A 139,108-nucleotide genomic window follows, 5' to 3' on the forward strand; every position below is an offset into this window, starting at 1 on the left:
CCCTGGCAGCTGGGATGCTGCCCAGCATCCCCCCCGTGCCAGACACACCTGAAGGCTGAACCCTGCTCCTGCAGCACGGTGCCCACCACGTCCTCGTTCTTCCAGTGCAGGGCGCAGCTGAAGGAGACCAAGCGAAGCAGAGCCGGGACGCTCAGGGCAGGGCTCAGGGGCCACCATGACAAGATGTCAGGTGCAGAGGGCCTGCGGGACTAGGTCCTTAGTCAGAGGCTTCCTCTTGGAAGCTCACTGCTGCAGCAGTCTGTGGGCTGTTGGCTGTGCAAGGTTGGGTGAAATGTCTTTAGTAACGCTTTGGAAGGCGCTGCCGTTGTCGAGGCCGAGTTTTGCTGAGGGACAGTGAAACGGAGATTCATGAACCACTTTATCCCATTTAAAATGCTTTCTCTTGCCCCCAAGGTAATCTACGGGTTTAAATTTTGCCTCGGAAAGGTTAGGGGCGTAATTCCTGTATTTGGCGCGTGGACATGGCCTCCGTGTGGAGATCTCTACATGCATGGCCAGACTGGGGAGATTCCTTGGCTGTACAAACCCTTCCCTGCTTGTCTTTCAAGCGACCACTTCTTCATGCAGGCTTGATGAAGCACTAGAGATAATCGTGTCGGAATTTAGCTTCTCACTGGCTATTAGCACTAACATGCCATTTATAAATCTGCAAAGGAGATGCTGAGTAAGAGCCTCAGAGGGTATTTCTTAACCCCCTTAGCACAACAGGATGGCTGTAGGTAAAAGACCCCGCATTACAGAAGCTTGATCTCAGCTGAAGTACAAGCTTAGTGCTGGGAAGGCCATTTCCTCCAAAGTCTTTTTCTGCAGCTCTCTGGTAGTGGGATCTTGATGGTATTGACCAACAAACAAGTGTACGTGCTTGCATTTCGTGTCCCGTTTGTAGGTGAGCAAGAGCATACGGTGAGCATCCAAATAAATAATCAGTATTGAGAGCTGGTTGGTTCTTGCCCGTGTCAACAGGAGCGTAACTCCCTGCGCGGCTGTTTCCTGACCAATGAGCTGACCTTTCCAAAGGGACATGTCCAGGCAGCAAGAGGCTGCTCTTGCTCCGTTGCTGTGGTTACGGCGCGGCAACAGTTCCCAGGGCGTAGGGAGCTCAGCTCCATGTTGTGGTTACAGCCCTGCGACAATTATGAGGACGTAGGTTGCTCAGCTCCGTTGGCTTGGCCACAGCTCTGTGAGCCTTGCAGCGGGCAGTAGAACTGCAGTGGCTGCTGCGTACACAGCGGGGCTGGAGAGCCGAGGCAGGAGCAGCGGCATCATGCTGGGCCAGAAGACGAACCTCAGCAGGCGCATCCGTGAGATGCGTGCCAGCATAGCCTTGCAAGGTGCTGCCCCCCCCGTTGGCTTTGCGTTATGGGCTGGGCCAAGTAGGGGGCTTTTGGTCCCCGCATCATCCTGCATGGTACCAACAGCTCCTCAATGTCCTGCAGGGCAAGCAAGGAAATTGTACAGCAAGCCACAGGAAGAGAAGTTCACGCAGAACCTGGAGCGGCTGCCCCAGCTGCGAGAGGCGGTGCAGGAGGATATCTATCCTGGGCCTTGCCCGCAAGGTACCGGCAGGTCCCATTTGCTGCCTCCGTGACCGTGACTCTGCTGGACGTGCAGAGCTAGCTTCTCCACTGGTCCTGTCCAGGAGCAGGGAGTGCAGGGCAGCAGGAGGCTGGGACCATCACTGCCCAGGCTGGCAGTGATGTGTTCTCTGCCCTTCTTCTGCCCACAGCATGAGCTCACCGTCGCTGAGGCTTGCGGAGCGGAGCAGCCCTTGGGCATTGCTTTGGCCAGTAAGCCTTTGGAGGTAATAGCAGGGTCCAGCGGGGCCAGGCTGCTGGCAGTGGGCTGGGCTTCAGGGGATGCTCAGAAGGAGCGGTTGGAGGGAACAGGCAGCTGGTGCCAGCACCAGGACAGCCCCACAGGGCTGGTGCAGTGAGACACGGGGCGTCCATGAGTGGTCCCGTGGGACCCTTTGCACTGCAGGACCCATCAGTGTCCTCCCCTAGCTCCCTGAGCAGGTCCTTTGCCCCAGCAGAGCTCCTGTCCCGCCAAGGGAGCGAGCAGGTCCCAGCATCCCCAGCTCTACCTTGGCAACGAGTTTTGCAGGCAGGACCCCTTCTCCCGTGGGTGCCCAGCGAGCCCTGCCTCCAGCCTGGCAAATGCTCACATCCCATGCAGGTGGGCCAGGAGAAGCTCCGGGCTGAAGTCTGTCGCCAGGTGAACACATGCAACATGCTGCTGTACCAGGTGGAGCAGCGGAGCCGGGCCAAGGAGCGGCTGCAGAGGCGGCTGCAGCAGCTGCAGGATGTCCAGAGGGCCGAAAAGCAGCAGCAGGCACAGGTCCCAGGGCCCCTCCCTGGGGTGGCAGCACCCGTGGGGGGTTTCAGTCAACCCTGCCCCCCTGGGTGGGCACTGGTCTCAGTAGATGGGCTCACCCCTTGTCTCCAACCTTCTCTGCCCCAGGTGGTTCGTACCCTGGAGGGCAACATAGAGAAGATACAAACAAAAGTCCGCGCTGGGCAGAAGGTGACTGCCCTGTACGTGGCGGTGCGGGATGCCCTGAGGAAGGTGAGCTCATCCTCACCGTGCCGTTGCCTCACCCGCTCCCCCTGCAAAGGCACTGAAGGGCCCAAGGGGCTGTGCTGGTGGGACACCCTCCTGCAGGAGGTCCTCCTGCTCCCCTCCACCTTCTGTCCCAGCACAAGGCACCCCTGGGACTCAGTGGGCTGTGGCTCCCCGTGTCCCAGGAGCTGGCCCACCTGCCTCTGCACCTGGACCTCCTGAGTGAGATGGCCGAGCTGCAGCATAGGGAGGTGGAAGACATGGAGCTCATGGCCTCGCGTGGGCTCAGAGCTGTTCGTGGAGCCAAGGTGAGACCATCGTCCAGGGCACCTCGGGGTGCTTTCCTGCCCTCCAGAGCCCACACATGGCACCAGATGGCCGTGCTGCTGAGTCTTCCTTCCTTCAAGAAAAAGCAAGACTGAGCTTGGCTTCCCCGCAGCACCCAGATGCCTCCATAGCTCCTCCTGTGTCTGGCTCTTGGGCCAGGCTGCCCTGAGCTGGGGACAGCTGCCTGAAGCCCTGGCCACGGGGAAGGTGGCGTTCTCCATCCTCTAGCTGGCCTTGCTCGCTTTCCTTCCCAGGCTGTTTACAGGGGGTAGGGGGTGGCACTTTTGATGCTGGCCATGCCAGGCTTAGAAGCTCACAGAGGTCCGCTGGAGCTTTGGGAGCCACTTCTCTTCTGCTCTGCTCTTCTCTGCTCTGCTCTTCTCCAGGAGCACATGGTCAGGACGAAAACCCAGGTCCTTGCAGAGAGGGAGCTCAGGCTCCGCACCCAGGCTGCTCAGAAAGAGCCCACAGACGGAGGCTGGCTCAAGGAAGCAAAAGAAAGGGCTCTGAAAATGGTGAGCTGGGGGGCCCCGGCACAGGCAGGGTTGCAGGCATAGGGCGGGCATCAGTGCCCAGCCTGCCATGGGTGAGGGGCTGCAGGGCCAGCTCCCCCAGGGTGCCAGCAGCTCAGGGGTGACGATGAACATCCTTGCAGCGAGCCAAGCGTGACCTCAGCAGGGACTTCCTGCGCCTGCCCGCAGAGGACCCAGTGGTGGGTGAGTGCCTGTCAGGGTGCAGGGGGCGGATGCAGGCGCAGCCGCAGGCATCCTTCCCTGCCACAACCTTTCCACCGCAGCTGCCAAACTGGAGGCCACCAAGTCCCAGCTGCAGCGGGAGGCCTACGTGAGGGAGAAGATGGAGAAGGCCAAGGATGTGGTGCAGTGCTCCCGCCTCTGGGTGAGGTGAAAAGCCGTCTCTGGTAGAAGCTGGGGCTGCTCCAGCCCCAGGGAGCTGAGCCTTGTCTGCTCACCTTGTTCCATGGCAGGGTTATCTGCTCTCCTCTGCCCCCAGAGCCCCCCAGGGCCCCTCTTGTACAGGCAGGGCTGGAACTGCTTTGCTCCACGCCATCAACTTGCAGTGCTTCCTGTGGTTCCTGGTGCAGAAACCTCCCCAGGAGCACGGCCCAGATCCTGTACCCTGCAGGAGTGCCCTGGGCTGAGTCCCTGTGCTCTCCCCCGGCCAGGACATCCCCGTCAGGCTCCAGGCACAGCAGAAGTCCCTGCTGGAAATGGAGCACTACCTCACAAGGTGCAAGGAGAAGAAGCAGGAGCTGGAGAAGACAGTGAAGGAGCTGGAGATGCAGCGCGATGAGCTGAAGTTTCGCCGGCCCCCAGACACAAGCAGGTGCTGCTGGCCTCCGGACACTCATGCCAAAGGGGCCGGCACCCTTAGGGGCAGGGGGACATGTGCATGGCAGGTGTCCCAAGAGGGCAGCCCTTCCTTTGTCACCCTGCGGCTGCCCACCCCTCCCGCACTGGGAGGCTTTCTGAGCAGAGTGCTGCCCCAGCTCTGGTGCTGGCAGAGCACGCAAAGCTCCTGCGCTGGCAGCAGGAGGAGCCTTGCTCCTTGCCTGGCATGGGAAGTGGGAGCAGCAGCAGCGTGGGCTTGAGTTGCAGGCAGCGTCTCTGCTCTGCGCTTGGGGGCAGGGGAGAAGCTGGGCAGCAGCTTTTGCAACAGCTTTGGGGTGTCTGCACCCCTGTGCCGTTGTATGGATGTGACCGTGGTTGGCTCCAGGGGGCTGGTGGAGGAGCTGAGGACGAGGCTGCAGCGGGAAGAGGCTCGGCTGGAACAGGGGCGAGCCCAGCTGCTGAGGAGCCAGGAGACGCTGCTGGACTTTGAAAACGCACTTGACAACCTCTTCGTCCGGCTGCGGGGCATCACCGTGCCTGGCCAGGTACCCGCCCAACGCTGGGCTGAGCAGAGCCCAGGCTCTGCTTGGTGCTGCAACGGCACCGTGTGGTGACACTTGGTGCAGCGACCATCACCCCAAGGGGCTCCTTCTCCCCACCAAGGCTCTTCCCTCTCTGACTCCAGGAGCATCCTGTCAAGGCCATGGCAGTGGACGAGAAGCTCCAGCAGTGTGAGCAGAAGCTGCAGTACCTGGTGCAGCGGGTGGCTCACCTGCCCCCCTCCAGCCACAGCGAGGACGATGAGGTGCACGGCGGCTCCATCCCTGCTGCGCTCTTTGGGGACCCGCGCAGGCTTTCCCGGGTGGCCCGTGCCAAGCCATCCTCCCAGCTGGAGGATGGAGGTGCTCGAGGGAAGAGCCACGGAGCAGCTCAGGCCCAGGTGGCCCCGGGCTCTGTGGGGTGTTCCCTACCAGGGGCACATGGAGGTTGGGCACCCCTTTGCTTGTAACACCCGCCTCCCCTTCAGCTATGAACACAGCGTCTCTTTCACAGACTTTTGTGAAGGTCAGGCAGCTGCTGGAGGAAACCCTCACGACCGATCCACGGAACCAGAGGGTTTCCTTGGAGGACACGGGCGTGAGGCTCCAAGGTAGGAAAGGGGACACATCCCACGGCAACTGCCCCAGCCAGCCCCTGCCTCCTGGCATTTCTGGCTGTCCTTGCCCATCTCCCACTGTCCCAGCAGAGCCCAACCCAGGAGTTGCTCCAGGCGTTGGGGCTGACCGCGCTTGGCTCCAGGCCTTTGAGCATAGTGCTGCTTTTCTGTGTGCATGTGGGAGACTGGAGGCAGATGGTGGCTTGGGGAGCGTAGAAACACCACAGGAGCAAGGAGGGATGCTGTGGTGCAAGCGGGGAGAGCCTCGTCTTCAGAATCACTTGGCTGTGAATCTTCTTCAGAGCCAGGGCTTGGCTCTGCCAGTGGCCTCCTCCTATGGGAGCTGCCGGCTCCTCCTGGGGACACAGGCACCGCAGAGGCAGCCCCACAGACCCTCCCCAGCCCGCTCCTCTCCGCTCTCTCCTCCAGACGATTTTGATTTCCCTGACAACCACAGTGGCCTTGTCCTCACCAGAGAAGCCATCAAGCAGCAAGGGCTGGACTTGATCGAAAGCAAGAAGAAAAGCAAGAGGAAGTAGCGGTTGAATGGGACATGGTTCTCCTGCCCCCACCACACAGAGACAATGGGGCAGGAGAACCATATTGGGGAGTGCCAATCTGGGCCTCACCCCAAATTCTGGAAAAAGAGCTGGGGCTGCATGGGGCTCTCTAGCATAGAAAAATATGGCTTTAACCTGCCAGAGGAGAGATTGAGATGAGCTCTGAGGCAGAAGCTCTTCCCTGTGAGGGTCCTGAGGCACTGCACAGGGTGCCCAGAGAAGCTGTGGCTGTCCCATCCCTGGTAGTGTTCAAGGCCAGGCTGGACAGATGGGCTTGGAGCAAGCTGCTCCAGTGGAAGGTGTCCATGCCTGTGGCAGGGGGCTGGAGCTGGATAAGCTTTAAGGTCTCTTCTGACCCAAACCATTCTAGGATTCTATGAATAATATAAGGAATAAAAGAAGAAATACAGGAAAATGAAGGAAGGGCTGATGCCGTTGGGGGTTTCCTTATGTGGCACAGCTCAGGAAAGGAGGGGAGAGTTTTCCTTTTCTGCCCTACGAAACCCTTATTTCCTTCTACTGCAACTAATGCCAAAGGCTCCACAGTCTGCAATGTCTGCAGCCAGTGCTGGCGCTGGCAAGGAACCTAAAATAGGCCATGGGAGAGTTTGCACTGGAGTATTTGCAATGCAGAATCTGTGTGCCATGGGAAGGCTGGGCTTGAGTGGGTTTGGGGGTTTTTAGTTTCAAATATGTGATCAAAATCACATGAAATGGAGCACAACGAAGGGTAGGCACAGGCTGAGACTATCATCAGAGCATCAGCGCAGGGTTTTGTCCTCCAGGAGGAAGGAGAACCAGGCTAAATCAGTCAGCCTGGGCTCAGAGGCTCTATTGGCTGTTCTTGGAGGGGAGCTGCAGGGAAGGCCACCAGCATGGGGATCTATGCTGGCATGCTGCGAACTGTGAGGGTAAGATGTGGGATGAGGCAGGTTCACCCATCCCAGCACCACCAAAAGAAGCACAAACATTCTCCATGTTGATGTTAAAAGGGCTAATATTTGTGATGATGATTTGAGGCCCAGTGAACAGCCAGTGTTGGCATCACTGGCCACAGGTGCATTTCAGCATCTTTGTGAAGTTGATGGAGCTAGGTGGGACTGAGGCAATTCTGGTAAAGGCGGGACTAACCCCTTGGGGTGGTTTCCTGTTCCAGCTCTGACCCACAGCAAGGGGAGAAAGTGAACCAGGCAGCAGATGGGTCTGGTAGCTCCCCGTAAGGCAGCTTTTCTCCACAGCAGAGCTGTCCCAGCCCTTAGGCCTTTTTCGTGGGCTCCTCTGGATCCACTCCACCAGGTCCGTGTGTGCTTTCTGTTGGAGAACCCCAAGATGGACGCAGAACTCCAGGGGGTCTCAGGAGAGGAGAGCAGAGGGGGACCATTCCCTGCCTCGGCCTGCTGCTCACGCAGCTGGTGATGCAACCCAGGAGATACTTGGCTTTCTGGGCTGCAAGCGCACACTGATGGGTCATGCCCCATTTGTCACCCACCAGTATTCTGCAGTTCTTTGCAGGGTGGCACTCCCATCCATCCATGATGGATGAGGGGAGGCACAGGGGACTGAGCATGCCTCCATGGTGGGAGGAAGGCTGGTTTTTCAGTCCATTGCATGGAAGTAAAACAAAGCCTAAGGGGTAGCCAGAAACACAAGTAGTGGGCACACAGGACAAGGCTGGGCTGAACATACCCACAGCACCTGGGCTGTTGAGCTGACCTAGAGTGTCAGGTCAGGATGCTCATGGTAATGAAGGCATCAGGGCCAGAGATGCCCATGGGATGTCCTGGGGGGCCCTGAGAGCTCAGTGATGTGCCTAGCACCACACAGCCCAGCCCTGCAGGGTGCTGGGGGCAGGTCCAGCCCCATGCCCTGTGTGGGGTGTCACAACAAGCACCCGGGATCACCCCAACACACTGCCCTGTGCTAGACCCAGCCCTACATGAGTGCTGGTGCCCTCCCAAACTGCGAGCCCCACTCCTGTGCACCCTCCCCACTGCTGCTCAGGATTTGGGGGTCCCAAGAAGAGGCATCAGGTACTCTGTCCTGTGCCAGCTCAGTTCAACAGCACTGTGTGCAAGATAGTGGGGTGCAGGGGGTATGCAGGCCAGGAAAACAGGGTGCAGGGAGGAATAATGGGGTGATACCCACTGGAAGGTAGCTCATCCACCCCGGTGCCACTCTGCCCAACCTCCCAGTGAAACCACACTAGGGTAACTGGGCATTGGTACTCACAGGGCCTAGTGCCTGCATGTCCCCCAGCAGGGCTCATCTCAGCGTGAGGTTGCAGGGATGCTGAGGGGCAGCATGTGTAGGGCAATTCAATCCGCGGGTCAGGCTCTGGACCCCCATCCACCACCACCCCTCCGATCCCCCCACGCCAATTCCCATCACAGCCCAAAACCAGCAATACCCAGGGCCATGTGACCCCAAGGCCGTGTATGAGAAGGTGATGAACCAGCAGCATGCAGGCAGGGAACCTCATCCTTTTGTTCCCCTTTCACCTGCAGAGCTGGGTCCCAAAAGGTCTCCCACACCAAGCTGGGTACCCCAGTGGGTGCAGCATATGCCCCCTCCAGTACCCATTTTGAGCCTTTGCCAGGGAAACAGGAGCCAGGAGCAAGAGGCCACATCACTGGCCACCATCAGCCCCCATCCTTGCCTGCCTGCCTGCCTGCCTGGGGCCATAGGGTGCCCAGCATCCACATGGAAGCAACTTAAGGTGTCAGACAAGGTGGGTCAGCCATATTTATTGAGAATGGTTGTGGAGGGATAAAAATATTTCCACTAGCTCTATAAGAATTTATAAACCTATACTCTGCTTATCCTTTAATAAATGCCTCTATGACCACCATGCGAAGGTAGGTACTTCTGTAAGAAAAAGCAAGATTAAAAAAAGGAAAGTGCTAATAGACCCTGTGGGGCCCCGCCCAAGGGGATCAAGGGACCCTCCAGTGGCACAGGGACATGGGTGTCACATGCTGGATGCTGCATCAACATCCTGCAGTATCCACTTTGAGCCTTGACCAGACAGAGCCCCCCTCAGCCAAGCTGCCTGGGTGCAAACCCCATGCCCTGGGGTGAACCCACCCAGGGGACCCCAGCAATCCCACTGCTCGCGGTTCTGCCTCTGCTCTCCAGCCTCACCATCCCCTTTCATCTCTCCCTCTACCCAGGGGGAGAGAGCAGAAGGCTGGCAGGGAGGATTCAGGTCCATCTCCACAGTTACTGGCCAGGGCTCACACTGGGGCCACAGAGCGGTGCTTTGCCAGAGAGCAGTGCAGATATAGACATCCTGGGGGGAACACAGGGACAAGATACAGGGCTCTGCAGAGCAGCAACACAGGTGAGGACATCCTGGGGGGACATAGGCACCTAACATTAGTACTCTGTGGGAAAGAAACACAGATGGGGACACACAGCAGTGATTTCCTGAAAAGCAATATTAATGGGGACATCCTTGGGCATCCAGTGATGCTCTGCCAGGAAGCAGCTGGGACAGGGCCATCCTAAGGCCACACAGGGACACTGCAGACAAAGAGGTGGCACCAGGGGCTGAAACACCAGTGAGGGACGATGCTGTTGCTGCAGGTCAGGAAACACCACCAGGACAGTCATTATTGCTTTACAGGGCAAACATCACTGGGGACCTGGCCTCTGATTTAGGGTTCTAGGAACTTTCTCTAGGGACTGTGATTCTCCAGTGCTCTCCATCCATGGCCCTTTCTGACACCAAGGGACACGGGATGCTCCCAAGGGGCAGTGCTCAGAGGGGACAAGGTCCCTGCCAATGACATAGGGCTGGACACTGCTGAGCTTCAATTCATCCTTGCACCAGTGTTGGATGGGAGGCAGCCAAAGGCATCTGAGTGCCGGCTGCCACCCAGGCCAGGACAGTGGCTGCTCCTTTACCCCCTTGGTCACCTGCAGTCCTCAGGAACTGCTGACCCTCTGCTCCAGCCAAAGTCAGGGGGAAGCAGCCCTGTCCTCCCCTCAGCATGGCAGCTGAGTCAACCCCATCCACCTCCTCTTCTCTGAAGCCTGGGCCAAGCTTAGCATGAAGGCTGTAAGCAGAGAGGCTGGAGGTGACACAGGGACAAGGGACAGACATAACATGAGGAGCTGGTGTCTCTCCCCAAAGCTGCGGAGGAAACAGGGAAAGCCAAAGCTCAGGAGACAAAGTTGTCCCCAGCCTGAGGCAAGGTGAGCCGCAATCTGGCCAGGCCAGGGGACCTCCAGACTGCGTTTATTGTCCCCTCACTGTCCCCATGGGATGGGTGCTGGTTGGTTGGATAAGGCAATACCACAACAGCTTAAGGTGGCAGATGCAGTCAGTGTTGTACTGCGTTTTGCAGCAGGGTCAGGGTAGGATGGAGAGTGATGCAAATGTTTCTGATCTGGGGCACGAGGAGGAGGAGGAAGAGGCAAAAGGAGTTAGTGTGAGTCCTTCATCTGCTTCTGGATCTTCTGGAGCATCTCCTGCATGCGCCGCAGCTGGAAGGGGGCAAAGAAGGGATCGGTGGGTGGCGCTGGTACCCCTCCCAGCTACGCCAGCTCCCGTGCAAAAACCAGATTGGGATCATCAAGAACTGGGGCGGGGGGGGGGGAAGGGATGAAGAAGGGTGCTACTCCTTCACCTCCTCATCCTGGCCTGAAGAGCAGCAGCTGCTGGGTTGCTGCAGAAAGGGTGGCGCCTCGCAGCTATGCCATTACTGGGGATAGGGATGTGGAGTGATCAGGGGGCCTCAGTCCTACCCCACGCTCACCTCCTCATCCTTCTCCCGAATGAGCTTCTCCGTCTCTGCATCTGGCACCGAGGAGATGACAGGTATGGGGAAATCTGTCCCGCTCTCCCGTGTCAGCTTGCTGCAGGCAGAGAAAGGAGGTAAGGATGCTGCCACATGGACATTCCACCATAGGCGCTGCAACCATGGAGATCCCAAACGTTGCAGGTACCCAGTACTCACTTACGCAGACCCTGAGCCCCCAGCCAGCATCACACTGGGTCATTTTCCAGGCAGGGGCAATAGGAGCAGTTTCATGCATTCCCCCCAGACCTCAGCATTACCCTGACCTGCCATGCACCAGTTTAGGAGGCACCACTACAGCAGTGGGTGCCAGGGACCACCTCAGGCATGGATCTTTCTCCATGCTCTCTCAATGTGGGAAGGATCCTGCTGGGTGTTCAAGCTGGGGTCAGACTCTGCTTACCCAGTATTTCCACCGCTGCTTTTAAAGCATCTTCAACTTGGCATCTCCCTTCTCTCCCACAGTCCCAGCCCTGCCCAGGATGGGCTCCCATGGCACCCCACTGCCCAGCCAGCCCCAGGGATGCTCAAAACCCCTTTTCCCAAGCATCAGCTCCCATCAGCCCATCGCTGCTGGAGGAAGCTGTTAGCATCCACCTGGGACAACCCCATTGCGCAGGACTGCAGCCAGCACAATCAATAGCTTCTCCCATGTTAACAGCAATGGGGAGGGACCAGCTCTCTCAGATGAATCCCTGTGGATGTCACGTGCTACCTCAGCGGGTGACAACATGGGTGGGACACCATTGTAGCGGCTGGCAAGAATCACACATGCCATCACATGCCACTGCCACGTGCCACTGCTGGTGCAAGGCAGTGATTGACACAGCAGATGTTGCTGGGTGGGTGGGCAACCCCAGCCCTGCAAGGTCCCGTTGTGCTGGGAGGACTGTGCCAGCATGTCCACAGCAAGGAAGGGGGCTTGGCTGTGGTTTGAGCTGCTTTGGAAGTCACTGCCTGTTGTCACGGCTCCTCACCACGGGGGGACCCAGCAGAGCACATCATGCTCCTTCTATCCCTGGCAGCAAGGCAAGGCTTGACCTGGGCACTGACAATGGGACAAGTAGCTTCACCAGCCCAGGGCAGATTGTCTACCACTGCCTCCTGCACCCCAAAATCACACCTCTACAGGAGGTTAGAACACTGGGGTACCAGCCCTGCAGCCCTTCCCTTGGACAGCCTTTGGCTGGGAAAAGCTAGGTGCCACCAGACAGTAACACATCCTCCCAACCCTACCTTGCCTGGGTGAAACAGGGTAATGCCACCAGCACACAGAGTCCTCCCGGCATCCCCGGGGGTGCTTGCACCCCAGGGGCAATTTGTGTGGGCAGCAGGTGGGTGGCCACAGGGCTGCCTTACCGCGAGAGCTGCCTGGCCCTTACATGGGCACAGAAGGACCAAGACAGCGTTGGGTACCAGCAAGTACTTTATATAGAAGCCAGAGGGGTGGACATGGGGGAGGGCAGCGGGGGCCCAGAGTGGCTCAGTCAGCAGAGCAGTCGGTGCAGCACAGCCTCAGTGCTGAGGGATGCTGCCTTCTCCGACGGCACATATGGAGAGACCAGCTTAGAGGCACCTGCAGCCACCGCCAGCCTCCCACCGCTGCTTCAGCCCCCCACAACCCACAGAGCCTCCACTTGCTCCCATACTGCTCCAGCCCTGCAAAGCAGGGTCCCTCGTGGGACCCTCCAGCCAAGGGGTGGCTAAAGAGGGTGCAAATGACATGAACCCAGAACCAGCTGATTGCCTGGCTCTTCAGAAGTGGGATGCAGGGTCCCCCTTACTGCTGAAGCAACCCCAAGACACAACCAGCCACAGGGGACATAGGTTCCCATTTGCTGCTGGAGGATTCCCCCAGCCCTGGGAGGTGTGTAGGGTCCCCCCACCACTGCCATAGCATTCCCCCCCAAGCCATCCCTATGGGGTTTCCCCTCACTACTGAAGCATCCCCCTAAGATAGACCCAGCCTTAAGGGGGACACAAGATCCCACTGCCAGAGCATCCTCCCCCAGCCAGACTCAGCCAAGTGGCACAGGAAGGGTCCCCCAATACACTGGGGTTCCCCACAACGCCAATAGGCTTTCTTACCTAGCCTTCCATGCTGCCCAGCATGGACCCACACAAAAACGCAACCCATCAAGATCACCACTTGCAATGGGCGGGGGTCACCCCAAAGACAGGAGATGCCACCCCCACCCCAGCACCCCACTCCTGATCCCTTACTTGCGGTTCCTCTCCTTCACTACCATGCGGGTCATGCTCTGGATGCACTGCCTGCGGTAATTCTCATAGTGGATGTCCTGCGTCACATCCTTGAGGTCCTGCATGTGGGTCCTCACCAGCATTGTCCGCAGCTTCACGAAATCAGAGTGGGATGGGTTCTCCACTGCAGGGGAGCCCGAGGTCAGGGGTCACAGCCAGTCCCCCACATTCCCCCAAAGGCTCTGGGACTGAGCAACGTGGAGATGGGGCACAACAGCGCAGCATTACCTTCCACAATGCCCCAGGGGTAGAGGCGCCCACGGATGCGCCGGCCTTTGGCTTCCACCACCGTGTTGCTGCCAATGACAGCAAAGGGAATGCTCTCCTGCAGGAGGATGGCAGGGGTTAGCGGGGCTTGGTCCTGTCTACCGCAGCCCACAACCCTCCACATGCTTCTCAGCAGTATACAGAACCCATTTGCCAAGATACCCCAGAGCCCTGACTACAGAGAGCCCCAGGTGGGACGGCAAGAGTTGCAACAGTGGGTTTCTCCACCCCAGCCTCATCCCACCAAGCTGTAGGTGGCACATGTGGGGTCTTGGTGATGCATCCCGATAGTGCAACATGTACCGACCCCATCATGTTGGGGTGCTGGAGAGCTTGCATTGCCCCAGAGAGTGTTAAGGGTACCCCAGGTTGACATCTCCTCCTGGCCTTGGGGCTCTGCCCCTCCAAGAATGGAGCTGGTGGAACCAAACCCACCTTCAGTGCCTGGTCCTGCAGCTTGAATTCCTCATCCTCATCCGAGTCACACTCAGGGAACTGGTAGAGTTGGATGCCATAGTGTTCAATGTCCTCACGGATCTGGAGGCAGACAGCCCTGCTGAGGGCAAGGCTCTGGCCCTCGGAAACAGTGTGAGAAGCACCACCAGTGTCCCACAAGCAAATATAAGACCCTGTTCCACCCAAACCCTTCCAGCCTGCAGCTGAGCACCAAGGAGATGTGTCCTTGATGGCCATATGGGCAACAGAGTCCTCTACAATGCTGCGAGCATGGAGGATCCTCCATGTCAACGTCTGGGCAGGGGACTAAGAAAGACCCCAGCTGAGCGAGGCAGGGCCACCAGCCCCAGTGCAGCCCCTTCCCCAGGGACCTGTTGGGCTGACCTCCCCTCACCTTGTTCTTCATGCGCTGCACCTCTGTCGGAGTCAGGGTGTCAGCCTTGGCCAGCACAGGCACAATGTTCACCCGTTGGTGCAGGGCTCTCATGAACTCCACATCCAGGGGCCGAAGCCTGTGGGGAGGAATTAAGTGAGCACCATTCCACCAAGTCCCTTCCCGAGCACCCCTACCTCATCTGCGTGGGCAGGGGCTGCTTGTACCCATGGCCATAGGGTGAGATGAAGTAGATGCAGCAGTGGACACGATTGTCCTGGATGTTCTTCCTGTTGAGGCCACTTTCATCACGGAAATACTGCTCAAACTGCTGGTCAATGTAGTCAGCCACCGGCTTCCAGCTGTGGGGACATGGAGGTGACCATGGGATCTTCAGGGTTTCCTTAATCCCCAGCTCAATGCATCCTATGGCTCAAACATTGCAGCCTGATGACCCTTGGGCATCCCACGTTCAGAGGCAATCCCTGGGGAGACCCACCACAGCACGTACCACTCAGTGTTGTTGACGGCATCACCAAAGCCTGGAGTGTCCACAATGGTCAGGCGCAGCTTGACACCCTTCTCCTCAATGTCCACTATGTGCTTGATGATCTCCACTGTCTGTGTGATGCGCTCTGCAGCAGCAGGAGACACATGAACAGTGGTAGTGGGGAGGGCACCTCAGGTGAGAGGCAATGGGGGTGATGCAGGGAGATCCCTGTAAGGCAGGGACAGCTTTGCAGGATCAGCCCTTATGTGCACCAGGGGACATAGCCAAGATTTGATGCACCATGCCATGGCCCCTGGCATCCATATGAATGTATACCCACCCCATGGTGGCTGTGCCATCTCTTGACACCCCAGTTCCATAAGCAGAGGGGACTGCTGGGTCCAGGCATCACTATGGGAGCATTTTTAGCTCCCTGTAACCCCTATGCATGACCCCACAGTTTCAGGACTGTGCATAGCACTGGAACAGGCTGTCCAGGGCAGTGGTGGAGTCACTGTCCCTGGATGTGTTTTAAAGATGTGTAAATGGGCCCCCAACACAAGAGGCATGTGGAGCTGCTGGTGCAAGGTCAGAGGAGGCCACAGAGGTGCTGCAAGGGCTGGAGCAGCTCTGCTCTGGAGCCAGGCTGAAAGAGCTGGGCTGGGTCAGCCTGGAGAAGAGAAGGCTCCTTAAGGGGAGACCTGAGAGCAGCTCAAGTGCCTGAAGGGGCTGCAGGAAACCTGGAGAGTGGCTTTGGACAATGGCCTGTAGGGACAGGCCATGGGGAATGGCTCTAACCTGCCAGAGGGGAGACTGACATGAGCTCTTAGGCAGAAGCTCTTCCCTGTGAGGGTGCTGAGGCGCTGGCACAGGGTGCCCAGAGAAGCTGTGGCTGCCCCATCCCTGGCAGTGTTCAAGGCCAGGCTGGACAGATGGGCTTGGAGCAAGCTGCTCTAGTGGAAGGTGTCCCTGCCTGTGGCAGGCATTGGAACTGGATGAGATTTAAGATCCCTTCCAACCCAAAGCAGTCTGATTCTGTGATCCTATGATTCTGTGTGGCATTTAGGGGACATGGTTTAGTGGTGGACTTGGCAGTCCTGGATTAATGGTTGGACTTGATGATCTTAATGGTCTTTTCCAAATTGAGAGATTCTATGATTCTATGCCTCTCTACTCCTAGGACCCTTCCATGTCGCTGCGTCCCCAAGGATGTTGCTGTTGCATTTTGTAGCCACATGCATTTTGGTTTTCATTCCAAGCAATGGAAACAAATCAAACAACCCCCTCGAACCCCTGTGGATTTGGGCAAGTTTGGGCAATTTTACGCCAAAGACTGGCTGCAGCTGAAATGGCCCCGTGCCCTGGACCCCGACTGTCCACAGCTCCTGGATTTACTGCAGTTCCAGCCAGTCCATAGAAGCTGGTGCTTGCTTCCCCAGTGAGGACAAAGCCCCCGTGGGGGTGCCTGCGCCAGGCAGGGGGGTCCCTGCTGCCATGGAGTCATCCCCAGCATCAATGGGCAGCTGGCAGCGTGCTGCAGGCAGCATTGGAGACCTGGAGGAGCCCTGCTGGGCAGGGGGAGGGGCTGCAGCTCCCCAGGAGTGGCACAGGGCTCTGCCACCCCCCCACCCCCCCACAAAAGACCCAGAATACCCCATCTCTGGACTGCTCCTATCCTCACCTTCAGCATTTAGCAGCTTGCGGTCTCTGTACATGTCCATCAGGAAGAGGCTGTTGATTAGGGTAGACTTGCCCAGTCCAGATTCCCCTGGGAAAGAGGGACAAGGGTAAGGGGGGCAGCTGGTATGCTCCCATACTCCCTCCCACCCACTTCATGGCTTTTGGGATGCAGCACAGGGTCAGCTTTCAGGCTTGGACACCCCCTGCCCCCCATACCTGTCACCATGAGGGTGAAGTCAAAGCCTTTCTTCACTGACTTCCTATGAACCTGATTGGGCAGTGTGGCAAAGCCCACGTACTCCTTGTCATCCTGCAGGCAGAGGGGACGTGGTACAGGGGATACCACCATCCTACCCACTCTTCCCCACCCCAGCAGGACACCCCCTTCCTCCTGTCCCCCCAGTAGGCCCCCCAGGGTTGGAGCACTATGGGATAAGGCCATGCCTGCCCAAACCCTTTGGCTGTGGAGAGCGAGGATGTCCTCCATTGTGACTCCTGCAGCCCTTTGTCCGTCCGTCCGTCTGCCCGTGTCCGTCCGTCCCCCCCCCCCCCCCCCCCCCCCGACGTGTCCTGCACCTCAGAGGAGTCATAGGGGTCGAGCTGCCCCCAAGGGCTCCGGGGCCGGTTGGGGCTCGGGGGTGCGGGAGCTGCGATGTGCTGCTGGACATCCAGGGGCTGAGATCGGGAGAAGATCCTGGCATCCCTCTCGTCGATGTCAGGGGGGAGCCTGCCCATGCCACAGAGGGGGCGGCCGGGCTCCTGCCAGCTCTCCGGGGGCTCCACCTTCCTGGGGCTGTCAACCGGTGGGCAATCCTGCAGGAGCTGGCTCAGCTCAGCCTCCTCAGAGTCCTCCTTCAGGAAACGCTTTATCTGTGGACCAAGAGAGCAGGTGACACTGGGGTGGCATTGCCAGCCCAAGGTGGCATCACCCAGCTTGGCAGCATGAGCCCCTAGGCTGCAGCAGCCATACACATGCACCTAAGAATGAAAGGGATAGGAGGAGAATGGGAACATGGCCACCACCCTGGGGACAGCCATGGGGATGGCAGTGAGGACAGCCATGCTCCCATGCACCCAGGCACTTACAGCTTGTGGCACCGGGACAGCAGCTAGCTCCTGGCACTCCTGGGAACAGGGATGGGGACATTCCCCCTGAGCACCCTGCTGCTCCTTGGTGTCTTCTGGGATAACCAGGAGCCCCACACACCCCATGGCCTGCCGGGAGGATGGGGAGGAGGAAGAGACACCAAGAAGAGATGAACAGTGGTGGCTGAGGAACTGGCAGTGGGGCTGCACCCAGGGGGGAGGCAGATGGTGGCAGGGGTCTGCCTGTGCCCCCTGACTGCCCACTCAGTACACATAATGGCACAAGGGGCTCCCATCCCTGAATCCCAGGAGACAGCAAGGGCAGGGGGCCTGACCCACAGCTATCACCAAGCCCACATTCAAAAGGGTCGGGACAGCACAACCTGTTGCGCAAAGGGACTACGAAACAGCACTGTTCCCAGGCTAAAGTCAAAACCACAGCACTACACCAGCTATTAAGAAGACAAAAAATGACTGCTACAGCTAAACCCAGGACACCCACTCAGGCTGTCCCCTCGCATGCACCAGGACCCCAACATCGCCTTGACCTAGATCTGCCCATGCTGCAGCTGGTGCCAGCGGCAAAGCCAAGCAGGGCCTGGGCACAGTGGTGTCCAAGCTGAAGGCCCCATGAGGTAGTGGGGCTGGGACAAGAGACAGGGATGCTGGGACTAGGACAGCTCCACATCCTGTTTACAAGCGCTGACGGGAGGAGGCATGTCTGGCAGCAGCTCCTGTGGGAACAAGCCCTCCTGCCAGTAGGCAACAGGGTCCCCGACACTCCACCGCAGCAACTGCCAGGAAACCCTAGCCTCATGAGCAGGGAGATCCTCAAATGGACGGCACACAGAGTCGGGGTGAGGGGCACAACGCTGCAGGCTCACGCCCAGGCGCCAGTGCCCCGTCAGTCAGCGCCTCAAAGTAAGAGCCCTCCATGGGGACACGTCCTCTCCTGTTCCATATCCCTGCTCCATTGGTGGAGCGGGCAGCAGTGCCTGCGGCAAGGCAAGATGCACTGAATTACTGGGCTGGAAACAAGGTCAGGGCACTGCAGGGCCTGTGTGCTCACATGCCTGCCCCCCTCCTCCCCCCCCCCCCCCCCCCCCCCCAAGGTGCACCCAGCAGCACAGAGGCCATGAGGACAGGCTTGCAGGGCAACCGGTGCCTCTATACCCTCCTCTCCCTCAGCAGGTCGATAGCAGCAGTGGGACTCTGTGATCACAGCATCCTCTTTCTCACTGACCTTGACCTGGGGGGCTCAGCATCAGCCCCCACCACAGCACAGCCCAGCCATGGGCCACACAGAGATGGGAGATAATGCCACCATCACCACCAAGCACGCCCAGCTCTGTTGTTGCTCCATCCCTCGGTGCTCCAGCCCTTTGGGGCTGTCCCTTGTTCCCCACCCCCAGAGAAACCGATGACCTCGGCAATGCTGTGGCATGGACAGCATTTGCACCACATCCTCAGGAGTCCTGCAGCAAGTGCATCCCCCAGGAAGGCTGTCCCAGGAATGGAACACTGCTGTGGCACCTTCCCATAATTCTGGGTGCTCTGGGTCCCCCATCCCCATGTGCCCCCTCTCGCTCCGCTGGGGAGGGGGGACACTGTCTCCGTACCTCTTGCCCAGGCTGCAGATCTGGGCAGGTGGCCATGGCAGAGCTGATGTCACCCGTGTCCAGGAGAGGATGCTAAGTGGCACCAGCTGTGCAGAGGGATGGGGAGTAGCATTAGCATAACTCCACCCTGGACAGGCACCACGTCTGGGGCTCCCACAGCACCCAGGCACAGCCCCTTTGGGGCGGGACCAGAGAGGGGGTCAAAGGAGAGGAGAGGGAGCCCCAGGGCACAGCCAAGTCCAGCTTCTGCCAAGTTGTCAAGATGTCAAGATGTCAAGGACCATCATTAGCCAAGGAGATGGCAAGGGAAGTCCTTGGAGGGCTGCATCACCATGACCATTATCATCACCACCAGCAGCCCCCCCTGGGCAGATCTTGGCTGCAGCCCAGGGGGATGTTAAGCCCATGGAAACACCTCCACCCTAGGATAAAAACCTTCTTCATCCCAGTGCACACCAGTCCTCTCCTGCTTCCTACCCTAGAGCCACCCCAGCAGGGCTCCACAGCCTCTTTGATGGGAGAAACCCAGTTTTCCATGAAACACTCTTTGAAAGCAAAACACTTTTGTGCCTCACAATCAAAACTTCCCTGCACAGCTCCATGTTGTTGTTTTGGCTGGGCATGATGGGTCTGGCTGGGAAGGGCCCAGCTCTGGGCTGGGAGAAGCAAGGATGATGCCCACCACAGGATATCTGGCAGAAGCTTCAGCAGTCCTGCCTTGGCCTCCCCAGCTCATCTTTAGGGAAGCAAAGGGTTAACAGTGCCTCAAGAGGAGCTTCGGGTGCCAGCAGAGTCCCCAGCTCTCGATGTCAGGGGTCACCAGGAACGGTAATTCACCTTGATGTATGTCAAAATGAATCAGAGCAGCTCAGGCACAGAACTGCAGCTGCTCAGCTGTGGAAGGGCTGCATTTGCCAGGAGAACACTAAAGAGTACTGAAGCATCGGCTAGTGCTGGGACAGGCGTGATGAACCACAGGACTACCAGGCAGAAAGCGGGGCTTGGATCCTTCTGTGTCCATCCCCAGCATCCCTAGGTCCCAGCCAAGTTCCTCACCCCAGCGCTAGGTCTCCCCTCACCCAGCTTTGAGGTCACTCAACACCAGCAATGGAGACTATGCTGTTTCCACCAGCCTCAGCTGTCCCTGCGCAGCCTAGTCCCAAGGGAGCAAGGTCACCATTCCCAGCTGACACTGCACCTCCCTAAGGAGCTTCCCCAAGGCCTTGCAGCCCCTTTCCCCACCCATCACAGTCTGCAGCACCCCGCCACAATCCCACCAGCCTGACCAGGCCCTGCACTCCATCAGCAGTGCCCCTCCAATTCCCCTTGCCTGGTGTAGCACAGCTCTCCTAAAACACCCATTTTCCAACCATCCCACTCCATGCTCCCAGCAGGAGCGGGGATTTACCACAGCAGGAGGCTGAGGCTGCGCTGGTGCTCCCATAAGCAGATTATGCGCCTGGCTGCATACACGCTGGCACTCAGCTCTCACCGGCCCAGCAGCTCCAGCAAGGTGACACACACGCTGCCTTGTCACACTGCATCACAACTTCCCACACAATGCCAGACCCAGGGCTGTGGCAGAGGCAGCAAGAGACAGAAGTCTGAGCTAGGAAAGCCACTGGCTCCCCTTTAGCATCTTTCTGCCTGGCACCACATTCCCATGGGGTTGGTTTTCCCAGCCTGTTTCTACAGGAAAAGGAAGGGAACATCGCAGAGAGGGGCTGTTCTTGTATTTAGGCTGGCCAAGGCATCCCCAAACTCACTTAAAGGTGACATCCTTGGCAAGAGGGCTGGAACTACGTGGTCTTTAAGTTCCCTTCCAATCCAAATCATCTTGTGATTTCTGTCTAGATGTGCCACCCACAATACAGTGTGGCTCTACTGTAGTGTAACGGCTGGGTAAACCAAGCACAAACACCCTGTCCCAAAGGAACAAACTCCATAGGGGGCAAGGGCACAGTGGCCCCCATCAAAGCCCAACTCTGCCAGGATCAGCCTGGGGAGCCCAGCTCTTCCCCAGGGCTGTTCCTGCTCCAACCTGCCCCCAGATACATGGGATGCTCATGCCAACATGCTACAATCAGAGTTTCTTACAAACAGCTCTCGCCTCTCACGCCATCAAAAGCATCCCAATTGGGAAACTGAGTCTACCAACAACTTTAACAGGAGCAGGGTGCTGGGCACCCAATGAATGCAGGGCCAGGCAGCAGTGCAGGTTCTCAGGCTAGGCAGGGTGGCAGCACCAAGCAGGTGAGCATGTGGGACAAGAGCCTTCCCAACACATCCCTCTGCACAGCAGCTCCAGACCCATTCCTGGAGGGAATCCTCCAGCTTGGAAGACCTCCGAGCTCTTGCACAGGGACCCTGATATGGAACAATGTACAGTGGCTTTTCACAGCTGGGAAGTGACAACAGGGCCTGCCCATCCTGGAAGCAGGGTCACATGGGAACAGGCACTTCTCTGGATAATCTGTGGACTCCTTTGGGGACAGAAGGATGCAGCACCGGTGTCAGGGGCACCAGCTTCATCTCCACCAGTCATTCTGGTAGTATCCACACCCATCTCCAGCCCCAGCTAACCCCACATGAATGGAGAAGGGAGCTCAACTCCCCTCTCAAACCTGGCTGTGCCTGCTGTCCTCACCCAACAGATGTTTCTAAGCCCAGATCTATCTATCCCCAAAGCCACAGTTTGGAGCCTTTGGGGAAGGCACTCAAGGGAGCCAGTTGTGACACAACACACGCCGCCAGCCACCCTCCTATCTGGTTTCACTGCATCCTGCTCCACTCCAGAGGAATGTGCCTGTCCCACTCCCACGGCAGCTGCCAGGGAAGGATGGCCAGGATGGTCCCCAACAAGGGCAACTGTTCCAGTGGCCACAACCCTGGTGCCATGTGAACCACAGCCACAACACTCCATCACCATTCACCCTGGGCATGACCAACACCTCAAGGTCCCTGTGAGGATGTGGCTCCGGCGAGCAGCTCCTGGGGACCTGCCACAATCGAGGCAGGACAAGTGATGCTCCTGCCAAGGGAGGAAGGCTGGCGGCAGCTCCGGACCTTGCAGGTACCTGCAGAAATGGCTCCAAAGTGCAGTTGGGCTCCGGGTGCTTGACAGTCCCCAGAGCAGGGCCAGTCCAACCTGGCACCACCGGTGGGACCGCAGCCTGGGGACCTGGCAAAGGTACAGCTGTGTGACCGCTGCTGAGCTCGGAGCCAGCCGAGGACAGCCCCCGCCTCTACGCAGGGACACTCACAGGTCTCGGGGACAGTTGCAGGTGCCGCTCAGAAGCAGCGTCGCCTTTCCGGAAGGAGGTGGGGGGACGCCCGTGGCGATGCCACACTGAGGGTCGGTGTCAGTAGGCGGTCTCGTTTCCCCCTTCATCTTTCCCCGTGGCCGGTTGCGGGCAGGTGCTGCCTCGCTGACATACGGACACCACCCCCCTCCGCCCATCTGCGGCACCGGCGAACCCCGGCCCGCTCCGCGCACGCCGCACCGTCACCTTCACAGAGGGCACCGGGATGCGGGAGCGGGCCCAGCTCCCCGTGGAGGCGCGGGGCGATGCCGGGCAGCCCGGCCTGGCCTGCCCCGCCCCGCCGCCTTTCGGCCTTACCATGGTTGCGGAGCCGGGCACCGTCCGGGAGCGGCGGCTGCCGAGCGGCCGGGCCCCGCCGCCGGGATTAGCAGAAATAGAAGCCGGCGGGGGGCGGGGGCGGGGGCGGCCCGGGGCGGGGCGGGGCGGGGCACTCGGCACCACCAGCACCGGGCACTGCCCGGCGGGTCTGACGCGCTGGGACCAGGCGCCAGCACCAGGGCCTTGGTGCAGAGCTTTGGGTACCGGGATCTGCAGCAGGGACAGGGCATTGGAGAGAAGGCATTGGCACCGAGTACCTGCACCCAGGACTGGGCATTGGCACTGGGTACCAGGACCTGCACCCACTGTGCACTAGGGGCAGGGTCCTGCCACAGGTACAAGGCTTCAGCTCCTGGCGTTGGCTACCCTTGTACCCAGTGCAGCAGGGAGTGACTCCCGGGCAGTGAGGAGCAGCCCCTGGCACTGCACAGTGGCTACCAGGAGGCACCAGATGCTGCACACCAGCCACAGGGTATGCGGAGCACTTTAACAGAGTTGAGTACTGGAAACAGTGTGCCAGGCACTGAGCACCAAGCAAACACGCTGGCAATGCACCTCACATATTGGGTACCAGGGACCAGGCCCTGCACTGAGCATGAGGCACCAGATCCTAGCCTTCCCCCGTGGTCTCCCTGCAAAATCCCAGCCTTCTGAGCCTTTCCCAGTGCTGATGTCGGGCAATTCTGCCAGTGGCCCTGCCTTGACTTGGTTGCGACTGGCTGGCAGGCTGGAAATCTGGCAGGGGGAACCCCGCAGGCCGTCACCCTGCCCCCATACCTATCCCATGCCAGGGATTTCAGCCCCTTCCCGGGATGCCCTGGCCCCAGGCCCATTCTTTCACAAGCAGTGAGTGCCAGTGGCAAGCGGCTGTAGCCCCTTGTTCCCAGCAAGGGCAGGAGAGGACGCTGGCACAGCGGCTGGGGCAACATGGGGTGCTTGTGTTCCTGGCCATGAAAGGGGCTGGGGGAGTACTGGCCAGTTGTGGCCGTTCCTATGGTGTGTAGCTGGCAGCGGCTTAGCCATCCCCGAATTTCAGCCTCCTGTTTCAGCTGCCCACCGGGGCTGTCCTCATCCCCTCCATCACACCCCGTGCTGGGGAGGTGACAAGGCCACAAGCACTCCCAGAGCATTCCTCTCATGGGCAGCTCTTCCTGCCTCAGTTTCCTTACCCCTAAAACAAAACTGGTGGTAACTTCCCAGCAGGAAAAGCCAAATCTAAGATTCCCACCAAGTCTGGGTGGCTCCACAGGGACCATCTCAGTGTGGTCCCCAACTTTGTCACTGCCCAGGGCCTTGTTCCCCACCCTGCTACAGGGTCAGGGTGCTGCCAGATGGCTTTGTGTTCCCTTCATTCCCATAAACAACCAATGCAGGATTAGCAAGCAGAACACAGCAAAGTCCCAGTGGCCACTCAGACCCCATCCATCTGGGGTGGCCAGGCAGCAAGCCAGGGGCAGGCAGGGGAGGGCTGTTGTTTGCATCTCCAATCACCACAGAGAGTGCTTTTCTCCAGGATTATTAGGGATTACAGGCTCAGGTGCTCAGCCCCATCTTTCCCTGCCCTTCAAGAGCAGAGCTGAGCCCCTCAGGGCAGACTGAACATCGCTGTGATGAGCTGTGGGCGTTCTCAGCCATGCCAGCAGCAAAACCTGTAGCTGCCACCAGCTTGCTCCAGTAGCACAGTCACTTTGAGGCTGGCAAGCTGCAACCCAGGCTTTAGAACATTAAAAGCTGAAGGGATGAGCTGTGAAGCGGGAGGGGGGAATGCAAGGGGCTGCATTTCCTTGGCCAGGGGATGACACGAGGGGAGCAGGGATGACACTGAGGGAGGTTGGTGCTGCTTGAGAGGTCCCAAGGTCCCTGAGGCACCCCAGTCTCCCTTACCCTGGCTGGCAGCAACGTTAGCGGGTCCCAGCACAGCATGGACAGGCCGGAAAGCCACCACAATCCACTACCAGGGACCAGAGCTCTGTAATTACCATTGGAGGCTGAGTTATTTTGGGAAGCCACTATGCTGCTGCCAAAGCTGTTATTCCTCCAAACCAAAACAAGATGGAAATAACCCAGCCCAGGATGCTGCATCTTGGTGGAGGAAGGTTAACCCCTTGCCTCCTTGCTGCCCGCAGTGGGGGGACTGCCTGCACTCCCAGCCTGCAGCCTGCATCACCCCAGCATCAAGGTAGTCCTTGTGGCTTTGCTTGCACCAGGGGAGCTTCAAAGGGGAGGTTCAGTAGGGGAAGATTTGGTGTTGTAGAGGTCGCAGAGTGTCTGCCAGACATGGGATGGGGCTGGGGGTCAGTCCTGTCCTCAGCTGCTGGCGGGTTCAGAGGCCACATGTTTGGATGCTTTTCTGCATCAATGTGAGAAACTGCTTATTTTTAGCTATTTCAGTTGCAGTGGGTCCAGTTTTGGGTCCTTCCCAGTGCAGTGGCTGGGGCAAGGAATGCCAGCCAGAGGGGAGCACCTCACTGCTGCTCCACATACATGTCCCAGGAAGAAATCCCTGAAGGGTCCATCACAAAAGTCACCCCAAAGGACACGCAGAGGTGACAGTCAGGCAGGGAGGTTGCACTTCCCAGTCTCTGAAGCAGCCAAACAACCTCCAAGCTCGAGATAAACTCAAGATTTCATAGAGAGAATGAGCCACATCCTGCATGCTCACAGTGCCCCCCGAGTTCTGCTCCATCCCTCTTGAGTATGGTGTCAAGGTGGGCTGAGGGGCTGTTCTCAAGATGCACCCCAAAAACCTGGGCTTTAACTCCTGCCTTTTACCTTCTTTCCCTTGATCAGAGCCTTACAGGCTGCCCATGTCTGGGTCGGGCCCTGTGCTTGACCCCTTCAGGGCAGCAAATAATCCCCAAACTCATGTGCTGAAGTCTCCCAAATCCTAAATCCACTCACCAGGGTCTCCCAGCAACCCCAAACCCATTTGCCAGGGTCTCCCCATCCTTGTGCTGGATCTCTGCAGGCAGCTCTGGTCCCTGATCAGGACAGGGGAGGTCTGGGGACTGTGAGGGGCCACAGTCTCCATGTCTGGCTGGTGCCAGCCCCTAAGAGATGGGATGGTGGCACACCAGTGGGGACAGAGTCACAGCCATCCAAATGCACAAGCCCAGGTGGTCCCAGCCTAAGCCCTCACAGGCCCCCTGCCTGTGTCCACCGACCCCCCCTGGCTGAGCTGTCCCACAACTCATCACGTCACCAGCTCCCCCCAAACCACTTACAAAGGATTCACCAGCCCATGCTGCCCATCTTCAGTGCCAAGCCTGGGGACCTGGTGGAACTGGGGAATTAGAAGCTTCCCAGTGTCTCCCCAAGCTCCCACCACACAGCCCCAGCCCATTGCTTACCATCTTCTCTGAAGCCTCTCTGGGAAAGGGTTGCACTGGAGCTGGAGGAGGAGAGCAGCAGAAGAAAGAATTATCTGAAGAAAGAAGTTTTCCCATTAGAAGCTGAGGTTTTCCAGGGACCCCACAAAGCCTTGGCTGTTCCCCGTTGGATCCCTGCCAGCAGGCAGCTACTGTCACTCAGGGAGGGACCCCACAGCACTGCTGCCCACCCTGCCAAGATGTGGGCAGAAGCCGCGTTCTTCTTCCCAGGCGGTCTCCCAAATCTAACGATGCAGATTATCCTCATCATTGTGGCCACAGCGAGATGTCTTGGTCTGGGCCTTGTGCATGCCCACCACCCCAAGGCTGCTGCAGAGTCACCAGCAAGCGGTCCGATGACACGGGGTGCACCATGCACACCCTGCTCTGCAGCTCCACCCAGATGGGCACAGGGCTGAAGCGGCACTGAGGATCCTGTGGGGCTGGGGGCTCCCACTGTGGGGATGGGGGTCCCCCGGGGTCCTGCAGTGGCAGGGTACTGGGGTCCATGATGATCCAAGGGGTAATGGCCACAGGGGACTCCCGTTGCCCTGGTGTTCTGGAGAGCAACAGTGTCCAGACCCAGCGTGGCATGGTGTCACCAAGGGCGCATTGGCAGCATTGTGACACTGGCAGGGTGTTTGCCCTTGTCCCTTCACCTGAGTAACATGGAACAGGCAAAGGGGCCACCCTGGCGTGGGAATGGAACCACTGTCACCTCCTTTAACAACCTCCCCCTGTCCTGGCCCCTCCTGCACTGAGACCGGGCATCCCCAGAGCAATAAACCATGAGAGTACCCCAGATCCTGGAACCCCTTCGGGATGCAGTCTCCCCCCTTCCTCTCTTAGCTGCAGCATCGCTAGGGACATCCTCAGGGACAACCCCCAGTCCCTTCTATGTCACCCCCTCCATGAGCTCCTTGGGGTCCAAGTTTTTCTACCTGAAGCTCAATCCCCTCCACCACCACCTCCCTCCCCCACCCCAAGAATGGAGATCCCCCACCCTGCAGACCCCAGTTTGGTTTAGGAAGGTGAGAAGGGTGGAGGGACAGCATGGGACAGCCATGGGCCACCACTGTTCCCTGGGGTTTGTTTTACATCGATGGCAAAGCTGCTTCCACAGTTATGCAGCTCCATAACCTGCCAGTTGCCACCATAGGCTCTGCCATCGCGTGGTGTGACAGTCAGCATGGTCGCATGGGGCCCAGGGAGGGGACCCTTGTGTCCCTGGTTGGCAGAGTGGGGCTGGGACAGAGGGTGATGAGGGAAGGACATGATGCTGCAGGAAGCACAGCAAAGCCATATATCCCTGGTGCTGGGTTTAAAAATGCCATGTTTACATAGATCCAACAGAAGCAGCTGCAAGTGAGCTGGGGCTGGGTGGCCGATGGGATTCCCTGCATGGCTTTAACTCAGGTGAGCCTCACCTGGCCGGGACCAGTTTGTCCACGTACCTCTCACCAGCCCCGTCCACAAGGGGAGAGGGAGCTGGAGCAACAGCCCCTTCTTCCCACCCTCCCATTCTGCGTCCCTGGGAAAAGGGGAAACTGAGGCAGGTGGGTACCAACCCGCTAGCTTTGGCTTCAGCTCCTCGCAAGGGTTTCTGTGGTGACTTGGTCACATGCATGACCCAAGGAGGTGGCTTCTTTCCAGCCCAGGCTGCTGGAGGGACACATGGGGCTGTGACAGTAACACTTCCCTGCCCAAATCATGGAAAGACAGTTCAAACTGCTCCCGAACCACGCAAAGTGCCCAGTCCTGAGCTGGTAGGATTGATGCTGTGCACAGGGGACAACAGAATGACTCTGGGAGCAGTGCCAACTATGACAGAGATCCTACAGAGTTGGGTGCAGGATGGTGGATCAGAAGGACATAGGAAAGAAGAGATCTCAGGACATCTCCAATCCAGCCTCCAGCCCTGGAGTATGGATGAGCAGAGCCATAGAAATGCTGCTGGGAAGGGCTCCCGAGGTCCCACCTCCCGTTTACTGCCAGGAAATCCTCCAGTGTGGGCAAGACTTCCTGCACCCAAGCATTAAGACCTGTCCCCCATATCCCAGTGGAGTTGGATGGCCCCGCCAGACCACAATGACCCTACTCCAGCTCCCCATCTTCCTCTACAGCTGGGCAAGCTGGTGGGACCCCAGCATCCCTTCCCCAGCTCCACATAACCCTATGAAGCTGGGTTGCCCTGACTGGACACCAGCGCCTCCTCTCTTTGCACATCTCCTCAAGCCTCATAGGGACCCCACTGCCTGTCACCCCTGCCCACAGGAAGGGTCCCTCTGGCACCAGTGCCCACCCTGCCAGTATGTGGGGAGAAGCCGTGTCCTTCCCGCCCTGTCCCCAAAATTTACCCATGCAGATGAAGATAAACTCAGAGGCCGACGGCTCATCCTCATCATTGCGGTCACAGCGAGATGTCTTGGTCTGGGCCTTGTGCATGAGGGTGGAGCAGGGGGAGGCTCTGCCAAGCAGCACTGGCTCAGCCACGTCTTTGGCAAAGCCACCAGTGCCACTGGCCCCCACCTTGGTGGCACTTTGCTGGCCCGCCAGCAGAGGGGATGGACATAGGCTCTCCCAGCTCTCTGCCTGCAGCAAGGGCCTCTGTGCCAAACCAGGCTTGAGCTTGGTCAGAACTTCACCAAGACCATCCCTCAGGACCCCATCAGCTGGGGATGGCGTGGGACCCAAAGAGGCACATGGGGTGCAGACATAGATGTCAGCAACCTGTGGCTTTGTCTGGGTGAACACGACCTGCCTCAAAGGTGACAACCAATGGGGACAGCTGGGCGCTGAGACTGGTGGAACTGAGCCACTCGTGTCGGTGTCAGGCTGGGCTGAAGGGTGCAGTGGGGCTGAGGGGTTCTGCCAGGCTGCCATCAGCTGCCTGGAGGAACATTGGTGGGGCAAGCGCAGCAGGTGGTGGTAGCGAAAGTCATACTTGGGCACTGCTTCCTTGGGGGGCTTTGGTTTCGCGCAGGACCACGAGGGCTGTGCGGGGGCCACCCCCCTGCCTGGTGAGGGGCAGCTCCAGGCCGATGGCTCAATATCGGGCACGTTGTTAGTCACAGGAGTGACAGAGTGGCCACCGCTCAGGTCCTGCTGTGGCTGGCTGCCAGCTCTCACCTGGCTCTTCCCCTGCCCACCACCACAAGGCTGCTGCAGAGTCACCAGCAAGCGGTCCGATGACACGGGGTGCACCATGCACACCCTGCTCTGCAGCTCCACCCAGATGGGCACAGGGCTGAAGCGGCACTGAGGATCCTGTGGGGCTGGGGGCTCCCACTGTGGGGATGGGGGTCCCCCGGGGTCCTGCAGTGGCAGGGTACTGGGGTCCATGATGATCCAAGGGGTAATGGCCACAGGGGACTCCCGTTGCCCTGGTGTTCTGGAGAGCAACAGTGTCCAGACCCAGCGTGGCATGGTGTCACCAAGGGCGCATTGGCAGCATTGTGACACTGGCAGGGTGTTTGCCCTTGTCCCTTCACCTGAGTAACATGGAACAGGCAAAGGGGCCACCCTGGCGTGGGAATGGAACCACTGTCACCTCCTTTAACAACCTCCCCCTGTCCTGGCCCCTCCTGCACTGAGACCGGGCATCCCCAGAGCAATAAACCATGAGAGTACCCCAGATCCTGGAACCCCTTCGGGATGCAGTCTCCCCCGTCCTCTCTTAGCTGCAGCATCGCTAGGGACATCCTCAGGGACAACCCCCAGTCCCTTCTATGTCACCCCCTCCATGAGCTCCTTGGGGTCCAAGTTTTTCTACCTGAAGCTCAATCCCCTCCACCACCACCTCCCTCCCCCACCCCAAGAATGGAGATCCCCCACCCTGCAGACCCCAGTTTGGTTTAGGAAGGTGAGAAGGGTGGAGGGACAGCATGGGACAGCCATGGGCCACCACTGTTCCCTGGGGCTTGTTTTACATCGATGGCAAAGCTGCTTCCACAGTTATGCAGCTCCATAACCTGCCAGTTGCCACCATAGGCTCTGCCATCGCGTGGTGTGACAGTCAGCATGGTCGCATGGGGCCCAGGGAGGGGACACAGGGCTTTGGGGTCTGGGGGGGGCTGGCCAGGTGGGGATGGCATCAGCCCCAGGTTTTTAAGGTGACTCACAAAGGGGTGGGAAAAGCATAAAGGGGGACAACAGTGCTGCCAGCACAGAAGTGACGAAGCTGGGGCATACCACCAAGCCCAGTACCCCTGCACCAGCCCAAGCAGAGGGACTGTCCCCTCCTGCCTCAACTTCCCCAAGAGCTCCCAGCCCCCTGCGGAGGCGAGCGATACCCAAGCAGGCTGGGCAGTGAGTGGGGAAGGATTTATTGACTCACGGCTCGGGGTACATCACAGTTTGAGCTCCCTTCCCGCCTCTGGAGAGGACATCGCCTTTGACTTCCCGGGCAAAAGTGCAACGGAGAGGCTTCACAGTTTCATCCCTTTGGGAAAGCAGAACCGAGGCAGTGACAAATGGCAAACGCTACATCGTATGAAAAAATAATACAAACTCTTCTCTTTAAATATCTTACAGAAAAATGAACCTGAATAAAGAGCATGAAAAGCACCGCATGGTACAGCCCCCCACCACCCCAGGTCAAGGGCATTCACATCCCTGCATCCCTCTGGACCACTTGGTGCTGTCCCCAGGGATGTGCAGTCATGGATTAGCATGGGTAGCAGGGACATGAAGGCAGTGGCGACCAGATGGGTGCCCCCCATCCCTCATGGGTCCCTTGCTCAGCCGAGGGTGCTGGCAGTTCCCCAAGCCTTGGGTGCCAGCAAGGAGCAGCGTTAGAGGGGCTGGCCGAGGACAACGGCATTGCTACGAGCCTGGGAGGCAAGGGGCCATGTACCCCCACCAAAGGAACCCTTTGGAGGTCCCCTCCTGTGTTGCAGTGCAAGTTCATGGAAAGCCAAGGCACCACCGCGAGGCCGCGGCTCTGTTCGGGGCAGCCCACGGGGCATGTGCGGGGCCAATGGCCACGCAGCCCTGTGGGGCGAAGGCAAAGCAAGCCAGGGAGACACAAGGATGGTCCCCATGGTGTGGCCAGGCTTCTCCAGGGGTATCAGCTACAGCGTGCAGGGGCCATGCAGCCCCGGGGAGAGCCAGCTCCCAGGGACAGTGTGGGCAGCAGCAGGCAGCCCGTGCAGAGATAGGCTTGGGGGGCTCATCCAGGGAGCCCCAGGGATCCAGCCCTGGGGATGGTGACAGCCAGAGGAGATGCTGGCAGCGGGCACAGCTCCTTGTCCTGTGGTTCCAGAGGGGATGCAGGGGTCTATCGAGGGGGTGCAGGCAGCCCGCCCTCGCTCCGCCGGTGCATCTCCCCAAAGGCTCGGTCCAGCTGCTCCAGCTGGGAGCTCAGCGGAAGGTGGATCTCCAGATGCATATGGAGGGTTTCCAGCCACTGCTCCAGCTTGCTGAAAGACGGCCTGAGCAAGAAGAGGGGACACATCGCAGCCGTGCTGTGTCTGTTCCCCACCCTTCACTAGCCCCAGGGGTCCCCCAGGGGAGGTCCTCAAGGACTCACCGCTTCTCAGGGTCCAGGTCGCAGCAGCAGACGGCTATGGGGAAGAAACTGGGGGGACAAGCTGGGGGACAGTAGCGGTCCAGGAAGCCCCTGACATTGAGGCCGAAGTCAGTGGTGCGGGGCAGGTAGTCGGGGTCAGCGCTCACCCGGCCAATGATCTGGGGAAGAGGAGCTGGCTCAGCCCCAAGGGGGCACCCTAACTCCAAGAAGGGAGGGACCCCAAACATAAGGCTCCCAACCCAAGGGATGAACTCAACCCCAAGTGAGTACCCCAGCCCCAGGGGTACTTGCCTCACACAGGACAATGCCAAAAGAGAAGATGTCCACCTTCTCATCGTAGCTCCTCCCTGTTGGGTAGATGGGTCAGGCCATGCTGCATGTCCTGTGCCTGCACCTCTGTCCCCTGCTTGGGGACAGAGCCCTGGCTGGCCATATGTCCCCTCATGTTGCCAGACTCACCATTGATCATCTCTGGGGCCATCCAGTACGGGTTCCCCACCACTGTATACCGCTTCTTACGGTCCGGTTTCTTCAGGTTCTTGAGATGCTCAGGCTGGTTCTTCTCATCCACCATCAGCCGCGCCAGCCCAAAATCAGCCACTACCACACTCTTGTCCTGGGTGGAAGGAGAGGGGTGAGGCACGGGGGGAGCCACACAGGGGGCCAAGACCCCCACCTGGGCCTGGGGATGACACTGCTGAGGCAAGACTCACCTCCCGCACAAGGCAATTGTGAGAGTTGAGGTCACGGTGGATGATGTTCATGGAGTGGAGGTAGGCCTGTGGAAAGGATGGGCTGAGACTGGGACGCATCCCCGCCCTGTGTTCCCCCACCCACCCACCCATCTCTTGGTGGCACCCACCATGCCAGCAGCAATGTCCTTGGCGAAGCTGACCCGCTGGCTCCAGGGGTAGTGGCTGTCCTGGGGGCAGGAGGGGGAATTTGCCAAAGAGAAAGGAGTTCCCAAGCCCCACTGGGGCTGTGGGGTGGTGGTGGGCTGACCTGCCCCCACAGTGCTCACCATGCTCTTAATGAGTCCCCTCAAGGTGCCCCCCTTGATGTACTCTGTGATAAAGTTGAGCCTCTTCTCCTTGTACAGCACCCCGATGAACTTGAGGACGTTTGGGTGCTCCAGGCAGCGCATCACCTTCACCTGCAGGACCACCCCAATCCTGTGACACCCCAAGCACCCACCCAGACCCGCTGCTCACATGTTCTCCACTGAACAGGCAGGGCTGCCTGCACCTCATTGTGCCTGGCTACCCCTGCTTCAGGTGGTGTGTCCAGAATCCTGTGCCAGGGTGGGTGAGAACATGGGACAGCCTCATCCCCCGTGTCCCCCCAAGACTAGGGGGATCAAAGAAAGGGAACACTCACTTCTTTGAGGAAGGTCCTTTGAGTCTCCTCATCGAAGCGGATCAGCTCCTTCATGACCATCACTTCGCCCGTCTCCCGATGAGTTACCTGAAGGGCGCACGGGGGCTGAGTCACTGGGGAAAAGCTGGAGAAGATACCTCCCCTCCATCCCTGGGGAGCCAAGACCCTCATGCTCATGACACTTCTGGCCATCCAGCCCCACCTTGATGGCCTGGCCGAAGCAGCCCTTGCCCAGCACCTCGCCATGGATCAGGTCAGAAGGGCGGAAGATGCGATGGGTGCGGGAGACGACGCGCAATGACTGAGAGCGACCGATGTCCTTGTGCTGGGACGCTGGCGAACCTACCGAGCCGGAGCCTGGAGACTTGTCTGTGCTGCAGCTCCTCCTGCAGGATGGATGGACAGACGGTCAGAGGGTGAACCTTAAGGACGTACCCCAACAGGAGAGGCGGGCAAACTGGTGGCCTTACGTGACAGCCCGCTGGCGCATGGCACCAGGCTCCCCGCAGGCTGGGGGGACCAGGGAGCGCAGAGGGCTGCATGGGGCAGTCAGGGGGCTGCAGGCAAGCCCCGGCTCGCGGCCAGGAGCCTCGTGGGGGTCGTGCTCAATGGTCAGCTGGAGCAAGCGCGTGGTCTCCTGGATCAGCACGTCGATCTGGGGGCAAAGAATGATTGCGGTGGTAGTTTTGCACCGGGGAGGGGGGCTGGCTTGGGGCAAGGGAGAGCATACTTCATCCAGGGGCACATGGCCAATGGGAGTGCCATTGATCTCCAGGATGCGGTCGCCCACATGGATGGAGTTCTTCATGTCAGGGCTGATGCAGTCTGGATCCACCCTGCAGGGCCAACAGGCAGCAGGGCTCAGCCCCCAACACTGTCATGGGTGGGGATGTGCTGGGACACAGCCCATGAGCCACCCCCAGGCAATGGGGACAAGCTGCCACATCCTCTGCAAGTCACTTCTGTGAGATGTGAGCACTTGCGGCAGTGTTCAAGGCCAGGTTGGACACAGGGGCTTGGAGCAAGCTGCTCTAGTGGAAGGTGTCCCTGCCCATGGCAGGAGCTGGAGCTGGATGAGCTTTAAGGTCCCTTCAGCCCAAATCAGTCTGATTTTATGATTCATTACTGTCACAGTACCCATGAGCCACCCCTGCTAAAAAGGGAAATACAGGCACACTGCCCACAAACCACCCATGTATCACCCCTCTGGGACTGGGACACACAGTCACGGCACCCACAAGTCACCCCTGAGAGATAGGCAGTAGTAGATGAGGCCATTAGTGACATGGTTTAGTGGTGGCCTTGGCAGCGCTGGCTAACTGTTGGACTTGATGATCCTAAAGGTCTTTACCAGCCTGGTTGATTCTATGGGGACTTGCAGGCATGACGCCCATGAGCCACTCCTCCAGGAGTACCTCCAAGCCATCCCAAGAATACAGGGATTTGCCACCCCTCTACTCACAGTCACCCTGGTAGACAGAGCAATTCTAGCACATAACCCCCAAACCACCCTGATGGTCAGGGACACACCAGCACAGTCCCCACAAACCAAGCCCAGTAGCTGGGGACATGCCACCATGGTCCCCACTGGCCACCCCTGGCCAATGGGGACACTCCAGCCCCATCCCTCACCCTCCAACCCCGAAAGACCTCTGCAGGGTGGATCCCACCAGCAGAAGGGGCACAGGATACCCCCAGCCCTGGGGAAGGGACAGTGGCAGAGGGGACACAGACGCACTCTCGGACACGGACAGTGTGGGGGTGCTCAGTGCCACAGCCTTGGTCGATGGAGACAGAGAATCCACGTTTGCCGTCAGAGCAGGCAGGGATGGAGACGAGCGTGACGGTGTGTGGGATGCGGGAAGCCGGCGAATCTGGCAGGATCTGCTCGATGACCGGTGTCACCACCATCTGGTAGTAGCAGTGCCCACTGTGGGGCCAAGAGGAGGCCGGTGGGTGGGGATTGTGAGGGGACGTGTGTCCCCCAAGCCACCCTCCCAGGCTGGGACATACCAGTAGAGCTTGGAGCGCTCCACCAGCGCATAGGTGTCCCCATCACCGATGAATACGTGGCAATTGAGGCAGCTGAAGCACTCAGGGTGGTACTTTTGCTCCCCGGCCACCTGAGAGCAGACACCATCAGCCCCAGGATTCCAGGTATCTGGGGCACCCAGTGTGCATGCCAGGGCTTGGATAGTGCTAGCAGCACCCGTGGCTGCACCCATGCCAAGGGAAGGGCAGGCTGAGCCGTGGAGTGGTGGGGACAGCTGTACCATCAGGTTGGGGATGGCTATGCCACCAGGCTGGGGACAGCTACAAGGACATCTCCCCACCATCTGTGGGCCTTCCACCCTGCATCCCGGAGCCCCAGCATGGTGGCACACCCTCCAGGGTCCCTCTAAACCTGCACACCCTTCCCACCTCACCCCCTTCCTGGAGCTGAGTCGTGGGTCAGGGCTCTGTGTCTGTCTCCCCGATGTCCCCACTGACGCTCACCATGACAAGCCCCTTGGTGATCTGTTCAGAGCAGCCATGGCAGAGCTCCCCAAAGCGCACCCAGTAATCCTTCTTACAGTACAGGCGTCCATCCTTCTCGTAGTACTGGTGGGACAGGGAGGCCCCACACTCACAGCACCTGTGGCAAGGGACAAGGACCCCCTAGTCACCATGTCCCCCTTGTCACTATATCTCCATTGTCACCCCAGGGAAAAGCCAGTGTCCCCCTGCCCACCAGCCCTACAGCTCCCTGGGCAAGCTGTTTCCCCCACTTCTTTCCCTGCTGCAGGGCCACCACATCCATGTGTCACTAGCAGCGCAGACTGGCACTGCAGAGACACAGGGTTGAACAGGACAGAGGACGTGGAGCAGGGACATGTGTGGGGAGGGAGATGCCAGCCCTGCAACAAAGTGCCAGCCTGGTCATAGAGACACAGAGGGATGGGCCACCCTGGCTACAGACAGAGGGATGTGCCAGCCTTGAGGGTGCAGCACTCTGCGTGTTACTAGCATGAAGGAGGGGGATGCACAGTGAGGATGCAGAAGCTGCACTGGGGCCACGACTTGGGGGTGCAGGAGTGCACAGGGCTGTGTGATGGGAGGGTGCATCCAGGCATGCAGAGGGGGCTGTGAACTTTGGGAGTGCACAGGCAGGTGCAGGAGTGCTGTGTTGCATCGGGGGTACAAGGGGGTGCTCAAGGGGATTTGCTGGGGTACTAGAGGCGCTGGGGGGTGCAGGGGAGGGTGCAGGGGGGGCTGTCGGGGGGTGCACAGGGGTTGCACAGGGGGTGCAGAGGGGGCAGTCGGGGGGTGCAGGGGGGGTGCACGGGGACTGCCGCAGGCGGGGCCGGGTGCCGCGCTCAGGTGGTATCCAACCAATCAGGCGTGACGTCAGGACAGGGAATTTCCCCACCCCATGACATCATCGCAAGAGGACTCTACCGCCAGATCCAGGCCTCCCCCGCGCCAGGAGTCGGAGCAGAGGCGCAATGGGGGAGGGGTGTGGCTGTTGGGCCCCGCCCTCTTAACCCCCACGCTGCCGAGTGCCCCGATGGGGAGCCGTATCCCCCCCATGATGAGTGACATGGGGCTGGGGCCCACACTTCCTTCCACGGGGTGGTGGGCACAGGAGGAGGAGGAGGAGGAGGAGGAGGAGGAGGAGAGGAGAGGAGAAAGGTTTTTGCACCAGTGAGCCCCGTGCTGCCGGAAGCTGGTCTCCCATGGGGCAGCCGGGGAGTTGTGGGGGGCTGGATACAGCTATGGCCCCACAGCGGTTTCACTGCACTGACAGCCCATGGAGGGTGGACTCAAGCATCTCCCAGAGGGCCATAGGGGTGCAGCATCCATCCCAACCCACTCACTTGGCTCCGGAGCTCAGGATGTGGCTCTTCCTCAGTGCTGCTACCAGCATCCTCCACGGGACGTGATGGAGGGGACCACCCCCGTGCCCTGCTGTGCTCGACACCCCCACCCCCACTGGGACACCTGCAAGGTCCCAGCCACCCCTTGTGCCCCCCAAACCTGGGACCTTCCTCCTCGTCCTCTGCAGAGCTCCCACAGCTCAAGCTACTGGGAGTGAAAGAGGAAACAAGAGAGGGAGGGAGGAGGATGGGTGACATCAGCCCCACACGTCCCGTCACGGGTCATTGGGCAGGAAGGGACAGCAGTGGGGTGCAGGCAGTGGGGCCCTCTGCCAGGCTTTGCATCCCCCAGCCAGGCCTGCCTGCACCCTGCAGCTGTGCTCCTGCCAGCATTCGGGTGCATGTGACAGCCTCCTGTGTGTGGTCGTCAGGGCAGGAGTGGGATCTGCTGTTCCTGTCCCCGGCAGCATCCCGGTGTCCCCGCTGCTGTCCTGGCTGCACCGCGCGCTCCTACCGGAAGCAGTCGGCATGCCAATCCACGTTCAGCGCCTGCAGGTACTGCCCATCATAGATGCCCTGCCTGCAGCTCGCACACACCGGGAGGTCGGTCCCTGCGTGGAGGGGGGAACATAATGGGGACACGGCTGTCACCCTGCCAGCTACCCGCAGGCACAGCCCCCAGGATGTCCCTCTGTCCTTGTCGCTCCATTCAGGGTGATGAATTTCACCCCCCCGGCCCCCACCCATCAATCTTCTAACGGGGACAAGGTCGTGGTGACGATGTCCCCAGAGCTGGGGACAGGGCAGGGCCTCAGTGCCAGTCAGGTCCCGCTGTGCCAGGCCACCCCTGTACCCCGGGGACCTAATCGTGGGTGCCCATAGGATGGGGGGACACAGAGTGGTTGAGGGGCACGGGGTAGGATTGGGGACCTAGGGGTGCAACACAGAGGTGCTGAAGGGGAGGCAAGGGCTTAGCCATCACAGGGAACAGGCAAGTAGGGGGGTGCAGGGGTGATGGGGGGCTGGGGACAGCAGGACAGATGCTTGGGGTGCACTGAGACATCGCAGATGGAGGGAGGGGTGCTTAGTGCTTGCGGTTGGACATGCAGGAGGGGTGGGATGGGAGCGGGAGCACATACTGAGATGCAGGATGGGTGCGGGAGGGATGACAGGCGGCAGGAAGGGGGCAGAGGAGGGATGCAGGATGGGTGTAGGGGAAGATAAAGACTGTCAGACTGGAAGGGATGTGAAGGAGGGATCCAGTGGGACATAAAGCACATGGGGGAGACACAGAGGGGTGCAGGATGTGTGCTGTGGGATGTAGGGTGAATGGGGAATGGACGACAGAGGGGTGCAGGATGTGTGCTGGGGGATGCACGGTGTGCGGGGGGGACAACAGAGGGGTTCAGGATGGGTGCTGGGGTGGCAGAGAGGGATGCAGCATGGATGGGGTATATGATCAGTGCAGAGACAGCAAGGGGTGCAGGATGGGTGTTGGGGGTGGTCTGCAGAATGGAAAGAGGTGAGAGATGGGGGGGCTGCAGAGATCCTCAGGGTGTGAGGAGGGTGAGATGTGCTAGGGGTGCAGAGTGCATGGAAGGCACAGCAGGGATGTGGTGGTGCAGGGAAGGAGGCATGAGGCATAGGGGGGTAGGGATATTGGGGTGCAGGAAGGAAGGTGCAAGGTGTTTGTATGCTGCAGGGAGGGATGCAGGCTGGAGGGGATGTGGGGGGTGCAAGGTGTTTGTATGCTGCAGAAGGGATGACGGTTGGATGGGATGCAGCAGGGGGATGTTGTGGTACAGGGAGGGATGCAGGCTGGATGGAGGGTGTGGGCAGGGATGCAGTAGGGTTACAGCCTAAAGAAGTGGTACAGAAGGAGATCTGGGGGTACATGGGGGATGAAGGCTGAAGTGCAAGGGGAAATTTGAGAGTGCAGGGCAGATGCAGGTTGACCAAGGGGATGCAGGGTGGGGATACAGGTTGAATAAATAGGGGGTGCAGGAGGAGATTTGAGGATTCAGGCTGAAAAGGGGGTGCAGGGGGATGCAGGGGGCAATGTGGGCTGGATGAGGGGTGCAGGGTGGATGTGGGGGTGCAGGTGGGATGCAGGCTAGATGGGTAGAGCAGGGGAAAGATGCAGGCCGAACAGGGGGTGCATGGGAGATGCAGGGGGACAAGACAGTTGCAGGCTAGAAAAGGGGTGCAGGGGGGATGGCAGGGTGCAATGCGGGCTGGATGGGGAGTGCAGAGGGTGATCTGCGGGTGCAGGGGCACGTTGGCTGGCTGAAGATTGTGGAGAGGGTGTGGGGGGGATGCAAGCTGGATGGAGAGTGCAGAGGAGGGTGCAGGGGGTGCAGTCTGGGCGGTGAGAGCAGGGGGTGCGCGGGGCCGAAGGCTGGGCGCGGGGGGGGGGGGTCGCAGGGCCCAAGCGGCGACGGAAGCGCTGAGTCAGGCGGGGGAGGGGAGCGCAGGGGGTCACGCACCTTCGTCCTCTCCCATAGGCTCGTCCCTCCAGGTGCAGCACAGCAGCATCAACCTCATGCAGCCGCACTGCCCGGCGCCGCGCCAGGCCCTGCCCTCGCCCCCGCCCTCGCCCCGGGTCGGGTCGGGTCCGGTCCGGTCCGGTCCGGGTCCGGTTCCGGTTCCGGTTCCGGTTCCGGTCCCGGCCCGATCGGGCCCCGGCCCTACCGCTGCCGCTGCGGCTCCGACGCGCGGGGATGGCCCGGCGGGAGCACAGCGCCGGCGCGGCCGCGGGAGGGGCGTGGTCGGAGGGGGGGGGGTGGGGCCGAAGGGGGCGGGGCGAGCTCTGCTCTCTGACGTGGGAGGCGTGGGAGCCGTGCAGCCCGTGCTGTCGCGGCGGGCACCGTGGGAGCCCCGTGCGCTGGCCCGGCTGGCACCGTGCCGCGGGGCGCAGGCCTGGGACCCCAGCTGCCACGGCGGCGTAGCGGGAGGACGTCCCCATCCTCCCTGGGGATGTCACCATGGGGAGGGCACGGGTGTCCCCTTTATCCCCCGGGCTGTCACCATGGCGCAGCGCATGGATGTGTTCCTCGTCCCCTGGGCTGACACCAAGGGGCATGGACATACCCCTTGGTCCTCAGGCTGTCCGCATGGGACGTGGCATGCACGTGTCCCTGCATCCCTCAGCTGTCACCATGGGGCAGAGCAACCATCATCCCTGGGGATGTCACTGTGGGACAGGGCATGGATGTCCCTCCATCCCCAAGCTGCCACCGTGGGAACATGGGCACACCCCTGGGTCCCCAGGCTCTCCCCTCACCTACCCGCTGTGTCCTAGGTCTGTGACCACAGAGTGGGGCACACGGCATCCCCCCGACCACGGACCCAGCTAGTCCCCAGGCTTAGGCAGAGCCACAGGCACAGAGATGGAGCAGTGGCATCCACCGCTGCCACCACCACAGGGAGAGGAACTAGGACACAGGACAGAGCCAGAGTCATTTAAAAACTTGTCTTTTATTTGTCTGTCGGAAGTGAGTTCCTCTGCATAGGGCGTCCCACCCGGTTATAGCAAAGTGAGTAACATGAAGGGACAGAGCCCCTCCTGGCCGCGCCCCCCCCCCGGAGCGCGGGGACCGGGGGGAGCCCAGGGCTGTCAGGGACATCCCTCCCCGAGCAGCTCCCCGCTGCTGGGACCCCCTTCCCTCCTTCCCTCCCTCCAATGTGAGGTGCCCCTCATCCTGACCTCCCCCCTCCGGGGACAGGGCTGAGGCTGGTAGGGTGGCGACACCCCAAGAGCCCCTCAAATCCCGCAGGGAGCAATAGCACCAAGGGGGACGGCTGCTCGCCGCAGTTTATTCCGCGCTCCCCACCGGGATGGAGGGGCTGGGGGTGGGACAAGCGCTGCCGGAGGCACAGGGCCCCTCCTGGGAACGTTGGGTCCGGGGTTTTGGGGGGTGGGGGGTGGTGGGGGTGTCTCAGCTTTGCTTGGGATTTACATTCTGGACCATGCAGTAGCACCAAAGTTCATGAGGTCATGGGTGACGACGTGCGGTTACTTCCGCTTCCTCCCGCAGTACTTCCCTTGTGCGCAGCCCACGCCGCCTGGGGGTGGGGGGCGGGGAGGGGGATGTGCGCAGGGTCAGGCTTCCTCTGCACCCTCCAACCCCGGGGGGTGGGGGTGAAGGGCACGGGTGCAGGAGCCGGCCCCATTGTGGTGGGGGTCACCAGTGGCAGCGCTCACCTCTAAAGCCCAGGGCACCGAGGGCTCCTCCATAGGTCTTGGGGGGCTTCCCTGCAGGGAGGAGAGGAATGGGGTGAGTGGGACCTCCAACCTGCTCGGCCGCTGGGTGCAGGGGATAGATACACCCCCTCCACCCTAAAAATACCCCATATGGGGGATGGACACTCACCACCAAATCCCAGCTGACCAGCAACCCCACCTGAAAGGAGAGTGGAGCCTTCAGCAGTCACCAGGCACCCCTATTGCTTTGCCCCACACCCCCCAGCCAAGCGCCCCCAGCTCAGTCCACCACCCTGCATCCTTCCCCAGGCTGTGGCCATGTCCCCCTGCTCCGTGGGCTGTGCGTGTCTCCATGAGCTGTCACAAAATGTGCCCTGGGAGGTGCCGAGGCAGAGAGCTGGGAATGGTACCTGGAAGTATTGGTGACACACCGAAGCCGGGAACTCCAACCCCTGGGGAAAAAGCAATAGCCAGTGACAGGTTATGACAGCAGTGCCACCCCAGCCTTGCCTGGCTGGGGCACCCTGGCTGGGGTCACTTGGAGGGATGGAAGCGGCTACAAAAGCCCCTATCCCCACCATGGCACCTATCTGGGTTTGGGGTGCTCTCCCAGGCAGTACTGTGCACAGCAGGGGATGGCAGCAGGTGAGGACAGCAAGTGGGGACAAGTGTGATGTGGCAGGGAAGATACTCCCGCCCCACCCCAAACATGGGCACTCACCTGGCTGCAGCCCCCCGACACCAAAACCTGTGGGATGAGAGAACCCTGTTGAGGGTGGGGAGTGTAGGCACAAGGGTGGGGATGGGGACAGAGATGAGGGTCACACTTTAAACCCCCCCGGCCAGAGCACCTCCTGTTTCTTACCTGGCTTGGGAGGTTTCCCAGCAGCTCCTGGATACAAGAGCCCTGTGTCAGAGAAGGGCATCAGTGCAGCCCTCACTGGGGCTCCCTGCTGCTGTGGTGCAGCCAGACCCTGCTATGAGACCAGAGGGTCACCGGGCAGTGACCCGCATCTCTGCATATTGGGGACACGGTGCAGTACCAGCCCCTGTCCCCATGGAATGGCAACGCTGGTGCTATGGCCCTTGGTACCTGATTGGTGATAGCATTCCTTTCTGATGCCCGGGAGCAGGGCAGGCAGCAGACACAAGATGGGGCACAGGGCACAGTGACTGTGTGTGGTGTGACCCAGAGGGGACAAAAGTGACCCTGCAAACCCTGCATCCCATACAAACCCTTCCTTTTCCAGCACTCTGCCAGCATGCTGCTGCTGCTCCTCTCCCTGGACCCCAGCCCTGAAGAGCCCTGATGCCAGGGACCAGCATCACTCACCAGCACCAAGCCCACCAACTCCGAGGCCACCAGCTCCAAGGCCACCGACTCCAAGGCCACCTATGATGGGGACCCTGAGTGAGTGCCAGCAGGGACAGGCCTAGCCTGACGTGTGCCTGTCCTTCATCAGGCAGCCACCTATGCCCTAGGGAAGCATCCCTCCCCTCTTATCCCTCTGGGAGGGCATCCCCCTGCCGCCCCATCCTCACTGCCTGGGTTCAGCTCCTGCTAGCACCTACCTGGGACACCGCTGATCCCTGGGACTCCAACCCCGGGAACACCTGCCAGAAAGACACCATTAACTTGTCCCCCCACAGCTCAGCAACCACAATTCTGGGCACCTCAGACAGTGCTAAACCCACTGAGATGGCCCTAACACCCATCCTAGGTGGCCCCAACACCCATATCACAGTACCCAGAGCAAGAAGACCTGGAGGGGGCTCACCCCTGTGTAATGCATCACTGCAAGCAGTGCAGAGGAGGTTAAAAATGTCCCTAGTGAGTCAAGGGGAGGGGGCACAGATGGCACATTGCACCCATAGGTGCCAGCATGCCACCTCCAATGCCTGGGCCACCTTCCACTGTGGCACCAGGGCACACAAAGTGAGGACAGCACCCTGAATGGCCACATGAGAAGGGTACCCAGTGACCACCTGAGGTGGACCTTGGGGCCGGGTGGCAGAGATACCTACCCAATTTTGGAGGTTTAGCACCAGGCTGCACCCCTAATTGGGGGATGCCTGCAAAGCAAATGAGGACACCACAGTTAGGACGGTCACCCCTGTGCCCCTCCCACATGCCACCATCCCCCATCCCGCCTGCATCCCCCCCGGCCACCCTGCAATGTGACTTGGTGGCTTTTAGCATCCCTGGCCACCCCTGCCCCCAGGCAGGTCCCCATGGGGGTGTGAGGAAGCACGTACCTGCCCCGGGGAGGATGCCAGTACCAGGTACCCCCACACCCGGCACTAGCCCAGGCACACCACCGACACCAGGCGTCACTCCTGGCACCCCAGCAACACCAGGCACTGCGCCAGGCACCCCTCCAACGCCGGCACCTGCAGAGAGAGGGGGTGAGGTGGCGTGGGGAGGTCACCGTGTGATCCCCATGCTCCCATGATCTGCTCAACATGCGGTGCCCATCCAGAAGCCTCTGGGCTCCCCCGGGACCAGGCTGTGCCACATCAGGGCTCGGGGAGAGCTTGGCTGCCCACCAAGTGGGGAGAGCTGCCAGCAATGGGCTCCTCTGGCCGACTCACCGAATTTGGCTGCCTTTGCTGCTGCTTTGGCTGCTGCAGCTGGAACTCCGACCCCTGAGCAAAGACATCAAGAGGGCATTAGTGTCCCTGGGGGCGTCCTCTCCAGCAATGCTGGGCAGAGCCTATCCCTCCAAGGAGTGGCCATGAGCTGACAGAGACCACTGAGGTCCTCCTTGTGCCTCTCCTCCCCAGACAGGCTGCCACCATCACCTGCCATCCTCCTCCTCACCTGGGATACCTCCAACACCAGGGACCAGGCCACCAACTCCAGGAGCAAGGCCACCTACACCAGGAGCCAGTCCACCTACACCAGGCGCAAGTCCACCCACACCAGGAGCCAGACCACCTGCTCCTGCAAGGAGAGAGGGAAGGAAGAGGGGTGGTGGAAGAGGAGCTCAGGAAGAGAGGTGGTGGAAGGAACTGGCTGAAAAGCCATGGCAGGCTGGGCTGAGCACATGGATGGACAGATGAGTGGACAGAAGGATACTGAGGTGGTTGGCTGGCTGGTGGTGTGGATGGGTGAGTAGAAGGGAGGGTGGATGGACTAATGTATGAGGTGTAAGGATGGTGAACCTAGGAACCTTCATGCAGACCAGCTTTCTGGAGAGCACCCACTGACACAGCCATGACTTCATCCCACGTCCTCATCTCCTCATCCCTGAGGAGAGCTCATCCCTCATCCCGACCCACAGGGACCCTGTTCAGTGCTGGGCCTCAACTCCAACAAAGGCAGTAACCTGGGGTGAGGAAGTGCCAGGAGACAGTATATGTGGGATAACCCTGGAGAGATCCCATCTTACCATACTTGGCTGCTTTGGCGGCTGCTTTGGCAGCAGCGGCAGCTGCTGGGGCTCCAACTCCTGGGGGAGAGGGGAAGCGTGAGAAGCAGTGATGGGCCGTGGTGGTCACACCAGCACCCCTCAGCCTCTGGAGACATGCCAAGCATCCCTTAGACACCACCTCACCTGGTATGCCTCCCACCCCAGGCACCAGACCGGGCACACCAACTCCAGGGACGCCAACTCCAGGCACGCCGACACCGGGCACGCCGACACCGGGCACACCAACACCGGGGACACCAACACCAGGCACACGCCCTGCTCCTGCAGAGAGAGGTTCAGGATGTGGCTGAGCAGGCTCTGTATGCACTGGCCTTCTGCCACCCGCAGTGCTGGAGGTGCCCCCCATTCTGCTCATTGTGAGCACCCCTTGTTCCTCCTCTTTCCCTGGAGAAGGATGATGGTCACTCACCAAATGCTGCGGCTTTCGCTGCAGCCTTTGCTGCGGCCGCAGCAGCTTCTGGGCCACCCACTGCATTGAGAGAAGGAAGAGAGTCATGGGACCAGTGAGGCTAGCACCACCCATCAGCTAGTGCCAGCCCATCTGCTCACCTCCAACACCAGGCACCACACCAGGAACCCCAGCCACACCGGGCACACCGGGCACACCGGGCACACCAGGGACGCCAGGGACGCCAGGGACACCAGGGACACCAGGAACGCCAGGGACACCAGGAACGCCAGGGACACCAGGAGCGCCAGGAACACCACCAATGCCGGGAACGCCGACCCCAGCTCCTGCAGGCAATGAGAGAGGGGGAGCTAGATCTCATTTCAGCAACAGTTGAAAGGTGGGACCTTGTCATAGGTCTGCTCTCATTGTCATGCTGTGGTTGGAAGAGCACCCCACCACCTCTTCCACAGTGCTGTAAGGGCGGGACTGGTCCCATTTGTCCCAAGAGGCCCCAGTGAGGATGGTAAATCTGCAGTTGTAAAAGAGTGGCTGGGAAGTCACCAGCACAGGGGACTGTGATGATCCATCATCATGGGGGGCTCCAGATGGTCCTCATCATGTGGACATCAAGCCTTGCAGCCAAACAAGCAACATAGGAGATGTGGCTGGTAGTCCCCAGTAGCTGCTGGGAAGGGCTGGGTACTCTGCACACTGGCCAGGCTGGGAAGTTTCCCAGGGCAGTGACAGTCCTGAGTCACTGGCACTCGTTACTGCCACAGGGACAGGCAATGCGTCACTTCTGGAAGGGCTGATAGAGGGGCTGATGTCGTGGTCTCCTGCTTGGCCCATGCCTGGCACGCAGTGCAGAACACATTCCCATTAACTTGTCAATGCCAAGTATCTTCCTAAATCCCATCTTTCCCTGGGCACCTGGCAGGATTTTTTTCTACATGATGCAGAAGAGAAATGGAAGCAATGGCCAGCAATGGAACTAGATGATTTTTAAGGCTCCTTCCAATACATACTATCCTATGATTCTGTGAAAGCTGCCATTGAGCATGGCTGCTCCAAGGGGACTCACAGGGCTTGGCAGTGATAATGCAGGAGAAGGTCCTGGGACCCACCCATGTGACCTCTGGCACTGCCTTCTGGAGCAGCATAGGGATCCGACACCCCTATGTGGAGCTTTGGGGCTGCTTTGCTTCCTCTCTGTGCCTGGGCTCACAGCTTCCCTGTTATTTTGCCACACCCCTCATCCCCTCCGGGATCCTGCTCGCTGGAGCTCCCTTGGGAGAGGTTATGACTGCTGAGTACCTGGGTTTTGCTAGCCAGGTTGGATCCATTTGCTAGATCTCACCAGGTTTTTGGAAGGTGGTGACCCTGGGATGTCTGCCCACCCAGGCAGCGAGGCTGAGCCTGCAGGCATCAGAGTGACCCAGAGAACCAGGGTGGAGAGGGTCAGCAGGGTCCCCAGGGAGCTGCTGGGAGCCCCCTGCACCATGCAGCACGTACCGTACTTAGCTGCCTTTGCTGCTGCTGCTGCTGCTGCTGGCCCCCCGACTCCTGGAATAAGGGAGAGAAGGACCCTCAGCCACCAGCCCCCACAACCCGCAGAGCCGGGTGATGGGTACAGGGCTCTTGGGGACAGTCACCTGCCACCCCAGGGACACCTCCGACACCAGGCACCAAGCCGGGGACACCACCAACGCCAGGCACAAGGCCAGGGACACCACCAACCCCTGGACCTGGAGGGAAGCAGAGCTGTCAGACACCCCCCAAAACACCCACTGCCACTGGTGTGGACGTGGTTTCTCCCAGTGTCACAGGAGGTTCCGTGGCACCTGGCTTTGAGCACCTCAGCTGCTCAGGGGATCTGGGATGTTCCCAGGATTGGGATTCCCAGCTTCCTACCCCCAACTGAGGGGTCTGGAGCCCACAAGACCACCCAGGAGCTTGGAGACCTCTGGGGTCCCCCATGGCCATGGTCATAAATTCCAGCTGCTCTCAGGGCTGACATGTTTCTTCTGGATACATTGGAATGAGCACTTGTTTGCTACTCAGTTTCCCCCCACAAAGCAGCCAACAAGGCAGTGAACATGAGCTCTACATCACCAGGTATGTCCCTCTGCTCACAATTAAAGGCTCATTACAGACTCCGCCTGTCCCTACGCCATGTCAGAGCAAAACCACATCTCTTGTGGAGAAACCATGGCTGATGGGGACACACCACCGTTTCAGGCAGCAGGAAAATCTGTGTTTTGTAATCCAGGCTTTTCGACGCCCAAGCCGTGCTCTCCCAACAGGCTTCTGGAGCCTGCCCCCAAAGGGGTCAAGCCCTTCTGCAGCCTTGTGGGAGGTTTCACCAGCTTTTGACTTCCACCAGCAAAAGCTTCTGGCTCAGCACAGTGGCTTCACCTTGCCTAAGCTCTAACAAGCAGCCCTGGAGCCATGGCAGGGGTCTGTGCCTGGGAGAGCGTCCCAGGAGATGGTACAGGGGGTGATGTGGCCGGTTGTGATTCCAAGCAGCCCTGGCCCCAGTGCATGGCCGCACAGTCAGCAGCAGGATCTGTCCCTGGCAGTGGGGAACTCACCAAAAGCTCCTGCCTTTGCTGCTGCCTTCGCTGCTGCCGCCGCCGCTGCAGGACCTCCAACTGCCAGGGTAGTGGGAGAGAGTCAGGGGTGTGGGATGGGTGGAGGTGACCCAGGGAACCCCAGAACCTGCATTGCCTCACCTCCAACCCCTGGAACAATACCAGCACCCGGTACCACTCCGCCAACTCCTGGCAGAACACCAGCCCCTGGCAGGACACCAGCTCCTGCCGCAGAGAAGGGCACTATCAGCTTGATGATGCAGGGACACCACCAGCATCCCCCAGGCCTGGGAGGGAGGGAGCCCCACTGGGGAGATGAGTGATGGATGTGTCCTCGGAGGGTGACTCACCGTATTTTGCTGCTGCTTTCGCTGCTGCTGCCTGTGTGCCAACTCCTGGGGAAGGACATGGGCAGCCACTAAGGTCCCAAGACCATTCCCACCTCAGCTCCCCCACCCCACAGGGACTTTGGGGACTAGCCCCTCCTGTTATCACCCACCCCGCTCTCCTTTGGGAAGCATTGGATCCCTCCAGGTTGTGCCTGGGGTGACACTGTCACTGGCAGAGCCCAATGCCCTGTCTAAGGACCAGCAAAGTGACTGGAGTTCCCAGTTCCCCCACCATGGCCATGCCAGGCCCCCACCCCAGGGCTGCCTGGAAAGGGAGCATACCTGTCCCGGTGGGGTACCCTGCCTTTCCTCCTGCTCCAATGCCAGCTCCTATCCCGCCTGGCCCGAAGCCTGCAATCACAAACAGAAAGGCAAAGATGAGTCAGGCACTGGCCCTAGGAAGGGGGCAATGAAACAGCTCCCTCAGCCCAAAGGCTCTCCCTGCCTTCGGTGCCCAGGGATGTGGGTGGTGTGCTGGAACCTACTTTGCTGCAGCTGATATGTCAGTTCTAACATCCCTGCCTGGAGCTGGCTGCAGCTCAAGACATATCCTGGCAGAGCCAGCTGACCGCTGCCAGTGTCCCCCATGCCGTGGAATGCCAGGAGAGCTGGGCTGCTCCCAGCTAGGCCCACAGGTAGCACAGCAGGGCAAGGCACAGGTCCCTGGAGGGACCACCTCACCCTGGGAGCAGGATTCTCCTCATACCACCCAGAGGGTTGGTGACCACAAAGCCATGGTGGCAGCCAGTGGGGCTTTGAAGAACTATGACTGCAGAGTGAGGGCTACAAGCACTCACCATAGGGCAGCTTACCAGTACTGTAGGGCAATCCATAGCCACCTGGAGAGAGAAGGTGATAGGTTAGTACTTGTCTGCCAGTGGCTGCAACCCCTCTGCCCCGCAGTGAAGCCCCTCTTTGCAGCACCAGCCCTTGGGGCACCTTCCATCAGGATAGTAAATCCTCCAAGATACGACTCCCATGATGAAGCCAGGCCAGGAGATGCTTTTCTCCATCACCTTGGAAGCAGCATCTCTAAAAACAGCCACTCACTGTCAGGGGCTAAGGCTGTGGCACTCAGCCAGTTTTGCAGGAGCCTTCTATGATCCCACTTTGGCAGGAGGTCCCCTGGGAGCCCTGCGGCAAGAGCTGTACCCAGCTGCCTGCACCATGGCCAGCTCCAAATGAAGGGGTTTTATTGGAATGACAGTTTGGGAGCCTCTGCTGAAATGTGACCTCTTTAGGAGGTCGGTGTGAAGGGACAGGGAGGGATTATGAGCAGCAATGTTGAGCCAGGGAAATGTCTCCTTTTGAAAGAGCATGATCCCACTGCTCAGGATGGCACAGGGATGCCCGTGACTCAGTGGGGAATATGTGCTTGGGGTGGGCAGCACCAAGCTCCCATTACAGCTGGCAGTGGCCTGAGGAGGAGTGATGGGCTGCCACAACCCCAGTGGGGGCACCTCGAGCAGCACTTAGGGTGGAGGGTGTCTCACACGCAGTCTTCCTGCTGAGGGGTTTGTGGGATAGGAGGGATGCAGCTGTCTGCAGCCAGGACAGTATTGCTCATGGCAAAGTGTCTCTTTGAGTGTGGGACACTGTCCCATACAGCCAGCAAGCATGTGGTTCCAGATTTCCCTCCACTCTGCCAGGCTGTCCCATCATGTCCCATGCCAGCACAGTGGCAGATGCATTGCAGGCTGTAGTAGCTGTGAGTTGTGCTGGGTGTCCCCCACCTTGGCAACCTCCCTTGCGCCATCCTCTTAAGTACCTCACTCACCCCAAAGCTGCGGAAAGGTCCAGCACTGGGTGACACATGTGGAGGTGACTCCAAGGGTCATAAGTCTCCAAGGGTTTTGCCGGGTCCAAGTTCAGCTCCCCACCACCCCCAGCCAAATGTGAGAGCAGCCCCCACCCCAGGGTTGTCTGCACCCTTCCTGCACCAGCATGAGGATGCTACCAGCACCACTGGGGGGGGGGCTCAGGGTGAATGGGCACACTCACTGGCGTGAAAAGGGTTTTGCACTAATCAGTGCCATCCCAGCATGGCTGGGTAGTGGGGAGCAGTCCCCATCCCTATGGCATGAGCTGGGACCCTGATTTCAGCCGCAGCTTCAGGCTGAGCCCCCAGTGAGCAGGCTGGCCCTGGGGCTGCCTGTTAAGTGGGGACAGCACAGAGCAGGAGCTCTCCAAAAAGGAGACTATCCGCTGAAAATGTTGTTTTCCCCACTGTCCCCTCATCTCATCTCTACTCAGCTGTGACACAGCACAGGGGACATGGGGATGTGTGGCAGCCCCTGCATCTGTCTGCACCATTGAAGGGTGCCAGCCAGCCCAGTGTCCCGATGCTGCCAGTCCTGAGCCCTCAGAGGTGACAAACTGGCATTTCCCAGTGTCCTGGGAAGGACTGGGGCACCAGGTAGCACCCAGCAGCTGAAACCACAGCTGGGGACACCACCTCTGTCCTGTTGGTCCCCGTGAAAGATGTGATGCACTGATGGCGCTCCCTGGCCAGGGGAATGAGTTGACCTCCCCTGGTTTATTTCACAAAGGCTCCCCATGAAGTGGGTCAGCCTGCAGCTGTATCAGGCTGGGCTGCAGGCCCCTGGCAGGGCTGCAGCAGGATGGAGCCAGGCACGGCTGCTCCATGCACCGGCTGTTTGCTCTCCACACCAGGCACCCCATGAAAGGCGGTCTGGGGATGGGCTGCATCCAGAGCCAGGCGGTATCCAATGGCAGCAAGGCCAAGTCGCCCCAAGGAGCGTAACTCTGCCTCCACAGGAGGAAGCTAGAGCAGGCCAAGTATTTCTGCTGCCATTTGCGGTGATGGGCCCCAGCAGGGGGAAGTCGGCAGAGCTGCCAGGGCCAGCGCCCGAGCCAGGATGGGACCCACTCCCCACAGATGGGCTCCCCCCACCAAGGCTTTCCTGCCTGCACCAACTTGTTTTGGCCAGTGGGAAAATGCCCATGGATCTACTGAACACCCCAGGGATGCAGGAGCCTGCCCAGATCTGGCTGCCCAGATCTTATGCTTATTGGTCCCAGCCAGCACTGGGTGTTGTGCCCTCCAGGGCCATGCTGCCAGCTTATTGGTCCCAAGAGCATCCCCTCTTCAGCAATGATGTTGGGACCAGTAAGCTGGCAGCATGGCCCTTGGAGGGCACAGCAGCTGGTGCTGGCTGCCTAGGACTGCCTGTCCTCCACTGTCCTTGCCTGGGCATGGCTGGCTGGGGGCAGGCAGAGCTGGCACCCAGCCCAGGGCTGGGTGTTGAAGGTTCCTGGAGCAGCCCCACATGGGGGCGGAGCACCCACAGGTTTCCCTGGGCTGGAGCAGATCCTCATCTGGGTGGGCAGTGGGGGGTGAGACCTTCCTGGAGCTCCATCTCCATCACCTGCCTGCTGCTGGTGGCCTTGGCTAGAGCTCCTCAAGCCAGGATATTCAGCCCAGGTGAATGCTCAGTGATACCTGGTGCAATCCTGCAAGCCACAGAAAGCTATACAGCTCTTGCAAGGGCTGTGTCTCATGCCAAGGACAGCCTGCGGTGGTCTACCCCAAAGCAGGTCCCCAGAACATGCTCTTTCCTACCTTATAACAGCCACAGAGAGGCACAGCATCATCCTCATGGGCTGTGGCAAGACCAGCAGCAGGATCCAAGCAGCTGCTCATAGGCAGGAGCTGCTGCTGGACTCACCTGCCCCTTGCTCTATCCTGCTGTCCCAGAGCCACCACCAGCAGCAGGTCCAGGGGACCTGGTGGCACCAGGCTCAGTCCTGGGGAATGGCGGGTCCTCCTGGCACTGCTGGGGGTCTATCACCCCTAGCCCCTTTGGCTGTGGCAGCTTACCTGGGAGCTTAGGAGCTTTGATGGGATACCCCAGGGGGACACCGGGCTGTTGACCTCCAAAACCTCCTAGTCCTGCAAAGCCAACAGCAGACTCTCACCTGGAGCCCGCACCAGTCACTGCAAGAGGGGAGTGCCCCGGGGCACCCTGGTAGAAGAGAGTGGGTGGCTCAGGAAGCCCTGAGGCATCTTCTGGCGGGGGGAGGCCATGGCTGTGATGAACAGGCTTGGGAAGGAAGAGAAGGATAGGCGAGACAGACAGGACACTCACCAGGGATTCCTGCAAAGGCTCCTGCTCCTAGGCAGAAACACAAAAGCACCCATGTGAGAATCTGGGCTGTTCCTCGTGGTCCAAACTAGTCTGCGTGGGTTACATAGGCTCAGCCAAAGGTTGGCTTCACTTGCCCATGTGCCCTGTGGGGCTGTGACCCAAATGATGGGCTGGAGCCAGCCCTGGCAGGATGGGGATGAAGGCAGAGCTGGAGCCAGCCCTGGACCCACCCTCCACCCCAGTGTCCCCAGGCGATCTAGGGAACTTACCTGGAACTTTTGGCTTGACTCCAGCACCAGTGGGTACTCCGGGCAGCACCCCGACGCCAGGGAAGCGGACGCCTGTGGAAGAGACCAGAGAGCATTGCTTGTAACCAAGACCCCTGCACCCAGCTCCCAAACCCTTGTTACCCATCCATGGCTCAGCACCAACCCTTGTACCCTGAGACAGGGCATCCCCATACACTAAGGGCTTGCTGCCCCCCCTGTGCCAGTCCCAGGGCAGAGCTGCCAAGGAAGTGTTTGCTCCAGCCCTGGTGTTGCCTTTCCTTTGTAGGGCCAGGCAGCCTGGACAGGAGCTCAAGGTGCCTGCAGGATACATGGCACCTGTGAGAAGGTCCCACTCATGACAGCAAAGCACTAGCCCATGCTGTGGTATAGCCAAGCCTGGGCATTGCTCACTGCCCAGTGATTTGCAGTGCCTTTGTGCAAGCTGGGGCTCTTTGGGGCACAGGAAGCCCCAGGCCTCCAGGGGCAATAGGCAGTGCTTTGGCCTTGCAGTCACTTGGATTGGGCTTTGGGGTTTGTTTTTTTTTTTGTTGGTGGTGTGTGGGTTTTTTTTTTCCCTTTCACAAATGTCTTTCATTATAACTCTTGCATTTTCAGACATGGAAAAGACATTCCTGACCAGCAACACAGTTCTTCTGACAATGTTGAAACATCTTGTTTTCACAAGTTTTCCTCCCTCGAATTACTTTGCAGTGAGGAATTCCTCCCCCTCCTCCCCCTACTTCCCCCTTCTTTCCACACAGTCTTTTGCTGGGCAAGCCAGTCCTGGCATGGGCTGTGCCCGCTCCTCTCCCGGTGCTGATGCCACCTGCTCCCATGGAGCTTGACATGAGACCACTGGAGATGCTGGGTTCCCCTGCCTTTGGCACGGTGGAAATGTCACTATGGCCCCAGCAAAAGGGTTTGGAAAGTACAGGCAGCAGTGATGGGGCAGGGAGGGAGCTCAGCATGCGGGCAGCAAGGGGCTGCAGGAAGCCTGCTGCTGGGCAGGCAAGGGATGTGCTGCGATGGCCATCTGGCCACAAGGCTGTCGACTCAAACTGGAATGCTGGCACTGGGTGGGGACCCCCTCAGGAGTTGGGGTGCTGCTGGTAGGTTGGGGATCCCCAGCTCACCTGCACCAGGGAGCACACCACCTGGGAAAGCTCCAGGAATCCCAGCGCCTGCCAGGCAAGAGAAAGGCAACAATGAGCAGCTGGCAGGAGCCATTCCCCCCCACTCCCCAGCCCCCAGCTCTGGGGCCATGGACCTACCTGGTACTTTTGGGGGTTTCACTGCTGCGCCAACCCCAGGCTGCACCACACCAGGTACCACTGCACCTGCAGGCAGCAGACATCCCTTGAGCCCCTCATCAGCTCCTGCACACCATGGCAGGCATGGGGACAGGTCTGCCCCAGGCTCAGCTATGCTTGGGATGAGGGTTATTTCCTTACCTGTAGAGACCCCGAGGCCACCAGGACCACCAACTCCAGGCACGCCACCAATGCCAGCACCTGGGGGCATTGGGAAAAGGAATGAACCAGTGTGAGATGCCACTGCTGAGCTAGGGGTGGCCGGAGTGGTGCCAAAGGAAAGGACAAGCAAAAGGCAGCTCTTAGGAGACAAGGGACACTCTAAGGCAGTACCACGGATGAGTCCCCTAGAGCTGGGCACAAGGACCCAGTGGCTTGATGGTCTTTTCTCCTTGGGGCTTGGGTTTGGCCAATACCCCTTTGCCAGCACACCAACATGTACAGAGTGCCTCTGAACTGTCAGCGATCCCCACAAGACCAGCACCTCCCACTTGCATCCCCCTAGCTCCACGGGGAAAGCTTTTCCAACCCAGGGCCTCAGGGGATACCAGGAGCCCCAGCGTCGCCTTGCCTGGCATTGTTGGGTACCCCCAGCACTCACCAGCTTTCGCAGCTGCCTTGAGTGCAGCTGCAGAGGCAGCACCAGGGAAGGCTGCCCCAGGGAAGGCACCTCCGGGGAAGACACCTGCAGCACCTGCAGGGAGAATAACCAGCATGAGTATCCCCAAAACGTGTCCTGGTCCTGCCCTCCATGCTGGCCACTGTGGGCACAGGAGGTGATGAGCCATGCAGGGCTGCAGCGTGATGCCAGGGGCTGGAATGAGGCTGGGCAAGGTGGTGGTTAGCAGGCACTGCCCTGTACTGCACCAGCTTCTCCCTGCATCCCCCCCAGACACATGCTCCCATCTGCATCCCACGTATCACCAGCTCTGCCAGCCACCCAGGGCCCATGGCAGTGTCACTGGCTGCTGCACACACCAGGTTCCCCTGCTGCAGGTCTTTCCTCAGCTATCACTCCTTGGGGTCACCCTGCTGTGGATCAATGCCATGATGCTGTGGGACCACAGGGATGCCTGTTGGTGGCTGCCAGTCCCTCAGGTCTGTGCAGAGCACCCAGCCCAGATGAGACCCACCAGAGAGCCAAGGGAGTGCACTGTACTGGGACAAAGCCCCTTGCTGTCTCCAGGGTGGGTCTCTGGGGACATCACCCAGGGACAGTCTGGAAAAGGGTGGCCAGTGGTCAGTGCTCACCTGGTTGTAGGCCGAGTGGGCCAAGTCCCCCAAGGCCTCCGACCCCTGGGAAAAGTGGGTTGAGCTGCGGGGAACTGCCAGGGCCAGAGAAGCAGAAACATCCCATTGCCCCATCCCCACAGGGTGAGAGCGTGCCCCAGGGACAGGCACAAGGACAGGTGACAAATGTGCTGCCAGTGTCTGGGCTCCCCACCCCATCACTTTCTGCTTTGCCTGCCCCCACCCCACCAGGCCACGAGGGGACGGAGCTGTAATGTTTATGGCTGAGGAACGAGTCCCTCCGTCTCCGGTCTGCGGCCAGCGCTGCCTTCCAACATCTGGGGCTAATCAAGACCTCGTTCCCTCTAGGCATAAATTCCAGTGCCTTTGGCTCGGGGCGCGGACACTGCACGGCTGGGGCTGGGTTTTCGCAGCCGCCCCACATTTGGTTTTAATTATGCAGAAATAAAGGGCCTTGTTTTCCTTTCCACGAGCTGAAATCTGAGCAAACGGAGGTTGTGGCCCCCGCCTTGGGCTGGCGCTCCCACCGCGCAGACGGGCCAGCGCAGGAGCCGGAGGCTTGGTGTGCCCCTGTGCACCCCTGCCTGGGCAGGCAGAACTTTGGTGGGTGAGGCATTGGCACAGGGTGGCCAGAGAAGCTGTGGCTGCCCCATCCCTGGCAGTGTTCAAGACCAGGTTGGACACAGGGGCTTGGAGCAAGCTGCTCCAGTGGAAGGTGTCCCTGTCTGTGGCAGGGGTTGGAACTGGATGAGCTTTAAGATTCCTTCCAGCGCAAACCAGTCTGGGATTCTATGATACTGTGATCTCTTCCTGTGCCTCGATGAGCACCGGGTATTTCCATTGGCACCACTTTTGCCCCTGCACGTTCAGTACCTGTTGCCCCAGCACTTCCTCATCATGCCTCAGGCTCTGTGCCCTCAGGCTGTGCATCCTCCTGCCTCCTCTCCTCACCCTCCCAGTGAAGCACCCTCTCACTGCATTATTTCTAGCTCAGTGAAACCCCAGCATGGGCTGCAGGAGGCTCAGCAAAAGCTACTTGGCCACAAACAGCAGAGCTGCCAGCTTCCCACTGGCACTGTGTCTGGCAGGGCAGGGCAAGTGTTAGCTGGCATCTTCCCGAGGAGCTTTGGCACAGGTTTGCAAGCAGCAAGCACCCTGAAAAGGTGGTCTGGGGAGGCTGGAGGGGACAGGGTAGTGTGCCAAAGCAGGGTACAAGGAGGAAGGCTCCCTTGCCGCTATTGGGACTTGGCGGGGGTCAGTGTACCAGGGCAGGGCAGAAAGCACTCTGTGCCTTGGCCATGGACGTGCCCAGGGTCAGGGGATCCCTTGGCTATGTGAAATAAACAAAAGGGCAACGGGGGTCAGGAAATATCTTGTCCCCTGGCATGGCTGGCAATGGCAAGAGCACCAGGGAAAGGCTTCTTACCTGGTTTGAGAGGTTTTCCTGCAGCTCCGAGTCCTGGGGGAGAGTGAGTGGAGAGGGATCAGAGCCATCCTTCCTCCAAGCATCCCCCAAAGGGGGGATATGGTGCAGGATGGGGATGCCCTTCCCCTCACAAGCAGCTTTGCTAGGGGTCCCCATCCCAGCACCCCCATGGACAAATTGGTGCCAGCACTCACCTGCTCCCAAACCTCCAATCCCAGCACCTGCAAGCAGCAACAGTCTTAGCACCCATCCCAGTGAGCATCCCCCACTCACCCACCCACCCATGCCAGGCTACCCAGCGTGTCCATGGGGAAACAGAGAGGGTCACAAGGGTGCCAGGGGATGGGGCATCCCCCCTGGGATGTCCCCAGGCTTTTGGAGGAAACAACGGGGACAGGCTGTGACCTATGAGCAAGTCCTGTGGCCAGGGCTGGGCAGGCCCTAAGTGCCAGTCCTGGAGAGTGGACACTGCCAGGAAGCCACCCAGGGCTGAGCAGCCATATAGGCTGTCCCCATGTCCCCTGCTCCCAGTTGGCAGCTCCCCAGCCCTCTGTGCTGGCTCACAGGCACGAGGGGCTCCCCAGGCACCTCCCCAGGCACCTGCACCCCATGGTGATACCCAAGCCTGGACCCCCTTACCTGGGAAAAAGCCTCCTCCGGGAACTCCCCCTCCTGGGATAGCACCAGGGACCCCTGCAAGAGAAGAGACCCTCATTAAAATCCCCCCAGGGATCCAAGTCTGTCTGGTGGGGTGGGAGGGAACACCTCCTTGGATGGGAAGATGCTCCCTGCAGATGAGGTGGGAAGCAGAGCCCTGGGGCAGGCCCCTGCCTGTCCTTGTACACCTCAGTTTCCCCACTGTGACAGTGGTGACAGGGCTTGGAGGTACCCCAGCCAGGAGCTGAGGGAGCATCTTGGTGGAGGTTGCAGCAGGTCCTCCATGGGAAGGAAGGAGATGGGGCTGCTGTGAAGCAGTTCTGGTTGGTGTCCAGCTCTGCTGTCCTGTACCACAACCAGTGCTGTCTCCATCATCTCCGGCTCCACATGGCTCTGGGGTACCTGTCCGGCCCTGCAGGCAATGCTGATCCCAGCCAAGCCTGGCTGTGGCTGCCGCCTGCCCATGCTGCCTGCCCTGCCTTGCTCTGCCTCGCTGCCAGTGAAAGAGCCAGCTCAGGCACAGTACTGAGATGTTGGACTTGGGGGGGACAGTGGCATGATCCACTGAAACCACCTGCACCCCTGTGCCCACCTCTGCGAAGCTGAGCTGAGAGTCTAACCACCCAGATATCATCGCTTTCCAGGGCATGTGGAGCCCATGCTCAGACAACCCCACAGCGCTGTCCATCTGGTTTGGACTCTGTCAAAGGGCTGTGTCCTGCATACCACCAGGCAGCCGGCCCATGGGTGGTCACCCTGCTCCATCAGGGCCATGGCTGGGGCCTGCAGGTGAGTTGGTGGCACAGGGAGGTTGCAGTGCTGGGGGATGCTCCGCTTTTGGCTGGAGCATGTTTTTGGCACTAGGGCAGCTGCCATGGGGTTTGCAGTGGGATTTGCAGCGAGGCTGGCAGGAGGATCTGGGGGTTGCTGGAGGCAAGAGCAGGGCTGCCATGGCCAGCATCCCTGTGGCAAAGCTGCACTCAGCTCTGGGCAGAGGGGATGGAGCTCAGGCTGGATGGCACTATGGACCCTTCAGTGGCATGGCTGGGACCTGAGGACCTGCTGTCCTGCTCCAAGGCTGCATTGGCCTCCCAAGCACCCCCAGGAGCTGGGTGCATGCACCACAAGCTGCACAGTACCCAGCGACAGCACAGACAGGTGTCGGACAGAGCTGGCAGCCATGGTGAGAGGTACACTGTGCTGCACATCTCCATTTCAGATGAGGTGCAAACTCTGGGGGTCCCCCCTCATTGTGCCCATAGCCCCCTGCTTCACCCCAACAGCTGCCTGCTGTGACACAGCAGGAATGAGGGTGTTCCCTGAACCCTGCTCATATGTCGCCAGGGCAAGTAGGACAGACATCTCAGCCCAGCCACAGAGAGAGAGAGCAGGCACTGGGATGCAACCACATGTGTGTCAGGACACACACGTGCGCAAGAGGGGTGCCAGACTGTGCACACACAGATGTCAGGACACACGCACCGGCAGACATGCACCTACCAACCCATTGGGACACAAACAGAGGACGTGTGCCAAGTCCTGTCACACAGTACTGTGCCCCTAAAGCCAACCCCAGGGCCCTGCTGGGGCTGGGGGACAAATCTGGCCCTGGAGCAGCTGGTGTCTCTTGCAATGTTGGGGACATGCACTGGGCCATCGCTCCGGCCGCTCACGCCTCTGTCATGGCATGGCATGGCACAGCCCAGCCCAGCTGCCAGCCAGGGGTTTATGGGGTGGCTCTTTTCCCTGCACACTCCCCTATCCACAACCCTACCCACGCCACCCCTCCCACCGCAACACCCCCACCCCCCCCACCCCCCCACCCCAGCTTGGAAAAATAAATCTCAGCTTCTTGCCTGTTTCTAAACAGACTCCAAGCATCCACACATCTCCTGCCCTCCCCCCCCCCTGCCCTGCTGGATCCAGCCAAGATTCATCTGGGTCCCCCCATGCCTGGGGCTAGTGACCATCCCCCACCAAGCAGGGGGATCCCTGCAGTGCTCAGCCCCAGGGTGATGCCTCAGACCCCATGGCCAAGGCAAGGTCCCTCGTGCTGGGTGATGCTAAGCACCCGGCAACCTGGGCTGAGCTCTCCTACCCCTGGGGAAACTGGGACAAGGCTGGATGGCTCACAGCCTTCCTGGGGTGCTTGGAGACCTCTGCCCACAGCCATGCTGCTATTCTCCACCCTTCAGCATTGTTACCCTCCTGTGGACCCTGAAAGGGAGGTCCTGCTTCCCCCAGACACCATACCATGGCCAAGGCACTGTGCTCATCCCAGTGGCTCACAGAAGGTCTGCACCTTCTGGAGGATTACAGGGGATGTGTCAGTTTATCAATCCTCTCCATGCCCACATCAGTAGGTGGAGGATGTCACCAAGTCCTGGCAGGAGCCTGGACGGCTGGGGGCAGCAGAATAGCAGAAATGGGGATGCCATGAGACTTTGGGGAGCCAAGGCTTCCACTCAGGAGCATTGCAGGAGGCTGCTCCCCCTGGCTGCTCTCTCTGACCATGTTGCCAAAGGCAGCCCGCTCTGCACTTCTCTTGAAGCTCTTTCCTGGACTGTGTTGGTGCTGGCAGAGCTGTGCTCATCCCAGTGGGAAGACAGTGCCCATAACCCCAGCATAGCATGCCCCTCTTTGACCTCTCCATCTTGCATTCCTCTGGCACATTGGGAAGAGCAAACTGAGTCACCAGCCCCTCAGTACAGGAGGAGCTCTGTGCTGCCTCTGCCCCTGGTCCCAGCCTGCTGACACTCCAGGAAGGGGGGTTTCTCCTATCTTGCAGCTTGTCTCTGAGCCGAGGCTGGTTGTAAGCCTGCAGAGCACTGGGCTGGCCCCCAGCACCCACCCCACAGATATGTTCTCAAGCCAGTGTCATCTGTACCATTTCTACCTGTACCACTGATTGCAGCTTTCTTTACAAGCCAGAAGTACAGATGTTTTCTCTATTCTACAGCTTTCATGACCAAGACCAGGCTGGAGCATCCACCACAGGATGCGAGCTCACACCCTCACTGTGCAGCCAAACCTTGTACATCGCCACCCTTCACGTGCCTGTGGGCTCCTGGGGCAGGCTCAGCACATAACCTCCGCTGATATTTCATAGAATTTCTATAGCATTTCCCCTCTTCCCTCACGCCACTGCTTGCTTTTTCTTGGGAAAATGGGTTTTGGAAATATGCAGTGTCCAACCAATGTTGAAGCTGCGCTACGCCCTGGCACAGCTCGCTGGCAGCAGCTCGGGAAGAGCAGGGAGGCTGCTGCCAACAGCCTAGCTCCTCTGCAGCCCCCTGAGACTCTAGCTTTCATCTCAGAGTGCTGGCAGACAAGCTGCACCCTGCAAGTTGTTTGCAGAGGGAGTAGCCCCAGCAGGATGGTGCCCTGGGGAGGTGCCTGGCTGGGAGGGGGAAATACCACCTGAGTCCCACAGCTGGCCCTGGGGCACCCCGGGGACTTTGGGTGTCCCCATGCTGGGATGCCAGTACCCTGCACCTCCCAAACTTCACCCTGCGGTCCCAGAGAACTGCAGGGCTGAGAGTCCTCTTGGTTCCTTCTGCCCTGTACTCCACCATGGGAAGCAATAAGGGATGGATGGATGGATGGATGGATGGATGGATGGATGGATGGATGGATGGATGGATGGATGGATGGATGGGTGGATGGATGGATGGATGGAAGCACTGTGGGACAGATACCCTGCTCCAAATGCTGGGACACGCTGCACTTGGCAACTTTAGGGAAACACACAGCAGGTTCCCCGTGGGATCCAGCCATACACCTTCCCACAGTGCCCAGTACAACTCTGCTGTCAGGGTGCAGAGCAGCAGGGGATGATTCTGACCTGCCACTGGGAGTTTCCCAAGTACCACCATCTGCTGCAAGCCTGGGACTCAGCTCCTCAGCACTGCTTTGTGTGCAATTTGTGTGCAATTTCCCCCTTGACCCTGAGATCTCTCAAGTGTCCCTCTCCTGCCAGGCTGGTTTGGAGCCACACTGGCAGTGGGTGCTGGAGGAGGATGCTGGCTGGTAGCCCCCCCCCATGCCACTGTCTGTGCCTCTGTCCCAGCACAGTTCACAAGGGCTGGCAGGGCAAAGGGTATGGCTGAACCTGCCTGGTGCCACACAGCACACCAAGCTGCAGAGACACTGCTCATTCCTCTATGGAGAAGCGTCCTCCGGTGTCCCCATCAGCACTGGGCCATGGCTATCTCCTCTATGAGCTACTTCCCAAATCAGCAGACACCTCTGGAGGTTGAGTCACAGTCAACAGTCACAAACTGCTCAGAAACTGCTGCAGGATCTCACCAGGGGACCAATGTCCTCCAAAGACAGTCCCAGCTGGCCACTGCTTGAGACCTGGGGCACAAAGCCACTGTAGCAGCAAGCAGCATGGAGCATCACTGCTGGTGTTGGAGACTGCCCACTACTGAGCTGCATCCCATCAAGCACCTTGACCCTGAGCAGCAGTTACCCAGGATCAGTCACTGACCGTGGCTCGGCTTTACAGGTGCTGTATGGCTGGGCACCCCTCTGGGTCATGCTCCCTGCACAGACAGAGGCAGACCAGCCCCTGGCTGGAGTCCACCATCAAAACAGGGCAGAGCAGGGAGCTGCAGGGCTCTGGCAGATGGAGCTGCTGCGGGCAGACCCCTAAGTGCTCTGCCTGTGGCGAGGGGTGGCCCAGGCTGCAGCTGCCAAGTGCCATACACGGCCCTGGCACTGCCTAACCCCTGCCCTCTCCTCTCCTCTGGTCCTCAGTCCTCTTTGGTCGAGAAGCCTCATGCAACAACTTTGGCACTGACACCATCACTGATGGTGGCTCTGCCCACCACACAGTCTCCACAGTGTGACACAGGAGAGGTCTCCAGAGGGGGCTGTCCCATACCTAACCAGGCTGTCCCCACCTCGCAGCCCTTTGCCCAGTCTGGCCATCACAGCAGGCTGAAACTCAGTGTTCAGAGCTACTCGCTGTGCATGTCATGGCCTGACCATGAGACACAAGTGTCCAGCCAGCCACCCAGCACCTGCTGCGCTGGCAGCTCAAGCTGCATCCCACGGCGTGGTGGGATGTGCAGTCCACGCGGGCTTTGCCTCTCTGCACCAGCAGCGTGTTTGCTGCACGTGCATGCGCATGTGCTGGGGTGTTGCACAGCCCCTCTTCAACCAAGGCACCAGCCAGTGAGCCATGACCTGTGCAATGCACGGGTGGATGGAGCCAGCGCCGGTGATACAGTGCAAGGGGACACCCCAGGCACTCAGAGCCCAGGTTCAGGCAGGCTGAGCCCTCTGCAGCTGCACCAGTCCAGCCAGCTGTGCAGCAGCCACACACTGCACAGCAGCTCGCCCACATCAGCTGTAGGATGCAACACGCTGACCCCCCCTGCCCCTCCAGCTCACAACGACATCACTCCGGGTGGGTGACTGGTGCCAGCTCCCCTGGGCCCCTCACACTTGTAAGCCCCATGGGCGCTTAGAGGACACCCTTGGCTGCCCTGCTCTGCGCACTGCCTGCGGGTCCCTGAGCCTCATGGCTCTCAGTTTCTTGTATCCCCTAGCCTCTCGTGTCCCCAGGGGCTCTCACTAGGACATAGCACCTCGCAGCCTTCTCCCAACAAGTGCTTTGCACAGTGATGCCATTCCTGGGCTGCCCTGCCACCATCCCTGGGGACATTCTGCCCCACCCGGGTGGGCTGGGGGACAGAAAGTCCTCCAGGGAGGTGCCCAGGGCTGGGCAGGGGGCACTTGTCCCTGCTTGGGGACACGCACCCAGGGCAGGCGGGGGCTACCTGGGGGGGGCTGTAGGAGGCAGCAGCCGATGAGGGTCCGTGCAGAGGGAGTGTAAAGCGGGAGCTGGGGAAAGAGGAAGGAGTCTTTTCTTTCCTTACCTCCTTGCTGAGAAGCCGGGAGGATGGAGAAGAGGAGGAGGACTCCTGGAAGGAGGGGTGCAGCTGCCTGCCTTGCCATCTCTTGAAGCAATGCCGTCGTGCTCCCGCAGGCTGTGTGTTTTATCCCAGAGCTGCTTAATTGTTGCTTCCAAGGATGCGAGGGGAAGAGGAGGGGGGAATGTGTGTAAGGAGGGAGGGGAAAAGGAGAGGGAGAAGGGGGGAGAGAGGCACAGGACACTACGTCATGAGGAAAGGGCAAACACACACCAGCCTCTCCAGCCGATTGGGCTGGCTGAGGTTTTTTTTTCCCTTTTTCCTTTTTTTTTTTTTTTTTCCTGGTTTAATTCCTCTTTCTCCAATCTGAGCTCGCCTCTGCCAAAAAAGCTGGAATGGGGGGAGCTGCCAAGGCAGCCTGCGGGGGGGCGGGGCCGGGGAGTGGGAATGGGGCGCTGCGCCCACCCCGATGGGACACCCCGTCCCCGGTGGTGCCGGGGAGGCAGTGCTCCGGACGTCTGTCCCACACCGGGGGGGGTCGCATCCCGGGTGGCACCGAGCGGAAGGGGGTGAGAAGGAACGGGGGTGTCCGGAGTGCAGGCAGGTGCCAAGGGGGAGCCGCTCCACCCGGGTTGTGGGGGAAGGAATGGTCCTGGTCCCGGTGCCGGTGCCCGGTGCAGCGGGGCACCACCGGCGGCGGCCGTTAGGTGGCGGGAGCGGGGTGCACGGTGCGAGAACCGGCCGGTCCGCAGGAAAATCTGCGGCTGGGGCCCGGGAGCGTGCGTCCGCGTCCCGGCCCCGACCTTGGGGTGTCCTGGGGACACGCAGCGCCCAGCCACCGCGTCCCCTGGCCACCTCCAGAGCCCGGGGAGTTTCCTGCAGCCGTGCTGGGCTGTTCCACTCTTTCCAGCCCCAGTTCATTTGGGGCCGCAGGGGCTCCAACCCCCTGTCAGCTCTGAGTGCAGAACCAGATGCTGGTGCAAATTTAGGCTCCGTGCGTCCCCACATGCCACCTCGTCCCCCTTCCCAACGGGTGTCTCTGGACAAGTGTCGGTGAGCTGCTGGAGCAGGCAGCGCGTTAAACGGGGGAGGTAGAGGGGTGGGGAGTGGGGTGTGTGGAAAGGAGAAGCAAGAACAAAATACCCTTGTCACTGCGGCACTGGCCGTGCTCCGGCGCTGCAGCCCATCGCTTCAGCTATGACATGGGGGGTTCCACTCTGCCAGGCACCAAGTCACTGCTCATCCCAGTGCTCTATTCCTGTGAGCCCCGGCCCACAGCCCAAGGAATGAGATCACGTGCAAGGACATGCACTGCCTGAACCCCCTTTCTGTGAGCAGCTCCCCCCATGCTCCTTCCGTGGCTACAGAAATCTGCAGCAGATTATCCGCAAATCCACCCAGTCAGTTCCTCTCTGCCTGCAAGAGGTGCAAGGTCCCAAACCTGAACGCCCACTTAATTAAGTGTGAGCTAAATCCATGCTCAGGACAGTCATTTCGGAGCCTGGCTGTCTGGCTTATCTCAGCTCCCACTTTATTTTAGGGAAGGTGTCAATGGCTACAGAGCAGGAAATCTGGGAGGTGGAAATTACAGAGTTTTGCCCTCTGCACCTAGCGCTGGGACACATCAAAGAGATGGAGGGGGCACTGAGCTCCTCAGTAGGCTTTTTGCGTGGATGCTGATTTTCTGCTCACCTGCATCCTTGCAAAAGACTGAGGGCTGTGGGGCACAGAGCACCCCTGGGTGTGGAGAGGGGGTGAGCATCATCAGGGCAGAGCAGCCGAGCTGGCCCATCTGCCCAGCTGGCATTGCTGAATGATGTAATGCTTGAGCAAAAACACACGCAGTCATTAAACACAAGCTCTGTGCTTGAGAGGAGCGACGTGGATGAAGGCTCCAGCAGCTTTGCAGCAGTTCCAGCGGCCTCAGGGCCATGCTGTGGCCCGTGGGATGAAGACCTGCAGTCAGGTCTGGCTGGGTGTCCAGGCAATGCATCCTCAGTGCGTGTGTCTGCAAAACATGCAGAGGGCATGGCTGGGAAAATGACCTTGCTGGGAATCATAACGGGCAGCTGACTGTCTCTAGCAGCTTCTGCCCCTTGCCAGAGAAATGGCTCTGACTTCTGAAAGCATGTTTTGTACCTAGAAAGAATATATGTGAGGCAAGATCTCCCCACCCCTGGCACTTGCGACGGGGAACAGGATCCAAGCCCTTTGTGATTTGGCCAGGGCAGAGCCAAGCTCTTCATGAGCTGCCCATGGGAAAGAGCTGGAAGCATTCCCTGAAGTTTGCAAAGTGTTGGGGAAAAGCTGTGCTATTTGGCCAGTGCTGGGAAGGCACGGATCTGGGTAAGGCCCGACAAGAAAGGGAGAAGGTAGAAAATGAGAGGCCCTATGTGTTTGCTGCACAGTGCAATAGCGAGGTGAGGAAATCCACAACGAAGGCAGGAGCGAGACCACCAGGGACTACATCCAGCACCGGTGCAGAGGGTGAAGGGCCTGGGGGCTTTCCTGGAGGCTGTGGCAGCTCCATGGAGGAGGGTCCCAGCAGCCAATCCCCAGCACGGCTCCCATTGTGGTGACCAGCAGGTGCAGGTGGCACACAGTTCCCCTCAATGCTGACATAGTTGCTGGGGGAGATGCCAGATACGTACCCCCTGTGCCACACACACAGAGCTGTCCCACGGGTATCACTCACACACAAAACACACAAGTAAACACCCCTTTGCTATAGCTACATGTCCCAGGCTGGGACCCCAACCCTGCCCCATGCACTGTTGACAGCATTGTCATAGGAGACCAATGCTAACAGGGTGTGATGGGGCTTTATGGTGCCTGTGCGGCATGGGCTCAGAAGAAAGGTATGTGTGAGGGGCAGGTCGCAGGGAGGGCTCGGACTTGTCATGGTCTCGGGGAAGCTGAGGCTGCTCTGGGGGTTGGTGACTGGGCAGCATGTGAGCTAAACTTCTCATGTCACCTGCTGTGCAAGTGCCTCATGTTTGGCTACAGTGCGTCTTCCAGATTGGCTCACAGACTTCATCTAAAGCACCAAGGGACAGGCAAGCTGCTACTTCCCATGGTTGAACATCCTTATGTCTTCCTGCCTTTGTTCAGCAGCAGTTCATTGTTAACTGACGCATTATCACCCCTGTAGATGCTGCAAAAGAAAAAAGCACTGAAGAGGCTGTCTGAAATAGAGACCTCTGTAGGTCTGCCTGCTACAGAATCCCAGATAAATGCCTTCCAGGGCATGGGGTGGGGGAGAGGTAGGTTATGAGTCACAGATGGGGCTCATAGTACCTGGGAATCAAGTCAAGTCCCTTCTCAGTCTTACTTTTTGCAAGCAAAACCTTCAGGCTTGTCAAGTCCTGTATTCAGAGGCATTTTCACCATCTCTCAGTTGTTTCCATGGCTCCCTGCTGAGCTAGCTCTGACATCTGCAGCTAGGTCCAAGCAGTGGGTAGCAGCGAGGTGACAAGGCAACACCCCAGCATGTGGCTGCGGTTGTAGCTCTTGTGTTTTCTTGCCAAAACTCTGGACAATCCCTTGGACAGCCCAACAGGAGGGCACCAGTGGGAGTCCAGACTGGAGCATGTGCTTGGGCTGGTGCACAGTTGGAGCTCTGGAGCAGGGGAGCATCAACCACCTGCTCATATCAACCACACAAGAGTCACAGCTTTGGTGCTGAGACAGGGCCGGATGGGTGGCTGCTAAAACATTGAAAGGGATTTTGAGGACTGCTGGGTCCTCTGTGCATGGCTGGCAGAGGTGGTCTCCATCCGTGCATCCCATTGCTGCAGCCATGCACGTTTCCTTGGACAAACATTGAACCGCCCTGCTTGCAGTCCATGGCACAGCTCCACAGGACATCCCTTTGGCAGCTGAGGCAGCCATTCTGTCCCTGGCACGAGTCTGGAAGCCACCACAGAAACCAAACTCAGCATCGTGGTCAAGATCTTCTCAGCTGTCTCTGTACGCTTGGTGCTGGGATGTTTCTCGAAGCCGGAGGGGGGTTGGCAGCATTGCAGGGACTCTTTGGAGACCACAGGGGCTTAGGCAGCCTCTCCTGGCCAGCCACAGAGCACTGTCAGGTCCCATTGTACGTGTGTCTGTTGGGTTTGAGTGTGACCCCAGCTGTACCCCCTCCCAATCTTAACTTTCCATCAGCTCTTCCTTCTCTGTCAGTCCCTTCTCCTAGTTGTTATGGGAAGAGGTTTTGCCAACACAAGGATGCTGCTCAGTGGGACCAGTGCTGGAGCTGCAGCCACATGCAGTGGTGGAATGCTCTTCTTGGCATGACTGACAGAAACAGTGTCATTGTTCCATGGCCACAGAGGGACCTCAAGATCTCTGGGGAATATGTGTCACTGGAGTCCCTTCAGGGAGAGAAGGGGTGACGCCAACCCCAGCCCCTAGTTTATAGACACCCAACCCAGTTTTCTGGTTTCTGCCATGCATAAGTCAGGTGGTGTTTGTGATGGTGTCTTCTCTGCAGGCTTTGCCTTTCTTTCTCATCCTCTTCTCTTCCCTTCCTCTGCAGATAACCAGCTCTCCTTGTGCTGAGGATACATGGATGTGCAGCATCTGTGAGGCTTGGATTGCATCTTTGGCACAACCTTGGGACAGCAAGGTGGGATCTCTATCCTTGGACATGTTCAGAACATGTCTGGACAAGGCCCTGAGCAGCCTGACCCAGCTTTGGGGTGCTAACCTGCTCAGGGGCTGGTCTGGACACCTACAGACATCCCTCCCAACCTAAATCCTTTCATAATTTATATCAAATTCTCTATGGTATTTATGTAGTTCTGGGAAGCCTTCAGTGATGTATCACTGAACCATTATAGCCTGATTCTGGCCAAGGAGGGATTTAGTGGTCCTGACTGCATACATCTCATTCATGTTGCTCTTCTCAAGGACAGCTGCTCATCTGCTGCCTGTAGGTAACTCCAGGCTGTGCTGTTGTCCCACTCCCACCTTGGGTGTGAAACCTGTCCTCTGCCTGCATCCATCCGTCCATCCCCACTGCCTTCAACTTTCAGTCACATCATTCAAGAGTCTGTTTTTGTTCTCCAGACTGCTTGCGAGCATTCCAAGTGTTGATTAAAAGGTACCATCACTGCAAAATGTGCTGTGCCTGGGTGGACATAGCTTTCAACAACTGAAACTCAGTGTTTACAGGAATGCACCATGGTTGTTTTCGGCCAGGACTGATTCCCTGCCAGATGTCAGCTCTGACCCCCAGCAGTTTCAGCAGTAGAGCCGCTTAAAAATTGGAAGATTGTTTTGTATTCTTCAAAGAAAAAAAAAAAGAGGGAGCATGTTTATTATGGAGATACTGCTTTTCACTGCCTGTGTACTCTGAAATGGCCAAAGAGTGTTCAAAGAGACTTTCAAATCGCCTTTGTGCAAAGAACGAGTTTGGAAAATATCGACCCAGAGAGGGGAAAGCTGAAGCAAGTTGTGGGCAGCTGAGCACAGAGATGTAACTGGTAACACTCAGCCAGAACATGAACTTTAGATACTGCCTGTGCTCCACTTTGTGTCTGTAGCACAGAGGGGCCCTAAGGAAAAGGCGGTGGAGCTCTATTATCTCGCAGCCAGATACTTGTGGTGTTCAGGGGAAACATAGCAGGCAGGGCTAGGCTGTATCCCTCCCCTCCCAATGTATCCTGCAAATGCCAGTCCATGGCTCCCTGAGCCTTGATAATTCTGAGCATGAGTCAGAGCCCAAAAATCGAGAGCAGAGCTTTGAATTAGGAAATTATTAAAAAAAAAACAAAAAACAAAAGACATACTGGGTATAGTTTCTTGTGTTCTGCTTTTTAAACCATGAGGTTTAAGCCTCCAGCTTTTCCATGCATCCAGAAGGGCTTAGCATTTACCTTTTAGCAAAGTGAAATCTGAATATCCCCCAGGCTCATATCTCTGGGAGGTGGGGTTTAAAAAACCTGCAAGGTGAGTGATGAATTTGCTGATGGATCCACAGAGTCAGTGCCTGGGGATTTCCTTTCCCAGAATGTCCCCTTGAAGGGACTGTACCTCCCCCCAGAGTCTGGATGACACCGGTCTGTCCTGCTTCAAGGTGACCTGAGCGCTGGGACAGATGAGCTCAGCCATGGGGTGACCTTGGGATAAGTTCCCTATGCCAAAACACTTGACAAAGGGGGGGATTTGGTTCAGCAGTAATCTCCAGCCTTCTTGTCTGACTCCCAGAGAGGCTACACATGTGTGATTAAAAGCCCTGCAATCCTGAGATCTGGCATTTCATAATCTCCTTGCTGGGAAATTGCAGAGCTCCTCCAAAAAGCTAAAAGTATGCTTTCCAGCAGGGCTGCATCTGGCTCTGTATGTGCAGGCTGGTGACTTGGTCCCTCTGCCACCCTCCCTGGGCTGCTCAAGAATCTGTAGCTCCCCCATGGAGGGTTTCCCATCATTTTTCCCTTTGGAAAGCTCCTGCTGCTGTGCAGGGTGGTCACCCACAGCTGGTCCACCTCTGCCTGGGCAACTGGAAATGTGTCTGGGGTTTGATGGCTCTATCAAAATAACACACTGAGGAACCTGGAGAAGTGATGGAGGAGGCCATGGGTCTATGAGACAGTCATGCTGGGGGGTTCCACAACGATATAGCTGTGGGGGCAAGAGGAGAGGACAGAAGGGACCAATGGGTGGGATGAGAAGGTGTCTGAGGGCAACCAGGGGCCAAAATTAGGGGAAAGATGGAGACCACTATGAAGGGATGAGAAGAGAGATTTGTGGTCCAGTGTGGCAGAGCAGTGGCCAAGGAGGAGATAGGGGTCTGGCCCAAGATGAAGAGTGAAGGATGAAGAGGAGAGGACAAACACCACGAAGGATGAAAGGGTCCAGCTCTGGGGGGAGCAAGAAGGACTCAGACCTTTCCATAAGGAGGCAATGTGCCAGAGACAGCAGTAGGGTCAGGGTCTGAGCGAGAGCTGGTGACACCAAGGTGATGGTGGGAAGGGGGCCCAGAAGTTCCTGCAAGAGCTGAGCTGGGTTTAAAGATATCAGGGATGGGAGCTGCGACAGGGCAGAGGAGGTATGGAAGTCCCTGCTGGGACCAGGGGTATGCTTCAATCCAGTACCAGCCAGGACTTCCTCACACCTCCTGGAAAGGTGTGAGGGCTTCTCACCTGTGGCTTCGCCAGAACTACATCCCTGTAAGACTCTTCTAGAGCATTCCTGGCCATTCTCTGGCCCATTCAATGCTGTTCTTCAGTCTTTCTGAGCAGCAACAGCAGTAATCAGATCTTCCTGCAGACAGGCTCTGCCTAGCCCAGCCTGGCTACCATTCCCTATTGCTGTGCAATGGTTCCACTCTTCTCCACCCAGTGACCATGCTGGAAACATTCCTTCCCAGAGGTCCCCAACCCATGCTTCCCTCTGAGTGTTGGGATGGGAAGGGGGAGCCCAGCCAGTTTACCATCAACCTGCAGACCCCCATGTCTCCAGACCACCACTGATGCCTGGCACACCTGGAAGGGATCACACTGAGATGCTGCCCCTGAATCTCTCCCAGGGATGTATGAAGGATAATCTAGAGCTTCCTCTTGCTACCTTCTCCTGGAGATGGTGGTGAGAAACACTACTAGACCCCTGGTTTGGAGTGACGGGCAGCTTGGGCAGCACTCATTGCATTTTTGGGGGCTGTTTGTATGAATTGCTTCTCTCTTTCCAACAAGCCCCACTACAGGTCTCGGCTTCCCAGGGGAAGCCATGATTTTGTCTGACTGTTGGGGTTTGGCTCCCCTGCTGAAAGCCCTGTGAGCTGCTGCCCAGACCTGGCAGGTCGCAGCATCCTTTGGTTCTCATTGGCCTGTCTGGGCTGAGGAGTGAGCCCCAGAGCGCAGCCCCCCAGGGGCATCAGCCGATCACTGCAGTCTGGCAGCGAGCTCCAGCACAAGTGGAGTGCTGGCCCTCCACCAATGCACGCTGTTTCCTCCCGGCAGGCTGGCCAAAAAGAGTCAGATGAGGACATGAGAGGAGCCGGCAGCGCAGGCAGTGCAGGGGAAGAGGGGTAATGGAGGGCACTGGGCTGGCTTCGGCAGCTGGAAAATGCCAGTGATAACCCTCACCAAACATGAGTGGGAACTGATGCCAGTGAGTCCTGGTGCTGACCATGTGGCTCATCTCCTCCTAGAGATTTTGGGATCTGTGCCTTGGTCATTCACCAGCATCCATCAGCAGCCCCTGGGGTTTGGGGCTTTACTCTAGGGACAAAATTTCCTCACTTTCAGCTACAAACAACGCATTAGCTCCCAACTCTCCCTCTGCTCAGGGTCACAACCATTACTAAATTTTCCTCCCAGCCTCAAAGTTTCACCTGTCACTTCAAGCACTGGTGTCTCCATTCCTCAAGTCTTTTACTTCCATTGAGCCAACAGGGGCTTCACTGTCTTCATCTCTTTCATTCCCAGGAGCAGGGTCTGAACAGAGACAATTCTTCCTGCCATGTGCTCCTGAGAGCTGATTGATACACTCACTCCCAATGGCACCACTGCCCAGGCATCAGCCACATGCCAGGGGCCATTTGCCTCAGGGATGTGCATTGTTGAAGCTCTTGAATGGCTTTTAAGATTACTTCTGCTCTGCCACCCAGATCCCATTGCTCATAGTAGTGCTCTAGCTTAACTTGGCCAAATAAGACATCATTTGTAACCAGCACTTGGATAGCACTTCAGTTTAATTAACGTCCCTGCCATGGCAGGGGGTTGGAACTGGATGATCTGAAGGTCCTTTCCAACCCTAACCATTCTGTGGTTCTACTGCAGAGCATTGCCTCAGGCCAGGTGAGCTGCTCACTGAAGGGGTTTCAAAGAGAACACTGACAAATCTTTCACAACTTCAATGCAAAATTTGGAGCATTTTTCACTCTAGCATGGGACTGGGTTATATTTCATGGCTGAACATACAAAGCAAACCCAGATATCACATTTCAGACTGAAACAGGCATTTCGCTTTGAATCCAAATTCATTAAGGATTTAGTTTTGATTTCAGGAATAGAAAGCACAGAAGTACTGTCTTTAGGTAAAACAGATTAACATCAGGCTTTTAGCTCTCTTGGAAATGCCAAAGGTGTTTTCCAGTCCCAGAGGTACCCCAGTGCCTGGTATGGGGAGCCCCAGCATGAGCAGGTGAATTCTGCAGTGGGTTCAGGAAGGTGCCGACCAGCACCACACCTGCTGATGTGATGAGTGAGAGGCCACCAGAGCAGATGCCATAGGGCCAGCTGCTGTTGTGTGTTAACAAGATCATGCAAGTCCAATAAGCATCCAAATGCAAAAGGGAAGAGCAAAGTCCCAGCAAAATGAGACAAAGGAAGAAACAGCCATACTGTGAAATTCCCAGGGCCCTACTGTGTTAGAACATCCTCTGTGTCAACATCATAGAATCATAGAATAGTTAGGAAAGGACCTACGATCATCAAGTTCTACCCCCCCCCCCGACATGGGCAGGGACATCTCACACTAAACGATGTCACCAAAGACTCTGTCCCACCTGGCCTTGAACACTGCCAGAAATGGAGCATTTGCCACTTCTTTGGACACCCTGTGCCAGTGCCTCAGCACCCTCACAAGGAAGAACTTCTTCCTTATATCTAAGCTAAACTTCCCTCATTTCAGTTTGAACCCATCACCTCTTGTCCTGTCCCTACAGGCCCTGATGAAGAGTCCCTCTCCAGCATCCTTGTAGACGCCTTCAGACACTGGAAGCTGCTTTGAGGTCTCCACGCAGCCTCTCTTCTCCAGGCTGAACAGCCCCAACTTTCTTCACCTGTGTCCAAATGGGAGGTGCTCCAGCCCCTGATCATCCTCGTGGCCTCCTCTGGACTTGCTCCAACAGTTCCATGCCCTTCTTATGTTGAGGACACCAGAACTGCACCCAGTGCTGCAAGTGAGGTCTCACAAGAGCAGAGTAGAGGGGCAGGATCATCTCCTTCGACCTGCTGGTCACACTCCTTTTGATGCAGCCCAGGACATGGTTGCCTTTCTGGGCTGCGAACACACACTGAAGCCGCCTCATGTTCATTTCTCATCAACCAACACCCTCAAGTCCTTCTTCACAGTGAAGCTCTGAATCTCTGCCCAACCTGTAGCAGTGCCTGGGATTGCTCCGACCCCAACCATCTTCATCAGACAGAGGTTTTCAGGTGGTACATTCGAAGGCAAATGTTTCACTTGGGGAATGGCTAGCTGAGACCCTCTGGATACGAACTGCCAGCAGGCGGCAGTGCCCAGGGCAGGCAGTGCGGGAGCAGGCAGTGCCCAGAGCAGGCAGTGCCCGAGCAGGCAGTGCCACAGCAGCCAGTGCCCAGAGCTGGAGCAGGCAGTGATGGAGAAGGCAGTGCACAGAGCAGCCAGTGCCCAGAGCTGGAGAAGGCAGTGCTGGAGCAGCCAGTGCACAGAGCAGGCAGTGCCTGGAGCAGGCCGCGATGGAGCAGGCAGTGCCCAGAGCAGGCAGTGCCCAGAGCCAGAGCAGGCAGTGATGAAGCAGGCAGTGCCCAGAGCTGGAGAAGGCAGTGCTGGAGCAGCCAGTGCACAGAGCAGGCAGTGCCTGGAGCAGGCCGCGATGGAGCAGGCAGTGCCCAGAGCAGGCAGTGCCCAGAGCCAGAGCAGGCAGTGATGAAGCAGGCAGTGCCCAGAGCTGGAGCAAGCAGTACTGGAGCAGGCAGTGCCCAGAGCAGGCAGTGCCCAGAGCAGGCAGTACTGGAGCAGGCAGTGCCCTCAGGCGAAGGCATCTTGCCCCACGCTGAGCGGGGCTGCCTAGCAGCAGGAGCGGGCTGTGCTGGCATGGTGCACTCTGCTATCTCTGTGGTAGCTGTTTTTTCTTGCAGCACTTCACAACTCATCACTCCTGAATTAATTAGAGAACCAGATTCCCCTTTCTCACACATCATAAAAGTGGGTGTTTAAAGCCGGGTGATAAATGGCAGCATTGGTCTGGGTCACTGTGAGGCTCTGATCTCAGCTCAGCTTCAAATACTTCCTCGCTCTTCTGGGCCATGCTCAGACCAGGTGGAAGTGATGTTGAAATCACTTTCTCACCAGCCTGCTTGACAGACTCCCAAGTATTTTACAGCACTCCCTCAGCCATGGCTTGTTCTCTAACACCCTCCTGCAGCCTGCCTGTCCCTGCTTAACAATCCTGGCTCCCGCCTTCTCCAGGCACTAAGTTTCCATCTCCCAGAGGAAATTTGGGACCTTGCCTGATGTCAGCTTGTGGTAGTGGTGAGGAGGTCTTTCCCTGGTTTTGGTCTTAAGATGGTTTCAGGCTCTTCCAGATGGCTGTGAACCCTGCAGCCTGCCCTCCCCTGAGGCATGTGAGGTGGTGGGCAAGTTCCTGAACTGAGGCTTTGACCACATCCTGGGGGGATGCAGGAGCACGGGGCAGTGACCACTTGGAGGTGGTGGGTCCAGCTGCTCTTGTACCAGTTACTGCATATACCCAGAGACCTCCTCTTTCCTCCCTTCTGCCTGGAGGATGTTTCTTTCCCATCCTCATGTGTAAGACAGAATAACATGCCAGATGTTTTATGTTAAAAGCTCCCTTTTTCTTCTTTTGACTTTCTTTAAAGAGTCTCAGACAGGGAGGTGAGGACCCTATCTGCTCTGGTGAGGACCACCTAATCTGATCAGGTGCCTTTTGGCACAGGGTGTATCCAGGCTGCCATCAAGCCCAGATTTGAACATGACATGGAGTGCAGCTGTTGGCAAGGAGCCACGGGGTTGTGCATGACTAATGAGCAGGAGAGCTATGGGGCTGCAGAAGGAGACCCTGCATCATCCTGAAAGCCAATGTGCTGCTCCAAGAAGCCCAGACTTGTGGATATTCACTTGTATTATGCCAAGCTCAACAGCAGGGCTGCCTTGGCCCACAGGCCACATAGCCCCTGTGTCCTCTGAGCAATCACTGAGGGATGGGGAGATAGGAACCACCTGCTGGTCAGGAACTTGGTCTTGAAGGATGAAGATAGAGCCAAGAAGATCATGTTCAATAGCTGAAGAGAGGGAAAGACTGAATCACAGGCTGGTTGAGGTTGCAGGGACCTCTATAGGTCCTAGCTTCTTCCCTGTGAGGGTGCTGAGGTGCTGGCACAGGGTGCCCAGAGAAGCTATGGCTGTCCCATCCCTTGCAGTGTTCAAAGCTGGGTTGGACACAGGGGCTTGGAGCAAGCTGCTCAAGTGGAAGGTGTCCCTGCCTGTGGCAGGGGTTGAAGCTGGGTGAGCTTTAAGGTCCTTGCCAGCACAAACCACTCTGTGAGTCTGTGAAGAGTCCCAATAAAGAGCATGTCCTGCTCTCCTTCCACATCAGATTTGCCCATATGCCATTCTCCAGGCCTTATTTGGGAACAAAGGTGATATTTAAGTTCCCTTCAAACCCAAGCCATTCTATGATTCTTGTCCAACCTCCTGCTTAATTAAGGTCACCTAGCAGAAGTTGCCCACAGACTGTGTCCATTGTTCTGTGTCCATGACTTGGAAAATGTCCAGGTTCCAATTCTAAGATGGATAGTGAAGAGGAGCTGTAGCATGGGATACTTCAGAAAGGCCAGGACAACATCCTCTGGCACCAAGACTTCCCTTTGATGTAGCATGAGGACCATGATCGGTGTCTACAAGAATGTCCCTAGTACAGGTCTGCTGGGGAGGACTCTGGACAAGTGGGTTTACCAGTTGCCCTCCTCCAATGACAGGGTCAGTGACAGCATCAGTCCTGCTGGGAAGATGTACAGAGAGACAAGGAGCCAAGCAGAGCCCCAGCACATTCCTGATGTCATTGCAAACCCTTTTGATGTGGATTTCCGAATCCCCAGGGCCAGTAGTGTCCTCAGCCCCAGCACAGCAGAGGAGGCTTGGGGAGAGCTGTAGACAATGACCCTGCCCTTTTGGGCACCTGGCATGCTTTCTCGCTGCAGGACAGCCCTGACATGCTTTGCCCCTTCAGCATCCCTGGGAGCTGGCTGCAGAGAAGTCAAGGATGCTGAACTGCAAGAAGTGAGCCCCATGGCTTTTTTGCTGTGCTCAGAGCTTTGCCCTGCATTCCTGTTTCCCTGTGCTATGTTTAGACAACTTTGCAGGACACACTAGTTCCCTCTCCAAAAAACATCTTTTTCCAGCACAACTCTGAAGTCTGACAAGAGAGGAGCAGCCAGAAGCCAAAGCAAAGTCCTGGGCTCTGTGTGCCTGGGCCAGGCAGACAGCATAAGCAATGCTGGCATTGGGCTGCCCTGGGTTTTGTAGGGTTGGCTTGATCCTCTCCCAGTGGATTTGGATAGATAATCACCACCTCGCACATGGCATTGCCAGGGCTCAGGGAATCCTATCGTGATCTGCTGGATGGAGGTCTGCAGGAGGACAGGGAGACTGTGGCCACCCCATGTCCCTTACTCTTGATGCACCCTTGGAAGAGTGAGATGGAGAGCTCAAGGGTGCATCTCTCCTGAACTCTTGCATGAGGGGTCTGCCAAGTTCATGTCTGCCCCTTGATCACTGTTAATATCTTCATGGCCAGGTGTCTGGCAGTCTTTGCTTGCTGAGGCCTGGGAAAGTGGGGTCACCTTCAGGGAGAAAAGGGTAAAACATTCCACTTCCTCCCCTGGCTCCGGCAGCTAAGTGCTCGTCTCTGCAGTGCCTAAGTGAGGAGATTAAGTGAACATGAACATCCCTGAGACTAATCCACACGCAAATGCAAAGTTAAATTGAAACCAGAAGATGGCTTTAGCAGCACAGTTTATAACCATTAACCCTTGGGTGGCACAAACCAGACCCTTCCCCCCCGGCAAACAGTGTCCCACCTGAAACCCCAAGCCAGGTCCAGAAGACAGCTATGGCCACAGCTAGCATCTGTGCAGCATCTCCACCTATCAAACCCATCCATGCCCGAGCCCAAGTGTGCACCAAGACAAGGTCAGGCCACTGGAGTGCACAGCTTGCTGACAGCAGCATCCCAAAGGAGAGATGCATTTCCCAGTCCAGAAGGGCTCTCAGCCCTGGCATGCCCTGGGATGGTCCCACTGAGCACCCAGAAGAGGTCCTGGTGCCCTGCACCAACTGGACCCCCTTGAGAACCTACAGATCTCTTTGGAGGAACTGAAAGGAAAACATGCCCCCAATATAAGTCCCAACACACCTGGCTACGAACACTTTTAGGAGATCCACAAGGGATACCCAAAGATCCTGCTCCTCTCTCCACTCTGCTCATGTCAAGTGCCTCAAGAGAAGGCACTTGGCAAGGGTGCCACATCTGACCCTAAGGGTGCAGGGTCCCCACTGGGAAGGCAAAAAGGAGGGAGAAGGCAAATTGCAAATTGGCCCTGGCCATGAAGCATGGAAAGGGTCAGAGTGAGGGGCGAAGATAGAGACTTGGTGTAGCTGGACATAGTGAGCAAGGGCAGAGTGGCTGGCTGTGCCCCAGGAGGGAGCCATGGGACAGCCATATGTTTCCAGTGCGAAGGCAGAGCCACATCAGCCTGTGCTTATCTGCCTCCTGCTTTGGACTGTGCCTGACTGTCCCATCTTCCCTTTTCCCTTCACTCACCTCCTTCTCCCCTACAGTTTCCTACCCTCTTCCACTTGTGCTTCTCCAGCCACCCCTTCCATATCTGCTGTCTGTCATCATCCCAGTGCCCTGGCTCCAGAGTCAGGCTGTGGGGTTTCCCCTCTCTATCACACCTTCCAGGCCTCTGCAAACCCCTCTTTGAATCCCCAAAACCTTCTTGGGGCTGGGATTCCCCTGAGGCTCCCACATACCCATGCTTTCCCCATCATGCTTGTGCCAGCAGCCTGTAGCTGCACAAGGTGCTTGGCAGGAGTCAGGGTGACCTAAGAGATGCAGAGCCCATCTAAGCACACAGATCTCAGGGCACCGTGTTCCAGGCAGTGCAGGCAGCTGCCAGCAGGAGTGAAGGTGCATGAGAGGAAGGCTTAGGACATGGTTGGCAGGGCCACAGCCACCCCTGCTCCAACAACCACAGAAATATGTAAATGAGAAACTTGGCCCCTTATTTATGAGACATTACGATTCATTTTTCATTTGGGGAATGCGAATGAACAAAAATATGGAATAGTTCTCCGATGACACAGTTTCCACTCAGCAAGCACATTCCTTGGAGGCAATGTGCATGTGTACAGGGCCACATGGGACTAAGCCTGGACCCTGGTGCAAGCTCTGCTCTGCTAAGGGCTGAAGACTTCAGGGCCAAGTCCCACAGCAGAGCTGTGGTAGGAGAGCAGTGACGGTCTTGCTAAACTGAAAAGCCCTGCTGGGGTGCTGGAAGGACAGAGCTGAGAGCTGGGGACAGAGCTAAGCTGAGCCTGGTCCAAGAGGAGAAGGGGCAGATTGCACCTCCTGGTCCTCCTCCTTTACAACTAGAGCAAGGATTCAGCCTCGTGCTGCACAATGAAAAGAGATTTCCTCCTCCCAGCATGTACATTGCTCCTGGCAATGCCTGAATTTCCAGAGGACGTGCAAGTATCCCTGTTTATTGCCTTAACAGTTAAAACTCATTACTGGCTGGCTCCTTCAGAATGGCTCCTCCATGTGACCTATGGGGAAAATCCACACTACTAAAACCTCTAAAAACTGTAGCACCTGTGGATTTATTCACACTATAAGGACCACAGTCTCATGGCGCAGAGCTTGCTGACTCCCAGCAGCATCAGTATCTCATAAACCACGCTCACTCCATCTTACGGTCCTCCCTATTTCCACTGCTCTCCTGGAAGGTCTGTTCCACTCCTTGCCCCTAGTCCTGAGGCAGCAGAGAGGTGTCCTTCACCAGCTTCAACCCTTCTCTGCCCCCTCCACCAGCATCCTCTAGGTGCTGCAGAGCCCACCTGCTTGCTGCTGTGATCAGATCGGAGCCTGATCTCCCCTATCCTCTGCAATAAGCCACGATCCCCCAGTCTCCCAAGTCTTTGCGGGGAGCAGTCTCTTTCTTGGTGGTCCCATCCATGTCTGATGGAGTGCAGAGCTCTTAAGTCAGACATCACACCTTCCGGAACAGCTCCACACAAACCCCTGATACAATTCACTGCTGTTTCCCTCTGCCCTAATTCTTCCTGTACCTGCTGCTGTCACGTAGTCATGTGCAATTAGCCAACATCCCACTGTGCTGCTCTCCTGCCCCAACTTTTCCCCTAATTGCCTTTCTCAACTGAGAAAATATGTTAAAAATCCTGCCTGCTCTTCTCCCAGTGAGAATTCTGCACTTTGCACCATGCAGTGGTGCTCTTTGCACCACCTGCAGAAGGTGCTTCTCACAGTGATGGGAAGCTCCTAGAGCTCCAGGGAGACCTGTCTCAGAGCTGGGGGTGGCTGATGAGCCCCCTCAACCTTGCTGGCCCTCCCCAGTCCACACTGACCTATCCTTATGGGAGCTGTGTTGAGTTGCAGACAACTCCTGTAGGACTGGGGTAGGTGTGCTCCCCTGGGCTGATACCATCACAGGGTTTGGTTTCCTGGGGATATCTCCATAAGCCACCTCATAGTGGGTGCACCACTGACATCACCAGAAATGCAATGCATTTAGGATGGGGGCCATCCTGAGTTTAATCTCCACTCCTCTCCCTGCATTCTGACCCCTTCTCTTTATTGACGTAGCTAGAGAGTCTTCTGCTATTTGTTTGATCTGCCTTTGCAAGGTCCAGCTCAGCTTGACTTCTGGCAATTCTCATTTATGCCTGACTCTTCCAGGTCCTCAGACCCACTTTTCCCTGAAGATCTGTCTGGTCTCTTTAAGCTGTTTGTTCTCACTATGATTTTTGGTGGGCAAGCCACTATTGCAAGGGATCCCTGCTGTCCTCTGGCACATTCAGCTTCTGAGCTCTTCAGTTCTGATGAGTTCAGTGGTTGGGTCCCTAAACTTCTCCCAGTATAGGAAAAAAATATTCCACCTGCAACACTAATCTGGCAGAGGTTATTCAGTTTCAGATGAAGCCTATGTGGTCAACATGCACGTTCTGCAACTGACTTTTCTATCATGTCTCCCCAACTGCAAAGACCAAGTCTAAAATAGTAAATTCTGGAGCCATTTATCAGCTGCCACATCCCAGAATAGTTGGTAGTACTTGCCCTCCAATCTATATCTGGAAGTGAAAGGCTCCCACTGTGACAGCAAGATTTATGTGCAGTTGTGATTAAGGGACATATCCAGACTGGTTGCTCTGGTGCCTAAAAAGGACTTGAGTACCACTGACGTGAGTAAACCCCAGGCCACACTGCTGTCCTGCTCCACAGGCTCGTGTTAGAAGCCCAGCTTATCCACAGGGTCCCTCTGCAACAGGTCCCCAGGGGATGGAGACAAATACCTCATCCTGCCTGTCACATCTCCTCCATGGAAACTGCAGTGACTCCAGCACAGGAAACCTCTGAGTTGACTCAGAAATACCTGAGCACCACCATGACCATGCAATGCTTCAGTCCACAGACAGTTTTTTATAAGCTGCAGATCCCACTCTGGAAGCAGCACAGTGCTCTGAAGGTGCCTGTTCCTCTACAGAGTCCTGGAGATATTTCTCCTTCTCCCAAAGCAGAGCCTGCAGCCAAAGTCAGTCAAACCTCAACTACGTCGACCCTCAAAGCCCTTTCATCTAAGCAGTTTTCTGGCATATCCACACCGATATATTAGGTTTCTGCATGGCCCTCCCCATCCCAGGGGTCATCCCATGCCTCTCATTCATCATCCCCTGTGTGCACCCTTCACCACAGCCACATCCCATACTGTATGTCCTGTGATGAGCTACATGGGCTCCTACCCACACACAGCACACCATAGCTTGGCCTCAAGCATATGGCTTGATGAGCACAGAATTGTCCTTTCCTTAACTTGAGCACCTGCCCAGCCTCTCCTCCCCTTGAGCTGTGGCCTTGGTTGATAACACTTGCTGTGAGCAGAAACCTGTGGACATCAGGTGGTGACCCCGGTGGGGCAGAGTCACAGTGGTTTGAACCTTCACTGATTTGGGCCAGATTAGATCTTGGTGGGACCTAGTGTTGCATTTGGGTTGGGATGACTATAAAAAAGTGACATGCTGGAGTGAGTCCAGTGCTCACAAAAATCGTAAGGGGCTGGAGCACTTGATGCATGAGGGAAGGCTGAGGGAAGTGGGTTTTTTAAGGTAAGGGATTATAAAATTTATAGTTTTGCCTTCATAACCTAATGGTGGTTTTGTCTTCAACCACCTAATGAGTTATGAAGGCAAAACCAGACTCCTGTCAGAGGTGTGTGGCGAAGGATCCAGGGGAAACAAGTATGAGTTGCGGCAAAGGAAAATCCAGAGTGACATGAAGAAAAAGATTTTCACAGCAAGGGTGAAAATCCTCTTTGGAGATGTTCACAAACAGCCTGGACAAAGCCCAAAGCCACCTGGTCTCTTCTTGGAGCTAGCCCTGCTCTGAGGTTGGATGGAAGGCACCAGAGATCCCTCCCAGCCTGCAGCTCTGTGCTGTACTACAATGTCCTGAGCACTTTAGCGAGCAATGCACAGTTTCAGCTTTCTTTCCAATTAATGGAGCTTTTTTTCCACAATTATAAACAGTCTGCTCTTTTCAGGGAAACCTGCCGGCCTCTCTTCATCAGAGCCAGGGAGCCACATTGCCGGTTATAGCCCGGCCATTGATTTACTAGTGTGACTAGGGCCAAGTTGGACAGCATCTCTGTGATGAGATCCAGCATCCTTGAAATGCAGGAGAAACCCGGTCTATCAGCTGGTCTATCTCATCCTAATCCGGCGCTGGGCCTTCACAATGATCAGCATAATAAGCTTTCAGATGAAAGCCACTGAGGGAGTACATCCATCATTGTTAGTCTGATTAAAGCTAATTCACAACACATCAGTTTTCTAGAGATTATGCCATTTTCTCTGCCTAGCTTCCTGTTTGCAAGCAGATTGCAGCAGTCTTTAATTAGTTGTGGCTTGAAATCATTCAGGCACTTCTCAGGGAATAAATCTTGCCCAACTGAACAAGGCAAAGGCACAACCCAGGGAGGAGAGAGAAATATCTCCCTGGGTAGGGTGGTGTCTTTGTCTGAAAGCAGTTGCCCTGCTCTCAGTCAGTGCCAAGGCCTGAGGCTGACCTCCATCATCCATGCATTTTGGATCTGAGCACTCCTGTTCCTTTGCTGTTCCAAGGGCTGATCTCCCTCCTGCTAGTGAACGGCTGGTACGAAGCATCTGCAGCTGAATCCCAATCTGCCCATGGGATCCTAGTGAATTTTCCTTGCGAATTACTTTCACTACTTGCTCTGCTGTTGCTGCCAGAAGGCTGTGAGAAGTGATTGCCATAGTGATGGTTGAAATCCAGTTTCCCTTCTAAACCTTTTTAAATGTTATTTAGAGCTCAAATCAACTCTTTTTTGGTTGAAATTTTCCATTCTTGGGCTCAAGCCAAAGTGGATTTTTCAAGAAATTGGAACCGACTGGGTTCAGTCATTTCTGAGTCACACACATGGAAAAATACACATTTCCCCTCGTGCTCCATGGAGACACTTTGGACATGTACGACTCAAAACCAGCTGGAGCAAGAGACTTCAGACTTGTCTTGTTTGAGAGTCCATGCCAAGGTGTAAAAATCAAGCTAGGTTTGGAGAGGCTTGTATTGGCATTTTCACACTTCCCCCCCCCCTCAAAAGTCCCATCAACTAGTGCAATGGGCAAGAAGACATGCTGTTCTCTCCCCCGTTGCTTTACATTGCTTTCTCCAATGGGATAATCTCAGGGGATTAGAATTTAAAGTAATGAATGTTTAAAGTTAGCAAGAGAAGAATTCCAGCAATGTTCAATTCTTCCTAAGCCCCTTAAATGGAGCCGAGCTGAGGGGGCCTTAAACAGGGAGACATCAGACAGCTTCAGAAGTCAAACAGAGTAAACCCAGGCAATAGTCCCTTCCTCGGTCTAGGACAAGTGTAAGGGGATTTTGTCACCCCAAATGGCCAAGTGGCTTGGAAAGCGCTGGTCTAACCAGCCCCATTGCAGGCCAAAGCAGTGGGAAGCAGTTTGCTGCACAACATTGGCTCCAGAGCTTCTCCTAGGATTCAGTCCCAGTGACTTGCCTGTGACTGAAGTGCGGCAGAGGAGGGAACAGAAGCCAATGTCTTAGACACCAAACTTTTAACCACAAACTCCTTTTTCCCTTAATGAATTGTTTCAAGACTGCATGAATGTTGCTGCTGGAAATTTCTGTCTTCCCCTCCATGGCTGCCCTGATGTAGTTGCTGGGCAGTCATGATGATGATGAGCAGCTACCACAAGACTACCAACAGTAGCTCCTGGGACAAGGGACCACAGATGGGTGGTGTATGGATGTCACCAGACCTGCCCTTTTGTGATGAGCTGTCAGCAGGGGGGGGGTCCATCATCCTCACCCCACAGACATGGGGCATCTCAAGGTGGGGGGGTGTGCCATGGTGCTTTCCCTAAGAAGATGGCCAAGGCAGACTCTAGGTTTGAGCATTTCTGGAGGCCACTCTGTCGGTGGATACCTGTGTTCAGGCTACTGAGTGCTGAGGTGCTGCTCAGGGAGCAGCAGGAGGGCTGTGACCTGGCTGGAGACCCACGACCTTGGTCCTGCCAGCTCTGTGGCCTGGGTTAGTGTGGAGCAGGGAGGTGCCTGCACACAAGAAACACAGCAATCACTGGTGAATGGGGCCGCGATAAGCTGGGTATTTCACACCCTTCCCTGGCAAAGTAAGGTGGAAGCAGGAGGGAGAGGTGCAAGGGGCTGGGAGAGGAAACCAGCTGCGTAAGTCACTGTGGCAGCCGGCAGCCAAAGGGCAGGACACCCACAGGAAACACCTTTTCCTCTGGATAAGGTGCGGAGGACAACCTGGCAGCAGCCCGAGGGTACAGGCTGTCCTGAGCACAGGGTGTCCCTGGGTGCAGGGCAGACCTGCAAGTGGCATGTTGTACCCAGACCATGGTTTTGCTCATCTGCTGCACCTTTATCTGCTGAGATCTGCACAGGTGTCCCTGCAGCATCCCTTGTATCCCCAGCAGACCTATGGCCAGAGGACAGTTCCACCACTGGTTATTAGTTTGGTGTAGCTTTCACACTAAGAGTGTGGGTAACCCAGGGCTCTCAGAATCATAGAATTACAGAATGATTTGCTTTGGAATGAGCCTTAAAGCTCATCCAGTTCCAGCCCCTCCCACAGGCAGGGACCCCTTCCACTGGAGCAGCTTGCTCCAAGCCCCTGTGTCCAACCTGGCCTTGAACACTGCCAGGGATGGGGCAGCCACAGCTTCTCTGGGCACCCTGTGCCAGCGCCTCAGCACCCTCACAGGGAAGAGCTTCTGCCTAAGAGCTCATCTCAGTCTCCCCTCTGGCAGGTTAAAGCCATTCCCCTTGGCCTGTCCCTACAGGCCCTTGTCCAAAGCCCCTCTCCAGCTTTCCTGCAGCCCCTTTAGGCACTGGAGCTGCTCTCAGGTCTCCCCTTCAGGAGCCTTCTCTTCTGCAGGTGGAACCAGCCCAACTCTCTCAGCCTGGCTCCAGAGCAGAGCTGCTCCAGCCCTCGCAGCATCTCCATGGCCTCCTCTGGCCTCGCTCCAACAGCTCCAAGTCCCTCCTGTGCTGCTGCCCCAGAGCTGGATCAGGACTGCAGGGGAGGTCTCACCAGAGCCCCCTGTCCTGGACAGGTATCCCCTTCAAGGGCTGGGGGCACTCAGGGGGTCACCAAGCTGTGGGCTCCACATGACCGAGTCCCTCCTGGTGGTGACAGGGGTCCTGGGCAAGCAGATGTGGCAGGCACAGAAATGTCTAAGGCTCCACACCCCGTGGGGCTGAGCTGGGGCTGGCCCTGCCTCAGCAAGGCTTTTCCTTCCCAACAATGAAGATGTGAGGGATGAAGGGTGGCTTCAGGCCACTGCGTAGGTCATGCCTAAGACCAGGATGGAAATCCAGGGTTTGACATCAGCAAAGGGGTAAAGGCAGGCAGGCGGGGGAGCTAAGAGTAGTGTGTGATGCCAGCAGTGACCCTCACTCACCACATGGGATAGCCACTGCTTGTCTGGCCATGGGACCTCTCTGTTTCCCCAGCCCACCTTGTCCCACACCCCATCACCTCCCTATGGGCAATGGCATCTCCAGCAGCTCCCTGGCTGTGATAGAGACCCCATTGAAGCTCCCGGGGTGAGGGGAAGGGTTGACAGAGTAAAAGCATGGGCAGAGCAGAGATGGAGGGAGAACAGAGAGCCTGGCCCAGGTTGGGATGTGGGCAGAGCTAGTGCCCAGGGTTGCCCATGGGATCTGAGAGGGATGACACAGAGGCTGGGAGGGCTCCTGCGTGCTCTGCCCCAGCTCCGGGGCTGGCCACTTCCACACTGGCAGATCTGTGCATGTTGCTTTGCTCAGATGGCTTTTCCCAGTGTTTACCCTGAATTTCCCCCACTATAACTTAAGCCCATTTGATGTCCTGCCTTCCACAAGTGAGATGAACAGACTGTTCCCTTCTTCTCTGTAGCTGCTTTATGTCTTTAAAAGGGCCAGCATATCTGCCTTGCCAAGGCTTTGTGAGCCCCATCCTGATCCCCAGAGCCACTCATGCCATGGACTGGCTCTCTTCCTCACCAGTGGGCAGTGACCTGGCACCTGTCCTGGCTGCAGACCCACAGATGTGTGCACAGGTCTGTGTGGCAGAGCCTGGCATGGGTGCTGACAGACACACAAACACGCCAGGAAGAGCACAGAGGTCATTTGCTGGAGAACACCACAAAGCACATTATCCAATGTGATGAAATGGCTTGAATTCCCTGTGGCTGCCAAGACCAGGTTCGGAACATGCGTGCCATAAGAAGTCAAAATCTCTGGCCCCTGTGCACAGGGCGGGTGTCAGAACAGTGTCTCTCAGTGCCAGGCAGAGGCATGTGGGGAAGGATGCTGGCGAGCGATGCTAAACCAGACAGCCACACAGGAATGACCCCTAAATAAAAAAGGTAGCCTAGAAACTGGGTTTCAAGAAGCTGGCCTAGGTAGCCTGGTCAGACATGACCTCCAGGCAAGTGATGGAGCTGAGCACGGTGGCAGGAACAACCCTGTGCCACTGGCTGCATTCCCACTCGCTGCCTTCCCAGTGCCAGGGGACAGGGCTGGGGCAGAGGCGAAGCAGGGCCAGGCTGGGGCCAGGCAGGGGAAACAGTGCAGGCACAGTCCTTACGGCTTTTGGTCTTTTTCCACCATAGGGTTTTGGGTGGGGGGTGTTTTATATCTAGATTTTTTTGGAAGGGTTTTGGTTTGATTTCCTCCTCCGCCAAGCACTAAGTGATCGCTGTTTCCCCCCTTGGCAGGAGCTGCCTGTCTCGTGGTGTTGACCTTGGCTGAGGCTCCTGTGCGGCTGGAGCAGACTCACACCATAAATTCCCTGTCTTCTAGGAATCTAGCATGGGAAAGAAAAGAAACACAAAAGAGAAATGTGGATTAAAATATTTTGCATCTTAGCACACAACAAAAGTGTGTTGGCATCAAGCAGCCAGACAACTTCCCTGAGCAGAGAGGTGTTGCGTGCACAGCCTGGGCACTTCAAGAGCTATGAGCATCAGCAGATTGTGGCCCTTGTGCCTGATCTCCAGGCATGTGGGGACAGGAGCTGCCCTGTCCCAGGGAAGAGCCATGGCAGGGGATGGCACAGACCTCGAGCATGCACAAAAGCAAGCACTGAGCACTGCTGCTCTTCACATCCCCAGCACACAGACCACTGATATTTGAGGTAACAGGACAGGCTGGGATCTTGATCCAGGAGCAAGGCTGAAGCTTTTGTAGAAGTGGGTACTGCTGGCGCAGGGCTGTGCCCTTGCCACCCCCTGAGGTAGCCCATGGTGCAGAACTCGCCTGTCCCCAGCTGCAACCTTCCCCTAGCAGTGCCCTGGCTGCATATCTTCAAATGTGGTTCAAGCCACCTTGCCTGGTCCCGGGGCAGAAACTTGGGCAGCAGAGCACTAAGTTGAAGCCTTAGGCACCAAGGGGACCAAGCCCTGGCTGCTTTCACAAGCAGGCAAGATGCAGCACAGCCCCTAATTTGATCCAGCAGAGCTGCCCCGGACAGACAAAACAGGGCTGTGAGTCTGAGTACTGGGCTGAGCAGACACAACTGTCCCAGCGCTCAGGGATCTGTGATGGCACCCTGAGTGGGGAGGTTGGGGGGGTTTACCCACAGCACAGTGATACTGCCCTGTGGGTCCCCAGGCCATGCAGGAGAGGGGACCCCCATGTGCGAGAATTGTTGGGACAAGCCCTGAGCCTTGGATGTCCAGTGTCCACTTGCGTGTGCAAGAGCCCACAGAAGCTGGGCATGCTGCAGACACTCAGGTCATGGGTGCTGTGGAGCAAGACACCCACCAGTGCTGCTGGTGTTGCCAAAGCCCTGTGGTGCACAAAGCCAGAGCAGGCTTGAAGCCGGGCAGTGAAGCCAAGGATGCCTGAGCAGCCTGGGGCAGGGTGTCAGGGTGCCTGGTGCCCTCCAATGGTGACCGACACCCTGCATGGAGGGTTGGACCCTGACAGGGCTTGCAGAGCCCACTGGGAGGCTGGTGCAAGGGGCCGGAGTGACTAGTGACTCAAAACCCCAGCTGCAATCCTTTCCCACCCTGCTTTCTGCTGCCTGGGCTGAATATTAGCTGGCTTACATCATACAGGCATGGGGCAGGGATGTTTGAAGGTCCTCCAGGGGAGGAAGGGCATGGTCACAGGCCACTGGCAGCTTGAGTACTGATGGGAGATAAAATCTTTCTTTACTTCCACACAGGAGATGAAATCTTTCTGTGTATTACTGTGTCTGGGAGCTCTGTGGAGCAGTGAATCCAAGACAGGCAGGGCCTACCCCAAAGAGGGTTCCCTAGGGGGTCTGAAAGCGATGGCGTTATGGGGACAGCAGTGTGCCGTGCTCGGGTAGCAGGTTTACATCTTATGTGTTCTGGGAACGCCAAAGCATCGTTTACTTGACACTTTAAAAGGGCCTCATTTCCCAGAACTGTAACCTGTTTCAAGCCCAACCAGCTGGAAGGAGGCCCCGAGTCCCTCAAGTGCAAGCAATATTTCTCATCTCTTTTCAAGCACTTTACTACAGCCATTGCAACTGCCCAGCCGAGAGTGTTGCTGGAGCTCGTTCCTGCTTCCACTGAGATTCAATGGATGGCGAAGGGGAAAGCTGGGATGGAAGAGGAAATTAAGAAACATGAAGCATTAGGGTCACACTGACAAAGCTATGAGTGGCAAAGCTGGGTGGGAATCCCCCTAGCATGACCACAAGCCCCTGGGGTGTGTAGCTTCTTCCTTGGGGCTTGTTGGTGAAAGCTGGCTGCACTTGTGCCAGGTGTGCATGTCACATTACACATCATGCCCCAGCATCACTGGAGGTGAGAACCTGCTCTCTGCTTCTGACATGCATCTGGAGGGGTTGAGCACCAGGGATCAAAGTGGGATGCCTGGAGAGATCTTGCAGTGGCAAAGGGTGATTATGGTTTGTGAGGAACAAAGCCTGAGGAACATCAAAAAGCTGGAAGAGAGGGTAATGACCATAGGCTCACAGACTGGTTTGCATTGGAAGGGACCTTACAGTTCATCCAGTTCCAGCCCCCTGCCATGGGCAGGGACAACTTCCACTAGAGCAGCTTGCTCCAAGCCCCTTCCAACCTGACCTTGAACACTGCCAGGGATGGGGCAGCCACAGCTTCTCTGGGCAACTTGTGGCCTAGAAAAAGTGAGTGGTAGCTCTGGGGTGCTGGCACTGACCCCTTTGGGAACAAATCAGTGCCTGGAACTGTGGCATCCCCACCAAAAACCTGTTGGGAGCCACAAATGCAGTGCAACATTCCCATAGGCAGGGAATGGCTGTGAAGGTCTGACCTCACTGAAGCTTTATCAAGGGGGGAGGAAAGGAGCATGTGTAATAGGGGAACATACGCCCTGGAAAAGGGCTTGGAGGGGGATATAGGGTGGAAATAGCACTGTCCCCCAGCACACAGGCAGTGCTCTGACATTGGGGTATCGGGTGGCGTAAGGCTGAGTCAGCACATCAAGGGAAGGTGGAGGGAGACCACATGGGAAAGGGAAACAGAACGGCAGAGGCTGCAAGCACAGCAAAGTGTGATGGAAGAAAGGAGCTGGAGGACAAAATGGGACCAAAGAAAGTGAGAGCAGTGTGCAAGGTGCCCTTGAGCATCACCCTTGTATGGTGAGCATCACCTGCAGATACCGGCCCTGAGACCCTCCTGAGCATCAGCTACATCAGCTACATCTGCCTGCAGCATCACCTTTCCGGGCAGCACAATCGGGACTCGCACACCTGTTCTTCCCCTCTGCTTTCCACACGATGATTTCGCAAGGGCAGTCCCTGCAGCCACGGAGCAGGGCTGGGCAGCACAGGAGGAAGGAAGCAGCCCCACACCACCGTGCCCACCCTGGCGGTGGCAGGGTGTCTGTGTCCTCGTGCACCAGACTACAGCCACAGGTCAAGTGCCAGCCTGGGAAGCACTCCTGAGGGACGCATTCCCATCCCCTGCTACCAGGGGCAGCCGCTTGGGTAATCATACATTTTTCGAGCTCCATCTTGAAACCAGTCAGGCTATTTGCAGCACTGGCCAGGCATCAGGGTTTCTAGTTCACCAGAAACGTCATGTTTATTTGTTTTTTTAACCCAGGGCAGGGCCAACCTGGATCTGCACCAGTGTGGGTTTTTTTTAAGTTCCTGGTGAACCACAATCTTCCCAACCCCACAGCTGCTTGGTGAATTGACGTGTCTGTCACCTTCACAGCTCACATCAGTGATGGGCATGGGGACATCTGTTCCATGACAGCATCTGGAGCTCTGAGCATCATCCCACTAGTCTGCCAGGTGACCCTGCCAGGTACCAACCCAGTCTGGTCCCACCAAGGGGCTCCTCTCCCATCGCCACCCTCATGGCACAGAGGCATATGAGGCTATGAACATCCAGTGAGATTTTTGACAAGGATTTTTGGCTGAAAGTTCCAGCTGAGCTGTGGAATCTGCCTCTACCTGACCCTGGAAGAGGCTGTCAGAGGGTCCTTTTGCAAGGAGGGGATCTTTCCTTTTGCTCACAGCATAACCATGTTCACAGCCAGCTGATAGCCATCTGTTTCTCTGCCAGCACTGTCCTTTAGCCTAAACAGCTCTTACCCCTTCAGCTGTTTACTCCCAGATGTATTTATAGACCAATTCTCTCCAGCCTTCACTTTCCTAGACTAAACAAGCCAAGTATTTTTAGGTTCCTCTCATAGTACCAGGTCTCCTTCCACACGCCTGTCCCACCTCTTCCTGTGCTGAGCCCTTCATTGTGCCTGTGGGTGAGCAGAACTGGGAGTGGAGCAGCTCTCAGCAGTGCCTGTTCAGTGCTGTGGGTATGAGGTAGTCCCTGAAGTGAGTACAGCCAGTCCCTGCAGTGAGTACCCTGCCCTCAGCATTTGTCTTTCCAAGGCTATGTTGGTGACTCTTCTGTTCCCAGACTGCTCTTCCTTTTCTGTTCTGACTTTCATGGACACCTTTGGGGGTACTGTGCAGACATCTGCCTTTTCCCTAACATTTCTCCCAGCCCAACCTTTCCAGAAGGCAATTTTGTTCCTTGGCTATGTCTGTGATGCTTTCCCATCTGGCACCCCAGGAAATTTCATTCACAAGGCCATAGCCTCAGGACCAGCTCCGACATCTTCCTTCAAGCCATAGCTCCTCTTTCAGCACACCCTCTAGCTGCCCTCCCTTGTGTAGTTCCCCCACAAACAGACCAGACTCTGTCCCCATTTCCCCACCTTTCTGCTCTGTTTCCACACAGCACTTTCCCATGCATTTTGCCAAACGAAGGGCAGATGGACAAGTCCTGGCAGCAACCTCAGGCAGATGCAACAAGCACATCGCTGCTGCTCTGCAGGGGAATGTGGGCAGCTCCTGGATTGCGCCGTTGCAGAGGCTCAAGGGGAGAGCAAGGGCATCTCTGTGTCTTGCCTCAGAGATGGACTGATGGAGGAGGTCTACTCCCAGCCTCTGATGCAGACACGAGGTTCCCAACAGTGACTGATTGCCGGTATCCAGATGTCACTGGTCCAACTTCCCCTTGCAGCAGTTCCCTTCCTGGAGCATAAAAGTGGAGTGGGCTAGTTATTGGGGTGACAGAAGACCAAGGGCAACAGTAAAATACCCCTCAGTGCACTTATCAGCTGTTTTAGCCCAGATCCTCAGGCCAGATACTGGCAGGATGCATTTTTAAAGGAAAGCTGCTCCTGATGTAATCAGAGAATGGGAAACTCAGTTTAGGTTTGCTGAAGGCTCAGGGTGCTGCATGTGGCTGCATCACTATCCTGTCAGAGAAGCCACACAGCAGAGGTCTTCTTGTCCCTGGGGAGATGGACAGACAGCCTCAAAGTGCCTACAGGAGCACCCTTGTGCAGCAGACACTCAGGGGTGCACTGGAGAGTCTCCTCACCACTGTGAAATGCCCAACGCTCTCCAAAAGCCAGAGTTGATTTCTGAAGTCAAAATGTTTCTGCCCAGCACAGCCACAGGTGGTGGGAGCACAGACTTCACTCTGACAGCAGAAATGAGGTCCCTGTCTGGCCTGGGACACTGCAGTAGCCCCAGGCACAAGTGTGGCTCGAGGGAGCTCACAGTGAGAGAGGAGTACTGTCCCAACAAGTAACAATGTTTTCTGGGTCTCAGGAAGAGCCAGTTTCCTAAATCTGAGAACAATTACGAGCAAGATTGTCTTGAAGGAAAAATTCAAACAGAACAAAATGGGAATGATGGCTGGGAATCATTCAGAAATACTTTCCGAAGAGCCCGAGTGTTGGCCAGAGGCAGTGGTGCAAAGCTTGAATGATTGCGAGACCCATCAGACCTCCCGGGACTGGCAGCATATCCCTCTTCCTCCAGCCAGAGAACTCAGCAGCTCCTCTCAGATGGTGCCCATCTGGATTACTTTCGGCTTTCTAGGAAAAGAGGCTCAGAAGAGCAACAGCCAGCAGGTCTCTGCCCCCAGGACTCACTAAAATTATAAGCTTGACAGCCCCCCTTGCCTTTCTGCACTTGGACAAGCTCTGTGGCAGTAAGAGTTTCCCCATCAGAGTTTTGCTCAGACTTCGCTTCATGCCTTCAGGCTTGGGCAAAGCCTTCCTCTTCATTAGGAGAAACAGCAGCAGCAGGGGATACGTTTTCTCTTGCATCTTGCCAATCCTTTTTCTGAGGCCCAGTGTCTTGTCTGCACTCCCATTTGTAGAGCTCCCGTCTCCTGGGGAGCCCTGAAAGACTTGTGCCCTGTAGGCAGCTGGAGCCAGGACAGGTCTAGGATAGCAAGACACCAGACTAGGACTGCCCAGGATGTCCAAAGATACTTGACCAGGTGATCCCCAGCAGACCTGATCTGCCCCCAGTGACACCTGGTAGCCACTCATGTCATCTTTGTTCACAGACAACCCGGCCCCACCACCGCAGGACCATCCCCAATGCTCGGTGGGATAGGTATGTTGATGCAGCATTACCCAATCTGTGGCTAATGTGTGAGCTGAAGACAGAAATAGAGCTAACAGATCCTGTGCTAGAGGGGAAAAGATTAATATTTAGCTCTCAGCACCATATTCTGGAAAGAAAAAAAGACACCAGCCCTTAGGACAACAACAGGAATAAGCTTACCCAGACCCAGCTGGGCTGCAGGAGCAGCACCCAGATACCAATGTGGAAAGGCTGTGATCAGCATGGGGAAGATGAAACTAAGAATGAATCCTAGAATGGTTTGGGTTGAAGGGGCCTTAAAGCTCATCCAGCTCCAAACCCTGCCACAGGCAGGAACCCCTTCCACTAGAGCAGCTTGCTCCAAGCCCCTGTGTCCAACCTGACTTTGACCACTGCCAGGGATGGGGAAGCCACAGCTTCTCTGGGCACCCTGTGCCAGTGCCTCAGCACCCTCACAAACTTCATTTCTACCCCTGCTACCTGTATGAGACAGCTCTGGGTTATCAAGAGCCTGGCAGAAGCAGGGAGAGCATGATGCCAGTGGGCATCCAGCTGCACTCCCCAGGAATAGGGGCAATGTCAAGCACAGCCTGTGCGAGCTTAGACAGAAAAGCACTTACTTGCTGTGCCAAAAATATTTGCTCTGTTAGGAAAAAGACAATGTCTTAACTTTACCAAAGCAATATAAGGTTTTGCTCATTAAATTTTATTAATTTCTATTAAAGTATTAAAATGAAAGGAATGAGTTCAGAAGAGTTCAGACCCCTAAAGACATGCTCTTAGACTCCAATTTTTCCAAAAGAAGATTGTTTTTTTTCAGGCCAGACTCAAATAATCGATCGGAGGCCACTGAGCTGCCAGTGCAAGGACAACCATGCCTCTGCTGTACCCATGACAGTGGCTGCGTCCTTTTATCCAGCACCTGCACCCATTACTTCTGCAAGCCCATGGGAGTGTTGGGATTTGGATACAATCAGATCTCCTCTGTGGGGAGAGGGAGCTGAAGGAACCCAAGGTGCAGTGGTGATGGCCAAGCATTTCTCTCCCAGTGATGGTGCCATGGCACAAGGATGGGTGTAGGAAGATCTGGGTGCTACTCAGAGGCAGCAGATTGCAGCTGCACTGCAATGCTGCCAGCCGTCCTCTGCCCAGGTGCAGGAGCAGGAAGGTCTAGGGCAGGGAATGCTTCCCAGACAGCCACTGGCAATGGTCCCTTTCCAGTGCTGCTCCCACGAGGTCTCAAGGGAAACCTTCCTTCCTGAGGCTGATGGGATTTGGGTGGGGATGCTGGGGGTCCCAGCCCAGCTTTCCGCACCCGCCCTGGCTAGACCAGAAAGGCCAAAGGCTTCAGAGCACCCTCTTTCTACCTTTCTCCAGGGACAGCAGTGCTGGCATCTGCATCTGGAAAACTCTTTCCACGGGAACTTGAGCATGTGTTGTGCAGCTGCAGCATTTGCCACCCGCGTGTGCTCCTCCAAGGCTTGTCCTCCCCCTGCAAACACAGTTCAGACACTTGTAGGGGACAGACACCAGCACAAATGTAAATGGGAAGAAAAGCTGCAAAGATCTGTCTCTCAATCAGCTGCTTTGTAGGGATGTGTTTTCTGTCAGGTACCTAAATTCTGATGACACAAGGTTAATCCTAGCTGGGGGCTGTTGCACTGACACCAAGCATTGCTGGTCTCCCAGCAGACTGATGCGGTTGTGCCAATATCCTGCCCCACACAGTACAGGGAAGTCTGAACGTCTGCCCTAAGGCCCTCTCTATACCTCCCTCATGCCATGTTTTGAATCCTTGTTCTTCCTTGGAAAGCAAAACTCTGCTCCTCCGTGGTTAATGCCAGGCATGGTATAGCTCATCCCTTTTGCTCTTAGTGAGACCCAAAATCTGAGCTGCCTGAAGTGACAGGTTCTGTGCTAAAGAAAACAACTTTGTAAACCACTATCACAGTTTTCCTGATATTCTCAAACACCTACTTGTTACTTCCAGCCAGGAATGTACAGATTTCTTTTCTTCCCCTCTACTGCTCATGGCCATAAAAATCAAGAGTGTCTAGGATATGTATTCACTGCACTTTTCCATTTCCACCTGCAGCTTTTCCAAATCTCTTAATCTCTGGAAAACCTACAGAAGCAGCAAAAGGAAAACTGAAACCCCAGAACACACCAGTGCACAGCTGTGCCAAGCATGAGGACTTTCAAAATGTCAGCGGGACAGAGGAAAAAGCCCTTTTGGAGTTGTTTAGAGAGAAGCAGATACTCTTCCCTGCAAAAATCATCTGTGTGACTCTGACTTGCAGCCAGATCAAGCCCTTGGCCACAAAGCTCAAGGATGCTGACCCCCCTGTGCCTTTGCTTCCAGCAGTGGGAGGGATGGCATCCTCCCCCATGGTATCATCCACTGTTTTTTAGAGGATGAAGGGGCTGCTGACTCCATCCCAGGGCAGAAGTTCACTGTCAGGACTGGGCAGGAGCAGTGCTGCCTGTGGAGGAGGAGCTGCTTGGGAAAGGACAAGATCCAACCCAGGCTGGCAGTGGGGTGTCATGACGATGAAGGTGGAGGGAGAGGCAGGGAGAGCCTCCATGTGCCTGAAACTGGAGATTGAAAGGGTGAAGCAGAAAAGAGAGCACTGCCCATCTTCCCTGGGCCCTGAGCTGACACTGAGCACCACTTCTGCACACACACCCCCCCACACCCCCCCAGTCCACACTCTACCACCCCTCAAGCCCAGGCTCCACCAAGGGCATCCCTGGAGGAGCCTGTCTGCATGCTGAGCCAGGGCTAATCCATACCCACAGTGCTCCTCCTCTCCTCGGGGTGCTGGTCCTGCACTACAAGGCAGAGACCCACTCCATGCTGTGCACGTGGAAACGCTGGATAGGTTCATTTCACACAGAGCTGGGGAGACATGGAGGGGTGTGGGCTGCACATAGAGCCTCAGCACAGCGGGAGACCTCTGACACATTTGGCCACCTCCATGGGTCATAGAAGTCCTGTAGGATTTGGGAGAGGGGAATGGCACTTCTGTGCTGCACTTACAGGCTGAGAGTGGCCGAGCCAGTGTGCGAGAGCTGCAGAAGCCTCATGGCATGTATTACAGATGGACATGTCCCAGGTTAAATATGCGCCATATGGGCTTGCATCAGCACTGAGGGCTTTTCAAAGAGTGTCCCGTTCAAGTAACCAGCCTGGAGGCTGATGTTATCCAGATGATACTGTTGTCTTTGGAAAGGCTCCTAAACACTTGAAAAACACCTCCAGCCATACTCCAACGCAGCAGAGCAGGACTGAGATTAGAAATTGCACTTGACAGTGTTCAATCTGTCCAATGGGATTAAAACCAGATCCAGTTCATGTCTCTGCAATTACACACCTCCCTTCCACAGAAGAAGTGCTTTCTCTTTCATCTTATGTCATAGATATGTGCATTATATTTCTGCTTAAGCTTCAGCTGTAGGGCTCCTGAGAGTATTTCAATTCAACCTCAAGCTATTCTGGACAGATGTTGCACAAACTAGTTTCAAAGCAATGGTGGTCCTGATCATGACCAGCTCATAGTTTAATACTTTTGGATTCTGGGCATCGCACTGAGACAGCATACAGATGTCTTGGACTAAAGATTTTGAATTATACTGTACCAAATCCATGAAGGCAGTGCTGATAAGGCCATGTACTTTTGTCAATACAATAAGGGAATGCATTTCACAGTAAAAACAGGAGCACTGTCTTATGTGTATACTACAGAAATGTAGACAGGTTAGACTGGATGACTGCAGTGTTGTCACTGAACATCATGTCACTTAGAGCTGTTTGCTGAAGGCCCCTAATTCAGAAATTACATTGGCCATAAGGAGACATCCACTAATAACAGAACCTAAGATTTATAAGCAACTTACTCAACTCCATCACTGCCTTCAGCCCATGGCCTAAAAGTTCCTCAGCAAGACTGAGGTGCATACAATATCTGGACTTTGAAACTCTCATGGACCAAAGCCTTGAGCATGCATGATCTTCATGCTTATCTTTATGATGGATTTTGTAAGAACTTGCTAACCTGTGAGGCTCAGAAATTTCATAGAATCCTAGAATCCTAGAATGGTTTGGGGGTAAAGGAACCTTAAAGCTTACCCAGTTCCAAACCCCTGCCAGGGGCAGGGACACCTTCCACTAGAGCAGCTTGCTCCAAGCCCCTGTGTCCAACCTGGCCTTGAACACTGCCAGGGATGGGGCAGCCACAGCTTCTCTGGGCACCCTGTGCCAGCGCCTCAGCTCCCTCACAGGGAAGAGCTTCTGCCTAAGAGCTCATCTCAGTCTCCCCTCTGGCAGGTTAAAGCCATTCCCCCTGTCCTGTCCCTACAGGCCCTTGTCCAAAGCCCCTCTCCAGCTTTCCTGCAGCCCCTTCAGGCACTGGAGCTGCTCTCAGGTCTCCCCTTCAGGAGCCTTCTCTTCTGCAGGTGGAACCAGCCCAGCTCTCTCAGCCTGGCTCCAGAGCAGAGCTGCTCCAGCCCTCACAGCATCTCCATGGCCACCTCTGGATGCAGAACTGCAGAGGGGGGCTCCCCAGGGTGCAGAATGCCCTTCCTTGACCTGCTGGACACAGAAGAAGGGGAAGGGGAAAGGAGAAAGGGAAAGAAGAGAGGAGAGAGAAGAGGAGCCCCAAACAAGGGCTCTTTGGAGAGAGGAAAATCTAGCAGTGAGAGACTGTTGCAGGCACTGTTGAGCAACAGTACATGCAGGAACTGAAAATTCCCCTTGGTCACTGGTGAGCTGTATGTCTGTCAGCCAGATCCTGGTGTGCAAACTTCACAAAGCTGTGAAAAGGAGCTCACTGGAAAAATCTCATCACTTTGAGAACAAGCACGTCATAGCTGGATAGGGGGTGATTCTGCAGTCACTGCATGGGATACAGGCAGCAAGGAAAAGATCATGCTGGAAGCTGTTTTGGGAAAAAATTTCGGGGGGGAATATACCAGATGTCAGCGTGGGACTGCAGTGACCTTCAGATGGGTACAGCAGGGCCCCATGCATCTGTGCTGGGCACCCAGCCTCCCTCCTGACCCCTGGGGACAGAGGAGGGCTGGGGGCAATGCCTGGACCTGCCTTCAGTGTCCTCTCTGGGAGGAGAGGGACAGGGCTGTAGGAGCTGAGGAGGTGAGTGGTAATACATAATTTTAGAAAACAACGTCCTTTCATGAGAGCTGCTAAAAATGTCCCTCTGGCAAGAGGAGCCAGTTGGCAACAGGAAGACCTGAGATAGCAAAGCACTGCAGAGTGGGTCTGTGCAGCATGGGAAAGGAAGAAGCTCTTAAGTCTGTGATTAAATTTGGTGTGGAAATGGCCTGCTCTTCTGTGCCTGGCAAGGGGATATGGTTTGGAGCAAGTGGAAGGGGTCAGATGTTCTCGGGTAGGATGTTTCATCTGGATCCTCACTGGATCTCCTGGACAAAGCCCAAGCCTTCCTGCATGTGTGCTCCTAGTGCCTTATCTGGGAGGTGCTTCCCAGGACTCCCTGGGGCTATGCTGTGCATCCAAAGTATTTCACAAAAAGATACTGTAAATATTTGAGATACTGAAGGCAGTGGAGTTCACAAGGATCATATTATACTACAGGGAAAAATGCCAGAACTGAACCAGAGTCCTGAAAAGCTCTGGGAGGGACTTACAACAGGAAAATATTCCAGGTTAAAGAAATAATGCATAAGAAAAAGTGGTTGAACAAAAGCTGAGCCTCAGCCACCTCAGGAGATGCCCAAGCTGCTCACATAGACCGTGCCTGCTGCTGCAGTGCTCATGCGTGTGGCATCACTTGGCCTCCTATCCGTGCACCAGTCCAAGGCAACAATGTTTTCTGCACCAGCCAGCTAATTCCAGACCAAATTCAACTCATTCCCATCGAGAGATGTACCAAAATGGACAATGTCACTCGCTGGGGGAAGGTCTCCAGCACAGTTCTAGGGTGCATACCTGCAAGAAAGCCAGGTCTCTGTGCACAGCAGCAGAGCCCCCTCCACTTGGAGCCACACTGAGAGCTTTGAGATTTGGGCTACTTAAACTAGCCAGAAGGCACAGACTGTCCTTTCACACTAAGACAGAAACCTGGGGAAGTCTCTGTGCTGGATGACTCTCTCTGCAGAGCTGTAAGGAGAAGCAAGGGAGTAGGGAACTATAAATGTAGAGGAGGATGCATTCCCTGGCACGAGCAGAGATTCCCTGTTACAGCAGAGACCATGCAGTAGGTGAGACTCCAACCTGTAACACTGCATGTCCTGGCAGCATGTGTATGGCAGCATAGGAGAGCACTTAGAGGCAGGAGTTCTTGCAGAGATCCCAGTCTGTATCTGCTTGGAATCGGAATGACCCTCAAGGACGGGCAAGTCCAGGGACCCACTGGCCTGGGTTCACTGTGGCTATAAGAATAAAGCATCAAATAATGCAAGACATCAAATGCGAGAAGCTGTCAAATAAAACAAATGAGGACAGTAGTTCCAGAAATTGGAGACACAATCCAGCGCTGGCATCAAGCTGTCTGTATAATTAATGACACACTAGTTCTCAATTATCATTACTGCAATACAGAAATAGCATTATTAGAGACTACGTTGCCTAGTCATGTAATGGCATGCATAAAAGCTGCACTCACTAGACATGACATACCTACTGTGCTGGCGGGAAGTAATGAACTGTAATTCTCTGTTAGGAGCTCAAGTTTCTGTAGAGATCAGGCTAACGATCCTCAGCCTAATGAAGTCATGGAAAACACTGTCAAATATTTGAAGGCCTGACATACTTTGAGATACCTGAGCCATCCCATCCAGATCCCATCAGGTGTTGCTAAATTCCTGGGGAACTGACTCAAAACTGCTGCAGTCACCCACAAAGGCAGAGAAACAGATGATCTGGTTAGAAAACCACCGCCACTAAAACCCAGGGAGCCTCATGAACCCTACATGGAAAGCCATAAGAACACACATGCTGATGGGAGACAGCTTCCCTGGGGAGACACATGTATGTGGGAAGCACCAGTCAGGATGCTGTGGACTCCCTGCAACATGTGGGAGATGTGATCTGTGGTCCCTGTGGGTCAAGGTACTGCAGGACTTTCTGCTTGGAGTAGGATGGCCAGGAGGATGAACCAAACATGCACGAGCTCTTACAGTGTCCTGGTTCAAGGGACACACTGCCAGTCAGAAATTGTCTTGGTGGCATGGTGGATCTCCATCTGACCCCTCCCAGCCTTTTCCCTCTAATGTGTGTTAACTGCCGTCAGATTAAAGGCTGCTCTAAGATCCAGTGCAGGGCACCTGTTAATAAAGACACCTCCACTCCTCCAGGGAATGTGCTGCCCTCCTTCCGTCTCCTGGATGCCTGATCTCCAAACCCTTCATGAAAGAAGACAAGCCCTCTCTTGCCATGGGAGACCTCTCTCTGAAGTACAGCATTCCCAAAGCACAGGGCATCCGGTAAGAAAGCATAGTAGCAGAATTTAGTCCTTTAACAGGGACAGTGGCAACAGGGACCTGAGAAGGGTGCAGTTGAGCAGCACTGCAGCTGCAAGGGCTTGGTGTGCCACCGCTGGGAAGGAGGGCAGGAGCTGGGCAAGCTCCAGCCACCCCACTGGGCTCAAGGTGCTGTGAAATGGTACCATGTGGCAAGGTGCCACAGGAGCTGCTTTTCCTGGCTGGGGCATCCTCCTCCAATGAGGCAGAGACCTCTGGGCTCAGCAAGTGAGAGATGGGGGGGTGTCACGGCCGCTGCGGAGGGACCCTGTTCCTGAGAGCCAGCCAGGGACTGAACTTTCAGAGTGACTGACAGCTCCCAGGTTCAGCACAGGGATCATGTACGCACTGCATGGGTTACCCCAGCACAGGGCCAAGGGCAAGAGCAGTGCCAGAGCACTGGGACAGCAGTGTGCTCCCATTTCTTTGCAGAAGGGCAATGCTGGAGAGCTGACAATCCCCCCCATCCTGAGGGCTGCCAGGCGCCTGAGCTGCATGGGAGCACATCGGGGGACCAGTCAGGAAACACATACCAGTACTGGGGCTGGCTGCTCACTGCCACCAAGGTGTGCCCAGACCCCAGGGCCCAAAGGGATTCCACGTGCTCCACTGCCCTTGCGCAGCTCCACCGGTGCCAAGCTGTGTCAGGCGCGTTGCTGAGATGTCCGTGTTAAGCCCTCATTATGTCTGCTTGTCTAAGTTTAATGGGTTGTGACGGAGCCCTTTGGAGATATCCAAATAATCTCTGCTAATGGATCCCATCTGTTCCCTCCCCGAGCACTGGAGTCAGCACCGTCAAGCCTGATCCAGCTGCCTGGGCACCAGCCCAGTGGGCACTTGATACTTGTCAGGGAGCTGATCTGCCATGTGCCCCCTCCACATGCTTCCTCTTCCTCACCACAGAGCCAAGACTGTGGCCATCAGACCCAGGTCCATGCTGGGAAGGGGGCACATCCATGAGGGGTAAGCAGTGCTGCTGTCAGGGGCTGCAGGGAAAGGCTGTGAGTTACTCCACTCACGTGGTACCTTGGTTCCTATTTTTCCTCCAGTTTAGCCATCATAACATCTCTCCAAGGCTCATCGGCATGAATGGGAACTCAGGTGAAGGTCCAGTGCCTATGTCAAGGCTGTGAACACTTGGATGGGTCCTGACCAGAGAGTGCAAGGACAGAACCAGCCTGCGGAGGTGGCTCAGTCATGACCATGCAGGGGGAACAGTGGGGAGATGAGAGCTCCCAAGGTCCTGTGGAAGTCCTGCAAGGGATGAGCACTTCCCAGCAGAAAGTGAGCTTAGGAGCACAAAGCTGTCAAGAAGGACTTAATAGGGACAAAGCATTGACTGACTTTAGAGAGAAAGCCCACGCCTGAAGCTCATGGTCCAAGTTTTACTAATAGGTGGCAGAGCCTCCAGACAAAAATTGTTCCATGCTGACACTAAAGTCCAAGTGGGACACAAGAAGGGGCTGGAAAGAAGTGGCAGCACATGAGCAGAGCAACAGGGCAAATGCAAGTGTGACACAACCACTGGAGCTCAGCGTGGTGGGGTAGGACCAGTGTCCTGCTGCCTGGCACAGCAGTGTCACCCTGCCTGGTGACAGGGGCAGGGCATGGGCATGCCTCCTGGCATGACATGTTGCCATCCTGCGTGTCACAAGATGGGGTGACCCAGGGCTTCCTACCTAGGGGGAGGACCCAAAGGACCCTCTTCCTGTAGGGAAGAATTGGAGCATGAGTTGTATGCCCCTCTCAGCTGTCACGGCGGGTTTAACTACCAGATACTGCACAGAACTGTGGCAAGGGATGATCCCTCAATTTTCCATTATCCAGCAGGCCCTCTGTCACGCCGGAGCTATTTATGAAGATCCTCCCAAACCAGCTCTTTCATGCTTCAGCCGTAAATCACCATAGATGAGATCTGAGTATCATCACCATGCATGAGATTGCGCCTCTGCCAAGTCCCAGCTGCAAGGAAGCCATTCCCTCCCCACCATATGCACAAGCATCCTTTGGCTGTTTGGACATCCAGGGAACGGCCGTCCAAGCTCCCACCAGGACACTGGTGGATGGATCAGTGGAGCTGTTGTCCAGCTCCCCATGGGCAATGTCCCTCCTGAAGAGGTTTCAGGAGCTTGTGGACCTCTTGTAGAGGAGCTCTCCAGGGTGTCAAGCACTCACTGCACTTCAGCAGGGACAGCCCTGGCCACCGTGCCAGGAGCACACATCATCAAGCATGGTGACGCTGCTGGGCACAGCCCAACAAATGGGCAGGCTGCATGTCCTGTATGTCCCCACCCTGGGCAGTGGCAGAAGGTTGGCTTCTCCTGGCTCACATGAGCAGAGATGCGGATCAGGAGGAGGATTGCATGATGCCATGCTCCCCCAGAGAGTTGCCAGCATAGGGCTGAGCCACCCACAGCATTCCCTGCCTGGCACAGTGGTGCTGTGGAGAGAACAGAGTCCAAGGCTTTGGGGCAGCTGGATATCTGGTGAAGTCTGGGTAGGAGACAAGCGGAAGGGACTGATGCTCTTGCCAGAAAGGGCTCACAGCAGATGCTGTCTTTGTTCCTTTTGTGGCTGTGGGAGGAGTGTGAAACCCTGACCCAGATCTGAACTGTAAGCAAGAGATGTTGCTCCTGGTGAACCTCCTGAAACTATGGGAAGCACTCGGGGCACAGGGATGAGGTGACTTCTGAATCACCAGAGAATGGCATGGCCCCACCTTAGCAAAAATCAGATCATCTTCTTTCACCCTCATCCAATCCACATTGTCCATTTCCCAGGCCAGCGGTGCCTCTCCTCCTCCTGCTGCTGCTGCTTTCCACTTGCCCAGCTCCAGCACCACCTCAGGACCATGGTCACTTGGAGATGTCAGCTGCTGGGCATGGGTCAGTGTTATGGCCAAAGGCACACACAGCTCCCCAGCTACAAGGTACAGTCACTCGCAGAGGTGGGGGCCTACCCATGGCCCCACATCAAGACCATCTGGTCATCAGTCTTCTTGCTGGGATCTTTCCCCCAGCATCCTGACTAACTGTGGCTCTCCTGAGTCACACTGCTCCGATCCTCCTCACGCTGTCCTCATTCAGACTGTCCCTGCACTTCTGCAGGTAGGCACAGTTTCTGCATCCTTCTGGCATCCTTTTCTATGTCTTTTCAGAAAATTCATGACCAGCTTGTTATGTCAGATTGGCTGGAACTTCTGGAAGGAGAAATCTCTCAGAATGGACTAGTGCCTGACCACATTTGGGCCTCCTGAGGGACAACACAGCACCCCAGAGCTCCCCACCCCATTCCAGCCATGCTGCGAACCACTAACTGGGCTGTGCCAGATGCTGGCTCCAGCCCCTGCCCTCCCTGGGGCTCCAAGGCAGGATTTCCACGCTCTGCTGCCCTGCTTGTCTGTCTCCAGGGTGGAAATCCCAGCTATTGCAGTGAAGTGCGTAGGTTCTTTCCTGCCCAACTCCACTTGGAGTTCATCCCTCCCATCTCCTAGGCCTTCTTCCAGCAAAGCACTTAAGTGCACACTCCTCCCTAAGTGAAATCAGTGGGATCACTCACGCACTTGACACAGAAACAGGGATCACCAGACTCAATGGCTTGTGCGTTTCCATGCCAGACTCCAAGTCCTGCTCCTTGGCTACGTGATCTTCAAGGTCCTGATTATTTTTATATTTGCTTCCTCCAGATCTGTGAAAACAAGGTGCAAGACGTAGCTCCAGGGCACTGAGCAGCTCACTACAGCTTCCTTTACTTGCTCCTGGTCAGCCCCACATATTAAATACCTACCTCTAGGGAAGTCTCCCCCAACAACAGCGCCAGACAAGCAAGCCAACATGCTTGCCAGGCTACTTCTCACCTGGTTTCTGTCTTCTCCAGGTGGCTCCAGCTCTCCAAGACTCACAGCTTCTCTTCATCTCCTAGCACAGCATTCCCTATCCAATCATGTTTGTGGGTAAAAGTTCAGCTTGTCCCCATAGTTTCCCCTCCCCTTCTCTGCTGCCATTTAGACCTGGGACATTGTGCCCCAGCAGCATGTTTTTCACACGTGTTACTATTCCCCTAGAAGCTGATGAAAGGGAAGTGCCAAGATGCTGTAGTCACAGCATCACTAAAGGCCATAAATATCAAGCTTGCCCCATTCACAACACACAAGAAAGGAGCTGTGGCTAGGTCCAGCCACATTTATGCTTCAGACACTCAGATTATGGAACAGGCTCCTACTTTCCACCAGATGTTTAGAGATCTGCTTCATGTATTGTTTATTTCTTGAGTCGATGAGCTGACAAGTCCACAGGCACCAGTCTCTGAAAGCATGCTGCTTAGCACGGCTTCTTGACACTCTTGAATCAATGGCTTCAGATGAGCTTGTTTGGAAAGAGCTGGGAAAGCAAGGGGAAAATACTTCCCTAGAGATTACATCCTTCATCAGAAGTGCTGGAGCAAGGTCACCAGGCACAGTGAATAGAGCTGACTGTTTGCATAACACTTTGAACATGCGTCTTGCTGCAGCAAAACATTGCAGCAATGGTTTTGCTCTTGCTGCAGTGAAGGAAGTGACACTGCATCCAATGGGAAGCATCCTTGCATCCCCAGGCAAGGACCCTCTCTCCAGCACCATCCACAGGGATGTGTGTTTCCAGATAGGTTCGGCAGGGCTGGAGTGGACGTAGAAGCCTTTTTTATTTTCCAAGTGAAAATGGAGATGTTGTGAATTACAGGAGCTAACATGACATTAGCCTTATGCATTCTGCTGGCAAGGGGAGGAGTCTGGTGCTGGGCAGCGGCAGCTCTTTTTCCTTATGTTTTTACTGCTCCCTTCATTCAGCCATTGCTTCACAGATGTCCCCAGGGCTGGGCTGGTGCTCAGATCCCGATGCTGCCTTGCTGTGTATGGTGAGCAGGTGAATTAGACACATCTGTGCACCAGGAGCCGCAGGGACTATGCCAAGGGACTTCTGGTTGCCAGGAAGTCCAAGGTAGCCTCATTCTTGCCCTAATTCCCTCCAGATGCTACTCTGAAGGATCTGAAAGTTTATTTGCAGGATAAACACAGAAGGCCATATAGAATCATAAAATAGAAAGTTTTAGGTTGGAAAAGACCTACAAGGTCGTCGAGTCCAACCATTAACCCAGCACTGCCAAGGCCACCACTAAGCCATGTCCTCAGGTACCACATCCTCATGTCTTTTAGATATCTCCAGGGATGGTGACTCCACCACTTCCCTGGACAGCCTGTTCTAATGCTTGAAAACTCATTTTGGGTTACTAAAACCCAGTCTAAATCTACCCTGGTGCATCTTGAGGCTGTTTTCTTTTGCGCTGTCACTTGTTACTTGGAAATGGGAGGGAAGTGGAGAGAGAAGCGGCACCTCCTCCAGGCTAGTGCCGGTGAACTGGTGCATGCAGCGTCATTCCCTGACCTGCCTACAGGGATGACTCTTCTCCCCTCCTCAGGAAGGTGGGGAGCAGAACAAGCCCATGAGGGGGACGTGGGGCCAAGCGCCACATCACATGCAAACCACCAGTGTGAAATTTTCCAGCCTGCATTGCCACCACTTCCAAACCACAGCAGCATGAATCATCCTGGTGGGTTAGCTCCCTGAAGGCTCTTCGGTGCAAAAAACTGGGAGTCCTATGTTGAGGCAGCACTCACGGTTCCTGGCAATCCTCCTAGTGCATATAGGTAGTACAAAGCACTTGGGGAGAATTCAGGCTGCCACAGAGAGGGCAGGTCCCTTGGGAACACTGGATTTATTCTTTATCCAGCCTGCATCCTCTGCTGCAGGTGCCTCACCCTGCCTGAGGTACACAGAGGTGGCTGCAGCATCATCACACACATTTCAGGCAGCCATGAAACCCACCACCCAGTTTCTCCTGCTCAGGCAGGAAAAGGAGACAGTCATCCCTGTCTTTCCAGACTGCTATGCCACCCAGAACCTTGCAATGACACCAGGAGGAGGGGCAAACAGCCACTGTCCCATTGCCCATCATGTGTGAGAGCATGCACTAAGAAGGTCTGTTACTAAGGAAGACCCTTCCAAGAGTTCTCTCCTGAGCCATGCTGCTAAAACATGTCTGGTGTGCACCAGACAGTGGCATTTCAAGAATCACAGAGAAGTTTGGGTTGGAATGAACCTTAAAGCTCATCCAGTCCCAACCCCTGCCATGGGCAGGGACACCTTTCACTGGAGCAGCTTGCTCCAAGCCCATGTCCAACCTGGCCTTGAGCACTGCCAGGGATGGGGCAGCCACAGCTTCTCTGGGCACCCTGTGCCAGCACCTCAGCACCCTCACAGGGAAGAGCTTCTGCCTAAGAGCTCATCTCAGTCTCCCCTCTGGCAGGTTAAAGCCATTCCCCATGGCCTGTCCCTACAGGCCCTTGTCCAAAGCTGTTCTCCAGGTTTCCTGTAGCCCCTTTAGGTATTTGAAGACTGTTATAAGGTCTCTCCAGAGCCTTTCTCCACATCCCTGTTGGTACACATACTCTGAAGTATAAATGATGGATGGAGCCTGGCTGATGCCTGTGCCACTGGCTGGAGCCTGCAGCCAGCTGCTCCAGGACCATCAGGTAACCCCAAACAATGTCCCTGCCAGCTACAGCCAGGCAGGCACCATGTCCCTGCTGCAGAGCAAGCTCCTCCTGCAACCTTGGGAAAGGCAGGGGAGCAGGGAGGAGAAGCTCCGTCTGCAGCACTGGATGCTGCTCAGGGCCCAGCACAGAGGTTGAGAAAGACCAGCTCCCCCAACACTACCAGCTGGATGTCAGCAGGAGTGGACTGCCTGTCTTCTTAAAGCCGCAACACTGCTTTGGGTATGGGATGCTCCAAGGGGTATGGCCGTGTCTGAAGGCTGCAGTGGGACCAGCCACTCACCTTGCTGGGCAGCCAGAGCACTGGACATGCAAAAGAGCACCTTGGGGTGCAAAACCTTTCCCCAGCACAAGCTCACCAGGAGCCTGTTGGCTGTGGGAAGGCTGCAGGTTCCCATTTCTCCATGAAGGGAGAGCATCCCCTGTACTGATGGGTGCTGGGACTAGGGCAGGCAGCAGGATGCAAGAGAGCCAGCACTGGGCTGAGCATCATCGTAGTACCAACCAGCAAAAGGGGGAGATCTCCAGAGACTGATTTACAACTCCTGAAAATGCAGATGTATAGATGAACGTGGTAGAGGCAAAGGGCTGAAGCAGCATGGGAGGAGCATGTCCCATGACTGAAGCTACATCCACATGTGGGCTTCCCTGACAAGCAGTGCCTGAAGTTGAGTGGGGGTGATGGACCCCAGGAAACACAAAACCAGGCTGGAGCCCTCCGAGCAGGCGATGCTGGTGGGGCTACACAAGGTCCCTAGGCTGCAGGACCTGCCCCACACAGCACAGTGCTGAGCCCAGCCTGCACACAGCATCTGGCAGTGGGAGCGGATGATTAATGTCCAGTCTTTCCCCAGTCTGGAAGCATTCTTGGCATGTGGCAGCTCCCGCCCACCCCACTGGTTAACCCTGATTTAGCCCAGCCTGGCAGCAGATGGGGCACACATGACCCCATTCAGCTATTTGTGGTCTAGGCCAGACCCCACAGCCTTGCCCAGAGCCCTCCAATGCTCCCATAACCCTGCACCAGACCCCCCTAGCTCTCTCCTATGCATCCTCCAGCATGAGCAAGGCAGAGAGAAAAAAACAGGAGGAATGGACTTGTTTTACCTCTTGGACATCCCAGTGGGCTGCACAGGGACACTGATGGTCACCTCTATGGTTTGGTATAGGGCAAAGCCCAGGAGGCTTCAGGGTGAGGACAGAGCCATGTCCTGGGAGAAGGTAACATCTCATTTGGTCTTTTGGCATTGGATAACGTTACAAGATAAGCAGCCAGGCTTGTGCACGGGCTCACAGCAGCGTCAGGAGGGGACAAGGACACAACAGTATATTGCCAACAAAACCCAGTGAGCCCAGCAGAGTGTGAGGCCTGGGTGTGCAGGATGCAAGGGTCTAGCATGGGCACACTAGCACCCACAGCCTGGCCTTCTTAACCCCACAACAGCACTGGCTGGGAGGGGAGCATCACCCTGGGGTGACCAGCTGAGCACACATCTGGCTGCACTCTCTTAGGTGACCTGCCCTGCCTGGGATGGCCTCTGCACTGGGAGCTCCCAACAGCCCCGTGGGCTCAGCAGTGCAAGGCATTAGCTCATCCCCTTCTGCTCACAAGACTTGGCAGGCGCCTTCCTGTGCTCATGCTTGTCTGGGAACCAAACTGATGACCCAAGCCAAGGCAGGTCTTGCTCCACCTCCCATGGGAAGACAGTGAGCCATACTCAACGCCCAGTGCTCCCCAGACCCACCAGGCGAGTTGCATGGGTACCCCCACTTGGAAGGTTGGCCCATGCAACTGGGACCCCCAGTCCAATACACTTACCACAGAAGCAAGCACTACTGGTCACAACAGCAAAGGGAGATGGTGTTGCTCAGCCCATCACCTCAGGATACTCTCCAGGGATAGAAGCACCAGGACAGACACCTGTACACAGGGTGGAGGTGAACCCAGACCGAGAGCAAGACAGTGCATGGCCACATGCACTGGGGCCAAACCTGAGGTCCTTTGATGGTGAAGAGCAGAGAGCTTCCAGCTGTGAACAGGCACCAAGGAGAGATGGTGGCCATCTGCTGTACCCTGATCATGCCAGAGTGGCCAGAGCTGGGCTAGAACATGGTCGTGGCTAAAGTGAACAGCCAGCGTGGGAGGAATGTGCTGCTGCACGGGAGGGAGGAGATCACAGCAAAGGAATGTGATGTGCTACAGCCAGGGCTGGGGAGAGCACAAGAGGAACCAGCAGGCAGGAAAAATAAACTCCATCTCTCCTAGGGCACAGGACCACGGTCCTTCAACCACAATTCTTTTCTTTTTTTCCTTTCTCCCTCTTAAATAAAAGATGATGTCAGCCATTGTTCTGCCTGCAGAAGGGCTGCCAAAAGCTCTGGCCTTTTCCCAATTGTACTCGAAGCTCTGCTGGCCTCCTGACTACAGGACTGCAGGCAGGAGACCCATTGGTTAGGGTCACCCTGTCTTCTGGTCCTTGCAGGGTTCAGAGAGCCAAGACCCACAGGCATGGTCATAGAGTAATCAGCCCACTGCCTTTTACTTCATCTGATCCCTCAACATCACCCACCATGGCAGGTCTTTTCATGACCAACATTCCTATCTGCCTCCTTCCACCCCTTACCCTAAAGCCCCCAGAAACCTCCTGGGCTGATGGCTGAGCACCAAGCTGGGAACATTGCCCACCATAGGAGTCAGGGTGAAGCTTTCTGGGTCCGAGATGGTCCCCATGAGGCTGTGCAAAGGCCTGCCATGATACAGTTTGCTCTCTCCTCTGGGGAGTCCACACCAGCAAGCAGAAATGGCTGGAGGGGTCAGGGCAGGGAGCACCATTATGAATGCAGGATGGTGGAAGGAAATCAGACTGGTTTGGGTTGGAAGGGACCTTAAAGCTCATCCAGTTCCAACCCCTGCCACAGGCAAGGACACCTTCCACTAGAGCAGCTTGCTCCAAGCCCCTGTGTCCAAACTGGCCTTGAACACTGCCAGGGATGGGGCAGCCACAGCTTCTCTGGGCACCCTGTGCCAGCGCCTCAGCACCTTCGCAAGGAAAGAACTTCTGCCTAAGATCAGTGTATGGCCTCCTCTGGACTCAAACAGCTTCACATCCCTCTGCTGTTGTTGCTCCCAGAACTGGACACAGTGCAGGGGGGATCACATCACAGGAGTCAGATCCCACCACATCGCTGGCTATGCACAGGTGGAAGGATGGTTTCCAGTCCTGTGACATTCCACTCCATGTCCACCCTAAAGTCCTCTACCAGCTCCAGGTCAGGAAAGCAACATCCAGCTCTGGATGCTGGGATGGTACCCCAGGACTTTCCTCAGAACAACACGTGGAGCCCGTGACCGTTGTGCTGCTCAAGGCTCTGGACAAACCTGGCCCATGAAAACCATTTGTGGTGGTGATGTACTGCAGAGCTCTGCCTATGGAGCTCCTCAAAACTGAGAAGTGGATGGCAGATGTGTGAGGAATGCTGCCCCCTCCACAACTGGGACAATGTGCCACCTTCTGAATAGGGATGGGCAGAGCCATCTATGTGGCAGATCTGCAAATAGAAAGGCCATGGCTTATGCAGCCATAAGCACAGGTCAGCATTGCACTCCTCTTGAAGGTGAGACAGCCACAGGTTGGATCTGCACAAGGAGGGGGTATGGCCAGCACGTCAGCAGAAGTCCCTGTCCTCTCCTGAGGACGGCGAGTCTTGGTACGTGAAAGCCAGCTCCACAGTTGGAGCAGGGTATGGTACCCTTGGGTCACATCCAGTACAGCTCCATGCTTATGGGAACCTGAGCCCCACATGGGCATTCTGAGCCCCACACCACCTCACTGCTTAGAAGCCTTCGCAAGTGCCATCTTCTCTTGCCCAGACATTTCCCTAAAACACCTCCAGGTGTCCCGCTCCTCCAGGACAGCAGAGGATTATGGATTTCTTTTTCCACATCAGATTATTCATGACCAGTTAACTTTCATTTCTTCATGTGCCCAGATGAGCCATGTGCTCAGGCAGCTTACATCCATGGCCATCTTCTCTTCCTCTAAAGTTAGGCAGTTTTCCATGGCTGTCACAAGGCTGCCCCTTCCACACCATGCAGTCACTGTCCACCTGTATCACTCTCATGATGGGAACTGTCATCTTTATGTCCAGCAGTAGCTGGGTTTTGTCACAGCTCATCTCCACTTCTATTTCTTTGCTGTGCACCTCTAAGGAGAGTCCAGCTTTATCATCTCTACAACTCCTCCAGGGGACTCAGGATCACTGCACAGGGTGACTCATTTGGTGAATGAGTCATGCCACCACAGCCTTTAGCTCACTAGGCTGAAGAAGCCAGGTGCTGGTTTCCATTGCTCAGACACGTTTCCCACCACATCTCATCCCAGCAGTATCTCAACACTACCATTTCTGTACATCCTTAATTAGACTGCCCTGCTTCACAGTCGTGTCAAGGCCAAGTACAGAGGCACTTTGTGATCACCATATGAGCACCCTCTCAGTCCTAATCTTTGCGTTTCACACTCTGCTAGTAAGCGTGGGAAAACACCCCAGCCATGAGCAGTTATCACTTCCCTGGCACAGTGGCAACATGACCTAAGAGTAATGAACCTGGTCTAGGGTGCATCCAAGGTGTTCCATCGAGCAAAAGGAGACAGGGCTTGAGACATGGCCACAACAGACACAAAAAGGGTCCATCCAAGAAACAGGATACCTACAGCATGGTGCCACAGTCCATCCAGAAGACAGGGCTGGAGACAAGCTGTCTAAAGCACAGGTCCAGGAGAGAGAGCAGAACACAAGTACACCTACAACACTACTCAGGAAGATTCTGAAAACCCAGGGATGAGCTTAAATGGTGCTCCTGAGCCATGGACAGCCATGTGGATGGGGCCCATGTGATGCTGATCAGGGAAATTAAGGGCTATTAGTACCCTTAGGGCCCTAACCCCCTCCAGACACAGCCAGGAGTGATGGTAGTGCAAGAAAGTTGCTCTGAGCAAGGCACACAAACAGAAGTTGAAAGAGACCCCAGGCAGTGTCTGCTTTTCTAAAGTTTCTTGCCCTAGGAGGTTGGGCTTCCCACGTTGTTTGCACCAGGGCATGGTCTGAGGTATTCATCCATGCCATTCAGGGCAAACCACATGCTGTCTTGGCTTGGGCTGCTGGAGAAATCCTGCAGGAACTCCTCCATAGAGCTCAGGATAAAACCCAAGGTGCTCAGACATCTGCAACTGCAGGCTGGCACCCTCAATTGGCTGTCACCTTTGCCAAGGACATAAATCCTTGGTGGAAAGAATAAATCCACATGCTTTCACCTCCAAGAGGTGGTGGGGAATGAGTGGTCCTGTTCAAGATGCCAGAGCCAGCAGTGTCCCTGGGCACATCTGACAGCTGCAGTGGATGGTGGGGAGAGTGCTCAGCTCTGTGTTGGGAGCACAGATGGGCACTGGGAGCAGGCTGCTGGCTGCTGACTTCAAGGCTTTGCAAACACTCTTGCTCAAGTTTCTTGTCCTGTGCTACGCAGCCCTGCAAGCAGGCTGATCCTTTCACCCTGACCACAGCACAGGACAGCTCTTCCCAGATCTCAACACAGTGAGCTCAGGTCAGCTCTGGGAAAACCACACAAGAACAGTTGGAGCAAGGCCATGGAGATGCTGCAAGAGCCCTTGTTTGGGGCTTCTCTTCTCTCTCCTCTCTTCTTCTTTCCCTTTCCCCTTTCCCCTTCCCCTTCCTCTGTGTCCAGCAGGTCAAGGGAGGGCATTTTGCACCCTGGGGAGCCCCCTTCTGCAGTTCTGCATCCAGAGGTGGCCATGGAGATGCTGTGAGGGCTGGAGCAGCTCTGCTCTGGAGCCAGGCTGAGAGAGCTGGGCTGGTTCAGCCTGGAGAAGAGAAGGCTCCTGAAGGGGAGACCTTTGATCAGATCCAGTGCCTAAAGGAGCTGCAGGGAGAGGGGCTTTGGACAAGGGCCTGTCGGGACAGGACAAGGACAATGGCTTTAACCTGCCAAAGGGGAGACTTGACATGAGATATGAGAAAGGAGCTCTCCCCCTTCAGTGTCCCAGCAATGTGGGGAGCGGACCACATAAATGCTGTGTTCCCACATGGCAGTGGAGGTCCATAAGTCCTCCTCATGCCTCTTGCTGCCCAATCCATCCCACAGCATGGGCAAGGGACTCTGGATAAAGGAGGAGACACCCCCAGAGTGTGCAACCCCTCCTGCTACCACGTGCCTGTCCCCTTTCCACCTCCCATGCCCAGCTCCACAGCATAGACCTTCTCCTGGCCACCATGCACAAGGCGGGGTGTGATGTCCCCTCCCCCTTCTCTGGCCCTTCACTGCTTTCAGTGTGGGACTCTAACAGGGAAACATGGACATTGCACTGTCCTGGTGACTGTCACTGGCTTGCAACCAGCATCCCAGGAAAGGAGCAGGGTAGCTCAGGCAGCTCTGGGTGTCCACGGAGACCAGGATGCATCCCACAGTTTCACCTTGAGATCCAGTCCCACTGGTCTTGACCAGGACAGCAGAACATTTCCTTCTCCTGCTGCTCACTCCAACATTGCAGCGTGTGGGATGCTGGACAGGAGCTGTGCTGTGCCTGGTGGTCAGAGCTTCAGTCTCACACTCTCCCTCTACTTGCACAACCACAGTAAACAGCTCCCCACATGAAAAAGTTGTGAGAAGCATAAGAAGAGAGAGGAGCTGTTTCTAATTCTGGGCCACTTAAAACTCTCCCTTCCTGGAATGAGGAGGAAACCGTGGTCTTGATCCTGGAGATAAGGTCAGCAACAGTCAAGATGTGAGATATCTGGAAGGATTTTGTGCCACCGTGGTCACCAAAGGGGAGTGAGGATGTCACCAGCACAACCTGCACAGATCAACCAACAGCTCAAAGGCTGTTATGGATGGTCAGGGTGACACCTGCTCCCCTCCAGCACTGCAATGGAAAGGTGATAAGATGGCAACCTTGTCCAAGAGGTAGAGAAATTTGAGCATGGGGGAGGCCTGAAGATGGAGGGTTTATTCTGTACTGCCAAGGGATGCCAGGCTCTCCTCAGGCAATGCCAGGGCTCTCTTTCAGCACCTCTGTCCATAAATTGAACAAGTGCTAAGCATGCAAGCATGGTGACCAACGTTCCTTCTTCCAAGCCTGGAGCATCTCCTAAGACTCCTGTCTCCAGGTTGCAGCCTGGCGAAATTTAAAAAGGCAGAATCTCCTTGGCCATCCTAGAGCCAGCAGCTCTGATGCTCCTCCCAAGCAGAGGCCCACCATGTCACAGAGGGAGCAGACCATTTGCTGTCCTGGCCTCACCCAACACAGGGACACTTCTCTGCAACCTGGCAGAAATTTTGTGTGTTGTCCAGTGGTGGAACAATCAGACCCAAAAGTGTAGGGAACAAACAGCAGTCTTTCTCCATCCATGGCTCTGCCAAAACTATCCACAGCTGTGTTATAGGTTAAGAAATGTGTTTTTTCTTGATCTTTTATCAGAAAGCCATAGGATCAGAGAATAACAGTTTTGGAGACACATACAATGTCTCTAGTCCAGTTGTGCTCAGAGCATGGTTAACTCCAAAGCCAAATCCATTCGTCTGTGAGCAACCTGTTTTGGCTCCTGTGCTAGGGCTGCACAACACATTTTTTCATGTGTCCAGTGGTACCTTCCTTGCTTGCAGCTTCTGCCTGTTGCCTATTTTCCCTTTATTGTTCACCTATGAGAAAAGTCCGGCTCTGTCTTCTCTACAGCTCGCCTTTAGGCGGAGGGAAATGCAGTCAGATCCCCCTTTTGACCTCTCTTCTCCAGACCAAATGACCCCAGCTCCTTCAGCCTCTTCTCATATACCTTCCCTCCAGATGTTGGATAAGCTCTTGCTAGCAGAGCACACCAGTTGGCTTTCATTGCATGAAAAGCACACTGCTGATTCATGGTCAACTTGTCTACCCAGTCCTCATGTCCTTTGTGACAAGCTAGTTGGTCCCCAGCCTGTCCTGACACATAGGGTTGCTCCATCTAAGATGCAGAACACAGTATTTGTCTCTGTTGAGCTTCATGAGGTTCCTGTTGTCCCATTCATCCAGCTTGTCAAAAAGACAGAGGGACCTCAAGGTCCCTTCAATGGGCTTTATCTGAACCTCAATGATTGTTTCCTGCCAGTGAGTTTTCCTGAACAAAGAGCTGCTAAACTATTCCCAAGATCATTGCTGCTGCCATTTTTGCAGACCAGTACAACATTTGCTCCCACTCCAGACTTACGGACAGCAGTAGCTTTAATGTTAAATTGCCTGCTTCATTGACAGAGCAGCTGCTAAATTTTTTGCCTCCCTGAGCACTCTCAGCTCTACCATGTGAATCTGGAGTTTCTTTGTTAACATATAGTTTTGTTCCAGCACTTTTTCTTCTACTAGCTCGGGACTAAGATACACATCTGTGCTGCAAACATCTGGGATGGGTTAAGAACATATTCCTTCTGGCTCATAGGATGGATCATGGAAGCACTCTATCTGCTTCAGTGCAGAGTCACCTAAGTTGAGTTGTCGAAAGGCAGTAGTTGGGTTTCCAGATGCCTCTGCTGCCAGGAAAATCTAGGGGTGTTTACATGTCCTTTTCTACTGCTGAAGTTATTGACAGGACCCTCCAGTGGAGTGAGGAAGAAGGAAGAGGCAAATTTTACCTAGATCTTGTTATGATTCCATTTCATTCCTGGACAGCGTTCAACACTCCTTCTCAAGCTAAATCATGCCTCCTTCCCCAGGACTCTGGGAATGCTGGGGATGCTGGTTTCTTACCAATGCAGGCAGCCTAGAGGTGCTGGGAGTTTTCAGAGTGGATCAGAACCTCTTGCAGGTCCAAGTGATGCCTCTGCTCCAAGGAGCTGTCTTGGGCTTACACTGGCTCCAGGAGGCTTGTGCTCTCCTGTTGGAGGCACTGAGATCTCCCCTCGACTCCTGGTTCCTTTCACTGCTTCACTGGCCCCTGGGTTGGAGACTTCTGTCAAAGTCAAGAGGTTTCTGGATTTCCCCTGATACTCTTTTTATCCTTGCCTTCTCATGGTTTCACAGCCATTTCCCTCCTGACAGACTTAAAGTGATTCTTGTTCCTTCCCTCTTTCTTCACTCAAATTTTGCAATCCCTCAGTGGCTTGTACAGATACTGAGGCAGCCTTTACATTCATCTGAAAGACTTCAATTTAATTCTTTTTGTCCTTTGGCCATTTTTATCAGCTTCCTGATTCTCTTGAAAATTCCCCATCTCAGAGTGATCCTTCTCGTTTTTCTCATGGTTTCTTCACAGAACATTGACACAATGCTGGAATGTCTGTTACTTGCAGCTCAATTTTCATTGCTATAGCATTTTGTCTGTAGTTACTTGAATGTCATTCCTTGCTCCATAGTTAAGAATCAGCACTTGGACAGACTTCCCTTGGTTTCTGTAGGCTGTGGATCAGGAATGACATCCCAGCCACTGCCAAGCATTCAGGTATGTAACTCCTCCTCACATTGGAAAAAGGTGAGCACCCAAGTGTCTTGGAGACCCTCCCTCCTGCTGGGCACATCATGGGAGGAAACATTACTTCTTCATCCCTTAATTCAAGAGGAAGTCCTGCGAGCACATGATCTGCTAAGTCAAGGCATCACTTCTACATTGACTTAGTGAGAAACACTTAAACTTGGACCATGGTATTCTCCAGCCTTGGAGTTGTATTTCAAGGGTATTTCTGTATTCACCTCCAACAGCTCGGCCCCAGCCTGATGATACTGGGACAGTCTTCCCAACATCTCTTCATCCACCTCACCACAACTGGGCTTCCTTCTGCAATGACCATCACCCATCACCTCTCTGCACCTGGCCAGATCTTGAAGTGAAAGCCTCTCCAAGATTGTGAGATCTCACTCCTCTCCTGAAAACACAATCCACCAACAGGCAAGGGCACAGCACCCAAAAAAAAAAAGCAGGGAGCAGCTCCAGCACAACCTTCAAGGTAGGTGGGCAGTGAAACACACATAGTCTCTGTCAGAGCACTGGCCCAAGAGGTCCTTTTACTCCTTTTACTGCATGGTCTCTGCAACAGCACAGTACTTACCCATTTGCACAAATACTTACGGCTCTTTTCCACATCCTTGTTCAAAATCTATGTATTTAAACCCTCTGGCCAACCCCTTCTTGCCAAGCACTCAGAAGGTGCCCAGTGCCAAGCTGTGACCTGATGCCCCTGAAGATCACCTTCAAGGACATCAAGCTCTGCACATGAGAGCTGTAGTCCCTTCTGGTTTCCTTGCTCGCTGAGGGGGTCTTGTCTGGCTGATGAGCAGGCTGGTCCCTCCTTGAGAGTGAGGCATGAGCTAAGTACAACACTTCCAAATCATGAAGCTAATTTGGAGCTATCTAACAACTAGCAAGGATGAGAAAAATGTTTGAAAAGAGGACAACGTATTTATTCTCGTGCTTACATAATACAGAAACAGCTGAAGGGGTTTTGTTCAAACCATCCCCAAATAATTTTTAGGGTTTTTGGGTTGAGATCAAGCATGAACAAATTTAATCCAAAAGGATATTTTTTGAGCGATGTATAAACAACTGAAAATAGGGGTTTCGGCTGGAATGTGTGTCTCAGCCGTAACTCGAGTGTTGCAAGAGCGGTTTGTCTGTGCTTCTCCAGGGAATGCGGTTTGGCGGCAGCGCACAGGATTTAGCTCTCCAGTCTCGCATCCTCCCCTATTGGAGAGGGCTCCTTTACTCTAAACTTAGAAGTATCTTACGGGATCTGTTCCACTCCTGATGGGGCCTCACTGGCAAGCAGCTCCAGTGTGTAATTGTCCTGTCTGGTAGAAATGTTCCCTATGTTTGACTTCAGACTGGCCCCTGCTCCATGCCAGCACGTTGCTGCAATGCTGTCTGCAGCCACCCCCGTGAGCAGCACCCGGCTGCATCCTCATTGCTCGCCTTTTTTTACACTGACTTCAGATTTCCCTTCACCCTCTCCCCTTGCTGGCCAGTATCCAGGTCATGGATTATCCCGTTCCCAGAGTCTCTGCTCCTCTGCAGTGAGGCTGAAGCAGGCAGACAGGCCACATTAGAGGGCAGGAGTATCCCAGGAGTTTGGGCTGCCTGGTTCCTTGCAGCCAGACTACTGTTCTACTGCCCCCAGCACCAGTGCAGGGAGAGGCTGATGGCGCTGATGCACGATGGAGGAGGTCCCAAGCTGCGGTCCCCTGCGAAATGGTCACCAGGTCATGGTTGGCCATGAGCTAGCCCAGAGAGCATCTGGCAGCCAGCAGGTCACAGCTGGCTAAGTCCTTCTTTATCTCACTGGACTCCCAGGAACCAAACCAGTCCACCAATCCCTCTGCCAGGTCATTCCATTTCTGTAAACCTGTGAAGGTCCTGGGCAGGGCCAGCTCTGGTGGTCACAAGTGCCCAACACAGCTGGCCATGGGCTGGGGCCAAGCAGGTTCCTCTGCTTCTTCCCTAGAACAAGCACAGAATGGTCCCAGCCACAATATTTTGCCTGGCATGGACATGCTCTAGACGAATGCACTTGTTATTTCTGTCTGCTCATCCTGACTTTGTGATGATGACTAATGCTTGTTCTGGCTGGGAGAAGGTTTAGGGGCATGTTAGCAAAGTGACTGCAAGGAAACTGGCATCTCCTCTAATCCTCCATCACTGGTGACACCACTTGACCCATTTATCCAGACAGGAGGGATCTGGTCACTGGTCTCATTGTGGGACCTGCAGAAACCACCGGCTGGGGGCCAGTAGGGGATACAGCACCCCTGACCTGGCAGCTGGCTCGCATGGGGCAGTCTGCCCTCAGCAGCGTGTCTGGGCAAACACCACACTCCTGCATCTGGAATCTTTCTGATGCATCCAAAGAGACCAATCGTGGTCTCAGTCCAACGCCAAGACCATGCCGGAGCCCATGGGCTGAAGACAAGGCATGTATAATAAATGCTTCCAAGGAAAAACTTGAGGCAAAGTGCTGGAAACACTCAAAGCTCTCAGAGCTGCCTCCAAGCCCCATGGAGGTAGCAAACCCTGGCACAAGATGGGGAGATGGGAAGGATGGGGAGACAAGAGGCAGCATGACCGGGAGACCCCATGCTGTATCTTCCTCCTGTGCCCTGAGCCACACTCTCTCAGCCAAGCTTGTGTTGGGAATGAGCAATACGTATGGGGCAAGGAGAAAAGCCTGATCCAGGCAGAGCAAGTCTGGTGGCAGGGTGTCTAGCTGTCAGCAGTGTCCTTTCATGAGCAGGCATCCCATCATGGTGAGGAGATCAGATTTAATTTCCTGTTTCTTTCTTCAAGCAACTTTTTCCTTCCAAACCTTGCACCCATTCCCTTTCAGAACTTGGCCTGAAACAGTGTCAAACATGACCTTTTCCACTCGGAAGACTGTCCAGCACAACAGGACAAGGTGAATTCAGATGAAATTCAGGAACTAGGGTCCATTTCCCCCTTGGACAGTGGTGCGTCCTCTGCTCTGAAGTGGTGAAGAGGAAGCGGCATCGGGGGCTGCGAGCTTTCAAACCAAAGCTTTTCCAGCAAGCAGAGACATAGTCTTCTCACATGGAGGTCAAAAGACAGATTGGTCCACTGTTTGCAAGGGTACATCTGCAGGCAAATGCCATGGCACAAGTGGTTGTGGACTCCTCATCCGCAGCCCAGTGTGTTCCCCAGTTCTTGCTGGCTGGAGGACTCTCAAAACCATTGCAGCAAAAGCAGATGTTTCTGTATTGTCTGCCAGGATCCTAAAGTCTGTCTAGGGGTCCAAGAGTGACACAGTTGTCCTCAGGCTACAATCAGTCAGGTAGTGAAGTCACCTTTCCAGTAATGGTCCCAGCTCACCAGTGGGCAGCTCACATCCTGGCTTGGCTGGTTTCTGCCTCCAACATGTCTGAGGTTGCTCTGCTGTTGGTGTGGCCTCCACTGGCTCCAGATCACTGCTTCCATTCCCAGCTCCTCTGCAGAGGCCCACAGTGGAAAAAGCCCTTGACTCAGCAGCTGCTTTGGGTTGTCAGGAGTGTGCTCCAGGATGAAAGGATACAGAGGTCAGGATCTGCACTGCTGCCTGATTTCCAGGGATTTTGTTTAGGAAAGCAGCAGCCCTTCACATGTTGTTATCCAGCCCAAGCTGTGAATCCTGCAGCCCTCCCACTCAGCCCAAACCCTCGTGGGTTTGTGCGCCTCTGACCCAAGCCCTGTGAGTGGTGAGGTCCATCCCTATTGCTGGAGACAACCCTCCACCCATCCCAGTCAGCTTCCCCTCTTGAGACCTCTCCTCTCCATCACCTTGGAGTCAACACCCAGCCAGGCTGTTAGCACCTCTCTCCTCCTTGCAAAGCAGTCATGTGCCTGGCTAGCTTCTCCCCTTCTTGTCCGCAGCATCCCTCCCCTCCCACTCCTCCAGGGTCCCCTGCTGAGAGGACCTCTGGGGCAGCTGTACCCAGACTGAGCACATCCCTCCTAGTGCGCTCTCCAGAGAGCCTCGTGGTACTTGCCACCATCATGCAAGGCCTTCACACCCTCAGAAAATGGTCTGAGTGGTGCCCCACTCTTTCTCCCCCAGGTCCCTTTTGGCAGCTCCAGATTTATCCCTCATTGCAGAAGTGTTTGGGATTCCTCTCATCTCTGAACATGAACTGCATTCATATTCAGGGGATGTCATTTGATTATATCCAACTCAAATTTAATCCCTCCGTATAAAGCCTCTGTTGTGCTCAGTCTGTACTGTTGCCTATGTTAGGATCTTTTCTGAATTTCATTAGAGGAAAGACTTGCTTAAGCAATTTGGGAAACAATTTGGAAATACTTTTACTTATAAAAGCAGTGATTTCAGTGTGCTGTCAGTCATGGATTTATATCGCCTTTGTTTGTGAACATCCAGATGGTATTCTCTGACTATTAAAGTGCTTTTCATGTTCACAATGATTATTCACTTAGAAACTCCCACAGGAAGTTGACAACCCACAGTCTGTCAGTCTCCTTCTTGAAAAGCCTCAGCCAGTCTGACAAGGGGATGAAACCACCCCAGCCCTGCAGGTGACACAACTCCTCTTGCCCAGCAGGGACCATACAATGCACCTCGCAGGGCTGGTGCTGGGAGCATCCCCCAGCAGCAGGAACCACTCCTGCAATTCGGACAACAGCCAAGCAGGTGGTGCACTGGGCTCCCCCAGAGCCCATCCAGACATGTCCCCTGGGAGCCACAGCCAGCCCTGCTGCAAGCCTGGACTCTGTGGTGGCTCCGAATTAGAGCCGGCTTTTCAGAAAGCCTGGCCCTGGCTGTGGTGCTGAGTGCTGGGAAACCTGGCACTGAGCTCCTCTGAAATCTGGCTCTTCACACTTACTGACTTTCTCTCCTACAACATGCTCTGTTATTTAACCGGGAATAAAAGTTGGATGTTGATTGCCAGGCTCACTCTCCGTCCTTTGGTGTTTCTGAAGCTGCTCTGCATCAGCATCCCTCCCACGTTCTGCTGTTTTTGCCATTGCTCATGATTTTACGGAAGTGTAGCGATCAGCTCCTTGGGCAGTTTCTGTGCCTCTCTGATGCCTGACCCCGACCTTGATGAGCTGCACTGGGATGGTTTGTCCACCATCTGTCAGGTTTGCTCTCTGTCAGGACAGCTTGATGCCAACCAGGCCTGTCTGTGAAGCACAAGAAGGTGTCACATTGAGCAATTGCCCTGTTCCCCATCCTGAGCCAGGCACGAGGAGCCGATGGGTTCCCTTATTGCTCCTGCCAGAGCATGGTACGCTCCTGTGGATGAGCCACCTCTGCCTGTCTGCATACCCCATGTCTATATGCACCACTTCCAAGTCTCCATGCTGTCAACCTGTCCTGGCCGTGGAGAAGCAAGCAGTTCTTCTTGGCAATGCCATCAGTGGTTGATACCTGGGGACTCACCATGCCCCAAAGCCAGGGAGCAGGGAAGCTTTGTGCCCAGTGCTTCTCTGCAGCATACAGGAGTGGTGGTGGGCTTTTTCCAGGGCTATTCAGGTATGTACCCACTTCCTCTCCCACCCTCTCCCCTTTGCCTTCCTTCAGCCTCTCTCCCTGTCTGGGCTCAGGATGGCCAGCACTGGAAAGCGACTTCAACCACCACGGAGACAGTGTTTCCTCCCCTCCAAAGGGCTGTACAGCCAGCCATGAGCTGGCTGCTCAACTCACAGACTGTCCATTTCTGTCCAAGACCCATGCATCCACATGCGCAGCACCAAGATGCCATGCGCGTGTAGCCTTGCTGCCCTTCATCTCACTCCAAGCATCCCTGGACCGTCCAGCTAGCCCACTGGACCACCCTTCCTTCCTCCTCAGGTGAAAGCAAACAGCCCAGTGACTGCACATGGGCAAAATGCAGCCTCAGGTGCAGCATTGCTCTGCTGCTCAGCAGGGCTGGGAATTGGCTCCAGGTGGTTTTGCTCAGGTCTCGCGCACAGCAAGGGATGCTGTAAAGCAGTGGCTGTCTGCTGGGCTCAGCTGTGGCCACCGGCCAGCACACATCACACTTCATCAGCAACCCAGGGAGCACGGCACAGTGGGGGACCGTCTCCTCCCGTCACACATCCCGGTCAGGGTCAGCTTGGTGGAGGGAGGGAGCAGAGACCACCATTCTAGGAACAGCAGCCACACAGGGAAAATGGTTTTCAGCCCTAAATGCATGTCCAAAATGAGAACGGGTCCTGCAGAGAGCTGGTCACATTGCCATGTGAAGGTGTGCACATGCATGGACAGTGCAGACGTGCACGAGCATCCCCGTGTTGCTGAACATATGCCCCGTTATACAAACAGCACTTGGACAGCCAAGGAACGCAGCACTGCTGGCCACAACATGCCAGAATGAACACACACGTCGCTGAGCACACCTTATTTACAAAACAGCACCAGACACACACTCTAAACACAAACCACATGTTGGCCGGTGCGTGCCTGCCCTGCGCAGATCCGCAAACGTGGGTCGACACATGTGTGTGCACGTCCCACCAGGCACGTGCTGCCCGACGCACTCACTGCGAGCACACGCCATGTCCCTGCAAGCCTCACCGCCCCTGGAGCATGCACACCTGGCCAGCCCCATGCTGATGGTGGACCTGCCCACCATGTGGGGACGTCTCCCATCCTGCCCAGCTCCCCAGCGGTACCAGTACCAAAAGCCAGGGCTGGGAGAGCCCTGGGTGTCTCCTGCTCTCTGGTGTGTTGTTGTGGTAGGAATCGTACATCCTTGGGGTGAGGGACACCGGCTAACACAGCCTCCAGGCATCAGGGCACTATGCTCTGCTCTTCTGCCGCTGCCAGGAGTGACAACAGGGGTGAGAGATATTTCTGAATGACCTTGAAGACCGTTAGAAGCTCTCAGCAGAGGAGGAAATCCCCAGACCCTCTGATGTGGATGCAGAGGAGCTGATCCTGCAGTGGGAAAGTGGAGCAGGTCTACACCAGAGAAGACCCCAGCACCACAGCACCAGGAGTTGTCTTGCTGTAGACAGGGCATCTTGTCCTCCACAAGTCCAACACACCTCACTTGGGTCTCATCTGCTTCTGAGCACCACCTCAGCTCTCTTTGGTCATATGCACACACACACCAAGCCCAACCTCAGGGCTCCTCAGGCTTCAGTCCATGCAGCCCTCCACTGCAAGAAGAGCTGGTGGAGCTGCTTGAGTCACAAGGCACACACACCATGCTCCCCTCCTACCCACCCAGAGCTCCTCAGGCAGCTCGGCACTGGCAGGATCCTCCTGAGGCTCATCAGAACCCAGGTGGAGAGTCTGGACCTGGGCTGAGCCAGCACATTCACACCTACAGTATCCTTGGCCAGGGCTGTGCCTTTGAAGAGTTTTTTCCTTCAGCAACACAGTCAGGAGGAATAGTGAGAAAGCCACTTCACGAGAGCTGGTCAGAAACATTTAGACAAGACATTTCTCCATTGGAATGTGCTGGCTTATTGCAATGTTTTGTGGAGACGGTTTGATTGCAGTCAAACTCTGCCAAGAAACTGCCAGACCTGCTGCCTGGCAGTCCTCTGCCTCCGCATGTTCCTGAGCAGCTCCTTGGGGCATGGGCAGCAACCCAAGAGCCTCCAGAGTCTGCAAGCCCCAGGTCCCCATCCACAGCTCCATGAGAAGCTCAGCTTCCATGGCTGGCCTGGGTTTTGGCTGGAGGACAGAGAAGCAAGAGGAGTAGCATGAAGTCAGAGTTCCCAGGAATTCCCTGGGCCTGGGCGTCAGGGCAGCTGGCTTCAGGTCCAAGCCCCCCACCTCTGTAAAAGAATCTGTTGACTGGAGAAGGTCCATGCCTTGCGTTCATTCTATGTCCAAATGAAATCAAATCTCCAAATGCCAGATTTTGGGAGTGGAACCAGACTTGCTGCTCTCCCTGGACCCAGCTTCTGCCAGCGCTGTGCTGATACCAGGCCATAAGAGCTTCAGCAGCTCCAGACCCCAGGGGAAAGTGTACAGACCTGACAGGAGGAAGCTGCCACCTGTGTCTGTTAGCTGAAGGAATGACAATCCTCCCAGGCAGGTTCAGAGACAGACTTTGGATACAAAGTGCAGAAAAGCTGTGCTAAGCATCAGCTACATTCATAAATCCTTTTGATTTGAAGAGGTAAAGTACATGTGTTGTCAAGGCACTGAAACCAGGTCTGGATCCCCAACCAAAAGTCCTTTGCAGCAGAGGAGAAAGATTTCTCTTCTCTTGGTAGAAAAGCAGAGACCGTGCATATTTTTGGCCAAGATTTGGGGGTGTTTATTCCTGTGGCCAAGATGCAATATTGACTCTGGGAAGGATCCCAGTGTGGGGACAAGCAAAAGCGGTGGTGTATCTCCGTCTCTGGAGGCTTTCAAGCCTCAGGCAGACAAAGCCACATCCATTCTCACTGAGCATTGGGGATGGTCCTGCTGTGGATCAGGCTGGATTGGAGCCCTCCAGAGAACCCTCCCACCAAATCTTGGGGTTTCTGAGAGAGCCACCTCAAGAAGATGCTTTCAAAGGCTAGATCTTTCCTGCTAGGAGACCCCGATGCTCTGCACGCAGGCTGAGGTCCGTGTTTCTCCACATTCACACCCCTGCCAACCTGACTTCAGTCATGGGCAGCAACAAAAGAGGCAAAGAGACTGTGATTCATGATACACGCATGGACATCTGACAGCCTCACAACCTCTGCACAGCTGCAGGTGAGGGATCATCTCCAGCGACTGCGAGGGCTCTGCAAGGCACTTCTTGAGGCAATAGTTGTGTCCAAGCAGTGCACTGCTGTGGGACAGGTAATTCAATCCAGCCCTAGACTTCAATGACTAAACAATATAAAAGCCACATGGCATACATGAAATGTAATTGAATGCTGGCTGGCTGACAGCTCTCAGGAGCAGCTGAAATGAGGCCCATCACTTGCGAGTGAGTTCCTGCAGTCCCAGTCCTCTGCTGTTTAATGTGAAGACAACATGATCACAAGTGATTAATGGATGGAAAACATGATTAATGTTGTCTGAAGATGGCACAGGCTGTGGTGGGAGAGAGCAACGACTGTGCCCTGTGAGAAGCAGTATGTTTCCAGACACATGTGGAGCCAGTCTGGCAGGAGCAGAGCGTGGACCAGGGGCTCTGGCCCCATATTGCAGACCAAGGGTCCTGACAACCATTCACACCAGTTGGGGGACTTCCACCTAAAGTGATCTTGGGGATCTGGAAGGTCATTTGTGATGGTGCTGCCCAAAGAGGTGACACATGGGAGCTGGAGCAGAAGTGGGAAGGGTGTGAGTGTCCTGCTGTGCCCCCAACAGGGGCTGTGCTCAGCTCACACCCATCATGGTTGGTGGGATGAAAGGTCAGGGAAGAGTCACAAAAATTTAAAGCAGTGTCAGGAGTCATTGAGCTACAGGGGACTGCGGGCTCCATGGCTTTATTCAGTCATGTTTGCAATCCTTTCAGAGACCGCTTGCATTAAGCAGCTGCTCTTGAGGAGAAAAAAGACTGTCCCTGGGGAGTGACAGGGAGGGAAGGTCCCAGGTAGAGCAAGATGGGCAGGAGCCAGCATCCCAGCAGCGAAAGGACAGTTCTCCATGGTCAGCTGCCAGTGCTGGAACCCTCATGAGGTAAAGGGTACAGATATCATGGAATCAGAGAATCACAGACTGATTTGTGTTGGAAGGGACCTTAAAGCTCCTCCAGCTCCAACCCCTGCCACGGGCAGGGACACCTTCCACTAGAGCAGCTTGCTCCAAGCCCCTGTGTCCGACCCGGCCTTGAACACTGCCAGGGATGGGGCAGCCACAGCTTCTCTGGGCACCCTGTGCCAGCGCCTCAGCACCCTCACAAGGAAGAATCATGGAAAACTTTTGGATGGACCAGCAGGACAAGTATTCAGAGAGCAAAGTGGGTTGTGTGAAATGCAACAACTTTTCACCCAACAGTGCTGAAGTATCTGGCAAAAGGCAACCCCTCCTGGGAGCACTGGGTAAGTCCCAGTGCCCTGAAAGTGGTCTAAGCAAGGGAATTGGACCTGCACAAAACTCTAGGCAGGACTCTGCAGCTCTCCTCAATTCAGAGACCCCTGCAGAGCAAAGGCCACCCTCCAGCACCCCACAGCCACCTGGCAGGAAGGCACCTGAGTGCTCGTGCTCTGCTCCCCCAGGAGTGAATGGGACCATCTCTGGCCCAACCCAGCAGCGACCGCTCGCAGGAGGTGGCAGTAGGGCTCAGCAGCACATACCAGCCATGAGCACCAGCAAGGGCAGTGTGGGAGGCCCACCGGGGCTTTACCGGCTGCCCCATGGGGGTTAGCATGACTGAGTGGCACAATTGAGCAAATATTTTCCATTCAGGAACTGCGAGCTTGACCAAGCCTGCCATATGGGGGGGTGCATGTCGGGGGGGGGGGGGGGGTGCATGGCTGCCTGAAGGTGGTTGACTCCCTGTCCCCAGGCACCACTGGCACCCACAGGAAGCAATGGTGTCACTGGTCCTCATGGCTCCGAGGGCATGGCAGTGCTGCTGCAGCCAGGGGAAGCAGACGTGAGTGTGCAGGGAGGAATGTTCTCTCCGAGCAGGTCCAACCCCTGTGTTATTTCTGATCCCAGAGGCCCCGAGGGAGGCTGTTTGTCAGGGAGAGAACTGTACCAGATTGACTAAGCATCTTTAAAAAAAAAATCCAATCAAAGCTCTTTTTGGGAGCTTTTGGGGTTCGGTTGGTTTTGATATTTTTAGACAAGAGGTAATTATGAGGAAGGCTGGAGGAGAAGGAGGTGACATAGGATCATTTGGGCTATAAGGGAGAAGACAGGCTGTGCTGGAAAGCCAGACCACAGCAGCTAGCAGAACTCCTTACAAAGCCAGGTCATCAGCATCCCTGATGAACAAGAGGTACAGCAAGGAATATGGTGGGTCAGGAGGCTTTGGAAGGGCAGCAAATGGGTGACATTGAGAACTGAAGTAGAGAAAACTGGCATGGTGTGATGCTGCAAGAAGATTTTGCACTTAAAGCCGTCCATGGGAGCTGTTCCGTAGGAGGTGACTTTGTCTGGTGGAAGCTCCTGTGCCAAAGACAGGCTGCAGAGGTCAATCCTAAGGCAGCAGTGTGAGTGACATGGCTGTGACGAGACGGTAAAAGGGTCAAAAGAATCCTGAGGTCATTGAAGTTGGGCTCCTGGGATGAAGAAGATGAGATCCTGCGGGATGGGTTCTGCCACTTCTGTACAGCCACTTGTCGAACATGTGTCCTTGTCCTCTCCCTCTCCTGGGAAGCACAGACCCACAGTGAAGCTATGCACAGACCTCCATTCCCTGAGGTCCTGGAGGCTGGTCACTGTCTCGTGACTATCCCTGCCCAGCTGCTGATGCTGGAGACAGGGATCTGGAGCACTCGGGGAGGACAGAAGTACTGTGTGGCCTTGGCTCACTGGAGGCATCTGATGGCTGGGGTTTCATCACAGCTTCCAAGGAAATGAGGTCTTGGCAACAGCCAAGGGATGTCTCAGATGCGGAGTAGGCACCTTTCAAGTGTCCGTGTGGAACTGGCCCATGGGATGGGCTCCTGGAGGATGCACGCTGAGCATCTCAATCACATGCTGGGGCGGAGACAAGCTAGACTGCTCCTCAGTCATAGGAGACTAAAACAGAAGACACCTACGTTTATCCTAGTCAGAAGGAAGGTTGTGAGAACGAACTAGATGATCTTAGGGTCCTTTCCAACCCTAACTATCCCATGATTCTATAACCCACCTTGCTGCTGAGAGGTCAAGAGGGTACAGGACATGAGAGCAAGCTACAGGGCATAAGCTAAGGGGCTTATCAGCCACAGGACGTTCTGGGTGGCAGGTATCCCTGCCTGTACCTGGGACAACTCCCAGCTGGGGAGTGGGGCCAGCCAGGCCCAGAGCTAGGGATGGGGAGGGGGATGACAGCAGTTCTGGGCCACACATCCACGAGGGCAAAGCCTAGGTGAGAGTTTGCTTTTCTTTGGGAGGTGAGCTAGTGGCAGAGGTCACGGTGCTGGCTGCACACACCCTGTGCCCATGGCAGAGCAGCCATCCCTGCAAGGCAGCCCATGGCAGGGCAAGAGCTGGCACGGGGTGAATCTTTTCAGGAAGGCTCACCCGAGCTGCTCTCCAGGACTCACTCTCTGGCACCAGGACCCAACTTCCAGGAAATCCTGGCTGCCTGGGAAAGCCTCGGCTTCCTTCATGTCTCCAGCCTTTTAAGGAGCTTGTCCTCCACATGTGAACTGCCTCTGCCTTCTCCGAGCATCCCAGATGGCATGACACAGGCACAGCCATGCATTGCCAAGTACGCAGCCCCTTCATGGGGACTGGCTGCCTGCACTGCCATGGACCTGGGCTTCAGAGGCAGCAGGTGGGAAAGAGCGTGGCAGGGATTTGAGGGCTCTCTGGGTGTGAGCACAAACACACAGTGTTAAGGTGCATCACTGTGACACCTCCTCTGAGCACTGTAGCGCACAGGTAGAGCAGACAGCCACTGCATTGGGGCTGGGTGTGTGAGTAGGGACAAGGTGGCACAGCAGGAGGGCATCTGTGCCTGTGCACACACTGCTGCACCTCCTCCTCTGCACATGTGCATGTGTGTGGATGTGGTCCCACTCGCGCATGTCTGCCTGACTGCTTTGATGCACAGTCCTGGTCCATTTCTGTGTCCTGAGACGTGTGCACAGCTCATACCTGTGCTAGCATGCATAGCCCCTGTTTTCTTATGTCTGTGTTCACATCTGTGTGTGGTGCTGCCGCAGGTCCAAGCAGGTATGTGTGCAGCTGTGCATGTGCAGCTTTGCCATCACTGTGGCATGAGGCTGCACAAGGGGAGGGGGAGGGCACAGTTCCTGCTGGGTTGGTTGGGACCATGCCAGTCCCTGTGGGCAGCATCATCCCCTTCCAGTTGTGACTTCCAAAAGAAATCCCAGGGTTTGCTGCAGGACACGGCTTCCTCCAATTGTCCCCTGAGCAGCAGCCCTGGGCTGGGCACAGGGCTGAGATTAGCCCATGGCCTTGGCACTGGGGACACCAGGGCCAGCACTGTGTTAGGTGGGGCAGCAAGATAAGGGGCCTAGATGCAAATAACAGCAAAGCCAGGCTGCCAAGCCACCAGGACAGGAGATTTCAGTACACACACCTTCTGAAGGGACACCTTGTCCTTAACAGGGAGATCATGGCCAGGGAAGGTCTTCCCTGTGGAGACACAGAGACATCTTGCTGCAGTATGTCCTGCTGGTGCTGCAGGCTGCAGAGCAGGGTTAAAGGGTGGCAGGGGACAGTGGAGCTGAGAAGCAAGGAGAAGCCATTTCCGCTGGCCTCTGCCTCCAAGCTGGGACACAGACCCCAGGGCTTGGCACTGGGGTACAAAGACACTAGGTGCAAAGCTGTAGCCCCAGCACCAAGTGGGGTTTGGAGGAGGGAGGAAGCACTGAGTGGGTTGAGTCCTCTCCAGCTATGGAAAGACTGGAGCCATGGGAAAATCCAGAACAGGGCCAGGGTTGGGAAACCCATCCAGCACAGACCACATCTTCCCCATGGCTGTGCCTCTTTACAGGCACATCTCATGGAAAAAGTGACCTGTGGGGCTCCAGGTTTAGTTTTTCCCCACATGCCTTGTGCATTTTTGAGGCTACTTTGGGTTTTGATCAGCAGCTGGGGAGACACGTTACTGAAAACTGCTTCATTGAAAACTCTGTCTTTCATGAGTTGCTACAACTGGGTCAGAGTCCCAGAACCATCAGGGTCGGAAGGGCCCTCTGAAGATCATCCAGTCCAGCCCCCTGCCAAGGCAGGGCCACCCAGAGCAGGTCACACAGCAACGTGTCCATGGTGGGTTTAGGATGTCTCCAGACTGTCCTGGCACTGCTCAGTAGGGACTCGAGTGTGCCCAGCCTATCAATGCTGTTTGGAGGTGCCTGTGCAGGCACTAGCCAGGAGGCAGAGAGGCTGGGTCTGTGCAAGGTGTCCCTTGCTCCCAGGAAAGCTGATGCCAGGCTGGCATTGCTCCCCCCCCCCCAAGCATCTGTAAAGGGCAGCAGGCACTGGCAGTGCACAGGCGGTGCTGGCCGAACCCATGTGCTGAAAGCAGCCCCATTGCAGCAAGCACAGGTATCACCCTGCTGTGTGCCTCTGGAAGAAGCTGTTTGAAGGCATCTCCCATGTTGCCTAAGCATGGCTGTGCATTGCCAAGATGCCTGGACCCCCTTGTGCCCAGGACATCCATCCCCTGTCGGCCTGCCTGCTGCTGAAGCTGGGGTGGGCAGCAGGTGGCACACTAATGAAGAGTAGCCAGGACCCAGCAGAGGGCTTAGGAGGGCTGTGGGCAACCTGCCACTTTCTCCATTACATTCTGACCTGTCCAACGGCCCGGCTAGCAAAAGGGGAAGGCTGCAGGAACTTGATAAAGGGTGTGTAGGGTGGGGAAACAGGGATAGCTCCAGGCTGCCCAAGCAAAGCTGGGGTCACAGCCGGGATCCAGGTTTGGCAGCAGCTGATGGATGCTGAGGGGCACGAGGAGGCTGGCTGGGGCAGGTGAAGGATGGGCATAGGCACAAACCTGCCTGACTGGCAAAGAGGGACCATGATGTCCTCAGCACGTAGGGATGGTGTCCCTGCAGCCGAGGCTGGCACAGATGCACCTGCACTAGTGCTCAGGTCCCATGGGCAGTCTGTGCTTGAGACATGAGGATGCGAGAGCAGAGGAGCCATGCTCTGCTAAGGCACCACCTGCACATTTGCTCTGTCCTCCCTCCCTGCTAATAGAGCCCCATATTTTGAAGCTGCAAAAGGCTTTAGCTGGAGCCTGGTGGTCTCTGGGCTGTCTAAGACACCAGAGTCCAAGGCTTCCTTCTGATACTCTCTGAATGTGCCCCCAAGATCATCCCCATCCCAGCACCATGCTGCCTATGAGCAATGGTTGGCCAGCTAGTCCACCACTAGTTGGATGTAGTTAACCCTTCACTCCAAAGGCAAGGGAATGGTCTGGCACAACCACGGTGGTGTTGTGTGTCTCAATTTCCCCCACCACCTTCGACATGGGCAGGTGGGACACCAGAGCTTGAACATGATTTCTGTGGCCCAGGGGAGGGGAGTGGTTTGAGACCCACAGCACATGGCAGTGAGACCAGAGCCAAGATGGCAACCAGTGGCTGGCAAGTGGGATGATGCTGGCTGGTGCCAGAGCAGTGGGCAGGGAGTTGTGGGGCAGTGCAGAGAGCAGCCCCATGCTGCTGCTGTGCCCAGCCTGATTCTGGCTGCTGGGTTTCTGCCCCTGTGCTTTCCATGTTCCCATCCACTGGTCAGACCATGGGCAGGTATGCTTGTCTTGCATATTCCAGCACCTTGTGTTTCCCTGTACAGCATCCCAGAGGGATTCCTTCCCCATGGTGCCCTGGGGGTCCAGCTCCCTGCTGCCAGACAGGGTCTGCTCAGGACTGCTGCTGCTTGCTAGGACGTGTCTGATGCTGCACTGCAGCACCTCTCATCCCCACTCCGGCAACCAAAACAGCCGGCACTTTCGGAGCCTGCCCAGCCCCTCTGTGACCCAGACAGGCCCTGCTGCAAGGGAACAGGGGGTCAAGGGCCACACAAACATCTGGAGAGTGGCGCAGCCCTTCCCACACCCTCACAGGGGGCTCCCCACAGACAGGCAGCACTTGGGGACCAGCAGGGTCACAAAGGGCTGTGCCTCCAGCCCCCTGCTGTGGCCAGGGTGGGGGACAGCATGCTGGCAGCATTCTATGGACACAGCTGGTCCAAGGGCTCCCAGCAGCAGCACACAGCTGGCTCTCTGGCCACCATCACATCTGGAGCTGCTCACACTGGACCAGGCAGCTGCCCGCAGAGTGTATGTACAGCAGCAAGGACAGGATGACACCATGATGCTCTGCCAGAAGGCAGGCCAGTCTTGGGGCAAGAAGGGTGACACTGCATCCCACAGGGCATGCTGCTGTCCCCGCTTGCTCCCTTCCTCCATCCCTAGAGCATCTTATCTCTTTTGCCTGGCTGATGGCATGTGAGGTTTGGGCTGCAGGGACTGGCTGAGCAGCAGAGCCAGGGAAGGGTGCTGTAGGGATGCCACACCAGCTGCCTGTCCAGGGGGAACGGGCTGCCAGCACCCCCTTGCTGCCCACGGTTGTCTCCTGGAGGGACAGACAGGGTGGATGGACAGGAACAAGGGACATGAGCAGACTTCCAAGGGAGGAAAGGCGTGCTGGGGTGAGCTGCCCCTTGCCTTCTATATCTTGGTGTTAGTATCTGCCATCCCTATGGGGTCCTCCTGCCATGCAGTCTGTGTCTTCTGCCTGGGATTCCTGCATGCTTCCAAGCAAGGAGCCAGGAAGATTTCAGACAGGCTTTGGAGCATCTCCTGTAAATGGTCATCCTATGGTGAAGGGGCATGTGGGTGAGCAGGGCCACCAGGACAAGGAAAACATGTTCCAGACCCACTCCTGCCCAACAGCTCCACCAGCAGCCCAGGGGAGAGCCTCAGCATAGGCCTCCTACTCCACCATCTGCTTCAGAGCAAAAGGTCTCAAGCCATGTGGTTTCTCCATGCCAGTTCGCCATGCCTGTGTACGTGGTGGAGCCTGTGCTGCCTGTGATGACAGCGGGACCACCTCCAGAGCATCTGCTGAGCCAGGGAGGACCCACCCCTGCCCACCAAGCTGTCAAGGGAAGGGGAGTGGTAGCCCACTGCTGGAGTAGAAAACATTGTTAATGAAGCATCAGTAGCTCAGCAGGGGAAAGCAAGGCTGTTCTCAATTAGTTCAGATCTAGATTAGGCAACAGAGGTGAGTAAGAGAGTGGGCTGGACCCATGTAAAGTTTTTGGCTCAAATAGACTAAAAAAATAAACAAAAAAAAAAAAAGGAAGAAGAAGAAATACCATATTCAGGTTTGTTTATTCAGAATACAGAAAATTAAAACATAAGTACTAGGACAAAATATGCCAGCTCTAAATTCTGCCTGAAATGATTTTATTAGCAAAGAATCTGGATCTCAAGTTATGTCTCAAAACAACACAAAACCAGATGCAGAGGTCAGTACTTTCATCCCTAATAATGCTTTCAGTGACATCCTTAAGGAAGAGATGGACTAATCAGAATTGCAAGAGACTTTTTAAACCAACTTGGACAGCAAAGACAGCAACATTTTGCTATTAGAATCTGCAATTTAAGTTGAGACAGAGCATAATGAAAGCTGTGTTCCAAATGCAATCCCATGACATCACTAAGACTCAACAATTAACATCAGCTGCTTCCCAAGTAGTTTGAAAAATGGAGAGAAATTTGTAACTCATGAGCTAAAGTCATCCCATAAGAAAAATAAGCAGCATCCTGAAATATAAAGGGGGCATGAAGTCTCAACCTAAAGCCATCTCCAAAGGGAAAAGCAATAAAACTAGGAATAAAGTGTATGTGAAAGTCATACGACTTGAAATTTTCACAATAGAACTAAGACAAATATAAAAAACATAAAACTCTTTCAGCAGGATCACGTTCTATGGTTGAAGCACTCTCCACTGGAGAAAAGATGTTTTGAAGGTCTCTAGGAGCAGATCCTAACTTTCCAGGTTTGGAAGAGACTACCCACTTCCAGAGATTAACATGGGCATGAAAACAATGTTGTCTGCATTAAAAAAAGATACTAAAAGAAACCCTAAAACCTAAAGATTGTCACAGAAATGGTTAAGAAATCCTGCAAAAAAACTAGTACTCTGGGGCACTGGGACCAGATGGTATCTGTTATCTGCCTTTAAATCTTTTCATTGCACTCATTTGAGTGCAAGCCCCAAATATTTTGCACTTCATTGCAAAACTTTCTAAGCAGTCCTGCAAGGGGGAGGTTGCAAAGTGACACATGGGAGGTGAGAACTGATGCTGGAGAAGGAAGGTTTGGGCAGCGATGTGTCTGGCTAATTAAATGCCTCCCAAGTATTTGAAAAGTTAGGATTGACTGTATGGGAGCTGTGGCCATTTCTGCAAACACCTGGGAATACAAATGGAGACAGATGAGCGAGACACTCTGTAGATCAACTTCTGGTTGCCTGTCGAGTACAGCAGCTCTGCATGGATGTGACACAGGTGTCTACTCCAGCTCCACTCCTATGGACGTGAGAGGACCTGCAAGTACTGCCAATGGTATTATAGCTTGCTTTCAGCAAGCCAGATCTCTAATCCAAAGCTTCAATCTAGATATGGCTCATGTCTCGCAGAGTCTCCCAAGAGGACTTTTTGGCTTTTCTTCCCGTTATCTGTCCTGGAGGAAAAGTTGATGAAGCTCCACCACAAAAATGCCACTACCAGTCCCAGCCCACTACTGGCATTTAAGATCTCATAGCAACATGCCAGCATTGGAGAAGATACTAAGACCTTTTGAAGTTTGGAATAGACAAACACAGTAATACAAATATTATAAAGGTGCTCGGTCAGTGGGGGTCGGAACAGAGAACAGCATGGGAAACCCCCTCTTATCTTTAAAAAAATCTACAAATAGATGGCATTTGGCATTTTAGATCATGTTTAACAGCATTGCTGATGGTAAAAAGAAGCTCCTTTCACTCTTGAAAGCCAAAAGTAGGAAAAAAATAAAACCATTTCAGGCACTTTGTATTGCTCTCCCACTTCCAGCCCATGTCCCAGGAGCCTGGCTCTGACCATGTCCTCTCTAACAGACATAAAGTCCATAGGAACTTTTTCCCACCTTAAAAATACTGACATTTTGTCTGGGGAGGGAAAGGAGCTATGAGATGATCACTGACCTGGTTGCTTGACTTCCTGGAGGCAACCAGGCAGCTGATGAACATCACTGAGCAAGAGCCAGCAGCAGGGCACTGTTACCATGCTTGCAGATGCATCAAATTCATGGCAGGAGACCGTAAATGTGACTTGAACATCAGAGGCTTGACAAAGTTGCCCTGTGAGCATCAAGACCAGGAACTATCTTTTGCCTTAAGATCCTGTACCAGAAAGGCAGCCAGCCTGCATGTGACGATAGAGAATTCAGCCTCTGCCCTCTGAAATTAGTTCCAGTCGCGGTTAGTTTTGAAATAGATGCTAGTCCCCATTTAAGAAGGTCTATTGTTAACTCCCAGCCCTTGGCTCTCATTGTATTAATTTCTCTGCTAAATAAAAGAGTTCTCAAGTGTGTATGTTGTTTGATTTTGTAAGGAAGCAAGCCTTACAGAGTCATGTGTCTTCCTCACATCTTCCTAATGTGTGGAACCAGTCTGAGAGACAGCTAGTGGCCTTAGGAGGTAGCTGTTAAGGCAAATGTGTGAGAGAGAAGCTCTGCTGATTTCTCTCCCTCCCCATAAAATTCTTCCAGAGAAGAATGTGGAAAAGGATTTCATTGGTATCTACATCTTCAGAGAGCAGATGATCTGGGAGGGAAACAATTACTCAGACCTCCATTATCTCAGTTAAAACATTGACCTTTCAGGAGATATCCCCTTGCAAACCTTGTGTGTGGAACAGGACATCCACTGCAAGATTTCCTTCTCACCAGCCACAAACTATCCTGCTTCTCCCACTCAACCCAAGCTCCAGCTGCTGACTCCAGCTCCTCTGTGCATGGTCCTCGACCCTTGCTGGGGAAGCACACCCGGGTTAGGCTCAGTGCTTGCACAGTGCACGGATGCTCCAGCTCTGTGCATGCATCACCAGTTGTGCAAAGGAGATTTGCCAGGATAAACAGTTGAACTCATGGAACAATGCGGCTGGTTAACCCTGGTCTGCAGCCCAGGAGCTCCAGGACCAGGTGCCACCGCAGGGACAGCCTGAGTCAGGTTTTTAGGGAGTGCTGGTGGGCACGAGGGGCTGTGCAGGTGACCAAGGTGGTGGTGACTGAGGTGGTGGTGGGGCTGGCAGGGCTCGACATCTTGTTCTCCAGTCCTTCAGTTGAATTAACATCACCTCGGAGAATGAGGTCATCATAGCAGCCAGACAGTCTGGGAAAACACTTTCACAGCTCCAGGAGGATTTCCTTTTTCCTCTTTTCAATTGTTCCTCTATGCTCCCTCCCCCATCCATGTCCTCAAGCCTCCTTTGCACTTGGGCAGAGGCAGGCTCCTGCATGATGCACTCACATTATTCCAGGAGAGGCAGCCACAGGCTGTGGGAAGGCGCATGGGTGCTGGGGAGACCCTGGCTGCTCTGCCTGTGCTGTTGCATGGCTGTGGGAAGGAGGTGGCTGCAGAGCTGCCCCTGGCTGCCCCTGGTCAGCCCCAGCAAGCATGTCCCATCCCTGAGTGATGGGAATGACAGGGCCAGTAGCTCTGTCCTTATCCTCCTCTTGGTCACCTATTTAAGGACAGTGGTGTCTGCTCAGCGTGACAGGCAGGAGGACCTCTATATTTTACAGGCCCACACCACATGGAATGGCTGGTTTGGGGTACTTGAAGGACAGTGTTTGAAGAGCTCATGGCTTTCCAAACGATCAGACCCTCACTTTGGAGCACCTCTTCATTCAGATGTTGAAGGGGAGCATACAGTGTGGCAAAGACACCAAGTAATAGGGAGCCTTGGCCTTTGGTATCCTGCACCCACCCATGAGCAGAGAAGGCTCTGACACTCTTGGGCTTTGGAGGGTAGATGTACCTGCGGAAAAGACCATGTCGCACAGCCACAATCTGATGGTCCATAAAGCATCCAGGGAAAGGAGATCTCCAAATTCACTTTTCCAAAGGAGCTGCCAGATCTGTCCATGGCTCCACCATGGCTCTGGGCTTTTGCACTCCATGCTGCTTTATGCTTTCCGCACAGTGTTTATTCCCATCCATGTCCACCACCTCTCCTCACCTTGGAAAGTGCTCCCATATGCAGCATTGCTTTCCCCTTGAGCTCACAGTCTGTCCCCTGCTCACAGCAAGAATTCCAGCCAGAGTTTGCCAGGCTGCTGTCAGACATGACCTCAGGCCAGTGTGCAACATACTTCAGAGGTGCTGTTTTCTTCTGGGGTGAATCCACAGAACAGCTCAGATACAGGGATACACAAACCCATCTGATGCCTTCAAAGAATTACTGAGCATCTGTAAGGACAGGGAAAGAAAAACAAACACATGGATGAAAGAATTCCTGGAACATGACAAAGAGGAAAGAAAAGGAGACAGGGATGAATAAGGCCACCCAGACAGGTCCCAGGCTTTTCATCGAGCCCACCTCCCCTTGTGGAGAGGTACCTCAGCACCTGCTCTGTGGTCAGACTGTCCCTTCCATTCCTCCTCTGAAACATGCAGCCAGACAAGCCATTGGTGCAACTTCATCAGTGAAGAGCTGCTTTCTGCAAAGGAGGGACATTGCTCCTTCACTGTCCAACCTCTGCCTTGATCACTTGGAGCAGTTAATGGTTCTGCGGCTACTAAATGTGCCTCCTGCCCCTTTTGTATCCTCCCTAAGGAACATTTCTTTGCCCTCTCTGCATGAAACATGCAGCCCAGGGCAGACTTTTCTTACTGCCCTTGGCACCAGTCACACCAGACACATCCATTCCTCCTCCAGTCTTCCAGGGCTCACTCCTTTGCCACTCAGAAGTCTCAGATATTGTTCCGCTGCTTCTTTTCCCTGCCCCCATATCAAGCACATGGTTTCATCCATCCAAAAGAGGGAACCTGTGGTCTTCCAGGAGACCCGTGGCTCTAGCTGTACCCAAGGAGCCCATTGGAGGAGGATTCTGAGAGCAGTTCACATCCCTTAGGAGATGCTCAGAAGTGGTCCACAAGCTCCGTGGTGCAGTGCTGATTTCGCAGCCAAGGGTGACACTCCAAGTCTTGTGCTGTGGAAACCACCATGGTCCCAAGAAGCAGGGATGGAGCTGCATATTTCTCAGAAAGCCTGAAGTCCTGTGTGCCCTGATGGACCTTCCACCTGCAGCTCTGCCTTTCCCCACAGAGCCCAAACACTGCTGAGGCAGGGATGGGTCTACTTGGTGTCACCTACTCTCAGGTGTCCTTATCCCTTGGATTTGAAGCACTGCTTTGGAGCTCAGAGCCGCTGTTCACTGGTGTGAGGATCAGGCCCACAGTAAATGTCTGGCTCACAGAAAAGGGAGATGAGGGAGGGTTGCCCCCTTGGTCCCCATGTGCAGGCAGAAGTGCTGCAGCCAGGGACTGACCACGGGGACAGAAACAGGTCTGTACTGCCCACAGCCAATGCTGCCTTCATGGAGTGAAGCAGAGCATGGGCCCAACTTACTCACCTGCAGTGCACACACCTCTGTCGCATTAAGGATGCTATTTTAAAGCACTGTTAGTGCTTAATGACGCCAAAAATAGGAGCTGAAAATGGGAGGTGAACCAGCAGGAAGCTCTTTGCTATGAGGACTGGTTTTCCCCTGCACTATCTCACTGTTTGATCAGACAAAGAGGTGGAGGTGTGATGGATGGGAGGCAGTGGGGAAACAGGTCTCCAGGCAAGGGAAGGAGACACTTTTAGTGACTTTAGGCTTTGGGCAGACTTTGCTGTCTCATAAAAAAAATCAAAATGAGCTTACGGGATCTGCCAGGTCTGGACTAGTGTTCCTTGAGAGATCCCATGGGAGACTGGAAAATGGGACCAGCACAGTGGGAAAAGAAAGGAACCAGCATCAGTGGGACACTGCCTGATCCTGAGGGGCTGAAGGCTCTGGGGCACATGGAGAGCTCAAAGTCACATAGGCAGCTCTCTATTTCCATGTGCAACCCCGGAGCTAACATCAGGTCCAGGTCCATGACCAGGTTCAGGTCCAGCTACTTCTCAATGCATGGCTGCATAGCAGGTGCCACTGGAAAGGGAGCACGGGCACAGCATGCCCTCAGAACCTGGCTAACATGGGGATAAGAGGACGATCCTGGCAAGGAACTTCTCCCCACCACTTCTGACCCACCTGTCCTCTCTACAGGGGTACCTCAAGCACTCCTGTTCTTATCTGCTCACTGCACACAGGACCTAGCCCCTACCCTTGTCATTATCCCTCCACTGATGTTGGACTGATGAGTCCAGCAGTGAGCTGCTGTCCAGGGAATGCTGTGTGGCGGCAAAGCCTTTTCTGTTATGTTGGGTGCTATTTGACCTCGTGAAGATGAGATCTCCTTGGGTCCTCCCCTGAGAGGGATGGGGAGGAATCATGCCTTGATGTCATGTGCAACGGCGATACCAGCCAGTGCCAGCACACCAGCTTATGGGGATAGAAAGCAGGGCACAGCCAGCACAGCAGACAGACTGAAGCTCAGCAACTTTCTAGGCTGCACAGAAACTCTTGCTCCAATGTCTCAGGCTGAGCTCTCAAATCAGCAAGCACCAGGACCATTAATAGTGCAGTGACAGTGTTTAAATTGGAGCTGCCACAGTTGCAGACACAATAACTCCTCATGCCCAAGGAACTGATTAGCAATGGTCCCGTGCTGCATT

General features: G+C 55.8%; 4 protein-coding genes across 21 annotated transcripts; 1 reads left to right on the forward strand and 3 right to left on the reverse strand.

The window, feature by feature from the left end:
* The first annotated feature begins 1,564 nt into the window (after positions 1-1,564).
* LOC134170589 (coiled-coil domain-containing protein 183-like) lies at positions 1,565-5,951 on the forward strand. The gene is made up of 11 exons (XM_062632084.1): positions 1,565-1,822; positions 2,197-2,358; positions 2,482-2,586; positions 2,766-2,888; positions 3,294-3,422; positions 3,563-3,623; positions 3,704-3,804; positions 4,091-4,320; positions 4,642-4,801; positions 4,942-5,061; positions 5,310-5,951. Exons 1-11 carry the CDS (start codon positions 1,718-1,720, stop codon positions 5,949-5,951), a joined length of 1,938 nt encoding a protein of 645 aa, XP_062488068.1. The 5' UTR covers positions 1,565-1,717.
* Positions 5,952-8,701: 2,750 nt separating this feature from the next.
* Positions 8,702-29,238, reverse strand: LOC134170579 (septin-4-like). Of its 5 annotated transcripts, XM_062632053.1 has the most exons (13): positions 28,374-29,238; positions 25,999-26,072; positions 16,879-17,172; positions 16,519-16,612; positions 16,304-16,390; positions 14,644-14,767; positions 14,360-14,494; positions 14,154-14,271; positions 13,739-13,840; positions 13,265-13,361; positions 12,998-13,160; positions 10,733-10,832; positions 8,702-10,460 (listed from the first exon to the last, which is right to left on the reverse strand). In XM_062632053.1, the coding sequence occupies exons 1-13, from the start codon at positions 29,221-29,223 to the stop codon at positions 10,401-10,403; spliced, it is 2,298 nt and encodes a 765-aa protein (XP_062488037.1). In that variant the 5' UTR covers positions 29,224-29,238; the 3' UTR covers positions 8,702-10,400. The 5 variants fall into 5 exon arrangements, with proteins under 5 accessions (XP_062488037.1, XP_062488041.1, XP_062488039.1 ...); XM_062632057.1 differs by lacking the exons at positions 25,999-26,072; positions 28,374-29,238 and adding an exon at positions 22,628-22,778; XM_062632055.1 differs by lacking the exons at positions 25,999-26,072; positions 28,374-29,238 and adding an exon at positions 21,941-22,084.
* A 1,087-nt stretch (positions 29,239-30,325) lies between these two features.
* Positions 30,326-39,435, reverse strand: LIMK1 (LIM domain kinase 1). 3 transcript variants are annotated; one of them, XM_062632059.1, is made up of 16 exons: positions 39,267-39,432; positions 37,295-37,391; positions 35,420-35,558; positions 34,937-35,046; positions 34,662-34,853; positions 33,654-33,759; positions 33,394-33,578; positions 33,126-33,309; positions 32,924-33,010; positions 32,568-32,699; positions 32,409-32,468; positions 32,260-32,325; positions 32,006-32,162; positions 31,838-31,893; positions 31,547-31,704; positions 30,326-31,448 (listed from the first exon to the last, which is right to left on the reverse strand). In XM_062632059.1, the coding sequence occupies exons 1-16, from the start codon at positions 39,322-39,324 to the stop codon at positions 31,295-31,297; spliced, it is 1,941 nt and encodes a 646-aa protein (XP_062488043.1). In that variant the 5' UTR covers positions 39,325-39,432; the 3' UTR covers positions 30,326-31,294. The 3 variants fall into 3 exon arrangements, with proteins under 3 accessions (XP_062488043.1, XP_062488045.1, XP_062488044.1); XM_062632061.1 differs by lacking the exons at positions 37,295-37,391; positions 39,267-39,432 and adding an exon at positions 36,781-36,907; XM_062632060.1 differs by lacking the exons at positions 30,326-31,448; positions 31,838-31,893 and having other exon boundaries at positions 31,552-31,704; positions 39,267-39,435.
* An 803-nt stretch (positions 39,436-40,238) lies between these two features.
* On the reverse strand, positions 40,239-63,022 carry ELN (elastin). 12 transcript variants are annotated; one of them, XM_062632062.1, is made up of 35 exons: positions 62,700-63,013; positions 56,794-56,847; positions 56,349-56,375; positions 56,155-56,187; positions 54,729-54,773; positions 54,079-54,171; positions 53,619-53,678; positions 53,439-53,504; positions 53,301-53,348; positions 52,168-52,239; positions 51,899-51,925; positions 51,631-51,702; positions 48,602-48,628; positions 48,072-48,140; positions 47,751-47,795; positions 47,542-47,625; positions 47,401-47,460; positions 46,462-46,554; positions 46,322-46,372; positions 44,968-45,153; positions 44,828-44,887; positions 44,542-44,679; positions 44,377-44,436; positions 43,806-43,928; positions 43,577-43,630; positions 43,241-43,375; positions 43,010-43,057; positions 42,557-42,598; positions 42,318-42,377; positions 41,850-41,891; positions 41,706-41,750; positions 41,395-41,436; positions 41,154-41,183; positions 40,985-41,035; positions 40,239-40,845 (listed from the first exon to the last, which is right to left on the reverse strand). In XM_062632062.1, the coding sequence occupies exons 1-35, from the start codon at positions 62,776-62,778 to the stop codon at positions 40,796-40,798; spliced, it is 2,271 nt and encodes a 756-aa protein (XP_062488046.1). In that variant the 5' UTR covers positions 62,779-63,013; the 3' UTR covers positions 40,239-40,795. The 12 variants fall into 12 exon arrangements, with proteins under 12 accessions (XP_062488046.1, XP_062488047.1, XP_062488048.1 ...); XM_062632063.1 differs by having other exon boundaries at positions 41,706-41,732; positions 62,700-63,012; XM_062632064.1 differs by lacking the exon at positions 54,729-54,773 and having other exon boundaries at positions 62,700-63,015.
* Between the last annotated feature and the right edge of the window lie 76,086 nt (positions 63,023-139,108).

This window comes from Pezoporus occidentalis, unplaced genomic scaffold (genome assembly GCF_034315485.1).
Source record: "Pezoporus occidentalis ecotype Australia unplaced genomic scaffold, CSIRO_AGI_Poc_V1 ctg380, whole genome shotgun sequence".
Classification (NCBI taxonomy): domain Eukaryota; kingdom Metazoa; phylum Chordata; class Aves; order Psittaciformes; family Psittacidae; genus Pezoporus; species Pezoporus occidentalis.

Coding starts and splice junctions, on each gene's coding strand:
- LOC134170589 (XM_062632084.1), top strand. CDS start 1,718: ATGTGTTCTCTGCCCTTCTTCTGCCCACAGCATGAGCTCACCGTCGCT. Junction 3,624..3,703: donor CGCAGAGGACCCAGTGGTGG/GTGAGTGCCTGT, acceptor TTTCCACCGCAG/CTGCCAAACTGGAGGCCACC. Junction 4,321..4,641: donor GGCAGGGGGACATGTGCATG/GCAGGTGTCCCA, acceptor GGTTGGCTCCAG/GGGGCTGGTGGAGGAGCTGA.
- LOC134170579 (XM_062632053.1), bottom strand. CDS start 29,223: ATGGTGCACCCCGTGTCATCGGACCGCTTGCTGGTGACTCTGCAGCAG. Junction 14,768..16,303: donor CAAGCTGCTAAATGCTGAAG/GTGAGGATAGGA, acceptor CTGCTGCTGCAG/AGCGCATCACACAGACAGTG. Junction 14,495..14,643: donor GCCGTCAACAACACTGAGTG/GTACGTGCTGTG, acceptor ATGTCCCCACAG/CTGGAAGCCGGTGGCTGACT.
- LIMK1 (XM_062632059.1), bottom strand. CDS start 39,324: ATGAGGTTGATGCTGCTGTGCTGCACCTGGAGGGACGAGCCTATGGGA. Junction 33,760..34,661: donor CACACTGTCCGTGTCCGAGA/GTGCGTCTGTGT, acceptor TTGGCCCTGCAG/GGTGGATCCAGACTGCATCA. Junction 32,469..32,567: donor GGGGACTCATTAAGAGCATG/GTGAGCACTGTG, acceptor TCCTGCCCCCAG/GACAGCCACTACCCCTGGAG.
- ELN (XM_062632062.1), bottom strand. CDS start 62,778: ATGGCAAGGCAGGCAGCTGCACCCCTCCTTCCAGGAGTCCTCCTCCTC. Junction 47,461..47,541: donor TATTGTTCCAGGGGTTGGAG/GTGAGGCAATGC, acceptor CTACCCTGGCAG/TTGGAGGTCCTGCAGCGGCG. Junction 41,036..41,153: donor TGGTCAGCTGGGATTTGGTG/GTGAGTGTCCAT, acceptor TCCTCCCTGCAG/GGAAGCCCCCCAAGACCTAT.